The sequence below is a fragment of the Puntigrus tetrazona genome, chromosome 1 (genome assembly GCF_018831695.1).
Source record: "Puntigrus tetrazona isolate hp1 chromosome 1, ASM1883169v1, whole genome shotgun sequence".
Taxonomy (NCBI): Eukaryota; Metazoa; Chordata; class Actinopteri; order Cypriniformes; family Cyprinidae; genus Puntigrus; species Puntigrus tetrazona.
The window spans coordinates 23,574,960-23,719,138 of record NC_056699.1 but is presented as its reverse complement, the minus strand read 5'-3'; the positions used below and the strand labels follow the sequence as shown (position 1 = coordinate 23,719,138).

The 144,179-nt window shown below is 37.5% G+C and overlaps 1 protein-coding gene, 1 long non-coding RNA gene and 1 pseudogene across 2 annotated transcripts in view; 1 reads left to right on the top strand and 2 right to left on the bottom strand.

Annotated features, from left to right (window-relative positions):
- Positions 1-34,344, bottom strand: part of sorcs3 (sortilin related VPS10 domain containing receptor 3) — a 47,452-nt gene extending 13,108 nt beyond the window's left edge. Inside the window, 23 exon segments of the mRNA XM_043241366.1 lie at positions 239-351; positions 1,363-1,486; positions 1,784-1,917; positions 3,544-3,730; positions 8,562-8,733; positions 9,965-10,078; positions 14,863-14,996; positions 15,085-15,201; positions 16,877-16,966; positions 16,968-16,989; positions 18,537-18,601; positions 18,603-18,629; positions 19,911-19,987; positions 21,593-21,643; positions 21,646-21,694; positions 25,500-25,646; positions 28,968-29,026; positions 29,029-29,146; positions 29,599-29,637; positions 29,639-29,689; positions 33,113-33,145; positions 33,147-33,232; positions 34,302-34,344. Coding sequence (XP_043097301.1) covers positions 239-351; positions 1,363-1,486; positions 1,784-1,917; positions 3,544-3,730; positions 8,562-8,733; positions 9,965-10,078; positions 14,863-14,996; positions 15,085-15,201; positions 16,877-16,966; positions 16,968-16,989; positions 18,537-18,601; positions 18,603-18,629; positions 19,911-19,987; positions 21,593-21,643; positions 21,646-21,694; positions 25,500-25,646; positions 28,968-29,026; positions 29,029-29,146; positions 29,599-29,637; positions 29,639-29,689; positions 33,113-33,145; positions 33,147-33,232; positions 34,302-34,326 — 2,034 coding nt within the window. The 5' untranslated portion in view covers positions 34,327-34,344.
- On the top strand, positions 5,682-10,726 carry LOC122346633. Its single transcript, XR_006251150.1, has 3 exons — positions 5,682-5,856; positions 9,074-9,205; positions 10,473-10,726. It is a non-coding gene; the product is annotated as an uncharacterized LOC122346633 (long non-coding RNA).
- A 42,081-nt stretch (positions 34,345-76,425) lies between the features above and the next one.
- On the bottom strand, positions 76,426-115,482 carry LOC122348962 (annotated as a pseudogene).
- Between the last annotated feature and the right edge of the window lie 28,697 nt (positions 115,483-144,179).

The window sequence follows — 144,179 nt, the reverse complement described above, 5'->3', positions numbered from 1 at the left end:
TAATCCCCTGTCTTTATTTCACAGTTATGAGCAACTGACTTTAACCTATAGTTCCTGTATTTATTTAGCAATTAATTTACCCTTCATCGAGGAAAAATGCAAAAGCAATGTGTAAGGGACAAAGACAAAGGATAGAATAAAGACAATGGGGGTATTTGACCAGAATCTGTAGGAGCTACACAGATGAGCCAAGAAAAGACAGCGAGTGACAAGACGGATAGAATAAATTCCCACTCACTTGGAGAACAGCCTTCTTAATTACCCGACCCACATCCTGTCTCCACTCCGGGATGTCGGGGTTGGCCTCGTCCAGATTAGGAGAGAAAGATAAAAGAAGCGATTTGAAGAATTCTGTCACAGAGGAAGAGAGAAGCAGAGACAGACCCTTAATTCTTTCTCTCATAAGATGCCCAACACCTTCTATCTGCTGTGATTTGTTCCAGATGATTTAGTCGAGCTGTAGCAGAGTTATCATTACTGACAGGTATGGAAAGGTTAGCGCTGATCACAAAAATGATTACAGTCTATTTGGCAGTTGCCAGAAGGGAGTTTTTATGACTAGCTTGCAGTGTCAAGAGACAATTTCCTGTAATTCTGAACACTCTGAAAGCTGCAATAATACATTTCATCAAGGGTAGGGTTATTTATATATACAGTAGATTGTTACCATAGAGAGAAAAAGAAAAAGTGAACTTGAAACATAAGATTGTATATGTATGCAGCATAAGAAACCTCACTTTCAGGATCTGTCATCTCACATTTTTCAAATAACATTAATGTGACTGCATTTAGCTATATGTAATGTCTCGTATTGATTATATAATGCTAGATTGTTTGTACTCCTTAAAAACAGTGTTACAAATTAAATAGATTTTTAAATGCTCGATGCTTAATTGTTATTATATTATTTTTATTATATTATTATTTTACATAATTTTTATTGTGAGTATTTGCAAGTAGTTTTTATTAATTTATCTAAAAACAAAACAAAATATTATTATTTAATTTTTTTAAATAATTATTAAAAATATATATATATATATATATATATATATATATATATATATATATATATATATATATATATATATATATATATTATAAAAAAATTAATATATATTTATATATATATATTATATATTTTTAAATATATTTTTAACACTTATAAATATATAAAACAATATATATGATTGAAATTCGGGTGTAAAAAAATAAATAAAATTAAGAAATATAAAAGGCATAGTGAAAATAAATGATGAAAGCATGATGTAAAGTTTCCAAGAGATTTCTAATGTGACCTTGCCATAAAAAAGTCAAAATCTAAAGTGCAGAGCCTGCCATCAGTACCATGTGAACACTCACCCTGTATGGCGATGTTTCTGGTGTCCTGCAGTATAGAGTCTCCTGATGACACCTGAACAGTGACGGTGACCATGCCCTCGGTGCTGAACGTGTGGGAAATACTGCTGTCCAACGTAATTATGGGCTAGCGCCACAAACACAGGACACACAAAACAAAAACGATCAAACTTCAATCCATTTTTCGATATTCGTAAGCTAAATGCCTTTCTTTTTGTAAAACGAATAGCACCAACAGCTTTATTGATGTTTCGGGGCCAACGTGCATAAACTAAAGAACACATCTAAATACCACGACAAGAACAAGAACTACATTATTAACGGTTCATTGCTCCTGTTCTGTTTATCTTCTACCGTAAAATGTCTCAGAGGCCTTCGCCCGACAAAGCGAGGCAGAAAATCCGTAATTAGGAGCTGGTTGTACCTCCGTGTTGTTCCCCAGCCACCAGAAATAGGTGAGCGTTCTGAAATGAGAAGGCCAGACCACTGCTGTTAGGTTCACCTCTTTATTCTTAATGACCACATACGGAGCCAGCAGCTGAATATGCTCCACGGGGCCTGAAACACACACACACACACACACACATTCAGTTCGAGAACAGCAAACAAGGGGTGAGCAAAAATTTAATATTTCGCAAAATCAACTAGTCGCCGGGATGAATAACTAGTAGACTATTTGGTCTTGTATAATTAGGCTGGTTTCGGCTTCACCTGACCCCGATGGGATGCTGTTCAAACGCAGCTAGACGGAAAGCAAAGGGATTGGAAAACGCGGGGATCTTGCGATCCGTTTTTTAAAAGTTCGAGCGTTTTAAACTTGGCACGGCATCTTAAAAATGCAACGCTCGCAGTGGGACATTCAAAAAGAAAATTAATTAATTAATTAATAAAACAGTGCTTAAAAAGTCAGTCGACGAGGAACTTTTCCAATAGAGTTCGATGGGCTAACTCTTATGTTAAATGAAGTATCAGCGTGTCCAAATATACCGTAGATAAATAATTTACCAGACAACCATTGTGATGTAGCAAGTCCGCACAAACACACGAATCGATACTAATGATAAATAAATACGAATATTACCCCTGCCATCATTCATTCACTTATTTGAAAGCTTTCCGCATTGTTTACTCCTCCCCGGGTGCGACGCTTTGGCTTTTTAAATAGCCTAACCGATGTTTATTAAATGATTCTATTCCAGTATTTAATGCACATCAGGAAATAAAATTTAGACCTAATTGCACTCATCTGATCACACGTGCCCACCCCCTGTTTGTTTGTGAAGAGTGGAGCTAAAAGCAGTAATTAAGCACTGCAGTGTACTACACCTGTGGAGTTGAAGGACACATGCAGATTTTGGAAGAGCAACTACGAAAGTCACCTACCTAGAGTATAGCGCTCAGTCTGTGTCTAAGAGATGTGTTTATTCAAAGTTTGCAAACCAGTGGCCAGCCACTTTATCAGCAGTGTGGCTACCAAATGGACCGCATCGTTTCGAGGAAGATTTATTTAACATAGCAGACAACACAGACGCTTATTTGTTGTGTGATTTGTGTTGACGGTTAAACATAATAATAACGACACTTTTTAGTGCATTTAAAAAAAATAAATAAAATCTGCATTAGTCTTGTTTATCTTTTTCTAAATATCTTTCTTTCACACATATATACATATTTTACATATTGTCAGTGCAGCAGCATTATTACACATTATTACATATATAGATATACAAATATACCAAATTATTCTTACATAAGCTAAAAAGCAATATAAAGTTCAGCTGTACTCAATATACGTTAATAATAATCTTATAATAACTGCAATTGACATATATATATATAAGCTTGAGCTAACTGACTTGAGAGGTTGAAAAAATATTTAGAAATAAGTCTCAACTTAAACAATACCACACACAAATACATTCATCAAAGATGCTGTTTTTTAAATAATTTTTATACTAAAAGTCAAGACAAAAATACTACAATAATGTTGTAGGCAAATGGGAATGTATTATAATGCAGCTTCCAAACTTGATGTAGACTAAAAATACACACTGAATAGATACTCATCGCGTGCATGTGAGTGTGTTTTTGTGACAAAAAAATAGTTTAATGACATGGGTATGACAGTTACTCCGAGGAGAAGGGGGTTTATGAGGACATTACGTGTGTGTGTGCAAAACCTACACGTCACATGCAGGTAGAGGGATGAGGTGTCGAACCCGAGGCTGTTCTCCGCCAGCGCTGTGACTCTGAAGATGCCGGCGCTGCGGTACACGTGTCGGATGCCCTCCTGCGTCCAGCTCAGGTTGGAGTAGGACACGGCCGTACCGTCCCCGAAGTCCAGCTGAATGTTTGTCCTCATAGAGTCGCCCTAAAAACAACACGCACAGCCGAGCCTGATTATTACAACAACTCTTTAGCACACTTCCCTTAATCACCGAGTCTGGCAGCTGCGACCGAAAACAGCTGCGGGTAACGTCACCGCTCTGCTCCCACAGACACCGGCCCATCTGTTTTCAGACACAAGCATTATTTTCAGCCCCGGAGTTCGTTCCTGCCGTAACTCTGCCTCATATATGAGATGAGGTGTGCGAAACCGCACGCGGGAGCCGCTTATTTACAGAGAAAACAAAAATGAATTACCTCTCAGCATGTATTTCAACTTCCCGTGGGAATCCGTCATATTACTTTTGATATGTAATATATACTTGATACTCTATATTGTGTCGGTTTGGCTCGCTCAGATATCCTGATGGGTCAATTGCAATTCGCAGCAATCATAATTGCTGTTTTCCAGATATGATATTGCATCGGGAATAAACCATAAATATGACTCATATGGCTCTGAGAGAGTCTGCTGTAAAGTATTCTGCCATTCTGTAAGATAAAAAAACATAATAATTGATGAAACAATTATTTTATTATTATAGCCATTATTATTATTTAAAATTTTTTTCAAGTTGAATACATGGGTGGGATTCACATGAAGGAAATCATCCTCAGTACATTACACTTCTTATTTATATTGAATCCAATCCAAACAATAATAAATGCAGACTAATAAGGCAATAACTATGGCTTAAAAATGGTATATATTTTAAATTACTAAATACAAAAAAAATACTAAAATACTAAAATTACTAAATGATAAAATATTGGCATATTATACTTATATACTTATATGGCTTCATGGAGAATGTTTTTACATCAGAATACCAAAAGAAATAAAAACACAAGACGTCTGACTTTGTATAGACGTATTTAAATCAAATATTAAGGTTAGCAGAACCTTTTTAATATTAACTAATAATAATTAAAATAATAATGATGATTTTATTAAATATACAAATTATAATCAATAGAGAAACAAATCAATAAAGAACTTTACTATTGCTATAATGTTGTTGTACTGAAAAAATTTAATTATAATAATAATAATGAACAATATATTATTACTATTATTATTATTATTATTATTATCATTATCATTATCATTATCATTATTATTATTTTAATTGCAAAACTGTAACATTTCAATAATTATATTTATGGCTGTCTTAACATAATTGGTTTCAAATATTAAACTGTGCCGCTTCACCATCAAATAGCAACCCCCCACTTTTCGGCATAACATTGTTGATTGAAAAATATCCATACATATGCATATATAGTCCCTAAGGGCATGTCATTCAAGACCCAATAGCAATCCACGGATATCTGGATTATATATATCTTCTGCCACTTGAAGTGCCTCTGGTGCAACGCCCGAAACATCTGCCCCAAAACCACCCATTAGCGGTTATAAATATAAAAACTGCTAAACCAGCGAGCTGAAAACATCAAAAACAGAGAAAAGAAAGAAGGGGATCAGGAAGTTGAGCTGAAGTTGAGTCCGTGCCTTCAACCATTCCTTTTATCCACCGTCCTTCAGGCTCTACATCTGGTAATGGGTGCAAGTGAAAAAAACGCTAAATCATACGTATGCTCGTGTGTGTGTGTGTGTGTGTGTGTGTGTGTGTGCAGAATTCCCAAATCCATGCTTACGCTTCTCCAAATCTCCCTCCTTTCTCTCTTTCCGCCGTTAGCACATTGTAGCCTAATGCTATTGGGATATTAATTTGTAACACTGCATTAGCAGCACATGAAGGAGGAGGAGGGGGGAGGGGGGTGTTTATGCCCCGCATAATGACAAATCCAAAGCTGCCTGGTTTATTCCTGTCTGTTTGCTTTTAGGCACTGCTGACTGTGAAAAGCAGCCCGCCTCTGTGCGTTTCTGCGCAAGCATGTGCACCGGGTTGCTTTTAAGATATTTCACGCCACTTTGTGCAGAAAATCACAACTACACTGTGGGAGGAGAAAGGAAAAGATGACTGACAGGAAGAACAGTTTGTATAATGACGGCAAGGACACGATTTTGTGCTGAGCTCACGGGGTTCACGCAAAGTCCTTTCTCGGGGGAAGTCGGTCCACGCAGCTTTTCACTGCAAGAACATAAGCGTGAGTTAATTATTAGCATTTTTATTTAGTTGTGCGGTAAAAATATCAATACAGGATGAATACGATATACAGAATTTACTGGAAATAAATACTGACAAGTTTGAGATCAGAGAGAATTTATTATTCTATTAATATAAAATATTATATTTTATATATATATTGTATTATAAGACATTTATAATACAATATATATATTCTGTTCCTTTGAAACATTTATCTAATAATACGCCTTACACAAAAATATTAAGCCACGTGAAATATTTCTTGAGCATATTAAAATTATCTCTGTTTTACACTGTAAAAATATGAATTGAATTTACTACATTTTTTTCCGTAAGCGGTTGAAATTTTTATTTTATTTTTAAACTTTATTTCAGGTGCATTTGACTAACTTTCAACTAAATATTTGATTTAAATGTGTAGTTATTTTTATTAAACAAAATGTCCTGACCATTTTCTAAAAGATGAAATAGAAATAAAATACTATTATTATTGTTATTACTATTCTATAGTCTATATATATATATATATATATATATATATATATATATATATATATAATTTTTTTTCTTACTGCAATTTTTTTCCCCTATTTTAAGCTACAATTAAAAAAACAACATGGATAGATATTAGCAAACTAAGCTCATCTCTAAACTAAATCTCTTTCGTCATAAACTTTCTCTTCTTCTTTCTTTTTCAATCTTGAGCTACTTGCTCTGTCATATAAAAAAAAAAAAAATACCAGATCTTGTGTTGCACCTTAAAGGCATTAAATATTAAGGTCCATTTGATTTGCCTAAGAAACAGCCCCGGCTCTGACCCTCATGAATATAAATAGATAGAATTCTTAGCCCATCTCACTATCTGCTTCCCACTCTCTTTCTCTCTCTCTCTTTACTAGCTCTCACTCTCTTAATGAAAGGAATAAGCCCTCATTTCCTCATCTCATCATACTGTAATGTGACAACTCTGCTGTGGTGAGACGCCTAGGGAGAAACACTTTACCTGGAATGAGCGTGCGAGCATGTGTGTGCGAGAGACAGAAACCAAGAGAGAATACGTGTGACCATGTGTGCACTGCACCTCAATGAAAAGCCATTCCCCAGCAGGCTTGTAATATGTATCCGGCTTGCACCACACCATCTGTACAGAGTGAAGCCTTTTCATCTGCCAGAGCTCCGGCACAGCTCGGAGCAGAGGACACCAAATTATGGAAAGTTTCCAGAATGTCAAAATGACCTATGTGGGTGTAAACGGTCACATATAGAGCCCGATGATAGTCTCATTTAGTCGACCTGGTCTGAGAGTCTGGTCCACCAAGAACACAAAAAAATAGCCTGACCGTCATCTAAAGTTTGTTTTAGCGGCGGTGTCATTAAAAAGGGGAGGTTAATACGAAATAGCTAAACAATAAAAACGCTTTTTAAAATTGCAGCACAGCTGGCGATAACTGAAAAAAGAAAAAGAAAGAAAAAGAAGAAAGGAATATTTCACCCTCAAATGCAAACGGGCAAAAGGGGTTTGTTTCTTTATTAAAAAAGATTTTTAGCATTGCATCACTAGCTGACCGGAGGATCTTCTGCGGTGAATGGGTGCCGTCAGAATGGGAGTCCAAACAGCTGATAACTTCACAATAATTCAAACATTCAAGTATTTATAAGACTCCATTCAATCAAGTGTGAAGCTGTGTTTATAAGAAACGAACCCATCGACACATTTTTAACTTAAAAGCATAGCGCCATTCTAAAATGCAAGTCCTCTAAGCATAAAATTGCTTTCTCCAGTGAAAAACTCATCTCGTCTGAATCAAGAGAGACAAATGCACAGACCGAGCACTGTTTGCAAATGTAAACAGTCCAAAACATTCTTAAACAAGCATGCCGGTGAAATAAAAAGACACAAAGGGACAATAGGAGATAGAGAAAGCATAATTCTGGATTATGGACTGGTATTTTGGCCAGTTAAAATGCCTTAATGATGAATATTTCTAACAAACATGCAGCTTTTCACTTCACAAGATATTAACTGATGCTCTGGAGTCGTGTGGATTACTTATATATATATATAAAAACTTTAACCTCAAAATGTAACAATAATTTGTGAACCTGGCTTTCTAATATTAAGACTTCTGTTCTGTGCATTTATGCAAATTACTTCATATTTAATGAGTTAATCATAACAATAATAAAATAATAAATACAAAACTTGTAACGCAAAAAAGTTTACCTGGAAAAGTATGGTGATCTGTTACTATTTATATCTATTACTACGTATTAGTACCTATTAAGCTTGGATATTTTGCCTTAAAATGTAACCCTTTACATACCTTTTGTTGTTAATGTTAATATATATGTATACACACACACACACACACACACACACACACACACAGTATCTTCCAAACGATGCCTGATGTTAAATCCGAGTCCTGAAGCAAAACCAGTTGAGAATGACTTCTTCAGCTAACAGACATAATAAACTAATCTCGTGATATCCGATCATTGATAATCTGCTCACATAGAGTTAGCGCATCAATTTAATAATTATTACTGTATAATTTAGGTCTTGACTCAATACCAGGCCCGTAATTATAGCTTCTGGCCATGCTGCATTTTAAATGATCAGATCACCGAATCCTATAATTTGACTATGATTTTCCATTAGCTGAGTTCATGGGATTCAGATGACCCCAGTGATGCTCTCACCTCCTCTAGGCGAACCAGGAAGGTCACATTGCTGCCCATGTTGGCTGTGAATTTGTCGTCACGGGTTGTCAGGACTAAACCTCGCGGGGGGCGATTCGGACACTGCTGTTTCCTGGCCGTGTACATCTCCTTCACTCCTTTCGTGCAGTTATTCGCTACCACTTTACGATACCTGAAACACACGAAGAAATCTAAAAACTAGTTTGGAATGCGTACTGAGATGATTTGATGGTTTGATGTTATCTAACTCAATGACATTCACATTGGGTCACTCTATTTATCCATTTGAATACAGCAAGCCTGATATATCCGTTCCGGGCAGCTCTGGTTTTTTTGTTACTGGATGAATTGGTTTTGGCCACAATTTATGTGACAAAATCTCGGAAAATGATAATCGCGTTCTTTCTGTCTTTTTCCTTGTCTGTAATTTCGCACTCTTGCTCTGAATGGATATGCTTTCTGACTGATGTTGGTTTTAAATTAGGTTTAAATGAAGTCTTTCCATTACACAGTGTTATCTGTCCAGCGAGGTCTCTTTGTATGGATTGTCTGTCTGGAAAGTTGTCGTAAAGACGGACGCCACAATCTTCTGAAAGTTTAAAACCTGCTCACGTCAATATGGCTTGTGCCTGCTCATCAGCACAGTAAGTTTAAATCATGGCTCACTTAATTAAAAATAACCACTTTCCTAAAACGAGATTGGTTTATTGCTAGTCTGATTGAAAATACTACAAAAAAATGCTCTCTACTTTATCCCGGTGATCACAGGAATAATATATGACTATTGGGAAATATATACTGTAAAGTAGCTGTTGTATTGTGGGATGCAGCTATTGTTTTTCTTAATAAAAAATAAAATGAAATAATAAATTAATTATTGTTTCAATATTTTTCCTATAATTATTCAGTTTATATTTATGAATAAGATTAATCTATATATATATATATATACATTGTAAAATTAGCTGGTTCACTTGCTTTGGTCCGGACCAAATACAATGTTTATTTCTTCTGTTTTGGTGCGGTTTGCTTATACACTGCCTTTTTTGCAAGTGAACCAGATGTAGCAAACACAAAACCTTCCCATAAGGCAACTCTAACTATGTTCATTCAAAAGGCACAGTGCTTACTGCAAATGGGTTGGATCAAGGTTGGATTACATTTGCACTTATATGAACCATACCAGAGTTTCGTTTGCACCGAACCAAGACCTCAGCGGGTCTCGGTTCGTTTGGTGCTTGCACCAGAGCGCGATTGCTGTATTTACACCTGCCTAAAAGGTCCAAGGGGAAAACGAACTTGAGTTTGTTTCGGTTGAAACAGACAAGACAGGTGTGAATACACCCTAAAACACCACCATAATGAAATATAAAGAGTCTGCATATTGTATACAGATAGCTTACCCTGTGCTGTTGAGGTAGTTTTGCCCTTGGCTGCAGCTTCGAGACAACGTGGAAGGGTTGAACCAAAACGCAGGCAAACAGTTTCCATCCCCTCTTCTCTCAAAACCATAATCACTACAAAAAAAAACAACAACAACAAAATCTGATATAAATGGCATTTCTTTATCTTCGACTCCAGGTATCAAATCCATCCTTAAAAACATAATGTCTCTCCAAGTATGTTTGACTAGTTTCATACAAGGTCATCACAAGTTCAGATCTCATTTGTGACATTTTCTAATGCTGCTCCCTGATGCCCATCCTGTAAAACGTTCTCCTAACTACCTGTACATCCTTTCATTCGTGCGCAGCGCACATCTTGTATTCAAGCATGTCCCTCTTTTACGCCCTTGAGACAATTGCAGCCATTGAGATGTATTAATTCTGGGATGACAAATGTCTTTTCTGCTCTGAGAGCTGCAGGCGTCAACGTATGTCCTTAACGTCTTTCAATTCTCCCTTTTCCCAGATGCCCTGGAACCTGCTGAGGCGAATGTCTATTCATATATCACCGGTGACTTTGATTTATCAATTAATTACTGAACCACAACAAAACCCAGCAGACCACACGGTCCCTTTTGCCATCACACATTTGGGTTTTTAATTATGAGCAGTTCCAATCCAGAACTCAGATTAGAGTCAAGCTTTAAAAGATATTTGTTTTCTAGTGCTCAGATTATTCTTATATGTAATTATATGATTCTTAGTAACTGTCTTTTATTTAAAAAGAAAGTTAGCTGCCAACCAGTACCCAAGGAAGGTATGGCTAGGCATCATCTATGTAAAAACGCTAGAGAATATAATGCTTTTCGAATCGGAATCAAATACAATGAAAACAAAAGAGGTCCTAAGATTGAACCCTGAGGTACTCCAGTTACTGTATAGAACAAAAATGTAAAAAAAAAAAAAAATTAAACCACTGTTAATTGTCTCAAAGGTCAAGCTTTTTTTACACTGGGTTTGTATCAGTGTAGTTTCATTAATATATGTGTTTTCTTGTTGGTTTAATTATTTGATGTTTTATTTGTCAGAATTTATGCACAGCACTTGTGTCTGCACTGGCTTTCTTAATATGATTTAGAAATAACTGTGACTTGCCTTAATTTTTAAAAACTAAAAACTATGTCCATAAAGAGTTTATGATCAAGTGGAATGTGTGATATTGTGTGATAGTAATGATATAAAACGGTCATGATATTTTTTTTACGTTTTTGGAGAAAAAGTTGGACTTGCTAATACAAGTTAACATTCGATTTCCTTTGATCTTACATAAGTGAGAAAAAATTGAGTTTCTGAATTACAGTGTGCGAAATACTGACTGGTTTAGTAATGACACTTAATAAAGCTGCTCTCGGATCATGACGTACATATATCTACTGAAATTAAAGGAAACCTCTGGTCTTTTAACTATAATTTCTAAAAAAGTTTTCTGTGACACTCTCATTTACATCATAACCAAACTGAAACTCAATAGTTCTGTAAAGCCGGTCAATGACAGGCGATCCTTTCTCATAAAATACACACATATATTAGCGAATAAATATTTACAGTTTACGCATGCTTAAAAAATCTGTTAATTGTTAGCTACATACTGCAATTATTATCATAAAAGGTAAAGGCATGAAGAAATCCTGATTACAGTCGTCTTTGCAACAAATGCATTACAAATGTTATTTTGTTCTTCTGTTAGTATCACATGTCTTATATCTGCAGTTAGACTGTGTTTTTAATCCTCACCCCACAACTTAAACCAATAGAAAATATTAGATAGGCTCTCTGCATCAGAGCTAATGGAAAGAGACAACATATTATATTCCACAGAATAATTACTCTGAATACCATATCACAAGCTGTTTTTTAGCAATTAAAAGTTCTGTGAATCACAGCAAATTGGGCAGAAGTTGTTTTGTTTTTCAATCATGTTCCTATCTTAAAACCGCAGGATGAAATATGTACCGGTGGGCCGAAATGATCTGGACAATGAATACATGAAAATGAACCATCACGAGAGTTAATGGACTTAATTAAACTGCTCGAGTTTTTCCTCATTCAGAAACGAGGCTCAATGGAAGAAGAAAAAAAAAAAAAAGCACCACAGCTTGGCTGTATTTGGTTAATTTAAGATAAACAGAAAACTGGGTAAAATTCGAAAATGAATTAGCATGCAAATTAAATCTGTTTAGTAGTTTGTCATGTCTGTATCATCCAGACTATTACACCTAAATCACACAGAAATGCATTACATTACCAAAAAAAAAAAAAAAAAGTGAATTATGAATTATTTCTTTAATTTGTTTACACACATAGAGAGAGAGAGAGAAAGAGGCAGAACTAATCATAAGTTTATTCAAACTTTAATTAATGGCCTGAAGTTAAAAAAGCCATAAAGAACTGCAATTCTGAGACGGCGTCTGAATGCTTAGTGCTCATTTGAAACACGCAGGTTTGAGTCTTGTACGCAACATGTCCTAATTGCTCATTTTCTTCCCTTTCTCAAGCGCCTGTCAAAAACAAAACAGCAAAAATCACATGTTCCTTCACAACTCCCCTGATAAAAAGAAAATAAAGTAAATGTTTTCTCCTAAACCACATGCTCTGGCTTTTTACATAACTTGGAAAGTATCTATAGGACAGAAGTTGAATTACTTATTTAGTTATCAAGAGAAGATTACAGATGGCAGAGGTAATAATTAACATTAAAAGAGTCTGGCAGCGATGTATTATGTGCAAAGTTCAAAGGATCATCGTATAATCAAGATAATCAACGTATAGTTAATACTGAGTCCAACTCACGAGCTACTTTTCTGCTCAGATTCATGATGATTGTGCAACCTAGCATTTTTCTGTGATTACACTAAAATATCAACAAAATTAGGCAATGAAGATAAGTGGTATTTGCTAGAATTTTCTGGGATCATTTTATTATGAAACTTATTCGTACGTATTATTTATAAGGCTACGTTTCTCGCACAGTAAAAAGAAAAAAAATATCATGCACGAAAAAATCCCGCTTTTGTTCATATTTTAGAAGCAAGGGGGTCCGTCCCTTTCATATTCCTTTCAACAAAGCATTGCTTAATGAAAAAAATCTTAGAATCAAAGCACAGGGCAAATTAAAGATGTACAATAAACCTGCATCCTGGGGATTACTTGCATTAAGAGAAGGCAAATGAAGACGTATCTGAAAGCACGTTAAGATGGCCAGATTTGTAACTGAACCGTTTGCTGCGAAACGAGATCAAACGGAACAGGAGAACGTACTGCAGACAAAGTAAGGATACACTGTGTGTTGCTGGAAGAAGATAAAACACTTGGTCTGTGAATGTGATAAATGATGCAGATCCCGAGGTATTTATATATACTTTAAAAGAACCTCCAGACAGACAACAACAGACTACGATGATAAAGAACCTCGATCTTCTCTTCTTTCTCTTCTCAGCCCCGCGGCCTTTAAAAGCCCAGAGACTGTCTGAATCATGCATCTTGATCCTCAATAAAGCACCTTTCCCACCTACACTGACCCTACAGAGGGGGTTAACCAGTCCACTGGTGTAGAAGCACTATGTCTATTCTGAGATCTTTGAAAACAGCTCCCGGATCGCCAGTGAACAGAACACGAAGGCCACGCGCTTTTATAAATACCTGTGATCCCACCTATAGAGCAGAGCAGGACACAAAACTACAAAGCTCAAGAAAATCTAGAACGCACTTTATGTTTGCAAGCGTTTAGGGTCTTGCTCTGTTTGAAACGTTTGATATATTGACTCAAGAAATAAATATGTGATGTTGTGTATTGAGCATTTGTGAACTGGTTTACACTGATTTAATAAGTTTATCACAAGAAAAGTTAGACTGTATACGTCTCACAGTATAGGTATATTTACAAATAAGTACATAAAAGTTTGTAGAATATGTGTGTGTACTCTGTATATTATAAAGAAATACATAAAGCGTGTATTTTGAAAGTATTTAACATGTATATATTAATATTATATATATATATATATATATATATATATATATATATATATATATATATATATATATATATATATATATATATATATGTATTTATATGTGCATAATAAATGCATAATAACACTACACACATATATTATGTACACAAAAACGTTTATTGTGGATGGAATAAATTATTTACCAGCACTAAAATAAATTAATACAAATATAGTAAAAATACCAATGTATAGTTAAATGTTATTGCAATTTAAAATAACTAATTCTTTTATTTTAATGCATATCTATTATTTAGCATCATCACTCCAGTCTTCAGTGTCACATGATCCTTCAAAAATACTTTTAATATCTGGATTTGCTGCTTAAGACATATTTCCTATTATTATCAATTTTAGAATCAGTTGCTGATGCAACAAAAGATGCAAAAGAGCAACATTTATTAAAAATAATTTTTATCTTTACACAGTAATTGTTTTAATGGCAATTTTGATTCATTTAATACATCCTAACTGAATAAATGTATTAATTTCTTGCACACGGCTCTACCGTTCTGTTTCGAGCAAGCATGAGGTAGCCAAACTTAATCATATTAGTCGTAATCTCTGATTATGTTCAGACCAGCCAGTTTGTGAGACCGTGACATGCAAAGTGAATGAACCATAATAAAAAATTAAATATCTAAATTAAGATCACATCTAAAATGATGATCAGCACATAATTAGAATCAGTCTACTTTTCAGACCTTCTTTAATTGGAGTCAGATCAAATTAATAACACAGTCAGTCTAAAGTAAATTAAACCATCGAGACAATTCTTATAGAATCAGGAGAAAAGATACACCTGCGCAAATCACTGATCACTGATCAGTGGTGCTGTTCACTCACCATTCAAAGTCGTGCGCTCTGCAAATGCAGGGCTCTGCAGACAGGATCCTGGAGTTGTCCCATCCCACCATGCAGTAGTTTCCAGGACGACGCTTCATGTAGATCTGCTTTTGACCCATTATGCACGGCTCACCCTAAAAAATATACATATATATATATATACACATTTGCAACCTACACTGCAATTTAGAAATTGTGTTTTTGCTTGTTTTTTCGTTTTACCTGGTTATGCAGGTGCCAGGTTTGGTAGTCCCCCTCTGTGCACCTTCTGGTAAATATGGATTTGTAGTCAATTTTGATAAGCTGCCATTCAGAACGATGACTGAAGTGCCCAAAAACCTGCCGATTGACAGAGAAATGTCTCATTTTCGCTCTTGCTCGCTTCAACAGACGGGAGACTTTCATTAGCTGGTCCAGACGTGTAAGCATTAGAATTAAACTTTGCGGTACATCTCCACAGGCTGGATTGAGTATTCCTGTGTTACTTCATTAGCTGTGTCTGAAATTGCTCCCTGTATCCTATAAATTGTACAAAATGGGGTTTGTAGCATTATCTGAAATCAAAGTGAGCAATGCCCTGTGCAATTCATTCTCTTCCAAATGAAGTCTGATATAATATACTTTCTTGGCTACAACACACACACACACACAAACACACACACACACACACACACACACACACACACACACACACACACACACATAAATCACTTTAAAGCTGCAGGCTGTCCTTTTCTTAGTTAAAATGATCCAAAATCAATATATGAGTAAGTATATAACAAGTCAGTGTTCAAAACTATCACCTTACTTCGCAATGGTTTGCTCATAACGTTTTCTAATAAGAGTTGTGCGGTAAATTTGAGCACGGAACCGTTATGTCATGTCTATAAACATAAAAAATTAAGTCCCGGCTACTAGGTTTAGCTATGTGAGGATCCTGCAGGAGGCGGATCATTTATAGCCTTCTCTCACAGCAGCTAGAATATGTAAATGTACAAAATTAATGGCAGATTGTAATGCAGAAAGGATTACGTGTTTATAAAACACATGTGAATGAAACGAATGAAAGGGAGCATGGTTTGCTTTTTGGTTAAAGTAATTTCTTAATATTACATTTGAATGGTGTGACAATTGCAGATAAGACTGCAAAAAAATTTTTAAATACACACTAATACACACCATATTCATAGTCACGCTGATGTTGTTAAAATCAATCATGTCACAATCATGCATAACAACAATAATTTGCACAGTTTGACGTGATATGATAATCGATCATTAGATTAAAGGACCATTGGTAGCACGATTTATTGTACTGCTTTTTTCCTCAGCTAGTCAGAACAAAGCGTGGCAGACTTGTAACTTACTTATTTGGGTCATATATTAAGATTATATATAGAATTTCTGCAATTCAAGTTTTTTTAAACATAGATGGTAACAAAATGGCAAAGCTTACGGACCAAAGTTTTAAATAAAATAATCAAATACTTAATGCGATTCTTATTAGCTGTTATTTAATATTCTTATTTTAATCATTGTCAACATGCTAAACAAACTAATTTTTGACAAGGACTATGAAAGCACTTAATGAAGTGAAGTAATATTCAAACAGATTCTTAAACACCAGAAGAAAATAATATATTAAAAAAATATTAAAAATCTACAGCTACCTACAGCTCTGCAGATCCCTCCTTTATAGTTTATTTTTAGTCCTTTTTTATAGTTTTTTTTTATTTGTGTTCAAAGTAATAATTAAAAAGTATGATACAAACCTATTAAACTATACACCAGCGCTGAGACATAATGAGTAGTGCTATTGGTTCACTGAGACTAACAAACATTAGCTTAAGAGTCTGATTAATTAACCTTTCCTCACGAGTGTATCTCTTGAACAAACAGGTTTTTAGAGCTCAGAGGAATCTATTCTTCTGTAATAAATAGGACATAATGAGGACACGCAGGCTGTGCGCGTGTGTGAGAGAAAGACGGTGGTCAAAAACAAATCTCTATAGACTTACGTCATGATCTGATTTTCTGCACCTGCCTCCACCAGAACACCGTCGACGAACAGCGGCATGGCTGAGAAACTGTGACGTGTCCACTGGACGACCTTCATCAAAGCTGATCCTGCAAAAGGCATAGAAATCTTCAAATGACAATGAATGACAAAACTACAAAATACTAAAGAATGTTGTGCATATAGTGCTGGGTAGATTGAATAGCAGTCCGTCATTAACTTCAGATTACATTTAAAAAAAGTATATATATATATATATATATATATATATATATATATATATATATATATATATATATATATATATTATATTTAAATAAAATAAAAAAAAAAATTAATCAAATAAAAAATTTTTAAACATTTAAAATAAAACACTTTCTAAAAAGATATATTACAAAAATAAAGCAACCATTAACCAACACAAGAGAACCAAGCAAAGGTGTTAATTGTTAAATAAAATTTTTTAAAATCTAATAAAATAACTCAAATAAAAAAAACTCAAGTTTTAATTCTAAATTGTAAGGTAATACATAAAGAATTTCATTAAAATCACAGTGAGCATTATGCACAATTTAATGCTACTGTGCGAATGTAATCACATAATAAATAAAACGACTAATTTTTGATTACAGGTACTTAATTTGAGTCTGATTACATAATCCAGATTACATACAAATTTGTTACTACTCAGCACTGAACGCAGGTGTTGACAGATGATGACAGAATTTCCATTTATGTCTGAAAAATACTGAATAATCTGTTTTAGAGGGAATAACATATAACCAAAAAGTAGAGATACATAAATAAGTGCGATAACGAATAAAAAGAGAAAGAGGGGTCTACGAAACCAGACGCAGCATGAAACAAACTAGCAATGTTTCTGAGATCCTAACATCTACAAAAGTGGGAGGAACTGGAAGCAAGTAAACCTGGAGAACTTTCTGATCATGATACTTTCTGACAGCTTATCAACATCATTTCAAAGGTGCAAACAGTAGGCTAGCATGTGTGACAAGGTTGCGACGGTGCACAACCGCACTGCTTCCAAGTAGTCTCCAGTCTGCTAAAAGCAAAAGTTGGAGGTAGTGTTGACATGTATCCATTAAGAGAACATACAGTCAAGGCTGTTATTTGAAGTCATACTTGCAGGAAATGACACGACTGCCCTCCACAGTTGTGACTCCACTTACCGTTTCGCTTGAGTTGTTTAAGAGAACTAAAATGAAGGTGCCACACTTCAGTGGGCCTAAAACTAAAGCCAAACGCTTGAGTGATAAGAGAGAAAAGATTTGAGACTCTGGAGGATTAAACATCACTGAAGCAAAACCAGGAGGGCCAATTTGAAGAAGGAACCAATGTGTGAACTCGGGGGATAAGTGGAAGCTTTAATATGGAACACTTCCCATGGAGCGCCACGTAAAAACTGATTCCAATCTGTTATTTGGCAGCCTTCGCGTCCTGCCGTTTCATTTTTGTTCGTGTGGGGAGCGTGTTCGATCTACACCAACCCAAAGATTGATTTTTTTTTCCCTCAACGATCTTAATAGCACAGAAACAACCCTGTCAGACAGATGGAGTGCCGACCAAGTAACTGAAGCAGGAATTTCACCAAACCAGCATGAATAAACCTGGCAGAAGCAAGCTTATTTTCACCTACCAAAGATGTCTGGTGGGCACAGTGGGCTGCTTCACGGCAACCAAAGCTCCACCTTTGTCCAAAACCACACACGTTGTGTTCTTCCTCAAAAATCTGCATCATGGGAAGAACAACATGGGGTTATTTTCATTTTATTGCACGCATAGGCTCAAAAAGGCACTGTGTTGTGTGGTAAATCTGTGTGAACCTTTCTCACAGTCATACAGTAGCTGTTGTGCTCAGGTTTACCCTTTTCAGTTTTGCAATAAAGCCCTACAGAGATGATGTATTTTTGAAGAACAAAACCTAGCCAGAGATAGCAATTTAGCAATTATATTGCTCTGAATGAAGTTTTTTTTTATGGGTTTTTTGGTATAATGCCTTAAAAGGGGTCCTATAATGCTTTTCAGTTTTTTTAATTTTAGCCAGTGTGATTGATATGGCGATATTAGCCACGTTTCCATTTCCCTTTAGATTGCGCAAATTAAAAATGCGTATTGAAAATATGCCTAATGAAAATGCGCAAATTTCGCGAAAAGCGCCTTAAAATCACAAATGAGGTGGTTTTTCAGGCAATTCAAAAAAGGAACAGGTCACATATGATCATTCTTTAATGTACTACAACCTCCAAAAAACACTTAATACATGGGGTTTTTCCTGTTATAAATGCTTAAGACAGTTAAAGACCAGTCCGGCTCTGATACAACCATTGAAGCTGAAACTCTAGTTGATGCTTGTATGTATTCCAGCCACATCACGCACGTTTCTGCAGTGGCCCTGTTGCCATGATTTATTGTGAGAGGCAAAAGGTTACATTTAGCACTATAACATTGTTTAATGGAAACGGCATTATTTCGCAAACGATTTTTTTATCGACATTTATCGCCAAAGTTTTGAGTAAATCTGTAATGGAAATGTGGCTTTTTTGACTCCATCTAACTAATTGACTACTTCTTGTCAAATATCCACTTAATATCTCGACATCAATACAAGTTAACTAAAAGCGAGAGTTTAAACTTTTACTTTGAAACAGTTAACAGTTAACATTTGAGGAAGATATTGATGTGTTCTTCTGTGTTTGTTTAGGTTTTTCCATACAAGTCTGATGACATGGCGCACGTTGAGTTCCCAGATGAATGGTATAATAAATGCAAACTCACAACAATATGCATAGATGGAGTTTGCGATGCTGCACACATGTAAATGATAACAGTTTGTGTGGAGCAGCATTTACTGTGAATAAAACGCACCACTCAAGCCCTACTCAGGATATTTTTGAATTTTATTCTATGACTTAAAATACACAATCGCTCCATGAGGTTACTTGGAAACCAAAAACATTTTTGCAATCAAGCGGCTAAATGGGAAGTACGAACCAGTGTGAACCAGCCATACCTGTCTCCAGTTATTGCCCGCATCTGATGAAATGAACATCGCCACATTATTGTAAGACAGCTCAGAGCCAATATTTCCTGGAAATGAACCAAAACCAAAAAAAATATTTGTGTTAAATAATGAAACGATGTCGAACACCAGTACAGCACATTCAAAATTCATAAATCAACAAATATGTATTTGTACTTGAATAAGCTGCTTTTGTAATTGAGGTCAGGCGGCACGGTTCAATATTTGCTCAATCCATGTTCATACAAACTCAATATACTCACAACAAGCATACAAACAAACTCAGTTCTGACTGGCAAGTTCATGAGCCCGCAATCCCGACGCGCAAGAATATTGGACAAAAAAATTGGTTGTTTCAAAACAGCAATGAGGTTTTGAGGAAAAAAAATAAGTCTTGATAATGTTTCACACTGTGCTCAGAATTACCAAGGCACAAAAGTGAAATGAAAAAATCAAGCGCCACAGTATGAACTCAAACACTTCTTATCAAATGTCTCATCCAAGACTAAATGATTTGAGATATGCTTCCCATACTAGCTGTATATCTCCATACTTGTACACTGTCATTAACTGTCTCATCTCGTTCATTTTAGAACAAAGTTACTTAAGTATTACAAAAACTCTTTTTCACCTCTAACGACTTTTTACAGAAGAGCGAACAAGAGACAGATGAGGCACGACTGCCCCAACTTCTACTCTCGTGCACTATAGTTTTATGCCTACGCACACAGACATCATGACTAGCGTAAACCACCCACAGTCGCCTCCGGTGTGTGCTGTTGCCCTGTTCTAAGACTGTCACAATGAACTGAGGGGAAGTGATTGTACGTCCTTGAGTTACCTGTGAGAAATGAGTTTGTTTCCTTCAAGTGACAACTCTTAACAGCAAACCCGCCGGGATTGTGAAATGAGAGAGCTGTTCGTGTTTAAAAGAACTTTCATATATTTTAAACGAGGGGCTATTTCAAAACTGATTCGTCGCATCACTACTCATTATAAGTGTATAGTTAAACTATGTATCGACACTGATTATCAGAAATGTTAGAAATTAAAAATAAAATTAAATTAAATAATTGTCGTTTTTTTTACTGTAACGATTAACATGAATAACTAATTAACAGTTAAAGAAGAGTTCCAAGGAATATTAAAATGAAACACAACATAACAAGGCATGATATTATAGATGGTTCACCCCAAAAAATTTAATTTACTGAGCATTTGTGTTTTTCCAAACATGAATTTTTTCTTCAGAACAAAAGCAGTCCTTTTGAGAAAAACAATAAAGAAAAAAAGCCTATTATATTTCCCAGAGAACACCGAAAATCGTATTTGTTTGGGAACGGCATGAGGGCGAGTAAATAATTTTTCGCTTTCAGGTGAACCATCCATTTAGAAGCGTGATTTAGGTTGATTTGCTCATAAACAAGCCGAGTCGTACTCCAAATTACATTTCCAGCTGGTGCCAAAATCCACTTTCACACCAACTAAAAACGGACCAAACGCTGACTGCAAACAAAAGTGAGGGCCTGCAGCAAAAAACTCTGTCATGAAAGCATTCTTAGTGACCAGCCTGACGTAACAAGCGATGTTTAAAGTTTCCAACAAACATGCCAACACACCCAACAGTGGCCGAACATGACAGTCCCACACGCGCCGCTCGTGTTTTCATTTACCTGTAGCCACGATGACTCCCGGCGCCGAGCTCTTGGTGGAGATGGAGCCGAGAGGTACGGGTTCTCTGACATCTGCAGTTGTAGGTGCAGCGAGCAAAACGGCTGAGCAGAGAGAAGTGACATATCCTCCATTAGCCACAACAAAGCTATTATGTAGCTGTCAATCAAAAGCAGCCGACGTGATCCCGCAGGGGCATGAGAAAGTCTAAGACAATAAGCGCATTCGAGTGCTGCTGCGTCGCCGCCATAACGCGGCGACTTTGTGCTTAATATTACACAATTCATAATACAGAAACAACTCCCATAATTCATTGTCATGACCCTGGAGAAACGTGGATAACGCTGGGTGATATATTGCATACAGGATACCGTTAATCTTGCCGTCGGAGATCTGCGTGTAAACAAAATAACACAGCTCAGGTAAATCAAGACGATAAATCTACAAAGCACACTCAATCAAGTTAATATCAAGGAAACACAAACAGAATTTAAAAAACTATAACAGTTGTGGAAATGATTCTATGTTCAGTTTTAAGATGTTCCAATATTCCAACCCGATGTGTCTTATTTTAAACCGTAAAAAGGCCAGAAGATAGAAAACAAAGCAAAATGGAGATAGCAATCTTCATTCAGCAGGTGTTCCATTATGAACAAAGAAGATGTCTGGCAACCAAATTACAGAGAGAATAAATATCGCCTTGCAATGTTAACGGCTACAGATAGACGGCGTTGGCGGTAATGCTGGTGTTGAGCCGTGCCCACCGTGAAGAGTTTGCGAAGCAAAGAAGCATGGTACAATGATTTTGAAAACCTGTTGACTTCTGCCATTAATCTAAGTTATAACGGAAGTAAAAAAAAACAACAACAACAACATTCATTTCTCTGGTTTTGGTTCCATGGCTGATTTGTGCTGTTAAACTGTATTTTCCCCCATTATTTTAAATCATGGTGCATGCCGTCCGTGCCTCATTAATTTCTACTCACTTTGCTAATAAATGTTATATGTTTTATTCCTCCTTCTTCTCTAATTTTTAGTTTTGTATAAATATTTATACTTTGTTATTGGATATCAGGCATAAGGTGTATTCGTTTTGTTAATGTTCTATGTTGTGTTTTGACTTGAATTCAAGCAATTGATGTCGAATATTGCCGCTAATGTATAAAAGCCAAAGTAAAATGCGACATGTTGTTTTTTTAAGTATAGGCTATTATTTAAAGGGAAGGAAAGAGATGGAACGAAGGCAAACAGCTCGTTGTCGAATTGCAGCAAATTTAAAAGCTGAAGTAAAACACAAACTCAAACGACCCCACCAGGGTGATACTTGTATTACCGATGTTGTCACACATCGATTTACCAGTGAGGACATACACTTCCCATGTGGAGCGAAGATAAGTGGTCTTCAGGAGGAACCCCCCTATTCACCATCATGGATAGCACCGTAACAACAGTGGAGTCATTCAGGTTCCTGGGCACCAACATCTCTCAGGACCTGAAGTGGGTCACTCACATTTACTCCATTGCTAAAAAGGCATAAAAGAGTGTTCATCCCTAACTTTCATTTGGATCAGCTTCCAAATCAGATATCAAGAGACTGCAACAGACAATCAGGACTGCTGAGAGAATTATTGGTGCCCCTTCTGCCCAGATCTTTCCATCTCCAGAGTGAGGAAAGGGCTAAGGACATCACACCCAGGCCGCTCTCTCTTCGAACTCTTGCCTTCTGGTCGGCGATACAGAGCAGTGTCCACCAGAACAGCAAGCCACAAGAACAGTTTTTTCCTACTGGCTATATTCAGCCTCAACAACGAAACTTTCTAATTATACGTTGTCCGTCACATCTGACATATTTATACACAAAACCCCAAATTTGTAGACTTGTAAACGGCACACTTTGTAAATAACATATCTGCACAGGTACACAGTGTACACAGTGAGGATGAATTTCTGTCGCCAAGATTACACGCTTGAGTGGTATTTCTGTTACACTTTTCAAAGTGGGAAGTTGATTTCCGGATTTGGAAAGCAGCATAACACGATAGTGGGACTTGTCAAAAACTAAATCGTGCTCATTATGATCTGCTGTCTGCACTGGAAGCAGCCGATGGCACATGGCAGATGCTCCATTTCAGTTTTATCACGTGGTAAAGCCGCTTAATAGCAATAGCAATTGTTCACTACAAAATAAAAGTTTTGTGCAAGTTTATAATACACTTAAACTATTTTAATTGTATACATCTGAGTACTGAGCTACTGTATACTAAGCATGTACTTACTCGCATTATGCATAATTTATAATAATTTTATCATGATCAAAAAGTAACATGTCGTCAGGACACCTTAAAATACAGTGTTATCAAATATTTTTCTTGCCAGAATCAGAAATGAAACAATAGCTATTTATTGTATTTTGACTTAGAAAACCTATACTGCCAGTTTAATTCTTTTTTCTATAATGTATGTGCAGCAGGTCAAAATGGGGCAAACTTGCTTGCTTTTTATGTATTTATTTGCATATTTATTTTTTTAGAAAAAAAAAAATAATAATAATAATATAAATATATATATATATATATATATATATATATATATATATATATTAATTAAAATGATCAAAAGTGAGAGATGCTAGTAAATCATTTTTCAAGTCATCATAAAATAATAACATAAAATGTAACACAGCCTGACATAACAAACTTTTTGTAAATCGTGAAAATGATTATGCAGTGTAACTATTTACAGCATGGATGATAAATGTTTCTTAAGCAGCATATCAGACTGATTTCAGCTTTGATCACACGAATAAACGAGATTTTAAAACATGTTGTATCTTGTAATATCCAACTTTCGAATGGCGTGTATGAAAAATGTATAACAATATCAAAACAAATTCAAATTAGGATCCGATTTCTTTTTACCGCTGCTGAATTGCAGCCTCAATCTTCCAGCCGGTTGGCCTGCGCTTAGTAAATACTCAGAAATAACACGTAGCTTTGATGCTTACAAATGTAGAGAGCCTCCAGCCATAACTTGTAGAAGTATGTGTTTGGTTTTGTAATAAAGGGTAGGTGTGATGTTTTATTACTGAGTGCAATAGCGGGTATCATGTACTCATTTATCCAACACTAGAAAGATAACAACTTGAAGCGCTCAAATGAATAACAATAACATATTGACTGCGGTTTCACCAAAATACGGACGAATAATGCAATGTAATCATGTTTGGAGTGCCCTCTGTCGAGACCGCTACCCTTACCGTGAACGCTAATTGCCTTTTACAGTCATTACCGGCAAAAGACAGGGATTTGACTTTAAAGCAGAGAAACAACTCTCCTGAGACCTCCAACATAACAAAACCAGAATTATATCTGCTCTCCGTGCACCACAAATTGTCCTTTTCATCCCCTCAATAGGTGGCTTGACATTATTACGTGGACGGCAAAGGCAACAGGATTTGGAGTCGGTAATGGTAAGGATTATAGGAGGCTAATGAGACTTTGACTGTTACGGCCTCTTCAGTCTGCTGGTGCTTTCTGCAGCCTTTGGCCTTGATGTTTTTCTTTTGCCTTTAAGCACGATAAGGCTGCTAAATATTAATGATTCTCTATGCATATCAATACGTTGAAAATATTTAACATTTACAAATATTAAAAAAGGTATAACTTTAATAGATCTTATATATCATTTTAGATTAGATATATAATAGATATAATAGATTAGATTATTTAATGTATTTAGTAATGATAACAAGAACAAATGGACCAATTTGCATTCCTTCTTAGAACATATATATATATATATATATATATATATATATATGTGTGTGTGTGTGTGTGTGTGTGTGTCTAAGAATACAAAATATATATACATAAATAACTAAATAATCCATCCAACTCAAGTGTTTCTTACCAGCACACAATGAATAGGATTTCCTGCCAGGTCAGTAGCGGGCGCCTGCAAAAGCCTCCAGTCCCGGCCCTTGTTGTACGTAATGTACGTCTTCACCTGGTTCTCCACCTTCCTATTAGCGATGAGCATGCCTTCAATCCCTGCTACCTGGGAACAAGGGGGAAGAAATACGATACAAATATGAACATGAACATCTACATTCAGCGTTACAGTGCGGACTGTCATCTAATAAAGTCTCTTAATTACGCAGACACTAGCACCCACTCCATGCCCAAGCTCTCTGACATGCTATTACTCCAGCTGACAAGCATCTAACCCAGTGCCAGGCTGCTCATCCTCGGCTTAAAACAAGCCCAAACTTAGCAATACTGAATGGTGACAGTGGTGCTAGCGACTGCTTTAAATCGCGCCCGCTAGCGAAGCATGCTCTAAGCCAGGGTCCGAGTCTGTAAGTGGCACTAATAGGGACTGCATTTGACAGTGTCAGAGTGACGGAGCCGCATCGAACGGACACGGCTAATGAGGTCCCCTCCTCCGCTGGCCAGACGTGTCAATCACAGCGGTAATTATTTATTATCCTTTAGCTTCCATCTCTCCGTTCCAATGTTCTCCGGAAGAAGATGGATGTACTGGTTGTGTTAGAGCGGTTCATATTCAGCATGCTCTGCAAATCGGGTCATACTTCAGCGAGCGGATCAGCTGCTCGGTGACGTGTTTACAATGAATTCATCAGGAGTCCGTGTTCATCGCTGTAAACAATCAAAAGAGCAACTGAGCAAACAAAGCAAATATCTCTAGCATGAAATGCTTCTGTTTAAAACAAGAGTTAAATGACTGAGTGTGAACTGTTTGGAGTGCATCGTATGCGATGGTAGAGTTTGCAAATGGGAAAACAGCGGCAATTGTGGGAAACAATGTTCTACATTCACTTATAATAAACTGTTAAATCAGATGCAAATAAAAATGCGTGAGAAAAAACTACGCCATAGTTTACATTTAGTTTGATATTTTATGTAAAGCAGTGACTTTTTTTAATGTTCATAAACCTATCACACCTCTGTGTATATCGTAATTTATTTATTTCACTGTTCTACAAATACATACATATATAGTTTTTATACATTATATATATATTTTATGTAAATATTATTTAACATGTTTTAAAATGTAATTAATTGTAAGCGTAAATTCTGCTCTGCATGGCAGAATTGATTTGACCAGAAATATTGTAAGAACTGTAATATTGTATTTAAAGTGTTTAAAGTTTTTTTCAGAATGAACTGAATTGTACTTTTAGTATCCTTCAGAAATCATATAATATTTGGTGCCTAAAACATCTATCATGATTCTTATTATTATCATCAATGAAAAAATCGCTTAATATTGTTTTTGTGGAAATCGTGCTTAACATTTGTGTGAAAATAATTTTTATTTTATTTTTATGTAACGTAAAAATCTTTGCTGTGACTTTTGATACATTTAGTGATTCCTTATTTGGTAAAATATTAATGTGAAAAAAACAACAACTTTTAAACAGTAGTGTATATTTGAATTCTAGCGTTGCCAAGGTAAGCAAGCTTAGATTTTTTGCATACAGGGCAGCAGGTTGCTGATGCCAACACCAACAAAGTGTGTGCCAGAATCAAAATACGCATTATCAATCATTACCGTTATAAAAAAAAAGAATACATAAGAGTAAAGCAACTTCACTTCTCGCTGATCAATAGAGAGATAAATATGACAAACGCCCAGTCACAAACCGCGTTTATACTTAGGCTCCAACTGGAACTTCAGTAAAAAAAAAAGCCAGGTTTCAATAAGCATTAATGAAGGCTGCTGCAATCTATTAGAGATATGGATGGACTGCTGATTCAGTATTGGCAGGGTGAGCGTGCATTGAGCCAGCCTTGGCACAGAAGTGGGGAGATGCATCATAACCAATGCATTAATGAAACCATTCTTGCTTGCACTCACTAATGGAGACTATTTTTAGCTTCTTGGACAAGGGAAGTGAATGTTTCATTTCTCAATTTTTTTGTGCTCGGTACAGGCTGCTAATTTTAAAGCAATATGATATAGTATATGCTAAGAGCGACCGTATTCTGATGGTAATGTCTTACTGTCATGAAGGAGGAATGGTTTCCTTGAACTCCAATTGGCAAATCTATTCTTACAGAAAAACTACAGGCAGTGTGAGAGTTCTAGCCACAGACAGCCGGATCGATCTTGAAATATTGATACTTCCGATACTCAAAGTTTTCTAGAGAGAATTTATCCTCCCAAAATAATGCTGATGGTAAAATTGTGGTAGACAATGAGTGAGTAGCGATATTATTTAGAACAGAAATGAATGCAAACAATAAATGTCTAGATAAATAGATAGAGACTATAAATGCTGTACACTTTCATTGCTTTTTAGACCACTGTACTGTACTTCTTTAGACCAACTATTTTTATGTAATATTTTCTGAAAGATATAGTTAAAGTAAAGCAAAACAAAAAAAGAAAAAACTAATTTAATTACGTGTGATTACACTTGAATTATCCTAAAACAAAACCTACTTCACTTTAGTATTTTATACTTGGTACAAAAAAATAGTCTAATAGCCTAGTCTTATTAAAAGAAAAATCAGAACAATGCCACTGACCTAAAAGAAGTATAATGCAAATTACCGCTGAGAAATGTTTAAAGAGCAGAGGAAGAGAGACAACAGGGGAAACCGATAGAGAGAAAGGCACTTTCTTTCAATTAGTTTCACATGTCGTCACGTTCTTTTCTTTATTAGCTTTTATAAGAGTTCCGATTCTCTCTAAAAAGTCTCAGATAAGTCCTTAAGACTGATGCTTGTGACTATAAAAAACATTCTCAAGCTTCTTTAGATCATAAAACAAAAACAAAACAACTTAAATTCACTGCATAGAAAAATGAGCTTGAAGCAATTAAGATAATTGGATATGATTCGAATTGGAGGAATGTACTTTTCTGAAGTAACAGTATTTCTAAACCAAGCTTAAGTCGGCTAAGAAAACCAGCTATGCTCCAAAACACAGCTAAACTTGAGCAAGATTTTCCAGAGGGAAACAAGTTACGATATGTCTTCTTGGTACAATGAACTCTTTTATCCCAAAAGATCAAGGGAAACTTCATTCCTCGTGATAGGATCCCTTTAAAAAGGAGTCATACACAAAACACGAGCAGTTCTCATTGAATCAGCAATCTCTCTGCTCGCCCCCATCGACAACATTTAAATACAACTCAATTTATCTCTCTGTCTTCACTGCTATCGTTCATTTAAACTTGCTAATTCCCAGAGGCTTAAGATAATGTGGGCTATGCTTGAGTGCCAGGGGAGAAGTAGCGTCTGACATGAATTCTAATGCAGAGCGAGGAGTAATGAGCATCTTGCATGAAGCCGTTGACTTGAAGGCTAATGTTAGCTTGTTAACAAGTTAGTGATGAAGTTATGCCTCGTAAAGGTCGATCATGCTGTTGCCTCCGAGCCCGCGGCTAGTCCAGACGTTCTCAGGGCCAAGGTGAAGTATATGCCACGAGTGTCAGATATGTACAGGTTGTAGGTATCGTTCTGGTTCCACTCCTGGACGGCGGTGAAAACCTGACCTTGATCTGTGCTCACGATATGCATGTCCTAGAAAGCAGAAAGAGAGGAGAAAAGTCAGCTGAGGGTGAGAAAAAAAAAAAAAAAGCAGAAGTCATTAGCGAGGACCCCTGCTAGTTCTCGGTGGGCATGATCTACAGGATTACATGTTTGGGCAGGGCTCAGTTGAACATGTGTTTTAATGTATACCCAACTGACCAAAGCAGGCCAAGTGAAAAGATTTTGCACTTCAGTTCTTCAACAGGAATGTGCAGAAGCGTGCTCTGCATTAGCAACTGGAAAACTTTACTTTCGACTGATCATTCATCCACACCGGTAGGTATCAGGTATAAACCAATGTGTCAAAACCACTGGGTTAGCAAAGTAATTAAATAAATTGTACATTGTCTAGTGTAGTTTACTTTCTAATCTAGTTGTCTAAGTTAAAATATTTTTTTTCTAATCCAGCTAATGCATTTTAAATTTTTTAGGTAGTGTCTTACCTTGGGCAGGGAGTATTTGGGGATTTTAATGCGTACAAAAAGCTTCTCTTTGATAGGACACATAATAGCTTGCTCTGCCAGTGGTCGTCACCTACATAAAAACAAACAAACAAACAAAAAAACACACATATTTCACATATCAAATAACTGGCATCAGCATTTGAGGAAATCTATTGACAAAAACTATTGATTTGTCTTTGCACTTTGAAATAAAAGTTTAGAGGTGGGTGGTATGAGCAAAATCTTATATCACAGTATGAGTAAATTTATATAATGCTAATGATGTCATTGAAAATCTACACCCTGATGCTGCCTTTGTTAAAAGTAACTGGGAACTCATAGCTGGGTTAATATGTTTGGGTAAAGCACGGTTGTTCAAATATATTCCTGGAGGGCCACTGTCTTGCATTGTTTGGCTCCAATCCCACTTAAATACACCTTGCCTAACAAAGAACAAATCAAGGTCTTGAGATTCACTACAAACTTCTAGAAAAATGCCAAAGCAGGATTGGATGCCCCTAGGTTAAACTAACCCAACAGGAAGGGTTGTGGATGTTAACCTGGTTGAGTAAACTTATGTTTTGCAATGTTTCTACCATAGCATAGTAGATTATCTATCACCATTTCTTCCAGCAGTATATATTGTCATAGTGTCCAGCCCTAGCAGGATTGCTAGGTCTGTAAAACAAACTCATCCCAAAACTAGCCCAGTTGCATGTTTTACAGTTTTCCAATTATTTGATGATACGCTCTGTAAAAATCTTGTTCCAGTGGGGAAAAGTCCCTGTTTGTCAAAATAGTGCTCAATTGATAAAACCGTGGACATGTAACTTTGAACCTCTAGAACAGTTCATGAGAATCTGAGCTATTAACACTACTCTCTCCAGTAGCGCAACAAAGCCCAAAACTAGTCCAATCACATTTTTCTACGTTCACACCTTCAATGGTATGCTCTGTTGAAATCATGTTCAAGGGGAATTCCCCTTTGTCAAAATAGCGATCCGATGGACTTGGCAACCCCTGAGCCCCAAGCACATTAAATGAGAATCTGAGCTATTAACTTACTGTCTCCTCCAGCACTTTACACAAAGCTGTAAATTCAGAAGGCTAATTCAGTAGCGGATCGCGCAGCTTATGTCTTGAACGACCCATTTAAAATCTCCCCACCATGATTTGGAGGATACTGCTTTGGTCTTGGTTTGTCGATGCCCTTTGCAGTTCAAGAGTGGAGAGTGGTAAATATCTTGTAGGACAATCAATACCCTCATTATTCTCTGTCAAGAGAAATCTTTAATTCTCATAGCAAGCAATGCGCCGCTCCACACCGCTCCGAGGGGGATTGTTGGCGCTAATGATAGCGCGTGTAGCAAATACACACTGGTTGTTAGCATACACAGTAGGAACTGTCAGAGGCTTGTCATATCTACAGCTGCACAAGGGGGAATGGAGAATGAAATAAATAACTCTTCGGCGTACAAAAAGGTACTTCATCCTGCCAAAGTAGCAGACACGTTTAATTCATCCCACCTCTTTTCATAATTTCAATTAGAGGGCATATATACACCCAACAGGATTCCGTTTTGAACATGGGAATAAAATGACTCTGTGATTATATGACAGAAACAATTATGCTTCTTAGTGGGTAACGTGCATTCAATAAATGAGGAGAGAGAGGCAGAGAAGGAGGCGGCGGTCTGGAGAAAGTTCTAAACAAACAGCATGTTCGCGTGTCTCCAAAAAACGCTCTGCGTGCAACAGAAAGAAGGAGCAGGCAGGATCGATGCTTTCCAGGGCAGCTGAACTTGAAAGAAATTGGGATGATCGATTTTTCTGTTTCACATTCTTTGGACTGTGATGTGGCGTGACAAAACATTGGAGTTGAGCGTCCACTTCTTATTGGCAGGACTTGTTATCTGCACTGCTCTTAGACTTCCAAGAGGTTGTGAGTAAATGTTTTGAAACTTTGCCATAAATGTGAGGAACCTTTTTGTTGGCTGGGAAATGCTGTCATTTATAATTCCCAGCCTGAAAGATTTGTTGTGACTTCGGATGCAATTATTCGTATTCTCTAGGTGGCCAGTTTCTATTTCCCACGCTAATATGTACTGTTTGAAGACAATTGTTTTCATGGAGATGGAAATTAATATATTTAAAAACTGCCCTGGATTGGAATTTAGCCTATTACCATTTCACACTTTTTAGATTATGATTCATATTCACTAGAGAGTTGAAAATGACACATGAACACATATTACACAAAAGTTTGCCTGAATGGTAAGGGAACTTTGTTTATTTGGCTAGGAATGACATGAGGAGAAGAAGCGATGACAGAATGTTCATTTTGGGTGAACTATTTCTTTAAGAGAAAGTGGTCTGCAGCCTAAAAGCAAGCATAAGTCATTCATTTTCAATAAGATTTGAAGTGAGCAGAGTTCAACTTCTTGCAAATGAGGAGGGCAACATCATGGGAGTGAAGGCAGAAGGTCTTGTTAGAGTTAGTTTAATCAAGTAATGTATATGGATATACAGTCTGTTGTTATAGTCTATGCCAGGGTGGTGAACTCCAGTCTTGGAGAGCTGCAGCCCTGCAGAGTTTAGCTCAAACCTAATAAATCTCACCTGCCTGTAGCTTCCCAGTAACCCTTCAGACCTTGATTAAGCTTGTTCATGTGTGTTTGATTAGGGTTGAAGAAAAACTCTGCAGGGCTGTGGCTCTCCAGGACAGAGCGTTCGCCACCCTGGTCTATGCACTATTTATCACACTGAGCTTCATATTTTTATGTGAGTGGCAATGGGAATAACAGCATGTCACAGTGGAAACAAAACTGAGAAATCCCAACAGATCTGTTGTTGTAGGAAGACCTTATCTCAAGACTCACGGCAAAGGGTTACACTGCTATCATTGTATGAATTATTTTAGTCTGGCTGTCTGGCTGACTTCCTTCCATTAACTGCAGATGTCATTATATAATTTCAAAAACAATGAATTTATGTATTTGACTTGTTTTTACTCTAAAGCTCATACCAAGAATGCTTTAGAAATACTTTTGATAATAGTTGAGTAGATGTTTACTGGGATTGAAGTGATATGGCTTGTAAATGTTTTATTGCCAGTATAAAAACTGATAATAGCTGAATAAAATAAGAAGAATGATAATATAACAATAAGGACTATGTATCATACCTGGTGGAGTGTGAAAAGTTAGGTTTCCTTAAACTAGTTTATGCATGTATTTCCTTATTTCAACACATTTACAGGCACACCCTAGTATTTTAAATTTGTGATTAATCACCTTCTGTGACCGAGATTAATGTAATTAAATGTTTTAAACGATTGAAAGCACTACATAAATAACAATATTGGCGTCCATGTGCATCTGATGTTTTAAATTCTCAAGTTAAGCTTTACTAGGATGGATTCTGATTGGCCGTCAATGTTTGTATCGTTAATCAGCTGAAAAAACAAAATCGTTCTGAAAATGAGTTACATGTTCATCATATTTCTTGTCCTTACCTGAACAAACACATATTCATCTTGAACCACAAGCCGAATTGGTCTCAATATAGCCAGAAAATGGATATGTCCTACTGGATTCAGAGCAGGCTTGAGCTCTGCATGTCACATACTGACAATCTGTTGTAGGGAGAGACAGAAGAGATTCTTGTTAATTACATTCTGATTCAGTCAAGCAACCTCTGACTGCTTCTCAGTTTCTCTAGGGACAGCTTCAAAGAACATTAGGTGGAAGATACAGAATTATATATCCCAATATTAAATGGAAAGTTCATTCAAAATTCTTTTGTCACCCCTGTCAACTTTTTTTCTACTGAACACAAAGAGAATTTTGGATTTTGGAAGCCAAATTTCTTTTACAAATAAGGGTGAGAAACCAATGACAGAATTGTAATTTTCAATGGACTATATGACTTTAACCAGTGAGAAGAGTAATGCGAAGAGATTCCAGGACCTATATTAATCTGCTATCAGATGGTGTGTTTTTATCATTACGGTAATCCTGTCTAGCTGCCTGTAGGACTGGCTTTATCCTCATTCCCAAGCTCACGGTTTCTTTTCTCATCTCTTTTCTCCTCTAACATCAGGTCTGAAGTAGGAGCGTGCCGTAGATCAGTAGATGGGATATGAGGAGGAAGGTGGGAAAAAAGAGAATTCAGAAAATAACCTTAGTACGTGCACTGTGAAGAGCATTTCTTCGAATGGATGAGCATACTAAAGAAATATACCTCTTCACCGTGCCATAGAGTCAGTGTTTTGAGACTGAGCAGAGACCCTGAGTGACACAGTGTGAGCGAAAATATAGTTTGTGAAAGTACAGGGCGTGTTGTTTGAGAATGAACAGAGCAGCGAGGCATAAGCAAGAAACTGCTGGCAGTTATTTATTTATTTTTAGAACAGAGTAAGTGAGGAATGAACAAGAACATGAAACAAGCGCTTTTAAATGAATCTGTTGAGTGAATAATAAAACAACTCACTCATAATACTCCAAATTTAGGAAAAAAGTGTGCATTTAGTTTTACTTTTATAAATTAAATTCGATTCAATTCAATAAGGACTAGGGCCATGACCTGCGGGTCAGTAGCATGTCTTTTTAGCATGCAAATTAAATATGAGTTACTGGTATGAATATCATTTTCCTAAATATTGCTATACACTCTTGGAGACAAAAACAGAAGAAGCAACTCACGGCCTTCAGGAGTGTGTGCCTCCATGTGCACCAGATCTATCTCATTGTCCAGACCAGTTACTGACCTGCAGAGACACACCAGAGCGAGGAGAAAGCAGTTTTATCACAGAGATGAAAAAATCCATAACAGATGTCTTACTGAAGGTCCATTTCATCCAGCAAAGTGAAAAAGAGGAGATTGTGAGGTGCCACTTCCCCAAATGCCACATGATGAGAAAAGGAATCAAAGTACAATTTAAAGCGGCAACCAGAAGCATTTCTAAAACCCATGTATTTGTAGGTGGATATTTGTGCATGATGGTGACAGTGAAGGAGCACAATGGAAATGAGAATGTTGACACCTGTTGGAAAAATGAGTGTGTGGTGCACCAGCCCTTAAACAAACCCTTCCATTAACTGTGTCTTTTCTAGCACAAGTAGGCTGTACCAGCGCACCGTTCTCTGTGACTCATACATACACTGAAGACAAACTTCTGATAAAACCTCTGCTTTCTTACTACCTGTCTAAAACATCCTTCAGTGGATTTAGCATATAACGTACATATATTCTTGATATTCTACTTCCTGTGTGATTTGTGAAATTTGGTAAGAATGCTTTGACTAAGAGTAGTGAATGTAAAGGTAAATCTCACGTAAATACTGTTCTTGTGATTTAAATCTTACATTGTGTCACATTCATCAAAAGCATTGAAATAAATGTTCCATTCCGGCCAATAAAAAGAGGGTTATCTAGATATGGCAACCCATTTCATGCAATATGGGAGAGGAGTCTATAATAAAAGCTGAGAAAAGTTTAAAGGCTGAAATTTAATCAATGAAGATATCCAAATATTGTGATTTTATAGTTTAATAAAAGACAGCCTGTAAAAGTGGGGTTACTCAGAAAAAAGTGATCTCAATATGGCAACCACTTCATATAATATACACATACACTACTGCATAAACTATATGATATAATAATAAAAATTATAGTTGCTGTTATTATATATCACACATTTTTGCAGTCCTACAAACCTACAAACCCCATACTTTAAAACGACAGTTTTAAACAGAAAATCATAATTCAATCCCACAACCCTACTAGAGTCTTTATCTCATGTAGGTGTGCATCCATGTAAAGGATTTTCCCCAAAAAAAGTTCTATTCGTTTCTTTATGTGTAAAACAAAAACTTTAAAAAGTCTAGATGCATTGTAGAAGTACAATTGCTTTCTCTTTCCACTCTCCTCAGCCATCTTTGTACCTCTATTTTCTTTCCATCTCCCTCCATGCATGCTTATTCTCCCCTTTTCGTTTATTGTCTTGATACTGAATGGAGAGGAGTTGTGCAACAAAGGTCTTAGTGCTCACACATCTTTGCAGTTTTCATCTCACGTCGAACATGAGACAACAGCCTCTGCATTTTCTAAAGCGTAAGAGCAGGCAAAAAAAGGACACAATTTTCAACTGTATCCATCTTCTCGATTGCTCAAACCCGTTCCACATATCAAGAAACGCATCAATGTCAACCAACACTCAGGCTAAAATCTTCTTGTTCGCCCATAAAATTGTAAGTTAGTGGCGTTGTGTGAGAAAATGGAGATGAGGCGTGATTGTGACTGTTTCACCTACCAGTAGAAGCGATTGAGTCACTCGCTTTCGTGAACCAGCTGCCATTTTAAATGAAAGTCAAATGAACTATATGGCTGAAAAAAAAATGAGAGAAAGACAGAGGCATCCATTAAAAACAGACAGTCATTAAAATCTGCAATCATTCGCTCTGTTAAGTTAAAGCCATGTAACCATTTAAAGCCAGATTTTTCTCATCTCAGTAAGGAATATAACTGATTCGTTATTGTGATTTGTATTTCATTATACAGCTGCGCTTTTTAAGGACAGAGCAAAAAAAGCGAAGTCTTGAAATCGATTTGTCGTGGAGTTAAAGAGAACACGATTATGCTTGGGCTTTTCTAGGTAATTGAATGCACTGTTGTATGTAAATATATGCCATTTTAATAGTGTGGAAAATGGAAACCACATTTATTGCACATAAACAGAGTGAAAGGATATCACATCATGAGGAATACATTTTTTCCTTGATCTTTTGCTTTAAAAGAAAAAATGCAGTTTACAAAAATTGCATTGCAATTGTAGTTTGAAAATATATAGTCACTTTCAGAAGTCATAACTTTCTCAAACATTTTTAATCTAAACAATATAAATATAAAATAAATAAGCCAGATATTTTATTCATAGGCCCATAGACATTATTCATAGCCTACAAATATTATAAAGTGATGAAGACTTTCTTTTTCAAATAAATAATGTTCTATTTAATTGATACAGCTTCTGTAAAGAAACAATTAAAGAATCCTATACATGTATCTCATAATACATAATAATGTTTATATATATATATATATATATATATATATATATATATTTTTTTTTTTTTTTATATATATATTTATAAATATAAATAGCATTTATTCCTTTGGCCTTGAGTACATTTTCTTTTTTAGTACATTTTATGTGCATTCTTCAGACAATAAATCGGACAAACTATATTGAATCGAAATACTATCCTTTCCAATCTCTGTAATGCATTATTATGGCTCAAACTCTCTTACAACAGACAGAAAGAAGAGAGAAAACTGGCAGAAGTTAAAAGCACAGATCATTCGAGGTTCAGCAGTTACCTGGAGCAAGCAGTCATGAAACACAACACATTAAAATGTGTCTAAATGGAATTATTTGGATTTGAAGCTGCAAGGTGAATCTCAAGGGAATCTAATGGATGAGATGAGTCCATTCAGGTCCGGAGAATTCATTTAGAAGTTTCTTCTCCACTATATACTCTACTCAGTAACCATGGAAAAAGAACAGACTATACCTTCAATCTCCAGAGATTTCTAGAGCCGTTAGGATTGCAGATCTCAAACTAGGGTCAGTGGGCCTTGAAGTCTATCTCAAATAACTGATGTCAGGCAATCTTTCTGTATTGTGCAAGATACAGTATGAGCGTAACAGCACCAGACATTTTTACCTTCTGGTTTTTCTCATTTTATTTCCTGCGTAGACATTTCAAATAAACCAAACTAATCAGCTCTAAAAAAGCGAGATGCTCATGAAGAAGTTCATGAAAAGTTATGAACTCATAAAAAGCGATTCCTTCCTTTTTAAAAAGGTTAAAGAGACGACCTTCAGGGAATTGTTTTCTGTATTCTGAGACATACTACAATTTAATACACTTTAAATATCCTTGCATTAAAAGATAAAATGCATAATAAAAGTGTCAAAGTGTGCTGTGAAAAGCAGTCATCCTTAATTTCTACAGAAACACTGATGCGGTTGTTCAAATCTTTAAATAAACAGGCGTCTGAAGATTGCATTGTACATCTTGACAAGTTACTGAACATTACATTAAGACAGAACAAAGACAGTTAGCATCACAAGCTGTTTACTGGCAGGAGCTGGAGGCATCACACGGATGCTCAATAACAGGACTGATGCTTTTGATGAGATCTGAAAAGATTGTTTCTGAGAAGATTACCCCAATCACTGAATCTAACCAAGAAATACACAGAGTTCAAAGGGGTTCAACTACAATAAGACTCCAAATACATAGAGCAGACAAATCAGTTCGGGTTTAATTAGATTATTTTCTTATATGTGCGACATAATGAGGCAGTTAGCGGGGTTATTATTCCCAATTATAACTAAAACTATTCAAAAATTGTGTTAATTGAAATTAAGCTGGAGTTCAGTAATCCATATTGGATGAAAAATTCAAATAAATTAAAAAAGTCGACAAGTTTAAAAACTGGAGTGATGAAATACCAAATAACATTCTGAAATAAAATACCAAATAGTCATAATAATAAAAATGTATAAATTAAATAAAAAACGTTTATAAATAACTAAAAAGTATAGAAATAATACTAAAATGCCAGTGGCAGCTGGTGCTTTCCCAAAAGCAAGGAAGCACAAACCTGAGAAGAAAAAAATGCATACTAACAATATTAATATTTTATTATATATAACTTATTTACAATAAATTATTTTAAATAAAAATTAAAAAGAAAATTAAAAATGCACTCAAATACTGCTCACTATACAACTGACACACAACACAGGCTTGTTCTACCCTTATATTTCACCATTTCTTCATCTCTCTCTGTCCTAATAAAACAGGCATAAATGCTAAAAACAAAAATAGTACAAAAGGAAAAAATGTTTCTAGTGGAACAGTTCAGAAGCGAGTGGGAAGCAGTAGAACAGAATGTATGCTCCGATCCTTTGACCCACACAGAGTCATGTTTCCCTATACATTACCAGAAACAAAGCGCTTAACATATTGAACATACCGTCAAATAAGTGCAGAAAGACGCGCTGACTCTAAACATCCCACCAGCCGGCTACATGACATATAGTGCCAGCATGACCCCTACAAGTTGCTAAACACATGGCCTAATTTCCACTGCTCTAATTGTGTTTCTGCATGCCCAGCCGCACAATTATTGCCAAAGCCTGGCGCGTTCTATTACACTGATTGATGCCACTGTTGATCGGCCCCTGCCGAAATAGAAACGTTATTATTCTAGTCCTGGTGAGAAGGCACTGCGACCCAGTCAAGCTCTGTGCAGCCTATTTCAACTAAGATTCTTTATGATTATTGATGGCTAATGGAGACAGAGTAAAACTAATGTTCCTGTAGACATTCCTTTGAAGAAAAATGCTATAGATTAACGGTTGCTTTCGTAGAATTGCTAAGCCCTTTTTAGCCCTCTCACCAAGATAACACCGAGAGGCGAGATTTTAAGTCAGCATATAGGGTAAACCCGAAGAGCGTTTAGTGTAGTTACATCACATTAAAACCACGTTTCTCTAAGGATTAAAACCTACAAAAAGCTCAAAATAGCTTGTTTTCGTTTTGAACTAAGCTATTCAGAATCAGTAAATGAGTTCAAAACACGCATAAAGCGTTACGTTGGAACCAAACGGGCAACCAACAGGAAGTTTATGCGATATCATTTTATCACAATAACGAAAATTACTCCAAAGTAAGCAGCAGAACAGCTGCCAATCTCCGAGTAACATCGAGTAGCGTTACTTCCTGAATGATTATGTGTTTTGAACGATACATAAATGATTCTGTTGCTGATTTCAGAACAAGGCTAGCAGCATGTTGCTTTCACTAACCAGTAACCAGCAGTCTTACGTTTTATAATTTAGCAAATGATTCATTAATATTAACTTGTTTCTTTTGAATCAAACAGCGTTTTTGAGCGAACGATTGAATCAGCGAGCGTCAGTGATTCAGTGATTCGCCTCCACCTACTGGAGTAACATGTCAGCTTAACCTGTAGAAATAGTGGCTACTCAGTGCACAGATTGGCATTTTGTGAGAAACTGCTCATAAATGAATGAACTTTAAAATCTTTTTATCCTAATGAACTGACTAAATCAAAGTGGCAGTGAAAACTGTAATAAAGCGTTGCTCTGTTAAATGAATACTTTTATTTTTTCATTGGGAAAACATCAAACTTCTTCAAACAGGAGTGTTCGTTTCCCATCAATTTTTAGACCTTTCAAAAACAAGTCAGTGCTTAATCAGATCAAGTCTCAAATTGTCCCAGGCCTTTCACATTTAACACAATCTGTCCAAATATGGGGACAGGGCAGATTAGCGGAAGCTTCATATATATCCTTGCTCGATGTAAGCGCCTATGGACCACTGGGTCCCTCATAAGCGTGGGCGTTGACATATTGTGCCGCTGGGTGAGCTCAACCTGTAGTCATTCATCAGCCGGATGACATGCTCAATTTTAAAAGCTTCGGGCTGTCACAAAGTCGGGCTTCATAGCTTCCCACTTACATCAATAAATCACTAGCTGCAGCAAGGACCCACTGCTGACAGTCGGTGACTGCCAAACAGGGGAGACTCTGGGGCCTTCTAATGGAGGTGAGGGAACAGGGAGAGGAGAGCTGATTTTAATAATGTACTTATAATGAAAAGAAAATCTATAGCACGTATTTGCACTAACGCCTGAACACTTGGATCATTTCCATTAAATTGTGATGGAGTGAGGAGGGAGTATCAGGCTTGGACTGCTGGAGGAGGAGAGGCTGAGGATGAACCATGCCAGAAAAGACAGGAAATAAAAATGCCATTTAATGTCATGGAACAAGAAATCAAGTTCATCTGGGTATGTTTTAAGAGACATGTGAAAACAAGCGGCCAGCGTTTTGGAAAGAAAATAAGCGACATAACTGTTGAGTTTAGGTCTTGCTTATCTCAAGTTAACTTAAAATGCGGAAATAAATGTCATATTCCTAAGCGGAAGCCCTAATTGCACTCCGGAATCAACCGATCTAAATATATATCACCATTACATGTGTTCATACCATTTCTATCAGATAACCGATTGGAGCAAATTTCTATAACGTTACAAAGGTGAAAAAGAATGTAGGTGACTGATCAAGTTACTTAGAAGAGAAAATATAGGCTCCTTTAACCATTACATTGTCATTTTTAAATAAATTTCACATCTTTCTTTTTTCTTGTAGTTTGTAATGCCCACATAATATAATGTAAATAGTAGTTTTATAAATGCATATTACATTTTAACTCCACATCATCAAAAGGTTTCTATTTACAACACTAGCCAATCACAGTTGAGTAGCACAGATGCAATGGCCAATCAGAAAAGTGTTTAAATCAGTCACTGGGCAGATTCCACTCTAAATATTTTTGTTCAGAGCTTTTTGCATTAGTTTAGGCTCCTGACTGAAAAGATAAGACAAAAAAAGATAATAAACCGTGTCAGGTATTTTTCTATAGAAAGATGTAGGAAGTAAGAAAAATGTGTGTGGTTATTTTACACCAACATGTAATATGCTATATAAGAACATTAGTAAGCATTACAATATGACTTCTTCAGCTAAGAGTTTGCATTATAACATTTACTATTTACAAATAATAACAAACTACAGGTAAATGTTTAACAAAAACTATAATATCTCTAGGTGGCACTAACTTACGAGGTTATTAATTTTCTGCGTGCTGACAGCCGGTAAATAATTAATAAATAAATAAATTAGTGGCATTAGAAAAATGTAGGGCAGTTAACTAAATGTGTTACTGAGTATTATGCGTTAAGATTAAATAAATGTCAAAATGCCAAGACAGTTCAACGAATTTCAACACTAACAGCTTGGTCTCCAGAAGCTAGGAGTACAAAATCTTAGAGATCTCTACAGTGTTTAAATGATCTGTCAAGCACAAAATGTTTATGCTTGTGAGGCAGATGGCAAGATTAGCCCAATTTATGACTGAAATTAGCAGCAGGAGGACACATTTAGCTTGCTCATGTGTGATTTTCAAGGGACTCGGTTTGCCTAAATCCAAAAACAATAATTTGGCTGGCTAAATTCAAACATGCAGGTAATTTAGAGGTTTTTATGCACAGCCATTTATTTGGGAGAGCAAATACAGATGTTTGCCCATAGATTACAAAGATTAAATTGATATAAAATAGTTTAGTGGATTACACTGCTTTCAAAAAAACTTTACCATAAAATAGTGACTTTTGTTTAAAAGTGACTTTTGCTAATTTTACTATGCATTTGTATTCATATAGACATTTAATTTTCTCTGCTAATTAATCTAAATGAATGGTCCAGCGAAAGGCGGGTTAAAGATCACGTGCATTCTTCTGTACTCTGAAAAAGTGCCAAAAGCTCTACTAGAGGCTCAGACAAGCCATTTAATGAATCTATTAAAACTGATCAAGCGAGTGTTCCATAGCGCATATATAAAACGCCTCTAAATGCCGTCAAAGGAATTTTAGCTTCCCCGATGAGCGTTGACCTGCCCTACAGAAGTAGGAGAATGACTCAGAGCAGGTAGGTTCACGGAATTATGGAAATGAAGCGAGCAAGTGTTATTGTTCCTCGTCTGGCCATTTTCATAATTCACTTTTATCCAGCTAATTGTGTTAGCTATAAATTCCTGATGCACTTCTATACAGCGCTCTAAATCATCTGGCGTCCCCGCGAAGATCGCTTGCGATGGCAATACAAACTGCACTAATCCTTTCTTTCTTCATTTCCCCCAGTCGAGCTATAAAGCGCGCTCAGCGATCATGATCCGAGACGTAGACAGAAAGGTAGCATGGTAGAAATATATGCAAATCATGCATCAGTGTTGTTTGGGGTTGGGGTTATCTTTGACACCCAGGGCCCCTAACCATCCACACTTCTCTAAACCTTCACTCAAGTTTGCCAAAACTGTTTGCAAGCTTTCAGAAGCATGGCTGTATTCATTAAGGCTGTTTCTTCAACCTAGACAGTTCGGTTCTTCCTGTGGACTTTGAAAGTAAACTTGAAGGTAAATAAAGTTAAGAAATTACGCTGTCTGACAGCTTATATTTATAATTCTGGTAGTTGTGTTTCTGAAGCAACAAATGACATTTTCGTGTCAGATTATGTATTGCATTTAACAGCATCCTGTGATGGAAGTGACATTTTTAATAAAGCGACAAATCTTGGTATTTTTTGATCCGTTTCTTATTCAACTCTTATATTTCATCCGAGGCATGTTCTAAAATGGTAATCAAGTGCTCTCAAAATCGGCAACAATTTACAGGTCTCATAAATTAATGCTGGTTTCGCATTATCTAACATTAACTAACAATAAGCATTACATTTTATTCACAGTAATATAGACCCGAGCGGATAACAAATGTCTAAACTGAGAATCTTTTTAATTTCATGCACAAAATGAGCTCATTTCAGATTTGATGCCTGATACAGGTCTCAAAATAGTTAGGACATGGGGCATATTTACCATGGAGCAGCCGATATAATGTATATATGCATAATGGTAAAATAAATGTTCAATAAATGAAGATCCTAAAGTAATATCAAATATCATTGATTTAAAAAATAAACATAAAGTGACTTTTTAGTCATCAATTTATTATTAGTTATTATAAGCAGCTTGTTCTAGGTTGAAAATAAAATATTCTCAAATAAACTGTCATTTATTTCATCAAAGTCATTCTAGCCAGCATGAGATCACTCAGTATAAAGATATGCTTTACAGGGAATAATTAATTGATTTACTTTGCAAGTATGCCGTTGAAAAGGATGTGGAGAGCTGAAAAGCTAGAAAAGTTTTAAAAAAACACAAACCTCAGAGATGAGGTGGCCTTTTTTTCTGAATGCTTTGACCATCATATCAAACCTGGTTCAGAAGGCATCAGGTAAGATCAGAGAGCATCTGTGCATCGCTGTGGGGCAACAGTTGATGGGGTGGTATTATCTGCCCAATGAGCCAGGCAGCCCATGGAAATTAATGAATTGATCTGGTTATTACGGGCACTTTATCAAAGGCTCAGTCCTCCAAAAATCCTATCTGGCACAGCGTCAGCCTTCCAAACAAATGAGTAACCACAGGAAAACACAGAAGTATGAAATATGAAAAAGAAATAGCTGTCTTTAATGCCGCTTAGAAACGGTTTCCTCTTTAACTGATGTTTACTGAAATTATTACTAAAGCAAGAAATAATACAAATAACTCTAATAACTGAATACAGGAATATATTAAAATGCTACAGTTTTACCGCATATATGATCAAATAATGAGAGCACTCGACTATTCCAAACTTTTTACCAGCTCAAGTTGCTGATTAAATATTCTGCCATTACTATGTAAAACAAATACAAAGACACGCGAAACTATTAGTCCTCATGAATATTCTGAGAAGCTAAATGGCCTCTTGGCTTGGCATTGCAATTGTGTTTTCCACATTAAGGGAAGTTCAGAAACGCCTGGGAGGCTCCGTCAGGAGGCGTTCGCGCGAGACATGAAGAGGAGGAGTTTAGACACAGCGCGGTGACAGAGGCGGGAATCCGGCTAAAGATATCGCCATCTGGATGAGCAGCGAGCTGAGAAATTCAGCTCTAACACGCACTGAAACAGCTGACTTAAACTGAGGTAAAGGTGCACGAACACACGCGCCTTCCTCACACACTCAAAGAGGCGTCACGTGAGGACATGCCCGACTCTGAGAAGGATTACACCGCGGAGCTGATGGGCGCATGCACATATACACTATTGTTGCTCATGCTTACATCATGATCCGTGAGTTACAAGAGAGGCCATCATATATATCGTGACTGTAGATGCATCTAAGGCCATTTTGTTAAAGCAAGAGTGCAGCAACCTGTCTGCAAGTCCTTCCGTCCGTGAATATATTGGAAATACTGCACCCATATAAAGTCATTTAAATGTAAATCATTCATTATAAATTAAATCGCTTCATTAACTAGAAATTATATATATATATATATAAACTTAATATATATATATATATATATATATATATATATATTTTTTATTTTTTTTTTTTTTTTTTTTTTGGAATAAGTCTTTGATGCTCACCACGGCTGCATTTATTGAAATAAAAATACAGTAAAAAACTTGTTCTTTTGTCAAATGTTATTACACTTAAAATAATTGTTTAAGTTTAAACAAAAAATGCATTTTATTCCTATAATTGTAAAGCTGAATTTTCAAGCATCATATTTTTAGTCTTCATTGTCACATGATCATTCTGAAACCATTCCACTATATTAATTTTATTTATTTATTTGTTATGAATAACATTTTTGTTATTTAATATTTTTGCAAAACTGTGATACACTACTGTTTAGTAAGTTGGAGCATGTTTGTTTTTTTAATTTGTTTATTCCTTTTTCTTCATTCATTCACTTTTTATCATTAATGTTAAAAACAGCTATGTTGCTTAATATTTTTTCCACAGTAAACTGGTAACCCCAGCGCCCCCAAGACTTCTTTAATAAAAATACAGTTCAAAAGAGCAGCATTTATTTAAAATAGAAATGCTTTATTCAGTTTAATGTTTATTGCTGAATATTTTAAGACCTCTATTAGCAAAAGATGGAACTGCAATGGAATCGCTAATCAATATGAACATGATTAAAACAAAATAAAATAAACAAATAAAAAAATATTAAATATGTAATTCGCAATTCAATTCCATTTTAAAAATAAATAAATACAATTAAAATTTAAAATATATAAATAAATAATTTACCTAATGGACATCACATGCAGTTTCACAGTAATGTTGAGAGGCTTGTGTGCGTCTGCTTTTCACCCAATGTAATCCTCTAAAAGGACACATTTAGTGCTGCATGAATCTTCCTTGCAAAAAGTCATTCTGCATTACTAATCAAAGCAATGATGAATAAAAAGGTGGCGTTCTAGACTTAAATTACATGATCCTATGCACTCAGCATTAAGAGACACAAATCCATCTACTTCAGTTGAACATGGTGCATATTACAGCGGTAATCTCATAAGCTCAGCTTCTCCAGAACCGAAGAGTCATCCACGAGAGACAGAGTTCACGCTATCACTATTAACACCTCCGTGCTGCGCTAATTCCGATTCCGCTGCAACAACACAAACTGCACTAAAAAAGACGCAAAGGCCCTGCGTTCTAATTCGCAATGTTATCCCACAGCCTTCATTTCCAGCCATTCCTGTAGCATCAAGGCTTCGCAAAAAGTTCCGATGTGCAAAAATAATTAACGCATACATTTGCACCGTTAGCTGGGCCTAAGCCGCTGTAGTTTATGTGATTCAGTGAGGTGGTTGTTCCTCAGGTAAATAAACCAGAAAAAACGGCTCGATTTTTATTTATTTTTTATTTTCGCAGGCTCGCTTGAGGTTAGCAAAGGTGTTTCTAACAAGCTAAAACAGCTAATTCATCTGCAACATTTGAATGAGGAAGTAAGTCACGAGAGACTGGCCAAAAACAAGACGGGCTTTTTGCTGTGTTTTGTTTGTTGCTCTCACATGCTGCAACCTGACAAAATGCATAATTAATTACTTGGTGTAGAGCTTGAGGAAAACCAATCACGGTCTGTAAATGTGTGATGCTTTCTGAACAGAGCAAAGCAGTGTAAATCACAGCTGTATTGTGTCACATACTAACAAGTAGCATCTTCAATCCTCGCCTACAGCTGATACATTAACTCATTTAGACATCAATTTTTACAACCAAACATTCCATTTCGCGACCTACCTCTCTCTTCAGAAAGCTATCACCTATAATCCTATGCGTGTATCTATTGTGGTCAAGCTTATCCAGGTGTAGAAGCATCTGCTCAATGAGATTGCGAAATGTCTGAATAAACATTACGCCCAGCTACATTACATGCCGAATCCCGAATACACTCAGATTTTCTACAGTTCAGAGATAGTTCACCATGCCTGGGCAGGATGTCACCAGTTAGTTCCAGTCAAAACGCTAGGTATTTCTCTACACACAATGAGGCTTATTTTAATAATATAATATACTGCACAGTTTATTTATAGAAGAGGATATCTAAGAACTAAGAACTTGCTCACCTGGCAGTAGTGCTTTGGAAAACGCATGATCCTCGAAAAGAGGCTGCAGCGTGTTCATAAACCACGCAACCACACAAAAACACACATCAGAAAACGCTGTCGCCAAACGTATTACGAAATGCCGTGCAGGCACATGTTTGCATGCCATGTTCGGGCCACTGGCCTGCGGCATGCATAATACCAAGCAGTGCTTTTTAGTACTCTGCATGGATCTGTATGAACAGAGAGTGTTATATTTTCAATGTTGCCTGAGCTAAAAACTTAAAAAAAAAAAGTTCTTTAAACACACCCTAGTTTTCAATATAACATGCTGTAATTAAATCTTTTCAGATTTCAATAATATACAGATGTAAAGGTATAATTTAATTTCTCAAAAAAGAAGAAAAAATCTGTTATAATTGTAACTACTCAGCCTCCCATGTTGTATCCTACAAACACATAAGAGAATTCTCATTCGTCCCCACAACACTAATTAAGATAGCTTTGATGTGAATCCAAGAATGTTCAGACCCTGCATACAGACAGCAAATACAACCGAACACACGATTCAAGACATCATATAAAAGTAGTCTATGACATTAGCTGGTTTAATGACTTTATTGTCTCTCTGATTTCAAGTTAAAAATATCTAATTTATGTTATAAAGATTAAGCATTTGGAATGACATGAGGGTGAGCTACTTGTTTTTCATTTTATAGGTGAACTATCTAGTATCTGCTGCCAAGTCTGTAAGAAGTTTTTTAATCATACAAGCACCCAATGATGTATAAAGTTATTTGCCCCTGAATCCGTTTTTATCTGGGGAACCTAGTGATACCCCAGTGAGTTCAAAGTGCGTCATTGTTACTCGTTGCTTGGAAACTATGTCTAATTGTTCCTTGTTTTTTTTCTTTGTACGAATAATATTCACAGCTTATTAACACTGTACACATTGAGGTACTATGTTGCGCGCCATTCAAACACCGCTTTATTGATGGTGATGTTGCTACAGAGATTGCCCTTTCCTGATCAAGGACATTTTTTGTTTGTTTGTTTTATAGAGTTTGTTTACTTTCCTGTATATCATTGGGCGTGTTTATGCAGTAAAGCACGCAGCTCATTAGTGGTTATTCTAAGAAATCATCACAGTTTCTGTTGCACCCTGTTCTGGTGAAATAATTGTGGCTCATAAATAAATGTGTTTGGTGTTAAGGTGACAGCATACTATTGAAGAACAATGTAAAAACACTAAAAAAGTATATTAAAAGAAATCAGACATGGCATACTCCGGTCTGCATGTCTGAATCAGATTTGTTGACCAACAGACATCTAGTCATGTTGTTCAAAAATGATGGAGAACACTTCTCTGTGTTTTTTTGACTCAGAATATTAATAAAAATAGATACAATAGTGTATTAGCACTATAAGAGACAATACAACTTGGTTGTTTTAAATACTGCATATGTTTCATGGGTTTTATACAAAAATTTTTAAATTAAGCAATAGAATTGAATCTACTTATTCAGATTATAGGGTTTGTCTATTATTATAATTACGCTTATGGGTATTACTGTTTGTTAGATTTTTCTCTTTCCTGCAGCCAAATTTGACACAGACCAGTCTCCTCAAATGCTTTGTTATAAAAGAGAGCTGCGCTTACTACTTTTGGCGCAACCGACTTTTCAGAAAAGCAAGTAAAATCCCACAGATTTACAGCACACACCATAGTGTAACAGCCAAGCAATGCCCTAGCAACCACCTAGAACAACCCAGAAACCAGGCCAAAATACTGCCACGCCACATAAACATCCAACACTTCACCAACACTGCAGAGATGATTTTCAGAAAACGATGAGTTTTGAAAAATTTCTTTTATTAGAAATTATTTTATGTATAAAAATTTATATGCTCACATACCTGTTATGTCTTATTTTACAAATTTTTAGAATTCAGGCACTGTTTCTGACGTTTTTTTTTTCTCTTTAGATGAAAAAAAAGCAAAACATTAGCACCATCCAGAACACACATTGCTGCCATTTATCACGTCAACATATACATATTTTATTCTGCAGCACAAACAGTAAAACAAGAAGAGAGGAGAAATCATAAGAACTGAATCTTAAATTACAAACATCTAAAGAGACAAATCAGCTTGTCTCTCTCTAATACCCGCTGACATTTCCAGATAAGGAATACAGGATCCTGCCATCTGACTCCATCATCCGAAGCCGGAACTGTTACGCATTTGAGAGTGGTGATTTCGTCTCCAATTTGCAGTTCTTCGATAGCTGTGTTTGTATGAAATTGACTTACCGCCGCACCGGTCCGGCGCCAATATTGGTCTATATCTCGAAGCGAATCAACGCCACAACCATTTCCCTAAATTCAGATTTTAGATTTGCACAGGTACTGCATAACTGCACATTTTGACAATAGCAAATTTGAGTTCCCTGCAGTGTGTACTTATGCACAAGCAAACATTATCTAAAGAGTTACTTCTGCATATCTTCAACAGTTTCACAAGGCCTGCAGGAGGTAACAACATACAAATATAGTTCAACAGCATTCCAGAAGGTTCTTCTTTTTTTTTGTTGAAAAAGCAAAAGAAATAAAGAAAAACAACACGTTAGCTGTGATACTTAAACCAGCATGCTTAACATCTGTAAACACGGTCACTGTCTTGCTGTTGTCATCACCAAGGAGAAAACAAGAGGAAAAAGTCTAAATGATTTTTTCTTCTTCTTTTTTAAAGCTACCACAGAGAAAGAAGGCCAATGAAACAAAGGACACTGACATGTTGTTCCGGATTAGTGTATCACTTAACAATGACATCTGGAAGATAGAGAGCAAGTTGTAATGATTAATGCGACAGATCATTATTCGACATCATCATCACTGTTCTGGCTAAGATCATTCATATAACATATATTGGAGAACATCAATTAACTATTCATTATCACTTCTATATGATACAAATTAGAGTGATTATATCTTGAAATAAAACTAAATAACTTTATTGTAGTAATTTTTATTACTTACTAGATTGATATGTTTGCTAGTAGTTATGCACAGCTTAGGCTAATTGTATGGTAAAAAATAGATTTATTGTCTGCTGCTGGTACTTAGTATAGTAAATTGCAGGTTATTAGTATTGATAATTTAGCTTTATCAATAGGATTTAAAAGAATGTGCTTGATAACACTCATGAACACAATACCAATCCAACATGATCAGAACGCATAATCCATCAATAACTATATGATCATATATAATACATTGCAACTAGTAACGTCATCATCAATTATTGTCTTGTAAATGGTAAAAGATACTTGTCGTAATTAACCGTTGATTACAAATATATGATCTTATATACTTTTATCTTGAGTTTCATCTATTAACTAGTGTCGTATTGTTAATTGTCACTTTCTGTCCGTTATAGTTAGTGTTTTCGTTCATTGATATATAGCTAATCGCCTGTATATCTAGGATTACTTGAGATAACCACGTTATTTTACAATGCACTATTCTACTGCAAATTAGTAGTAGCATCCATTTATAGCGATGCATTGTCACGCTAGCAGCTGACAATCAGGGTACTAAAAGACGAAACTGTCCATAAAAGAAATTAAACTGCTACAGGCACTTGACAAGCATTTAAATACACTCAACTCGCATCATCGCTGATAGCTTACACACTGATAACAAACCCCAGATTAGATAAAATTATTCATCATCTTCACTAGTTAACTAAAAGCCAAACCTTTCTTGCAAGCAGCAACAATTTTTGCTTTTTATTTCTACATAACTCAACACTATTGTTAATATTTTCATGTCGGGTTACTTCTTTATCTCTCACCAATGGTCCAAAATGCAGTTGTCCGCTACTCACATGTAAAAAAATCACAAAATGATATCACACTAATTTTGGTCTTACATTGCACTACTACCAGTTCGATATATTGAATCAACTACAAAAATTTGCTGTTCATCTATAAAGCTCTAACAACTTAGCTCCTATGTATCTCTTCACCAATTTACTCCACTTACAACTGCCAGATTACATAGATCCTGCAAATGGCCATCTTCTGCAATAACACGGTAGCTTTCTGGCTTTGTAGCTGGTCCTAAGCTATGAAACTGCCTCACACCACCTTTTTTTCTTTGTGCTTAAGCTTAATTTATTGTATTTTACTTCTTTTACTTTGTACAGCAGGCTTGGTTGAATTTAAAACATTCTGTATATCAAAATTTTATTTAGAAATATTTATTTAAATTTGTAAAATTTAAAATAACATGTAAATTGTGCTAATATGTGCATATTTCCTGATTCAGACAAGATTACTTTTGATTAGAGAAAGCAAGCCATGGATCGTGGAATGTTGATTATGGATTGAGGAATAATTTAAAAAAAAAGACTTTATCATGCATTTTAGTTCTTACCCAGTATGAAGCTAGTTACCTAGCTTCTATACCTATAAAGCTTCCTGTACAAACACAAGTCATTTGGTAAAAACAAAGTGGCATGCATGATTTATCTTTAGCAGTCTTCTATCTTCTAACAGTCAGTGCATTGTCTATTATAACCAATTGAGTACAGAAGAATAAGCATTAAAGCTGGTAAAAACTAGGTAATGATGTAATGAAGTCTTACAAACATGCAGCTTTATGTGGATTACTTGTTTTATTTGTTCGACTCTCATTCTGATGATCCAATCACTGCAGAAGGTCTATTATGAGAAATGTTAATTTCTCCCAAATCTGTTACGACAAACAAACAAACTCACTGGGATCTTATAGCCCTGATCATAAATGCATTTTCAGTAAATTTTCTTGACAAACATTCCTTTAAATATATTAACAATAAAATGTTTTTTTGATAGCATTTCTAAGTGAAACTCATGAGGTAATTCAGAAGAGATACTTTCCTAGACCTTTATTAAAAAGCAGACTGCGTTTTGACGCAGTTCTGCGTTTCCATTTCATCAAGTCCTTTCCCCCAATGCGACAACAACGCCTTTGATATCCTCTTTGCATAATTTGGCTGTGTGGTTTGGCAGCGTGTCTTTTTGTTTACATCAGACTCTGTCGTTTTATACTCAAAGTATGATTAACATGCCGTGACTGAGACTGTTGCACCCTTTGCAATACAGTTTAATTTCTAAATATGTCATCTGCAACAGTGACAAGTCTGGGTTATTAGCATTCACTCAACAAAAACCCATCATCATGGCCTAATCCTGCTATTCGGCATCCATCTTGCAAAGCCGTAGTGCAAACAATCAGCAAAGGTTGCAGGAGTGACACTGCCTCAGCCATTCATGGCCAATCTTGCCAAAGAAGAAGGGTCACTGGAAAATCTGCTTCATTGCATCGTTATATGGAGATCGTGCTGTTACCTCATGCAATCATGCAGAGCCGCTGAAATAAGCAAGGTGAGGTGATATTTGACCCAACGCTACTGGTGCGGGTTCCATCTGGACTCTCCTCGCGAATGAGCACTGGACCCACAAGTACAGCTCTGATGGGAAGCCCATTTCAGTTTAGAGGTGAGATTGTCACACAAAGCAAATTTAACTGATACTTTCTCCATAAAAATTTAATTAGAAGTGTTTGATCTATTCGTATAGGTTTATACTGTTCTATTTGAGTCATGTCCCAATTTGTGTTTCGCCATGTAATCTAGGCCATGCACCTGTTTTTGCAGAAAGTCACCACTTCTGTTGGTTGAAAATACAAAAAAACAAATTTGTTATATGTTCTTAGTTCTCTCCCAGTGTAGAGTTTCTCACCCACAAAGCCCTGTAGCAACAACAAGATTGTAAAACAATGTGGCATGCATGTTTTTAGTTCTCAGTGCTCTAACAAAAGTCAAAGCAATGTACTGTCTGTTATAAGCCAATTGATATGCATGTTTAAGCATTAAAGTAAATGGAACGTGATTGAGTTTAACAATTAGGTCTAACAGTGTCAAGCAATAACCAACACCAAAGTCTTTACCTGTCTTCATTGTTTAGTTATCATCAACATATCCTGAAACACACAGGTTGAGCGTGTTATACATATTAGTCAGGCTTGTTTACACAATTTAGCAGCATTTTAATGCATCCGTACTAAACAGAAAGGACTGAAAAACTACAGTTCAAATGTTTCTGTTCTCTTGAGGCCACAACATTTAAAGTTTGAATCACACTGCAGAGTATAAGAAGACATCATATGGCTATGCAAAGAGAAAAGAAATTGAACCTTGTACACTAAAATGCGACTGGTATGTGATTGATGCATTTCATGCATGTATCAACTGTTGATGGCGATTATTTTCACTCTGACATGCTTTCTCTATAAGAAACGTATCAGCTGTATGTACATTATGTTCACCTGAAGTGCTGCATTCATCATGTTTACAGTGATTTAAAGATTTTATTTACTGTTATACAATAATCGAAGCATCAACCTTTGAAGATGTACTTATATTCACTCACCTGAATAATGATCCTTTACTGTAGGGTTACATTTTTTTTAATCCAGTGGTCAGCATTTCAATGATCCGCAGGCAGTACAATTGCAGGTAATTGTACCTCATCAGGCAATTGTTTTCATCTGCGCGATTGGACTGCTCGCGATGCAGGGACAGTGATAATGGCGCAAAGCTAATTTCTGTTTTATCTCTTCTGCTGTGGAACGTTTCTAATATAAGGTTATATATTAAAATATATATGAGTTTGTAGAGTTTGAAATAAAACCATATGATTTCAATGTTGCATTTTTAAAGGTTGTGAAAGTATTTGCAAGGTATGGTAGTTATGTTACTGGAATAATCATGCTAAATTATTTAAAAAGATAAAAACCATATATATCAAATACATTAGGTGTAATGTAAATCTCATTTATATAAAATGATGCACAATATTATTGGTAGCACTTTATAGGTCTTATTTGTTGACCATGTTAACAATGCAAAGCACTAAGGCATAAGGTAATTTACAGCATTTGATTTTAAAAAAATGTAAAAACAAACAAAACATAAATTATGTAGAGACGTATTAAGCTCATATTTTAGAATATGTTCAACTACTACTGTTAAGAAATGAAACCCAGCAAAGTGTTGTCATTATTTGTACACACACTGTGCTCTTGTAACAAGCAATCAGAGCACATGGCCACCATTGTAATACAACCCATAGCTAAATATTTGGGGAAATCATCTGCAATGAGTTTATAGATGACGCCAGATTCGGCTGAAATAGAAGAAATGGCAACAGTGAAAGTGAAAAAGCTGTAATAGAGAGTATAAAGGCACAGGTTATTGTGCAAATAATAACAAAACTTTACACTATGCAATAATGCAAGTGTAAATAGGGATTGATATCTAAGCAATGCTCAGAGATATGAAGCACAAACTGTTTCTGCTTGAAAAAAATTATATTAAATAAATGATATAAAATTTATATGTATTTATATCATGGGACCGTTGAAGGCTTTAACTGACAATAAGAATGCTTCAAAGAAAAGGGTTATTTTTCAGTGAATCAGACTCAAAAGCAGCTTGACCACATTACAGTTCCATCACTGGCCAAATGGTTTTATTATTTAATTATTTCACCACTGTATCAAAGGATGGGTGCTGTGTGTAATATTAATGTTTAAATAATAATGATGCTGTATATTATAGCTTTCATAACATTGTGTATCCCTGACATTAAGAGTACAGTTATTAGTACACGTGTGCTCTAAACAAATGATTTAGGCAAATGATAATTGAGTGCTTTTGGCTAACCGCAAGACACAGACGGATAAAGAACAAGACACCTGGTGCTGGAAATAAGTTTCTCATGCATTTCAGAGTAACATTTAAAATCTTTTATGCGAGCGTATTCAGTCACGCTCAGCTATACATGCACACAGCACTTGAATGCCAACACTCTACAAAAGCATCCCATTTTTATTTATTTTTGTGTGGTTTTCATATGCTATTTATACTGAAATAAACTAAGTAGTTAAATGTAAAAATATAAATATACAAAAGGTTAACAGAATGCAGTCTAGTGTAATTCTTCACTTTTATATTGACTGAAGGCCAGTAGTTGTCAACATCGTGACATTGCAACACCATAGATTTATATGTTTCTGTGTTGTTGAACCTGTTAGCCCATTTACCTTAACATTGAACTTGATATGTAGAGGTGCTTTCGCTGGCTCAATCTGCCCTGAAATTAAATGACCTTGTACAGAAATTGTCAGGAGGAATAAAATGTACCATATTAAAAGGTAGCCTGAAGGGCTGCACACAAGCATTGCACCAATCCTAACAAAAGCCTCCTTCCACTGGTTGAAGCCAGAAATAATAAACTGGGCACTGCATGATATCTGGTGATTAAAAAAAGAAAAAAAGATTGTAGATGTTACACTACACGGGGAGTGAAGGGAACTCGGTGAAAAATCTATTGAAATGGGTATGATTTGGAAAAAATACGGTTCAATGAAAAGCCCTAATGAAGGAGGGTAATGCACACAGATGTGCACACATTATTGTTTAGAGCACACTGAAGAACTCACGAGGAGAGGTTTTACGCTGCCACACATCTAGTAAAAAATGCTTTCATTGAAGGGTCACAGAAGATGGAGCCTTTGGCTAACCTGGTTATACAGTTATAAGAAAACAGGTTTTTCCTGATCTAGCCTCCTGCCAAACTCACCAAACTGATGGAAGGGCTTGTTGAAGGGCTGCCAAGAACCTGATGGTCATTCTAGTAGAGCTCATGATCATATGTAAGATAGAAGAAATTCACAAATGCATAAACATCACTGCAAGACTTTATCAGCTTTATGGTGCGTGGTAAGATTCAATCCTCTCCTTGGCTAAGAGATGAAAATACACTTGAACTTGGTAAAAGCACCTCTGTGGACCCCAGGCTCTGGAGAGTTATGATTCTACTGGATTAACCCCACCCTAACATGTTTGAAAGAAACTAGTTCTGCTCTATCACCCAGCAGAGTACCATCCCAAAAGTAAAGTGCACTGGTGTCAGCCTCATGCTGTGGTGTGCTGTTTTTCAGAGGCAGGGACTGAGGCACTCATCAGAGTAGAAGGAATCTTCAGTGCAACCAGAGATAGCTGAAGGAACCTTCAGTCCAGAGCATTCAGAAACTCAGACTGACCGAAGGTTCACCTTCCAACAGGACAATGACCCAAGCACAGTGCAAGAGTGGCTTATAATTCTGTGAATGTCTCAGTGGACCAAACACAGCCTGGGATTGAACCCAAACAAACATTTCTCTTGGGGAAACTGGAGATGGTATCTGTTCTCATCCAACCATAAGACAGAGTTTTTAGAGGTGGAGAAGAGAAGAAGAGGCAGATAAATGACAATATGTCATGCTTTTTTTGCTATATACAGTTATGGTGTGAGTGTAAGTGCGAAAAAGGGTATGAAGACTTTCGCATAATCGTATATTTATATAAGGATTTATACAAACTGAGCAGTCATTTATTTTCTGATTACAATGCCTGAAAATTATTACATCAACTTATTATAATCACTTAAAGTGCTCATATTTCTATTTATTTACTCACTTAATTGTTGTTCTAAAACCATTTTGAATGTTGAATGTCACTGGCTGCCAGCCTGGGACTTCACTTCATTTTTTTTCTCCCATACTAACAAAGTTTGTGTGGCAACTGTCTGCTATCAGCATTCTTCAAATAAGAAAGAAACCATACAGGTTTGCAATCATTTGAGATTGAGTAAATGATGACCATTTTAAGTATTAAATGAAAATAATTTTTTGTAAATAAAGAATGAATTATGTTTCAGCTTTTAACATACTCAAATCTTAATTTTCAATTCAATGTTTTTGCTGTTTTTATAACTGTGGAATTTGATTAGCAATTCCTATTTCAAAATAATTCTACGATTATTTTGTTTTTTCAGTGAAACAAAAAGAACAACTCTCAAATCAAGAAAAACACAAAATATGATATTATGGTTTTGAATTCAATGTTTATTCAGAAAGACAGCGGTGGCTTTCATTATGATGTCGAGATTGGTCAATGAGACTCTGCATTGGATCTTTTGATTATACAAACTCACTGGCTGATGTAAGCAGACTCATATTATTATTGGATTAGTATTTGTAATTACACCAAGAGCAAAACTCCTTTCTAAAGGACACAAGGAGAAAACCTATTGATAACATATAACTGTACTGAGTTGCTGAATCAACTGACCTTGTCATTCTTATCCTCTATCTCATTCTTTGCAAGTTTCAATGACTCTTGCAGGCAACATCACACGTGACATAATTTGATTTTGTTATAGGTCACTAAAACTCTATACACGCTCGCATTGCAATAATATCAGCATGGACTGTTATTTTTGAATCCTAAACGCTTTTATATCAGTGATAAAACCGTTGCTAATGATCGTAGATACTCACGTGAGTGCATCTCGCTAAGCCTGGTGAATGTTATGTCACATATGGCACGCTGACAAAATATAATAGCTGCATCAAGGCGTTCTGTCCTTTATTCTGATTGGTCTTTTTTTTTTTTTTTTTTTAAACCGCCAGTAGGTGACGACAAGAAGTGTGACTTCAGAAGTGTGACTTTAGTGCTTCTGAGAGGAAACAGAGTGAACCACGCCATGGGGTAAATTGAGACGAGATTCTCACCTGATTGTTAAAACAGCCTAAAAACAAATTCGTGAAGGTGGGAAATGTCATATTGCTTTGTTAATGACTTCATCGTTTAACAGAAGGCAATCGTTAAATTGACAGATCAGGGTTTTTTCCATGGCGATTCGCCTCTTTGCAGACCTGTACACAACAATTAAATGTAAAGTATAATAGCACCTGAGATGCTTTGTAATGTATCTGTAAAGAAGCCAATATTTACCAAAGAAAGAATAATAATACAAAATGTATGTTAAATAGAATTACACTTTATTTTAATTTTGTATTCTCATAATGCAAAGCTGGATTTCAAGTGCCACATGATCCTTCAGAAACTATTGTAATATGCTCATTTTGCCAATATGCAATGCGAAAAAATGTGCCTGCAAAAGAACAGCATGCATTTATTAACACTGCAAATACACGCTTGATAAATGCGTCATTGCTTGAGAAATGCATTGCCTTTTTCCAAAACATATTTTTAGAGAACTTCTTTATTTGTAAACATGATAAGTGCAAGTGTAGAATATATAACACAGTGCTTATACAACATTTATATTTATTTATAAGATTCTTCTTAAATTGATATACATGCTCTGTAATTAAATAAAAATTGCTACCGCTGGGCCACTCTGTCATTTATACATGAAAGTTTAACACATTCATGCTCGATAATGACTATGACGGTATCACTAAGTTTCCTCTGCAGTTTTTTCTGTCAACCATGTACAAAAGGAAGATATATACAACTCTTCTTGAATGCTATGTTATTAACACACCCATGCAATAATATAATACACATAATGCCTATAATGCAGCCTTTGAGAGAAATAATTCTCATTTGCCTAGAACACACAATTAGCTCTTCATATAATTCACAATGCTGGCACCACTTAGAAGTACTCTAACACTTGAGTAGCAACATTTCACATTACGTTAAGACAAGACACACTTAACAGCATTTTACTATGTACCTAAGCTCTAAAGGAGGATCACAAATCACTAGAATCAACATGAGATCCTTTTTTCCTTATCTATGAAATGTTGGGGGACATCCCTGGAGCCAAGAGTTGGGATGGCTTGCATTTGCTTTATGCAGAAACTTGTTGTTAACAACTAGTAAGATCTTCAAAAGGGCATGCTAATGCTACTGACTCTACAGCCTTATTTACAAAAGCACATATAGTTCTTAATTGCAAATTTAAAAGTGTTACTATAGAGAGCTGCTTGAACAAAGTTAAGGGGAAGTGAGCAGATGACCACACCAGTCTGTAGCAGTCTGGTACGGTCATGCAACCAGTGTAAGATTAAGGAAAACACTGTGTGCTAACCAGCATGCTTAGTTCGCGAATTTTCATCTGTGAGGTAGCAACCTTCATTACACAAATTTAATTCTGTTGTCACAACATTTATCTGGATGTCTCCTTGCATCCAGAGCTATTTGTTATTAAGGTCACAATATGCTTTACTGGCTATTGCATAGCAAAAATGAATATGTGCCAAGCAGTATAATGAAAAGCAGAGAAAAAGGTTGTAATGCCAAATGCAATGTAATAGAATATAGATAATGAAGCCTTCCTAGTCTAACCTGATACTTTGAATCGCTTAGTGATATTTATTTTGTGCACATGTACAGATATATCTTGGGAAGTCACATACAATTCATATCATTACGAATTTTGGTTATCTTTCAAGTACATCTCTGCGCAGATTTTGCTCTTTACTGGTGGATAAGGCAGCACATGCATCCACACATCCTTTTGTGCTTGTATGGAGTAACAATTCCCACATCAGGGGCTGGTTGGTTGCATGACCCTGCTAGCTCTGATAGTAGATGTGACACCACTGCTCAAGACAAACAACTTTGTTTACCTGACAAATAATTCAACATGATCTGTGAATGTGGAAAAGTGTTTGTAACAACATATCAAACACAAATCTTGGGAATGCATTATAGTAGAACTAAAATTGCACTGAAACAGCGCTATATTTGGTTTTGCATGAAATACAGTAGAAGCGAAGGGCAGAAACTGTTAATCGCTTTTTTTGCTTTAATTGATAATATATGGATACTAAATACAAAATATTACATATTTTGCTTTAACATAAAACAATGTTATTTTCTGTTACTCACTCAATTGTAATCTCGTAAAAACAAATAATAATTATTGTTTTGACACTCATGAATGAATGAACAACAGAAGGTTTGTTGTGCAACAGAAATTACTTTATAGAAATGCATCATGTCTCCAGAATCACTCAAATAGTGCTAGGGAAGCCAATATATATCAACTTGCAAAAATCAGGTGATGCCAGGCTTATCCCAGGAAAGCTCATTAATGTCCACAAATTCATTAGTCAGCTAATATATTACTTATTTCATAATATTTGGACTTATTTCTGTTTAATGAAACAAAGCTGCTATTACAGCCACCCATTTAATAGGTATAGTTCAACAACAAATTTGTTTTTAAAGAATATTTATAGTTCAACACAAAAAAAGTGCAGTAATGCATGAATTTTGGCTCAGTTAACTTTGACTACTAATAATGTCTTACTGTGTCTATTGACGGTGAAATTTGTTTATATTTGCATTTTGTTTTCCCTGGCTACTGCATCGACCTCACATCACTGATTAAGGTAACTAAAATGCAAAAGCTAGAGGCTAATTGAAAAAATGATAACAGACTAAAAAGGAAATCAAGGCACATTGATGTTGTCTCAAAACTGTTGTAGTGTCTAACTACATTCATGTTGACAGTGAAGTAACCCAGTCTGTGATTTACTAAATTGTTGTGCATATAAAAACATGAGCAGATGGCACATGCAAAAATAAATTAATAAAGATTTTAAATCTACGTGTCTACTGAGACTCTGTATTCCAGATATAGAACCCATACGCTTCTCTGAGGTTTCCTTCCTAATGAATATGCTATCAGGCATGTAGAATAAAGGACACACAACAATGGGTTGCAGTGTAAAACAATTCAAACAGTGTTTAAATGAATTATCACCTTGAAAACTTCAGAAAGGTGTGCAAATTAATACCACATTAGATTAAAAGAGCACAAAATCATATCTGAATGTAACATACATGTTGTCATATTACCATCTTAAATCACTGATCTGTATGTGCAAAAATACCAGCCACTTTAGGTAAAACTTAATTGAAATAAAGCAAGTGCATGTGCGACTATTTGTGTTATATTTTTACTTTGGGTATAGCTATAATGCTTACACAAAAATTTGATTGACTGCAGAAGCAATTAGTACTTTATTTGGATCTTGGTAAATTGTGGCCTTAATGAATAATATAATTTATGTGCAAATCATGACTCTTCGCTTCTCTTCAGACCCACTCATAGGTTTGCTTCTGTTCTAGAATGAGTTATTTCTCATGAGGTACAGGCTTTTATTTACTGCTGTATTACAAAGTTTGTTGTTTATCAGCTGCTGTGTTTATTGATATGAACTCAGTAGGAGATGGGTCAGCAAGGACTGCTGTACTGATTCAACCGATTTGCCTCTTTGATAATTTAAAACTCGCTCAGCTAGCACACCTGACGCAACAGTTGATTCACACATACGAAACCAAAATAACCTTTATGCAGTGAGCTGTAGACGATTAGAAGCGGTTGTCTTGTTATGATCCTCTCACGACATTTTAAAAAAGAATGTTATGTTGGCTGGTGATCGAGGAGTAAATAATAGCAGATGTGTTGATTTTGGGTGAATCGAGCATTAGAACAAAAATCAATCTAAAGTATCCAGACTGCTGAGGCGATTTTTGGCGACCCTCTTCAAACAACTTGGATCCGCTAAACGAGCAATTGAATGGAGACAGACGAATTGTGTTTTTAAGATTATAATAACAGGTTTATTGTAAGGTAAATCAGTGTCAATAGCGGCTTATCGTCAAACGTCACCCTGATTGGTGCTCCGCACAGCCCACCATGCCCTGGGCCGCAGGCTGGCCTTGGGCTGAACCCTGTTAGACATGGTGGCGGCAGTGACCACAGCTTTAAAGCCGTATGAAAAGGCGCGCACACATTCTGTCTGGTGGAAGAGTACCGCAGATCTTCTCGCATGCAGGAGTATCCCCAGAGACACAGACGCGCTCAGACTCACCGGTGATGCACACGGGTCGCTTTGTAAGGTACATCTGCAAGCAAAAAAAAAAAAAAACACAGGAAACAAAATCGCAGCCCAGCATCGCTAAGACGCTTATACTGTCATAATTGGTCAATCATGGCTTTCTTTGCTGCCAAATATGTTTGTATAATAAAACTGTATATTTTGTTAAGTTGCCCTTGGGTAAATCGATACTCCGTAGCAGGTGCTAGTTTTATATCACAATCGCACTATTTCTTTTCTCCCACATAATCAAATAATTTGTCGAATGATATTTTCAGTCCATTATTTAATTATTTGATATAACGAATGGTAATGTAAGGATACGGTGTTATTATTGTAAACCAAAGTCTTCCTCTCAGGGATGGCACAATGCCTGTTGGGATGGTATTATGCACACGAAGACTTGTTCAGATGACCTGGACCTCTATCTCACGAGAGGGCTTGTTGATTACAATAAACTCCCTGATCTAACTGACAGTCAATATGTCAAATCAACTGAGAGTCATAACCCGTGACTCAACACCCAAAGCAACAAGCATCATCACCACATTCGAAGTATGCGCAATTTTCTACTACATAATATGCAAATGACTACAACGCCAGAATACACCTTATATCATGATTCATGACAGACAGCCGCTGAGATTATAAAGTGTTTAAATCGCTGGTTATTACAGTTAATCTAATCCAAACCATCAAAACAGCATCTTCTTTTCAGAAATCTTATTTTAGCTTAGTTTATAAGGGAAACATTTTTTTATTTTCATTTAAAGAACTAATATTTATAAAAATAAAAATACAAATACAAATGAAAACCCACTCAACAAATTACTAAACTACTATTCAAAATTAAATTTAAAAAACAAACAAAAACAGAAAATATGCACACACTCCAAATGAAAAAACTACCAGATGAATGCTTTATTTTTAATAGACGACTTTATAAATATGTGAGCCGGCCTCAAAGAGAAAAAATTAATGAAAAATGTTTGAATTAAAAATACAATGTACAACGACAGAAATTCTAATTATTGAAAGAGTTAAAGTTTGAAATATAAAATGATATTACATTTAACAATGATAATAATATTGCTATTTTAAGTCATATAAATAATAAAAAATTTGATTAAAATGTTAGTAACAGAATGATTATAATAATTAAAACTATTTTCATTCTTCAGGTTTTGACTCCATCCACTGCATATATAATCTAAAGAATGTGCATGATTATCCGGCATGATGCCACAAAAGAGAAACCAAAATGACTGATAAAACTGTTGTAATATTTGTCTCTGGCCATAAAGCACAGAAACTGGGATTAGCTGTGCGAGTGATTAGCTACCGCTGGATCGTCTTAGTTTAGCTTGTGCTTCTGTGGACATGGTGGCAACATTATCAAAATAAATGAGAAGGTGATTGGTGATTATTTTTAACCAACCAGTGTTTGTGGACATGTTTTCAGTGGCAGCACACAAACAGGCAATACACCTCAGCACTAATGGCTCTGAGCCACTCGGCGGCACTGCCGCAACCCCCGTTGCTGCTTGGCGAACGCTGCTGTGCGGTTTTGGCTCTGGCGGACGCGGACCTCTCGGTTCCTGGCTCCTCTGTGCGCTGGACAAGTGCAGACTCATCATGCTGCATCTCCATCCAGAGGACTGGACTGGAAAGCAGTTTCAGCACAAGCCGATACATGAAGGGTTAGGACCACACGGGGGGCTGTGCTGGGGCTCTTCTCGGTGAAGAGACAGATGGTTACCACCCAACACTGGCCACTACAGACAATCAGCAAAAAGGTGCTATTGAAAGACAGTGTGGTATCTTTAAAATAGGTCCTTATTTGTAGCCCTGATACTAGTTGCTACCTAGTTGTTGTTTCAATTCATTAAATAAACTATTAAAAGCCAAATATAAATTATTAAAATAATACCTGAAAATATTTATTTTGTATTACTAAAAGTTTTTATGACTAAATGCAGAACATAAAATGTGCAAATAAAAGAAAAACAAACAACATAGTAAATAAAATTTGGATCAATGGTCAATGATTAATCGTGATTAACAGCATACAAAATAAATGCTTTCGAATATATATGTGTGTGATCTGTGTAAAATATACATAGACTCTATACTACAAAATATGGCATATTTTTAACTATTTACATTAGATTTAGGTGTATCTATATTTATATGCATATAATTGATATTAGTAAATAAATATATTTAATATATAAATGTAGCATATTTTTTCTAAAATATATACATTTATTTATATACATAATAAATATACAGAACATATTAATAATAATAATATTATGTAAACAAAAACATTTATTTTATTGTTGATGTGATTAATCACGATTAAATTTTTTAAATAATATTAGAATGTAATGCAAATTCAAAATGTGGTATTTTTAAATTTGGAAGTACCAAACGTAAATATGTATTAAAGATGTTTTAAAGATAAAGAGGTTTTAAAACCAAAATAACTTTTTTGCAATCAGTCAATAAATACATTAATTAAAATTGTCTTAATTTATTGTCAAATATATTAGTATACATATATATAAACATATATTTTTAATCTACATCCAAATTTTTAAAAATAATAATAACACTGCAGGGCTTTTGTACATAGATTTGAATGATGTTATATTTTGACTCCACAGTGTCAGATTGCTCAGTTTACAAACTAATTTATGATAAACTGATCTTTGTTAACATTTATACCTTGCCAAGACACTTTAACTAAGTAGTGCATTGACTGACCATTCGCGTAGAGTGTATTACCAACGCAGGCATGAGGGCTGGGATTACTGGCATGCATGTAATGTAGTGGAGAATGGAAACAGCCACCTGTCAGTCAGATGAAACTTGTTGCATTAATTTTCAACGCTTCTGAAATCAAACAGAATTACATTTGTCTTGGGCTAGAGTGCAATTACACAGCAATCACCCAGAATACACTGCAACCATTCAGAGCACCATTAACAATAGCAAAGCACTGCTCTGTCAACTACCCACTGCACCCTACCACTGGGTCTTGGAGAGTTTAAGCACCACTCAAATTGTCTTCTCCCTGGAAATATAAAGCATAGTTTAGATAGAACAGGAAATGATGGGAATAAGATGAGTGTCGCTTGTCGCCGCTCAATATGTCATCGGCTCCACAACCACAAGGCCGTGGCTGCAGACAAAAAGCCATTGTAAAATGCAGTCCTTAGGTCAGCAGAGTCACAAATCCGAATTCTAACCAGAAAATCTATCAGCAGAGGTCCAACAAATCACTTCTAAAAAGGGAAGCTGTAATAGGTCCATACATAGTGGATCAAACCAGCCTGAAATGATTAGCTTTGGTCTATACGGGTCAAATCTCTCACCAATCTAGCTGAACTCTGAAGCGTAAATTACAGTCACAAATGAGGATTTAATGGACGCACACGACGCACGCATTCATAGCTGCAGTATCTCATCAATGCCTCGGGCTCTGTATGTGCAGACAAGCACACCTGCATCGAGAATAATGAGGTTTGTGAGAAATACTGAGATGGGAATCAGACAGTGAATCAGGGTTAGTCCTGGAGACAGTCTCTGTTGAACTCAACACATACAAAGTGTTCTAATTTTTGGCCCTCGGAATTGAAACTACAAGTTAAAAAAAGGCTGTCATATTGCACTCCCACGATGATAAATGGATGATCAGATAAAACATAACGGAAGGGGCTACTTGTAACTTTTGAATAATAACAACAAACTGATTCTTGCTACTTCTTCACCTGCTGCTGCAAATTATCTCTTGGGATAAAGAACAAAAATGAACTGCCATTTTTAAAGAGAAGAAGTAGGTCTTATGTCAACATCAGAGGCTTCTTTTAAAGAAAGAAATAGGTTCCATGTTAATAGCGGTGCTGTGGAAAACACAGTATTTAAAGGGGATGAGAATGTTTGTCATTCGGAATAATCCATGCGTTATCCGGCATTTAAAACTTCTTTAATATGCTGCACACCAAAAACTGTCAGCACTGCTGGATTGCATGCTTGGCTTCGATGAAATAAAAACAAAAACAGAAAAGGTTAGGTTTCATTTTCTACTTCACTGAAAGTTTGCATGTATTCAGGTCATCCTGAATATTAAATGAATTACTATATATGCCATTGTTCATTACAAATGAACGAAAAGTTACAGAAGATTATTCTCAACCCTCTCAAGTCCCCCAAAACGATTTCTTCATCAGAATAGATTTGGAGAACTGTGTAGCATTATATCACTTGCTCACCAATGGATCCTCTGGAAGTGAATGGGTGCCGTGAGAATGAGTGTTTAAACAGCTTATAAAAATATCACAGCAATCCACTCAGTCCATCAGTTAACGCCTCTGTATGATTGTAATAAACAAATCCATCATTACGATTTCAAACATGGCTATCTTGCTTTCTTCCAGTGAAAAAAGTTGTCTTACCTGAATCGAGACAAATATGCACAAAACTGCCAGCATAAGCGGTGGATTTTCGTGTGAGATGTTACGTGCCGCGCCGCAGTCTGGTTGTTTGTGTATCCTTTGCTTGTTTTCCCGAGAGCGACCCTCTTCCGCCCTCTATCTCTCGTTCTTCAGGTACACGCGGTTTGTTGATTGGAGGATGGCTGTTCATCATCGTTCCGAGTCGCCGTGCAGCCAACCCGGACGTCTTCTCCGGGTAGTTTAAAAAGCGCGCTGCTTTGTTACGCTCGTGGTGGCCTGGGGAGCTTGTAGCCCAGTGCCCATTGTTCAGTATGGTCGCAGGTGTTTCTCGTGACACAATTGATTTGTTTCAGCTTTCTGTGTGTGCTAATGTCTAATCTCATCCAGTTCCTCGTAACCTGGTTGATATTGTTGTTTCAGCACTCTGTCCTTTTCTGTGAGAAGAGGAACAGGGCTAGGAATGACTTGGACGCACACATTTCTTGCACCAGAAAATTTCACGTTAGACACACCCAGGTAAAGTATGAGCGCTTTTTGCACTTTTTTGTTTTTCATTTTGGTGGAGAGTAGGGTAGTGGTTACTAGCCACATGCGCTGAAGATTTCAAGGTTTGTTTTTCACAGCATTTTTTCTGTTAGTTTACTGGGATATTGGGCCACTTAGTTAGGTTTCCTTTGTTATATTTATTTCTTTACTTAAGGCGCCTAGTTAGTTTTTCCCTTCACACTTTGTAAAGAGTTTCACGCTCTCTTTATCAGTAGAGTATAATAAACCGCTAAAACTGGACTCTGTCAAGTTGTGCCTGGTCATTTTTACAACTCCGCCCCAGCATTAATTTTAAATGTTACAGCCCTCACCTCTAGACTAACTTTTAAAAGCACGTAATATTTATCGAAGCTCATTCGGGATAGATAATTGCGAGATTATCACCCGGTCGTAATTAATTGGCTTACATGCGGCTGTGGAGTGACCATATTTTTTGGTAAATCGCTTTGTATGGTAATTTCGCTATATTCGTTAACAACGGGATACTGTATGTGATTGCGGCTGGAATTTGCTTTGAGAGACGTTTTCTTTAAATCGCTTCGCTAGAGTCTCCTCTTCCTTCCGATTGATAAATGCCGAGATTACTGTGCAGTATCGCTGCCTAATTTTAAAATTGTGGTTACGAACAACAGCTTAAGAGAGAGATATAAAGTGAGTAAGCTGTTTTTGCAACAGTTAGTGGAACTGTTTTGCTGCGCTGCTCGGAGCAGGAAAAGAGTGTCTCGAGTCCCGACTTAGCACCTGTCTCTGTCTGGTGATGAGAGGCGCCGGGTGGAGCCATTCACTAGGTGGAGGGTTCCTCAAAATCAAGGCTGCCCTGCTGCCTGGAACTCCTTTTTCTTTTTCTCCTGCCTCTTTAGGTTCGGGAGGTGACGACGGTTGTGCTATGTCTGCTTAGCGCCAGGTCCATAGCTGGAAGCACAGGAGCCGGTTGAGGGTCAGCTGGCCGAGCTTCTGAATGGCGACTTCAAAAGTTCAGCAGAAGCTTGAGATTAGCGAAACGTGAGATTGCAAACTGGCGTGAGCTCTCGAGCTGAACGCTGCCAGAAATGCACCTTTGTTCCAGTTATTCCACCGTGCAGACCGGGCTAGTGCTCCGCTTGGGAGTAGATACATGGCACCACTTTGATGTGGGCAAACAGATCTCTCTCGCACTCACACCTCGTGGAGGGCAGAAGTCGACCCCTATTTTAGTGGGTTCGAACGTGACAAGGCCTCCGCTCCTAAATTGGCCTAGGGGAAGTTTGGCCTTGCTTTGCCAATGCAAAATTAACAGGTAAGGCTCAAGAAGTGTGCATGACACTAGCTCTAGAGGATAGTTTAAGCTATGACACGTGTGAAACTGCAATCTCATGCGCGCTTACCAGTTGTGGGGTGCCAGTAGTTTCATAGACAGCTGTGTTTAGGAGGGCATAAAAAGAATTCAAGTCAAACATTCGTTGAGCTTGCCAGAGAAAAGTGCATTTTACTTGACAAATGGTGTGCGCCGGCAAGGTTACAGATTTTAAGACGTTACGAGAGCCTCGCCCTTTTAGAAGAATTTAAGAACTGTATTCCCAGCTGGTCGTTGTTTATTTAAACGAACAGAAAGTTACTCTCTGTCGCGAAGCTTCTATTTTAGCAGACTAATTTGCACTGACATTGCATATGTATTCACCGCCTCGATCTGATAAAAATCCGTCTGTTCTTTCCAATCCACTGTAGCCAATGACCGGCCAAAATGCGTTTTAAAGTCAGCAGAAGAGCGAGTGTTATTATTGCCGCAAGTCCGCCATCGGATCGCTGAATGTCAAGCAGGTTGAAGCGAAAGCAACAGGGCTCTCTGTGGTTAAAGGCGTGGTTTCGTGGAGAACAGTGAGGTTGGACAATAGCCATGCGCGTGACAGCAGGCTACAGATTCAACTTGGCGAACCATTCGTGATGGAAGGGTTAATTTCAGCACGGTAAATCTACCTAACAGGTAAAAATAAAGCCTCAGAGACACCGGCGCTAACCAAGTCTTTTGCAGGGTCGAGGTGTACTGCCGCTTTTCACAGGGACTGCATGCGGCAGTAACGTGATAGTATACAGGGCATAGAGATGGGTCTTCGTCGCCAGTCCCGCTACATCAGGTGCATCTTGAAAGCCCTGAGTTGGCGTACAGGGTTCTGTAGCTGCAGGTGTTCGTGAGTATTTGCCGTGAAGGGGGTAGACTTTATTCTCGGTAATCGACTTCTGGCTGGTGTGAAAAAGTTTACTGCCAGAAGTTTTCTTGATAAGCCTGTGATTGGTGATCAGCCTGATGAACTATCTGGAAAGGTAAATTTCCAAAAATTTTTCCTTCTGTCTGGCGCTTATTACGAGAGCTCAAGCACTAAAGAAAGAATTTCCTGATCTGTCCTCTACTTTATTGCACCCATGTTTGCCAGTGACGTTTTCTCACTGTTCAGAGGATGAGGCTGTTGAAAATCTGATAATTCGAGGAATGTGAAACTGCCCATGACGTTAGAGAAAATTGTTTCCGCACAAGCATTAGATCCGACTTTTGGCGCAAGTGTTCTTCTGCTGTTGTTCCCTTGAGTAAAAGCACAGCGAGAAAGTCTGCTTATTTTATAGAAAATAATTTACTGATGCTGAAATGGTGCCCTGAAATTAAGGAACACTTCGAATGGAGTGTCGTGGTATCAAATTGTAGTAATTGTTATCGCTATCACGTTTTGTCTTTGTCTTACGACCATGATCGATCGGGTAGTCGTAGGAATCAAGTAGACCTATAATCGTGTTTTGATACATTTCTCACGCGTATCTTGGAACTGACGGTGTTCATTCTGTCGCTACTGTCTGCACTTGGGTCAGATATTAGGCAAAATCAACTAGATAACATCATGCTGCACTGCTTATTCCGTATCACACATAGATCCATCCGAACACGTCATTGTGGGATTGTAGCTAACTCAACACCCCAACACCCAGAGTGGTAATCAGCTCTTCATTAACAATGATGTGTAGCACGCTTCTCATGAAGAGATTCCATGTAACGAATCATCGCGCTCGTGACTTATTTAGCGCTAGTGAAGACAGAAACTACTTTTAGTTACCCAAAGCTTGCAAAGCGATCAAGGCATTTATATATACTAACTCTTTCAACCCTAATTTCTATTCTAGTAAACATCACATAGAGGATTGCAGAATACACTAACACCTGGAAAGCTGGCTAGCGTGCATCGCTTCTCTACCAGACATTAAAAAAACTATGCTGAGAAAGTACTGTTTGATTCAGGTAAGGAGTGGATGCCGGAGGGTGCCGCTGGTTCTGTTCCGCGAGTAAGAGAAGCTGTGCAGGAGAGCTCAGGATTTAGTCCTTAGCCGTAACTAGTGTTCGGGCATCGCGGTCAGAGGTCCTTCTTAAAAAGCCTAAAGAAAATATTTTATCCCCGGGATTCCCAGCCCTAAAGTGAACGTGTGACTGGACTACGTGGGAGCAAATTTCATAACGATTACACTCGCGCTGTTCTGCAAGTAGAGAGAGCATTAGAAAAACGCCAAAGTAAATATGAAAAGCCCAGTTTGATCGCAAATCAGTTGGCATGCTATTTCAGAAAGGCGATCAAGTACTCGTGTTACTTCTCGTGGTTGGTTCCTGTCCTGTCCGCACGTTTTTCTGGTCCGTGCAGTAGAGGCTCTTTTTTTAAAAACTGAGCCGATACAGATTATGTGGTCTGCACTCCTGACAGGAAAAGTTGAAAATCTCGGCGTGTGTCAGTGTGAATATGCCAAAGTGGTACTACGATTCAGAAGATTTACGCCTGCCAGTTGCTGTCGCTTCCTGTTCCTGCTCCGCAGTTACGGCCTACGTAAATGTCGGTGATGTTGATGTTGGAGGATGATGGTGTGGTATCCCCATCATATGCACCCAGACTCGCGTTAGACTAAAAATTCCGAGATGATAGTTTTCTAACTACCCTCTCAGCTGTTGCACTTGTCCCCGCTCAACAGAGTAGCTGAGTATTATGAATCTGATTAATGCTTTTCCTTCTTTGGTGGTTTAATGATGTTCCTTCTTGCAATTGCTGTGTCTTGCAGCATATACCGATATTGATGTGGGTGAAGCTGCGCCAATTAAAACACATTCATATCGGCAACGTCACTGCTTTGCCGCATGTTGCGGTATGAGGTGGAGTATCTGCTTGGAGCATGGGCTTGTTAAGCCGAAGGCTGCAGTCCCTGGAGCTCCCCTGCCTGCTAGTCCCAAAGAGTGATGGCACGCACGACGCTTTCTGTAACGATCATCGAAAGGTGAACGCAAAGTCACCATTCCAGATCGTTTTCGCCACCGCTGCATGGAAGACTGGCGTGACAATCTTGAGTTCGGCTCCGCCAGCGTCAGTAAAGCTCGATTTCACTGGCCATTGCTGCGCGCGCCCTTACCCTCGCTGCCTCCGGATATCTCCTCGCGCTTTTGTGACACCCGACAGTTTTCTTCAGTATTCTGTAATGGCGCTTTGAATGGCGTGAACGCACTCCGCAACTTTTCAGCGCTCGCCAACCCTTGTGCTTTCTGAGTTCCAACTGCAAATGCATATTTAGATTGATTTAGTTGCTCTATTCTGGCGTGGAATGGTCGGAACACGATTCTCCTGCTGCGAATGTAGTTTTCGCAGCCGCCTTTCTAACGCTTTAACCTTTGAATCCTGGCCAAGCGTGATTCGCCAGGCAACCATCAAGACACTTGGGAAAACAAGTTGGGCGCGGCACTGGCGCGCTTCGTTAGAAGCTGTAGCAAACCGCCATTGCTGGAATTCCCGATTCCAGCTACACCGACAACGAATGAGAGTTTTTAGGGCATGCGCTGGTTATTATCGTAGGCTTGTAAAAATTTTTCTATCGTTGCACAACCATTGACGCCACTTCTCAGTCCTCTTGGTGTCGATTTCCTGTGGTCTGATGAATGCCAACACGCCGCTTGAATCCATTATTAAGGCACTATTGTGTAAATACACCCGTTTTAAGTGCACCCGATTTCTAATTAGATTTTAAGCTGGGAGGTGGATGCCAGTGCGGTTATGCGGTGCCGTGTTGTTGTAAAGAGGATAAGTGGATGGAAAGTTGATCATCCCATCTGTTATTTTTCACTTGAAAATCTTAATAAACATCAGTTGAACTACTCGACAATCGAAAGAGGCGTTTAGCGCTACTTGGCCCTCCAGTATTTCTCGCTGGCGTTTATGTTGCTGGATCAAGCAATCGTCCAGTAAAATGTATTTACGGGATCACAATCCTCTGGTATTTCTGTCACGGCATGTATAACCAGAACCAAAGATTACCGCGTTGGTCTCTGATTGTGCAGAGCTATAATCTAACGGCCAAACACAAGAAAGAAAGTGAGAACTGGATCGCTGGGATGCCCAGAGTGGCCAGTGTAATAGTGGTAGGATAACTGTGAAACAAATATGTTTGCTATAGTTTGGTTCTATGGAGGGGGTGCATGCGTCGTGGTAAAATTGGTTGTTTGTGTGGTCCTTTGTTTGTTTTCCTCTCTCAGAGCTGCCCCCTCTTCCGCCCTATATCTCTCGTTTCTTTCAGGTACGCTGCTTGCCGGGATTGGAGGATGTGGCTGTCCATCATCGCCCGGAGTCGCCGGTGCAGCCAACCCGCGACGTCTCTCCGGGCAGTTTAAAGTGCGCTGTTTGTTACGCCGGGTAGTTCAGAGCTTGTAGCTCAGTGCTCATTGTTCAGTACTCATTGTTCAGTATACGCAGGTGTTTCGTGACACAATTGATTTGTTTCAGTTTTCTGGTGTGTGCTAATGTCTAACTCTCATTCAGTTCCGGCATCTTGGTTGATATTGTTGTTTAAGAATTCTGTCCTTTTCTCTTGGGGAGAAGAGAACAGGGTTAGGACGCATTTACACACATTTTTGCATCTTAGTAATTTCCATGTTAGACACACCAGGTAAAGGAGTGAGCGCCTTTTGTACTTTTTGTTTTTCGTCTTGGTGAGAGTAGGGTAGTACTGAAAGCGCATGCGCTGAAGATTTCGGTTTGTTTTTCACATTTTTCTTTGGTTAGTTTACTGGGATATTGGGCTACTTAGTTTGGGGTTTTGTTATATTTATTTCTTTACTTTGCGCTCTAGCTTCTCTTAGTTTTTTTTTCCCTTCACACTTTGTAAATATTTCACGCCTCTTTATCAGTAGAGTATAAACCGCTCAAAACTGACTCTGTCGTTGTGCCTGGTCATTTTTACAACTCCGCCCCAGCATTACTCTTAAATGTTAGCGTCCTCACCCCTAGACCACTTTTAAAAAAATGCGTAACAGAGGACATCAAGGAATTTTTTTACTGGAAGAAGCATCAATATGGATTATGGACTGATATTTTAGTCAAAAGCAATGTTAAATGAATTCAAATGTCTTGATGGATTTGTTTAATACAAGCAGATCACTTAAGTCATTAATTGATGGACTGGAGTGGTGTGGCTTATTGTGATGTTTTTAGCAGCTGTATGGACTCTAGAAAAGAGGCAGCACCCGTTCACTGCAAATTACTCATTGACGAATGCTCAGTGCTAAAATATGCTACATTTCTCCAAATATGAGAAACGTACCTACAAGTTGAATGGCTGTGGATGAACTATTTGTTTAACAGACTGTCTCTGATCCCATTTTATTATATCAACTATGAACTTCTGGCTCAACTAATCATGTGGGTTTAGGAGCAGACCCACTTGTCTGATTGAGCAATGCTTCACAGGTTAGTGGGGAAAAATACTTGTGTTAGAGCTCTGGCCAAAAGCACAATATAAAGAAAATGTTTTATTATTTCTCACGCTGTAATACTATTATAATGCAATGAATTATCCTTTAATTTATTTCATAGCAGAGTATACCAGGCTTGCGCAGTGCATTCATGTATTAAATTCCATCTGTGAGAAGCAGTTTTTATATTTCAGAAAGAAATGCACTCGCGCATCTGTCTTCACAAGGTACTCATTTAGGTGACAGCAAATGAATGACAGACTGAAGGAGTTCAATAACATGGGAATGCCAAAGAAACTGACATTTAACAGAGGTCAGGGCCCCACTACCACACCTGTCACATCGCTGACACACACCTGTATGTAAATAAGAGATGTTGACCTCGCTCAAAAAGAGACAGTGATTACTCTGTCAGCAACACAAAGGAGGAAAGCCCCTGCAAGTGAACCCTAACGACATGATGGCACTGTAATGATAGCTTCCAGTTTTGGAGGGCGGAGATGCATACAAATAGCAGTCCATGTAAGTCGAAATGCTTGACTTAAGATACTATCAAGCTTCCTCAAAACCAACATGAGAGGCGCGATAACATCCAGCATCAGAAAGAAGGATTTGTAAGTTTTGCTTACAATGTTTCATTGCACAATATGAATCATAAAATCAACTAGTCCATGGACATCAGATGCATGATGTAAAAACAAGGCATCTTCACATAATCATGTACATCAATTTGAATATTTGAATGTGACAAAAAAATTATATTTAATGTCCTTGACAAATAAATTAATACAAAAGTTATCTCCTCATACGCTTTTCCAGCAACCTGTCATTTATACAAATTTATGTAATCTAAATTTAATTATAATATAATTAGAAGGATCAGCAACAACACATTGGATTAAATGTGATATTAAAAAAACATTTTTTAGAAAGACTGAAATAGTATTTTCTTCTAAAACATACCCAGACAACTCAATATTTTTTATAAATTTGATCATTTTAGTTAATTGCATGGAAATTTAATTTAAATTTTTTTTTATAAAATGAGTAATGACAGAATTGTGAGGATGTAAAAAAACTTTTTTTTAGCACTTAATATATTACTGGGAAAAGCTAGTAGAATGCATTAATTTATAATCTACACTTTTATTTTAAGATGCAGAAAATGATTGTGCTTCTTTTTTTAACTAAACAGGTTTATTTTTAGAGCGGACACGTTTTTATCAATGTCAGATTCTGGACATGCATTCACGTGTACCCAACAAAGCAATCAAAAATCCATCGGAATCCGTCTAAAAAGCAGGAAGGAAGCATGCTAAAGCCCTTAGACCACAATAAGGGCCTACCTGCCAGGCTAGCTCATTTAAGAATCTTTTGGTTAAACCACAATAAGATGACCCTCCGATTAATCATTTGACAGGCTGATCAAATTCAGTAGGGACCAGGCCAGCTGCCCACATTCAAATGTTCCAGAAAGCCTCCAAAGACATTCATTATTCACTTTGACATAAGATGACAAACAACTGATGGAGCCGGCATGCTGATGAGGCGTCTGGCAGCAGAAATCGTGTGACAAGTGCACAGGCAGAGAGATAAGGTAAATCACAGGCCAGGAGGAAGTGAGGCATTTAATTGCTCTAAAAAGACATGTCATCTCTGACTCGCCAGGCTTTATTGTGCTTGCCAGCCTGGATGATTGCGAGGTGCTCTTGTTTTGATATGTTAATTCCTCTCTGAAAACACTGTTTGTTGCGCACACAGTGGTGGGATTTTTGTCATACGATGCATGCTTTATTTCCTGCATAAAACTAATTGCTAAAACTGTTTCTTCAGCGCTGTGATGTACAGAGCAGAATTAACGTCAAGCACTGATTACACCATGAGAGGCCTGATAGATCTTGAGAGTATAATATTGTCAAAAATTACCAGCATTTTACAAGACTGATAGTTTTACTGTGAAATCAAAGCATACTCTCATTTTCTTTATAAAAAGCAAATTGCGTTACATATAAACAGTGGTGCGCTGTTGTTAAAACAAGATAAAAGCAAATAGTCTTGCGAAACTGTAACCTTTTAATTTAATCATACTGCAATAGCCTCTAGATCATATCTGTAGGAGAGTATTTTCTCATTTGCTCAAGTAAAGACTAAAATAAACCATAACATGACAATTAGAAATTTTAATAGCTCACTGAATTGAAAACTGTTTTCAGCTTTCAGTTTTTAGGAAGCCATTCATGCAAGTGCTCAAAGGAACCTGACACATTTTTCATTTAAGAACTTCATTCCTTCATGTTTTTAACTCATCATATCCTTTAATTATCCAATTGTGAAAAGCATAAATGCATTCGAAGATAAAAATGAGACAGATTGCATTCGATCACTCAAACGATCACCACTAATTGTCAAAGACAGCTCACAGAAAATTGCACGGAAAAACGACTGTAAAAATGACTGTGAAATTACTTCAGCTAGTTGCCAGGAAAACTGTAAATTCACACTAAAACCTTATATGGTGTAGATTAAACACTCACATGTTTGGGAAGCGGTGAGGCAAAAAAAGAGAAGAGAGGAAAAAGCATGTGATGTAGGGTTACAGTTACCATCGTTATGATTTTCTCTGATCAGCAGAAATATAGTTATTTGTTTCTTTAGGATTGGTATGGCAGACCGTAGTTTAAGGCAACATGCAATTACCTAAGTCAGTTCATGCAATCTTATATCTAAATGAGTCATTCAAACGGTGGTTAAAAAGGCACAGTGGGAAACTGAGTTTAAAGCAGTAATGGCTCCCTACCAACAAGTATAACAATACTCAAATTGCTGAAATTGCTTGTTCAAGGCTTTGCTAAGGGAGACACTAATTAAATAAAACTCAAATTGAAAAAGCAGAAAGCCCTTATCTTAAGCTTCAGAAACAGAAGGTCCCAGGTTTTTCTAATTGAAATGAGTAATGCAGCCAATGCCAGGGTAGTTGCATATATAATTCGGCCTGAAATGAAGAACCTTTTTGTTCGAATTCTAAGTCAGTCAGTGCTTGTCAATTGATTACATCATCTACAAAAAGCTGACGCTCAATCTCCTGCTATTTTCAAAGTCTCTTTTATCTTTGAGAGTGCAGTGCTAGATGGGCAAAAGAGTGCCTTTGTTTTTCCCAGCCGCACATGTCCTTTTCAATATTCGAAGGAAACTACGTGAGTTCTGCGCTGTAGCGCGCCAAACCTCATGATTCTCGATTTCTCTTTGAAATAAACTGTCTGTTTTACCGCTCTGCTTGACGTGAGGCCCAAATGAACATAGTCGATTTGTTCCCGCTGGTCTGTTTTTTGCTGAAAATGGACCGCACTGAATGGCATGTTTGGTCGGAAGCTGGGGCGGTAAATGCTGTCATTACTTTAAAACGTTTGATCGCCAAGGTCTTGAGGAATTGCACTCACTCATCTGCTCTTACCTTTTCCGTCGACTGTGACGTCCCGAAGAAAATGGGGATGAAAGCAAGCCAAATGATGCAGGTGGTGTACATGGTGAAGCCTATGGGCTTGGCCTCGTTGAAGGTCTCTGGCACCCCTCGCGTCTTAATGGCGTAAACTGTGCACGTCACCATCAGCAACATGCTGTATCCCAGGAGGCAGATGAGGGACAAGTCCGAAATGTCGCACTTTAGGACCCCGCGTGCCATCTCGGGATCTGCCGTGCGTTGGTCCTCGTAGTCAATGAGAGCTTGGGAAGGGTCCACTGCGAACCAGATGCACACCCCTAGGAGCTGAACGGAAATCAAGCTGAAGGTGATTACCAACTGCGACGCCGGACTGATAAAGCGTGGCGCGCTCACTGTCATTTTCCCCTGCTCGAAAATCCGATAAATCCGATTGGTTTTGGTGAGCAGCGCCGCATAGCTGATGCTCATTCCGAGCCCCAGGAAAATTCTCCTGAGCGAACAGATCCCCACGTCTGGGGTCGAGATCATCAGGAAGGTGGTGGCGTAACACAAAAAGATTCCTGTAAGCAGGACGTAACTGAGCTCACGTCCGGATGCTTTGACGATCGGAGTGTCGTTGTAGCGAATGAAGGTGACCACAACAAAAAGAGTGGCTATGATGCCGAGAATAGCGATGAGGACCGGTATGACTGCCCAGGCGAGCTCCACTCAGCTTTACAATCGGAATGGGCTGGCAGCCTGTGTGATTTTTGTTAGGTCTTAAATCAAAGCGGCACATCTTGCAGGTGTAAAGGTCGTACTGATACTGGTAACCATCGCAGCGCTCGCAGTGCCAGCAGCAGGAAATGCCCTTAACGATCTTCTTGCGCCACCGGTTTGCAGGGCTGACTGCAAATGGAAGTCGGCACCTGCTTCCCTCCACCTGGCCACTGCAACGCCCGCATCTGAATCGCAAAAAACAAACAGTATTTACCATTTATCTCGACTAAGGAGGCCGAAACAATGTTTAACATCTCAAATGAGTGTTTTCGCTTTCCTCATCCGTTGACTCATTAAATGAATTCTCTGGGATCTCAAAGGAGCAATTTTAAGCAGTTTTCCTCAAGGCTATACTTCAGTCCTTTCTCATAAGCAATGTCTGCGTCAAGTTCACCAAAAAGTGAAAACTCTGTCAGTGTTTGCTCACTCTCACATCGCTTCAAACCCATATGCTGCTTGTTTTTCTGCAGAACACATTTTTGGGGAGAAATTATTGCGCAGCTTGTTATAAAATGACAAAAAAGTGATTAGAAGCGGTAAAGCTCCTAAAAAAAGCAAAAACAAAAATTGGTCCATTTAACTTACATGATATAATTTAAAGCCTTTTGCTTAAGCAAAGATAATTATTCAAGCCTGAAGTGTATTATTTATCATATCAATAATGCTAAGGCTAACTGGTTTTCACTTGTTCACAGTGTGACATGCCATTTTAAATTCTGGACACTACCTTTAGATGATATAAACATTAATTTTGTTCTGTCACACAAAAGCAATTCAGAAGTTTAATCTTTTCGCACATTTCAACTGTCAAAATGGACAATTCACACGCATTTTCATAGAGCATTTTCTGCCCTTTTGGAGCCTGAATGCTATAATCACTGTTGTCGTATGGCAATAACTGATAAAGATTGTTTAACAAAGCCTACATTTGTATTGGACAAAAATAATAAATACAGGATTGGAGGGTGAATAAACAAGACAAGAATTTAACATATACTTACATTCAGGTAAAGTTGGTCAGTCCAGTGGCCTATGGTCTTGTATTCAGCTGTTTTGTTCTTTATCTGGTACTGGTAGATATCGTAACGGCCTGGGGCATCTCCATTCTCATTGAACTGCACCGGACTGCCTGCAATGCCTGAAGATGTGAGCAGAGAAATCTGATTAAAGGATGCAAAAATTGTTACACCATATAGCTTCACAGTAATGAGCAACCGCTCATGTACAGACATATCCAGGTCAGCGTCCAAAATCTGTGAACGAAATTCACCTGAGATTGATGGTGAGGTGGAAACTGCAATATGTTAAGCTGGACTAAATGTGCTACCAGTCAGTTTAATAGACATTTTGTGAAATATATTGCTTTAGTGGTTAAGTAATGCTATATCTATGCTATAATAAATAACAATGCGTGTTTCAAAACCACATGTTTCTAATATAACAATAAGCATCCAGTACCTAAAAGAGGAAAAAAGATCCTCATTTAAACCATTTGAAATTGAAAAAAACTGCATTACCACTGCTTAGTATAAAATGCATGGGCATATTTATTTTTGGTCCCGTATAAACAAGTCGAAATTCTCTTTGCTGATATCTAAGCTCAAGTACATTGAGTGCAATTTCTATTTTGCGAGAGCAATAGCTTATGGAAGGAGGCAGGCGAGGTGGACAGGATAACAATGGTGCTGCATCCCATGATGCATTTTAGATTAGGTGCCTTATTCTGTGGAAAACCCTGCTGTCTCGGGCTTTAAAGTTTTGGTTAAGCTATCTGTATTCCAAGCACCTGACCGTGTCCAACTTAATTCCCTGGACCCTGTGCAGCCAGCTCACCGAACAATAGCACAAGAAATTGTTTTTCACTACTTGTGTTTGGGTTATAACTATTTTGAGGCACAATCCACATGAAATTCCCACTGAAATCTAAGGGTGATTATCAGCAATGGTGGATTTCTGTTGATGAATATCCATTCTTCTTTGTGCAGGCTTGGAAGCTGCGAGAGGCTTATTTCAAACTCTGATGAGTCAACCGCTCTGGATTAGGGAATTAAGATTTTTACAGCCATGCTTGGTGGCGGTGCAGCTCACCATATAATGCAGACAGATGTAAAGGATTATGAGAATTTCATAAGGACAAAAATATTCATCAAAACAAGAGGGTGCATATGAAGTGATTGAGATTCCCAAAGTAAGCACTCGGTTACTGACTCACTCAGGCATATGAATTTATTATCTGCGGTGCTTAAAATTGAGCCAAAATACTAAATGTCAGCGCACAACTTGTCCCACACATTTGTGTTATGGACATGACTGATGGCTCAAATCTTGCAGGTTATTAAGAAGCGCATACATACTAACTTGTTTTTAACCATAAAATAATAAGTCTTTTAAAAAGCATTAAAAATGCCTTAGCCACCCTCGCAAACACCCAAGCAGTTGTATGCGCTAAACTACCCACGAGACACAACCACACTGCAAACTCTGTTGTGGTGGTGACATTTTAAAATAACTCACAGAAACCAGTGTTATGACTTCCTGGTTTATTATTCACTATAGGCTTCTGACTCTATCAGGAAGATGCCACTAAACAGCGAACTGTCCCCAGATCGTATATCCTTATTAGAGCCGTGAGTGTACTCCACAGCATCAAAGGGTTGAGAGTTTTCTTCTGAGGTTCATTTGATGAGACATTGTGCAGCACTTCAAACAATGGGATCAGGGAGAAACACAGGTAGACTTCCACCTCCAGAGACAGAGCTTACTACTCAGCCAAGAGATTGTTCTCCAACCATAATATTCAGTGGAGAAGACACACGGTCACTGCCAGCATCTCAATGAGTCTTTGTCCTAAGGATTACTGAAAATCATACAGATAGCACCATAGCATAATGATAAACAGAAGGATAGCTGAATGATAGACAGACAGCTACAAAGCTAGATAAATAGAACAATAAAGAGAAGGATAGGATGCTAGCTAGATAGATCTAGCATTCTAAAAAAGCCAACTGACTTGACTTGAGATAGATAGATAGAACAATCTAATTACAGATTACTTTTTAAAGTAACTAACACCTTTATATTTTCTATATTAAACCAATATATGTAGTCAGATTTAATAATCTAAAATAAAAATCTTTAGAGAATACTTCATTACATTGTAAATGACAAGACTGTTTAAATGTAAGGTTGCAAATTCAACTCTTCAAACTATTTTCAGTAGAACTTTAAGACCCATTTGGGGCAGTAATTTATGTTGTTAAAAAAAGACAACGTTGAGGAAACATGCAATTTGAGCTTTAGAAGCAATGACAGCAGTTTAAAGGCCTCACAGTCTGTAAACTCTACGAGAAGAAACCACTCTGGACGAGTGAAGGCTACATGGACAGAAAAGTGATGGGCCGCTTTATTCAATCTCAGGCTTTTCAAGTCTCTAACTAGCCTCACTCAGAGTCACATGAAAAAGGGAGGAAGGGGTTATGTGTGAAAAATAGCACTGAAAAACATGCGAAGCGGAGTTCCTAGACAGTTCTGAAACAGCTTTGGCTGCATACAGCAGGTATCAAAATCTCACAAATAAGTCTCTCTCATCGGGCGCGTGGTTATATAGCAGTAAATTGCTGCCAGACACTGGATCTCAGCTCATCTGCTGTGAACGTGTGCCATGGCCACTTCTGAACTGGCAGGAGAAGTGTTGCAAACTGACTGCGTTCTGAACACAATTATAATTATCAACATATCTGTCATTAACAGGAATAAGATGACACTGAGTAATACAAAAGCTGTTGTTTTGCTCTAAACAGGGTTAGAGTTAGAAAACTGTATAAAAAGCAGGATCCACACTCACAAACGTACTGTTTTTTTGTTTTGTTTTTTTATTGTACAGAATGCCCAAATGGATCATCAGGATCACCAAACGTTTCAGTTTATAAGTGAGTGCGGGTCCTGCTTTTTTTCATTTGAAGTATATATGCAAAACATTTTGAAAAAAATCCTGAAGGGTCATGTATGACACTGAAGACTAGAGTAATGATGTTGAAAATTCAACTTGCCCTCTATTTATGAAACAGATAAATGCAGCCTTAGTAAACATCTTTCAAAAATATTCACCGTATGCTCTTCATTTTTAAAAAGAAAAAGCAATATTTGCCACCAGATTTCAGTATGCTTAAAATATAAGCTTAGTTATGCTAATCATATACATTAACAACCCTAATGCATGTTTTAATGCATTGCACTGTGTTGCTACAATAAACAATTATGAAGAACCACCAAGTTTATGAGCTTTTATAACCTTCAAGAATTTAAATAGATGTATATCCCTGTACTACCACTCAGAATGTGCTGCACTGTCTATTACTTACATAAAAGAAATAAATAAATAAAGTGTGCAGTGATTCAGTCAAACATTCTTAAACGCTCTCTATATATAGAAGAGTTTATTTGCAAAAACGTATATTTTGTGATTTCTCAATAATCTCAATCAAACTAATGCTAGGTTATTTTGATTAGATTAAAAACAGCCTGTCTTCCAACAAAAAACGACCCCATAGGTCGTTTGTGAAAGTACCTTATATGACCTATATTTACATTTTTAAGTTAAGCGCCCTCTAGCAGGCATAATAACAGTGACGTATGACTGTCACTGCCAATCAAAAATCGTGTTTTGTTTAAATGCAGGGGTGGACTGTTTTAATTACCGATCTCACTGTATTTCAAACTTTTACTGGGTGAAATTCGTATGAATAACAACAACTAAGGCTACCCATTACAAATATCCTGCAAATTATAAATATTAGCGCATTTACGTTTTGAACATGTGCACCCTTGGGTTTCAAAACACAGGACTTAAATACACAAGGTAAATCACTAAATTAACAAGACACGACTGAAGACAATAATACAATTAACACGAAGGAAGGTAGGGCACAGAGCACATGCACGTGACAAAAACAATAACACTGTCCAGAGACGTGGCATATACGTTTTAATGGGTCATATTTTAGGGATTTGTGCAAACAACCCATACAGACATATTGGTTGGAGGACATGTTGGTTAAAAACTAACAAAGAAATACGGCTACTTAATCTGTTTTTTTAAATAAACTCGTCATATATGAAGAATAAGCAACAATAGGTAATGAAGCTAAAGTAATAGACAAACAATACCTTACTTAGAATAAATGTGACCAGCACAGAACTGCTGGTACCGATTACCAGCTCAGTTCGATCACTGTGTCACGATTCCGTGGTTTCTCGGGAGAGAAAAGGAGCGCTCGAGACTCGAAAATAAACTTAAATAGATTTAATCCAAAAAATGACAAAATAAATATACAAAAGCCAAAACAAAAACCACGAAAAAGAGCTCAGGGAACAAACAGAGTACGTTGAAACATAGTAACGTTGTAACTTAGTAACTTTGATAATCCGACAACCGTGAACACAGAACACAGGGTTTATATACACAAGGAAATGAACTAAATTAACAAGACACGGCTGAAGACAATTAAACAAATTAAACACAATGGGAAGGCAGGGCACAGACAACACGTGGCTCGAGACAAAAACAATAACAAAAGTCCAGAGTGTGACATAATGCCCCCCTCCCGGAAGGTGCGTCCTCGCACCTAAAGTAACAACAAACAAAAAACAACAACTCGGAACTGGGAATACCGGATCTTGGGAGGAGGTTCCGGTGGAGGACGACCCCCAGGAGGGGGCAAGCAGACAGGAGTCCAGGGGGGCACAGAAGGAGGGAGGAGCCAGGGAGGACACAGGAGGAGTCCGGAGCAGGAGGAGATCCAGAGCCCAGCCATGATGGTCCATGGTGGCGCTAAGGAGGGGAGGAGCCATGGAGGAGGAGCGCCATCGACTCCATGGGTCCGACCGACGGCGTGGAGCAGGTGGTGCAGAAGACTGAGGCCGGGCGGAGAGCCGAAGAGCCAAGGTGACGCGCGGAGGCGCTGGAGGTCCGAGGCGACGCCGCCAAGCCGCGACGACACACGGAGACGGGGACAGGAAGGGACGCTGGCGAGCCAGAGCGACTGAGAGGACTGAGGTGGAGCCGGAGGAAGGAGGAGCCTGACAGAGCCGGTGGGATGGAGGGACGAGGCGGCCGAGGAGAGGAATCGAGGCGACGGATGGTCGACTGACAGACCAAGGCGAGCCGGAGGGACGATGGGAGCCTGGTGGAGCTGGTGGACTGACGGACCACGGTGGAGAGGAGGAGCTAGAAGCCCAGGGGAGCCGACGGTCTACGAGGCGAGGAGGAGTCCGGGACTCGGAGGCGGGACGGTGAGGCGAGGATCGCCCACCCGACGGCGGCGATGGGGACCGGCAGACCCGTGGCGAGCTCGTGATGAGAGCTGAGGATGAGCGCAGGGGCTGCTGGGATCCATCGTCATGGTGTGACTAGGGTGGGAGGGTGGAAAACTGAAAGCGCCACGAGGCGCGGGCACTGGAACTCGGGAGCGCTGCGCGCGGCACTCGGGAACCGAGGCGCCGGCGCGGGGCACTGGAACTCGGGGAGCTGGGCGCGGGCACTGGAGAACTCGAACTGGGGCGCTGGGCGCGGGCACTGGAACTCGGGAGGCGCGCCGGGCGGGCACTGGAACTCGGAGGAGGCGCACAGGGAACAGTCTCTAGGACGCTAACAGGACGGCTGGGCGGGACCAGCGGGCTAACAGGACGGCTGGGCGGGACCAGCGGGCTAACAGGACGGCTGGGCGGGACCAGCGGGCTAACAGGACGGCTGGGCGGGACCAGCGACTCAGGATACGGAGGTGCCCAGTCTAAGTCCACATCATCCAGTTCCTCTTGTAGATCCAGCAGCCCCAGTTGGATGATCAGCTCATCCTCAGCCGATGTGCAGTGGCGGAGCTCACCGCGGCGCTCGCTGTCGGCTGTCTCCACCGCGCAAAGCTCTGATGCCCGCTCACGCACCTGGTCTGTCGCAATCGGCTCGGGTCCGGTGGCGCTCCACGGCTCTGTCGCTCTCCTCAGCGATGGTTCGTGGTCGCCCCCGGCTCAGCGATTGCGCCCTCCGTGGGCACAGGCTCGCCTCCCGCGACGCCGGGAGATGATGGGCTGGGTTCTGGATCTGGAGTGGGGCTGGTGTCGTTGTCCTCCAGCGCGAACCGTTATCGGCGAAGTTGCAGGACACCAGCACCCACTCGATGCGTACGCCGCGACGCTCTCGAAGAGCCGTCCCGGACAGCTTTGCTCGTGTGGTGGTGTTCAGTCCGCGAAGTGAATCGAGCACAAAAAGCCGTCCGGAAGCGCGAAGTAGTTCGCGAGGGCGAGGAAGTCTCATAGTATAGCCCTCGAGAGCGATCCTCCTGCTCCAGCAGGAGGATGAGGAAATTTGGGTCGTTGTAGGGGAATCCATGAAAAACAAACCCAAAAACAAAAAGGGGAAAACGCCGCTTTTTTTTTATGGTCGGATTATCCTGTCACGATTCCGTGGCAGCTCGGGAGAAAAGGAGCGCTCGAGACCAAAATAAACTTAAATAGATTTAATCCAAAAAATGACAAAATAAATATACAAAAGCCAAAACAAAAACCACGAAAAGAGCTCGGGAACAAAACAGAGTACGTTGAAACATAGTAACGTTGTAACTTAGTAACTTTGATAATCCGACAACCGTGAACACAGAACACAGGGTTTATATACACAAGGAAATGAACTAAATTAACAAGACACGGCTGAAGACAATTAAACAAATTAAACACAATGGGAAGGCAGGGCACAGACAACACGTGGCTCGAGACAAAAACAATAACAAAAGTCCAGAGTGTGACACACTGAGTATAATTCATTAAAACACCAGTTCTTAACTGTTTCCCCGAAGGACTCCTCAATCAAGTGTTTATGTTCTGAACTAGCATTCAACTCCCGCAGTAATTGTCAGGCACTTCATTAATTCAATTAGATGCACGTTTCAAAAAAAGCGAAAAAAAAAAACCAAAACGTCATGGCCTATTCCTAAGCAGACACTATTGACACAGTTAAGCTCAGTAGAGAACCATTCAATCAAACGCACTAATGATTGAGGGGCACTTGGTCAGAGAACCATGTGACAGATCGATTTGCATAACAGTTGACCCAGTTGAGGCAACAAAAAAAGTTTACTTAATTCTGAAAGTCATATTCTATTAACCGGTTACACTTCAGAACTGCGGGCCACATCATCATGGTCCTCAGAGTAAATGTGAATACTCAGTAAATTAATTAGTCATACAGCCATTGATAGCCCAAGAAGAACATGTCCAAAGGGTGTTGTGAGCCCACTGCAAACCGCTTTAATTAACACATACATGGCTCAGGAGGAACCTTGGCTTGGGTACACTAAGCACATATCAAAAATACTTTTTCTGGGGAGCAGCCTGACGTTCCTCAGGGCTTCTGTTGTTTCTCAACTCTAATCCATTCCAGCAGCTAATCTTTCGTAAAACCATTTGTTGACAATTTACGGCCAGGGTGGGGCTTTAGTAAAAGGGTTTTGGACAACTTTCAAAAAATGTATCCTATGAGAGAGCCTTTTTTAAAATTGTTATGTTGCAATAAAGAAACTTAAATTCACAGTCACAGGGCTAATTATGCAAACATCCCTTTTCTTAAGCACCCATAAACAGATGCTTGCTCAGTGCTACTACTGTAGGCCTGTCAAAGGACAAACAGAAGAGCGCTAATGCAGAAGGTGAACTGCTTACCTGCTATCTTGACGCTACATGATGTACTTTAGTAGGAGGGTTCCGTCAACTGGGTCCATTTTGGAACAGAGTCCCACTTTGCCAGGGCAGAGTTCTTTGTGCATGTTGTGGAGGGCGTGGCGCCATCGCATATACTGCATCAATCACTTAACATCACCTTTCCTTCTTGCTCGTAGGACGAGTCTTTTCCGATCCTCTCTTGATCTGACACACGAAAGAAAAAGTTTGCATAAACATCGACTGAAGTGTCATTAGATTTTGACTGAATCGGCCACGCTCACACCAGGAGAGCACTGAAGAGACTGATGTTGCACATCTTGACGCTTTCTACAGCGAATGCACTCAAGTTCCTTGCCACTTCAGTATCTTCACTGATAACGAACCAATCGGTTGCGAGCTCGAGGCAACACTTTGGGAGACTTTTAAATGTAATAAAATAATAAATGAAATAAAACACATAAAATAATACCTTACTTGACCTTACTTGGGGCTTGTTCAAAATAAGTAAATAAACTTATACAATAAAAACTATATAAAATATAAAATAAATATAATATAATATAATATTGAAAAGTATTAGACTTAGTAGACATGTAATTACAAATTAATAAGATGACATGGAGTTAGCAAGTTACTTATAGTTAGTTGAATGTCTAAAGTGGACTATTAAAATAAAGTGTAAGCATAAAATATAAAAACATTTTTCAGATTTAAACAGAAAGTCTGTAGTTTATGTGTAACACATTAAAAATAGATTAATCTAGGCATTCATCCGCCTCATCAGGTTTGTACAGTGTAGAAATGCCTATTGATTATAATTGCAGCAGCCTACTTTGGTTGTGTGGCAACATAAACATGTTACTTTGAGAGCATTCTTCATTTTAGACAAGTGCAACACCAAACTAGTTACATTTGCCAGGTGTTTCGTTTACCAAATATACAACAGTAGTTGTAATCTGATGCAATAAAATAATTTAAACTGCTCCTGCCCTAATGTGCAACTTACTTCTGAGTCAAACACGACTGTGCCTTATTTTATAAAATATTTGGAATTTAATTGGAATGAAATTAAGCAAAACAAAGGATCCTACTTGTCATTTACATACTACGAAAACAATTCAAAACATAATAATTTAGAGCATGTTGCTTCTTTAATAAGCACTGTGCACAGCGGTGTTACAGGGTGACACACTTTAAACGCTAATCAATTTAATTTTATACACCAATTTAATCAGCTTGCCAGCAACAAAACCAGAATGCATTAAGGAAATGTTTTGTTTCAGTTGCATGAAAGTATATTTGATTTTTTATAAAAATTTTCAGCTAAATATTCCATTGTCCTATCATATAGATAATAAACACATATGGATTTGTGTTAAAACGTCTAATCTGAAGTTTGTAAGAGGTTTGACTATGATATGCCAGTTTATATTCAGGAACAGCTTTAGTCATGAACAGTAATTTTGTGTTATTTATTTAATATATATTCTTATTTAATAACATAAAAATAGAATAAATTAAAGCATGAATAAAATAATCAATAACAACATTTTTACTTTTTAATAAATATTTATATAGTCATTTAAATATATTTATTTAATTAATTAATGCATTTTATTAAATACATATAAATAAATTAGTGCTTTCAAATTATTAATCACAATTAATTACATCCAAAATATTTTGTTTACATAGTAATTTTTATTGATTATGTATATATAAACACACACAGTATATATTCAGTATACATTTAAGAAAAATGTGACATTTAAATATCAAATATATTTAATATTAATTATTAATATAAATATATACGTGTAAATGTTTTCAAAATATATGTATAAATTATGTAAACAGATCTTTAATTTGATGAGATTAATCATTTAGCAGCACTAAATTCAATTAAAAAGTTGGCTTCTATTTGATTTTACAGTTGCACTTTTATGAGGAAAAAGGTTGTATTTTAAACAACTGCTGCAAAAACTTCATACATGTGACACTGTAAAAGACTGTATTCAAATAGAAAGGTGGGGGTGATAATCAAATATCTTCAATATGCCACGAGTTGTCATCTCACATGTTCAGTTATCCAAGTCCCGTATCTTGCTCTTCATGCCACGGATAAATGAAAGAGGTCTGGTAACACACGAGGGTGGAATAATAGACAGGAGACAGCAAGCAAGATTAATTATCTCTCAGCGCCATATAATCATGCCAGACAGCTGTATATTCATTAGAGCTGGAGTTGCTCAGCTTGGTTTTTTTTTTTTTTTCTTTTTTTTTTTTGTAAGGTCTTAATTGCAAAGGAGCTTTTTCTAATTATGACCCTGCCAGAACAAACAGTGGAGATAGCTGTCAGATGTCAGGTTGGCAGATTGCAGGGTACACTCTTCAGAATAAAGCCTGTGCCATTGTCTTTTGGGTTGCTGCCAGCATTTACAGTACATTTACAGTATTTCAAACAACTGCAAAACCGAAAGAGCAATCATTACTCTCTTACAATAGAATGCCTTTCAGGTTAATGTCGCTTAGTGCGGTATTGTACTGTTGCTTGAAATTTCAAAAGCATGGTTTCCTTTTGCTCAATACTCTTTTCTGTTCTGCCCAAGACAAACCCATCCATACCCATACATTTTCAAACCTTTTCTTATCTAAACAAAACCAGCTTTTTTTTTTTTTTTAAAGCTGCTGTTAGTAAAGAAATGTCTGTCCTATTCTTCTAGGGTTTCTAATCACCAGCACTTCAGCTTTGCCTTAAACAGAAAGCCAAAGGCAATTTAACATCCTCGACAGTCCTTTGAATCTTGAAAACCCTAAATTAAAGAGGCAGGTTATGCTTGTGTAATTGTTCGCCACAAGCATAACTATTGGTGGTGGTGGTGTGTGTGTGTGTGTGTGTGTGTGTGAGTGTGTGTGAGTGTGAATCTCTGCTGGGGGAGGATGGTCAACCCACACACTTCTTAATGTTCTTCATATACACAAACACATTAGCACTCTTTCGCACTAACTCCTGATCCAATAGTGTGAGTGCTTCCACATATGCTACTGTTCAACTAGCTTACAATAATTAAAAACACTGAAACCCCCAAAATTATATGAATAAAATGCAGAACATGCATCAAACATACAAAATTTATTTTATCTTCATATGAGGCATTTTCTCACCTAAAAATAATCTCTGATCAATTCAAATAAATTATTCTGCACATTTAAAATGAGTTATTTGGCAAAAACAAAGCAGTTAAACAAAATCAAAAATAAAATATACATAATGTATAATAATTAATTCAATAAAATTATAATTTTTTTAACAATAAATAATCAAATAAACTTTATTTAAAAATAAAAAGTAAACAATGCAATAAATAAAAAATAAAACAAAATAATTGGAGTAAAATAATTTAAATTAAAAGTTATACAGATTTTACCTTCAAAAGAAAGTATTATACTAACTTAAAAATAATTTAGTGGCAAAGCAAAGTAAACAAAGCAAAGCAAATTGGACTAATTTAAACTAATTTAAAATAAAAAGTATGTAGATTTTAGATGCATGGGGCATTAAAAATACCCAGTATTGGAATATGAAATGAACAACTTCAGCAACTTGACAACTTCAAAAAAAAACAAAAAAACATGTGGCCTCACACACAAATTCCTACAGATCTGACACAGTTACAAGCACAAACTCCTCATCCTACATTCTAAGCACATCCCCATTCTCTATACCACTCGGCCTTGCACCTTTTGAGAATCCTTTTCCAATTAAGGGAAGCATCTCAGAGAGTTTGTCGGGGCTGAAAGGTGGCAGAGACGAGGGCCGTGACAGAGTAGCACGTCACGTAACCTGCAGTACCTCACGCTGCTCCGGGCTTTAAAGACACTAGCTGTCCTGCTCCGAGGGCTCTGCTCTCACTGGGAATAATGGCTCTGACTCTCCCCATTTGCCAGAAAAACCTCCAGAGCCTTTTGTCTCACTTAAGTCTCTTGTTTGTGGTTTCTGACGAGTGATTTTCTTCTGAAAGGGTTTTGTGGAAACTCTGCTGTACCCTTAACCTCAACAACAACAACGAAAAAATCTTGATACAAAGCGCTTTTGATTCAGATGCAATGTGAGCGCTCTATAGAAACGGCAAAGACTGTGCGCGCAACTCAAGGAGCGCCGGTCTCTGAATGCACTTACTGTATAAAAGCAATCCATTAACTTCCGGCGAATAAATTAAAATATTCAGCATAGAGATAGATGCTATAATTGATGCAAAGGACGGAATGACTGCTTTAGATGTTGCATACATTAGTTTTGGATCTCAGACCTCAAAATCCCTTCAGCAATCAAAGAAAAGGGTAATTATTTCTGGCCTTTCAGAAATAATTCAGGTATTATTTGTTTGAGAGGCTTTAGGCATTTCGTCGGACAATCTAAATGTTAACAGTATTTTTCATATGTGTAAAATTTAAAAAAATTAGCCGCTGTATTTAACAATCTATGTAAATGTGTTAGTTTCTATAAGTCAAACTTGGCTTTTAAGCGACTTCCAGCTCAAGGGCACAGTTTCGATGACTCAAGTGTGCTTTTTATAAGGATCGAACCAACATTCTTTTGTTTACAAACCCACCTCTATAATACACAAGAAACTACATTCCAATTTAGGTGGGATGGTGATAATAGATGCAATCTGCATCACCTCTGCATTTATCAGACATCTCTACTGGATGAAGGATGGGTCCTGCCTTTTGATCAACGTTCCCATGCAAAAACATTTAAGACATAAGACGTCTCCTCCGCCACTCCTCTCTGAGTAGCACAAGCCTCAGGGAGGTTTTGTAGAGAAACCAAAGCACCTCAAGTTTTTCTGTTAAAGCTTGGCAATCCAAATCCCTGAATTGTCCCCGGGGGACATCCTTCAACACTTTTTGAATACAAACAAGGCTGTCTTGTGTCTCATCATTGTTTTTAAAATAGCCCAATTGTGGGAGCCATTTATCTGTTTAAAGATTAAAAACGAGCTAATGGAATACATGTTTTGGTCTCGCTGCATGGATTCTCAATTCAGGGGTATTCAAAGCATCATCTCAAAGGTGTATATATATATATATATATATATATATATATATATATATATATATATATATATATATATATATTTTTTTTTTTTTTTTTTTTGAATATTTGGTCAATATTGTAGGAATTAGTTTCAGCACAATGAACATAAAGATGTTACTTTGTATGCTATATATATATATATATATATATAATACTGCTAAATAATTACATTTTAAACACAGTGGTATATACCACTTTCACAATAAACAATGCAGTTTTCTATGCAGAAAATATTGCCTTACAACCCCAGTGAGTGTACATTGCAAAGGAGGAAGAGAGGTAAACAATGAGTATAGCTTGTGCTGAGGTTGTAGACTCTAGTACATGAAAAGTTTGCTTTGCTGTATATTGCTTAGCTCAAAAGCAATTACTGTGCAAATGTTTGTGAAATGACTATCTTTCTCTTCCAATTGCTTCCTGCCAACACTATAGATTACATATGGTGAAAAAAAAATACAGTACATTTTAGCATACCGTTCTTGCCTTTGAAAGAATTTTCACACAGAAATTGCTGGAAAATTTAAAAAATAAAAAATGTAAAGTAACATTGAATTAAACATGGAATTTTGTAGCAGAATGAATAAAATTATATTGTCTTGTACTCCATTTATGATTAGGGTTATTTATTACAGTGCGGTAGTTTCAAGTGACAGTTTATGTGCTACTTATACAGGACTGGAGATGTTATAATGGCAATTTGCTTATATACATGCTTTTTTAGATTTATAAAACCATTCTCACATACTATATCTAAATTAGCAAAATACTGTGCATACAAGTTTAAACAGCATATTATGCACAGCCTCATCTGCATATAATTTCCATCCAGACAGGTGATTTAAGTAGCAACACATTTAAATTAGTTTTAATGTTGTTTAGATATTTTAGGTGAAAATAAAACACTGATGAAGACAAGTTATTCTTGCTTTGCAAATGCAATAGAGGGGACCACTGAAAGAACTTGCTTACCATTTTCTTAAACAAACGCTGAACTGCAACAGTGTTTTTCACAATTTTGGGAAGGCCACTGGCGGCCATCAAAGTGATTGCTGTCAGCATTAAGTGGCACAGCTCTGCACAATGCAACACATCTGAGTGCATCTTTACAGCGTCATCACACCTACATCCATGAATACCAATGATCAGACTGATCCAGACAGCTGACAAAAGATGTTTCCACAGACCAGTGGTCCATGCGACTGCCAAGCTAACAACTCAATTCAAGCTAAGTGTGCATTAGACATTGATGTTTGCTTCAAAATAAAATGTTTTTTGAACGGAGGACGCAATTTTTGCAATTTAGAACAAGCCCAAGTGGAATTATCATGAGCCAAGAAATCTACGCTTTCGTTAAAAACACACTCCCCTTAAAATGTCATGGGAAAAGTGTAAAAGCAGTGCATCAATTACAATCCTTCCGTTTATAGCTTATATTTTAATGGCTTTTCAATTAGTTACGTTTAATTAATTTAGTTTTATAACTTCTGGGTGATGACTGCATCTGATTTGAGCATTTACTTTAAAGGTATAGCTCACACAAAAAATTAATTACCCCACAATTTGCTCACCTCCAAGCCATCCAAAGTGTATATGACTTTCTTATTTCAGTTTTTAAAAATGTATCCTGGCTCTTCCAAACTTGGATAGTGGGCATTATTTTCAAGCTCCATAAATGGTATATTAATCCATTGTAAAACTAACCGGGGGGTAACACATGTTTTCTGAGGCGGATCAATGTTTGTTTTTTTGCAACAAAAATATTTCTGTTTTTAAAATTATAACCCAGATCACTGACTTCCGCAACGACTATATAGCTCTCCATGAGCTGGCTGACCTCTGAATTTTGAGTTTTGAATAGTTCATTACATTGTAATGGGAGATATACACAGCAAGAAAAAGAATGTCAGTGTGATGCATTAGTTTATTATAACTAAATTTAAAAAATATATTATTTACTGTAAATACTGCAAATGGCACTTTTGACGGCATCTTTTGTGCTGCTGCACCATATATATATGCAAAAACAAGTCAAATTGAAAATTCTAGAAGTTAAACCAACAATTAGATTTAATTGTTGGCACTGTGCGCTACTTTTTCCGGTCATTTAAATTTGGCAAATGGAAAGATCATGGATCAAATTAAAACAATTTTGCCAGCAGCAATGGTATAATACATTTCCCTAACGTTTATTCCTTTTGAATCTAGTTAAATGAGGCATTTTGTGTACAATCAATAACTGGGCTAATATATATTCACCAGCATCAGCCAGTCTGATGCTACTCAGTCTCAGACAATGTGCATATAGATATTTCATTTACAATTTGATGGATACTGCATTAAAAAATTGGCAAGAATAAGACTTGTGCTATGCAATTAGATTAAGCCGAGTAGCAAGCAAACTAGATTAGTGGTTTTCAACCAGTTCCGCTTCAGAATCCAAGATGAGTATCAAAACTGCACAAATAAAACGTCGTGCGTTTTTTTTTTTATAAGTTGCTGAAGCCTATTTATTTTCCGATTCTATCAATACACAATTATGTGGATCTTTGGGGTCCAAACCACTCCAGAAAATGCTCCTTAAAAGTCAGGATGCAAGTCCCCTTATTCAAAAGAGCAGTGAAATCAAGAAGCTACAGCAAACAGATGTCAACAAGCTAAACTTTGTCCTCCCATCTTCTGATATCACGGAGATCCATCTCAACATGTGCAATCCATAATCACAAGCTGTTCTCTGCATGGAGAATTTCCTGTATGTTCAACCCTGATAAAAGCAGAGCCGAGTGCTACAAACAGAGAAAGACAGTGGCGAGAGATAGAGAATAGGAAGGAGGTAGAGAGGAGGAGAGGCAGAGAGCTGAACGCTGAGATATCCAGCCTTTTAATCCGACAGTAACCAGAGGGGCTTTTTGTGAGGGCTGGAAAATCACCAGCATTGATGTAGCGCTCTCTGCTATCTCTGGCTGCTGCATCTTCGATAAGCGTGGGGGTCAACACAGTCTTTATATTTAAGCATTGCATTCTCTCTGATAAAGCAGCAATGCTATACATTTCTGTACTCATTAACGTGCTATCTGATGCATTATCTCAATTAAATTCAACATAAATCAACATAAATCTAACACCTCAAAACGGTCACAAATCGAGGGTTTTGCTATTTTTTAAAATGATTTTTAGAAGTCCACCAAAACTATTTTTTCTTTTATTGATCCTTTAGAAATCGTTTTGAAACTATTCATTCATTAATGAATTAACTAACAATGACAAATACATTTGTTGCAATCTTTGTTAAAGCTAATAAAATGCATATGTTTCCTGAGGTGCAATTACAATTTTTGTATGTTTGGTCTTCATTTGGATACTAATTGCCAATTTAGCCTCTGATTTGAAAACTCTTTTGGAAGGGGCTTGTCTGATTTTAATGTAAACTCCCACTGCTATGATGGGCTATGATGGGCTATCTTCGTCCTACAGTAAATATTATAATCACATGTAAAACAGTTTTTCAAAAGAGCTTTTACTGTGTTTTTACTATAATAGCCACTAACTAATGGTGAAAGGTACTACAGGTACTACTAATTAATCACAGTATTAGACATGATAGACATGAATTATTCAGAAAGCACTTCCATTACTGATTACATAGACAATGATGCATACTTATCATGACACGATACTCCTTATTATTACTTATTATTTATTATCTTATTTTTATTATTTAAAATTGGCAAACTAATTTTTATATCCATTTTGGTAAAAAAGCCCTGCTGCTTTATATTTTTGTGAAAACATTAATTAATTATTTTCAGGGTTCTTTGATGAATAAAAACTTTAAAAAGAACAGAATTTTTTGTCTCCGCTGTCAGTTTTGATCCATTAATGCATCCTTTCTGAATTAAAGCATTCATTTTCTTTGAAAGAAAAAATCTTACCAATCCCAAATTTCTGAAAAGTAGTGCAAGTATCTTGTCCTATTAGTAATGCATGTGTGTGTTCAACAGAATGCTGTGAATTAAAGGTTCATTATTAAACTGTATTTCATTTTTTTTTTTTTTTAGCAATTTCAACATGACCATTTCGTGAACGAGACCTAATGCACACGCTGAAACACGAGGAAACCAAACAACGGCTTTCTGAATGCTTTACACATAAATTTGTCCTGCAGATGTTTCATTAATGAAGCCTACTGAATAAACAGAGCATGCCAATAAAGTTGAGATCCAAGCTAAGAGGCCTTAAGGTTAAAAATATGCATGTGCTGTTTATGTTTTGCTTCAGTTGCTGACCTTTCTGCAAAAAACAGACACAATTTAAATGAAAAATATGACATCAAATGACTTCTATATCAATGGTTTTTCTAAAGAAGCACTCTCCAACAGCGATGGATGGATTAAAGCTTCAGCGGGGACCTCCCTTGAGCTCGATGTGCTCTCACTGAGCTCCTAGGCGTGGCGCCAATGAGAAAAGGGATGGTAAAATACTGCCCAAACGTTACTGGGATTGGTTGATTACACCATCAGTGCACAAATCCACATCAACGGGTCAAACTGATGGAACAGGACTGACTAATTACAGAGTAAACAACTCTCTCATTTGGTCAACACCACTTTCAGGCACGTCCCAATCAATGTGAACTTCAAATTACTAGAAATGATCTGTCAGCAAGCACTCAGCTGGGTTAAACTGAAGCCTCATCTCTGTGACCATCATTACACCTGCAATGTGTACGCAAAGAGTGACTAGAATGATTATATTGATGAATATCAAAAATAAAATTGAATGCTATAACTTTAAAATGGCTGATGCTACACAATTTCTTTTAAATTAACTAAAAAATAAAACATAAAATAAAATGCATTTAAGCATCACAATTATACAGCAATGTAAAGTATGAAAAACTGATATTAGAATGATTTCCTATATCTAGAGTAAAGGCTCATGTCGTTTTGCCATCATAAATAAATATGTTCTTTTTATTTTGTTTTTATGTCGCTGGGGTATTGTCACCAAGCCAGCAGAGGGAGCCCTGACCTCTGGGTGATCTGCATTCACTCCCTCTGCGACAACTTCCTGTCCCAGGACTATAAATACTGCAGCAAGCCACTCAACTGCAGGTTGCATTGTTCGCCTGTTTCGATTTGTTGTTCCCTAGTATCCCAGTGTTTTCCAAGTTCTTGTTTATCTGGTTTTGACCCTGCCTGTCTTCTGATTCTGTGATTGTTTGCTGCCTGACTTGACCACCGCCTGTCTCTGGATTTTGCTATTGCCTTACCTCTGATATTCCTGTTTGCCCTGTTTGAGCGCCTGCCTGTTTTGACCATGCCTTCCTTTAATAAAAGCCTGCACATGGATCCGCCGCCTCAGACCCTTCATACGTGACAGAATGCAACCTCGCACCAGGATCCAGCGGCTTTTCACCTGATCCATGGCCAGGTAGGACCCTCGCTAGACGTTTATTGGCCCTCAAAGCAAGGTACCCGATCGATTGAGGATTATACTCAAGAGTTTTGGACATGGCTTACCTCTCTGACATACCGGACTGTTTATTGATTGAGTTGTATCATGAGGAGTACATCAGCGCTCAAATCTAAACTTGTTCGCGAGGGTCCACGTGAGTCGCTTGCTCAGTTTATTGAGTTTGGTTTAGTGACTGTGGGGTCAGCTTTCACGTTGGGTGTTGAGGAGGAAAAGGATACAGCATCAAATCCAGTAATGGCTGCCTTCCCCGAGCCGCTGCCCAAGATGGCCGCCTTCCCCGAGCCGCTGCCCAAGATGGCGCCTTCCCGAGCCGCCGCCCAAGATGGCGCCTTCTTCCCAGAGCCGCTGCCCAAGATGGCCACCTTCTTCCCAGAGCCGCTGCCCAAGATGGCGCCTTCTTCCCGAGCCGCTGCCTGCCCAAGATGGCCGCCTTCCCAGAGCCGCTTCCCAAGATGGCTGCCGCCTGCCCAGAGCCGCTTCCCAAGATGGCTGCCGCCTGCCCAGAGCCGCTTCCCAAGATGGCCGCGCCTGCCCAGAGCCGGCTTCCCAAGATGGTCGCCGCCTGCCCAGAGCAGCTTCCCAAGATGGTCGCCGCCTGCCCAGAGCCGCTTCCCAAGATGGTCGCCGCCTGCCCAGAGCCGCTTCCCAAGATGGTCGCCGCCTGCCCAGAGCCGCTTCCCAAGATGGTCGCCGCCTGCCCAGAGCCGCTTCCCAAGATGGTCGCCGCCTGCCCAGAGCCGCTTCCCAAGATGGTCGCCGCCTGCCCAGAGCCGCTTCCCAAGATGGTCGCCGCCTGCCCAGAGCCGCTTCCCAAGATGGTCGCCGCCTGCCCAGAGCCGCTTCCCAAGATGGTCGCCGCCTGCCCAGAGCCGCTTCCCAAGATGGCCGCCGCCTGCCCAGAGCCGCTTCCCAAGATGGTCGGCCGCCTGCCCAGAGCCGCTTCCCAAGATAGTCGCCGCCTGCCCAGAGCCGCTTTCCAACATGGCCGCCTGCCCTGCGCCGCTTTCCAACATGGCCGCCTGCCCTGCAAAGCCTCCAGTGCCCGTGCCTCGTGCCAAGCCTCCAGTGCCCGTGCCTCGTGCGTGCAAGCCTCCAGTGCCCGTGCCTCGTGCCAAGCCTCCAGTGCCCGTGCCTCGTGCCAAGCCTCCAGCGCCCGCGCCTCGTGCCAAGCCTCCAGCGCCCGCGTCTCGTGCCAAGCCTCCAGCGCCCAGCGTCTGCGTGCCAAGCCTCCAGCGCCCGTCTCGTGCCAAGCCTCCAGCGCCCGCGTCGTGCCAAGCCTCCAGCGCCTGCCTCGTGCAAGCCTCCAGCGCCGGCGCCTCGTGCCAAGCCTCCAGCGCCCGCGTCGTGCCAAGCCTCCAGCGCCCGCGCCTCGTGCCAAGCCTCCAGCGCCAGCGCCTCGTGCCAAGCCTCCAGCGCCCGCGCCTGCGTGCCAAGCCTCCAGTGCCGGCGCCTGCGTGCAAGCCTCCAGTGCCCGCGCGCCTGCGCGCGCCCCGTCCAGTGCCGCGCGCCTCGTCGCGCCCGTCCAGTGCCAGCGCCTCGTGCGCCCGCCCAGTGCCGCGCCTGCGTCGCCCGCCCAGTGCCCGCGCCTCGTGCGCCCGCCCAGTGCCCGCGCTGCGTGCGCCCGTCCAGTGCCCCGCGCCTCGGCGCGCCTCCTCAAGTTAACCCACCCTCCCACCACTTACCACCGTCGACGATGGATCCCAGCAGCCCTGCACTCATCCTCTGCCCTCCACCTGGAGCTCGCATGCAGGTCTGCCAGTCTCCATTGCCGCCGTGGGTGAAGGATCACTCGCTTCATCGCCCCGCCTCCGCAGGCCCGGACTCCAGCTCGGCTCGTAGATCCGTCGGCTTCCCTTAGGCTCCTAGCTCCCTCCTCTCCACACGTGCTCCGTCAATCCACCAGCTTCATCAGGCTCCATCGTCTCCGGCTCCGCCTTGGCGGTCGTCGACCATCCGTCGCCTCAGGATTCCACTCTACAGCTTCGCCTCGTCCCTCCATCCCTCCGGCTCTGTCAGGCTCCTCCCTCCCGGCTTCACCTCAGTCCTCTGTCGCTCTGGCTCCGCCGCGGCCCTTCTCGATCTCCCGCCTCCGCATCAGTCGCCAAAGCCTGCGGTGTCGCCTAGGACCTCAGCGCCTCTGCATCACCCTGGCTCATCGGCTCTCCGCCTCTGCCTCAGTCTCCGCGACCACCTGCTCCGCCGCCATCGGTCGGTCCCATGGAGTTGATGGCGCGCTACCTCTCCATGGCTCCTCCCTCCGTCGGCTCCACCACTGACCTTCATGGCTGGGCTCTGGATCGCCTCCCGCTCCGGTCTCCTCCCGTCTTCTCCCTGGCTCCTCCCTCCGTCTCTTCCGCCCTGGTTTTATTTTTGTTTGTTTTGTGGAGCGCCAGGAGTCGCTCCAGGAGGGGGCTATGTCACCAAGCCAGCAGAGGAGCCCTGACCTCTGGGTGATCTGCATTCACTCCCTCTGCGACAACTTCCTGTCCCAGGACTATAAATACTGCAGCAAGCCACTCCAACTGCAGGTTGCATTGTTCGCCTGTTTCGTTTGTTGTTCCCTAGTATCCGAGTGTTTTCCAAGTTCTTGTTTATCTGGTTTTGACCCTGCCTGTCTTCTGATTCTGTGATTGTTTGCTGCCTGACTTGACCACCGCCTGTCTCTGGATTTTGCTATTGCCTTACCTCTGATATTCCTGTTTGCCCTGTTTGGCGCCTGCCTGTTTTGACCATGCCTTCCCTTTAATAAAAGCCTGCACATGGATCCATACGCCTCAGACCCTTCATACCGTGACAGGTATATTTATAGCAATAGCCTAAAATTAGTAATATGCAGTAATATTAGTAATATTTTGGCAACTTTAAAGGCAAATTTTTTCAAAATTTTGCACTCTCAGATTCCAGATTTTTCAAATAGTTTCAAATCTTAATAAACCATACATCAATGAAAAGCTTATTTATTCAATATTTAGCCCTTATGACTGATTTTGTGGTACAGGGTCATATATTAAAAATGGAAAATGTTTAAACTGTGATAATATTTCACAATATTTGCTGCTTCGCTGTATTTTTGATAAAATAAGTGCAGAATTGGTAAGTGTACGTTTAATAACATTAACATGTTTAAACGATTATAAAAATAAAAAAGGTTAAAAATCCACTTTTGAACTGTAATGTGTGTGTGTGTGTGTGTGTGTATGTACTGTATGTTTAAACATTAAAATAAAGAAATAATTGAATGAATAAATAAATAAATAAAGGCCTTTTTTCCTAAAGTCCAGGCCACTGCTGTGGAACACTGCAAATAATACCTTGCATATTGTATGTAAAACCCAGCTCACAGCTAAGGAAAGGGATGAAAGGCAGCGATGTCACAGAATCAAGCTTTGATTCATACCCCAAATATGTTTCACAGATCCTCCATCACATTAGTCATTATCGAAAATGTCAGCTGGAATTTGGGCAAATCTGTGGGTGCCTGTTGACTCATGCATTAGCATTGTCCCTCTGAGGCTATATTTACACTGTAGTCTGTCTAGATGACTAAAAAAAACAACAACTTCTCACTGTGCCACTGACAATGTGCAAAACAGACTCAGAATTTTCTCAGAAAGCACAGGTCCTCTGTGGGCAACGCACACAGCATACTAGGTGACTTACATTTAGCATTTTCACTACACTATATCATATGTGTGCTAATAATTATGCCACGCTCACTCGGAGACTACAAAACAACTTCTTGTCTAATCATAGCAATCCAACCATGCAAGCTAAACCTTAATGGAAAATACATGCAGATCTTGACTGTTAATCTCGGTCAGGAGTTATTATAGCATCGAAAACACCCAGACTCAAGAGACTGTCGCTATGCTAACTCCAGATTCCACAGCGAATGATAAAGGTTTAGCAAGCCACAGTCGTAGTGGCCTCCGGTTCTGAATCAGTGCTTCCAGACAAATATTACATCCTCCCTTTGAGACAAAGCTGTTAGAGGATGCGACCCAGTTAAGGCTGCATTGTATTTCAATGTGTGGTCGTTCTCATGAACTAATAAAGCTGTGTAAACAGTCTAACACCATTTTCATTTCCCATGAGGTAGTATAAATCTGCTACAATGTGCATGGCAAATGCCAAATTGTTCTTTACATGAATAATCAAGCCTTATGTCAGCACATGTGCACTTCTGCTAGCATGCACTTCACATCTCCTGTTTTCAGATGAGAGCCCTTAGGTGTAGTAGTGATAGCATGCAAGAATTTGAATGCAAAACTATACCATAAAAGAAGAAAAGGCTGTGCTGAGTTGTGCATCTCATTCATGCACACAAACACATACACAGACAAAAACACCTTGAAATGTATTTTTAAATCAAGCAAATAAAAGCAATTCAACAATGTCTGGTAACAATGACAAAATGTGGACGCAGAAATTTGAATAAAGAAAAAGTTGCCTATTAATAATAACAATAATAATGCATTATTATAAGTATACAGTAATACAGGACTTCTAAATCATAAATCAAGCTTTAGTTTGTAGTTAATTCATTGTAACTGTAGTTAATTGTCCTGTAATCTATAAATTATAGTTTAATTAGCTTATACTTTGGTTAAAATTTCTCAATAGTAGTGTAAAAACACCTTTACCCTGTCAAAATCAGCTCTGTTTTTATCAAGCCGTTCTATCCCATGTTGCTTTAAATGCTAATGAGCTCCGCTGACCCTGCCCTTCTCTTCCGTGGGGTGACCATCAGCTTATGAAACTGGCAAACTAGCACATTGTTATTAAAGGCATTCATAAAAATCTCACTTTTTCTGTAGATGAAGCTGGATCACAAATGATTTGTAGATCGAATTATATAGATCAAAAAGTAGCGTTAATCCTCCGTCAAGGCGTAAATTATGATTTTATTATTACATCAAACAACTAAAGACTTAAATCGCTTGTCTTCCCTGAACCGGGTTCAACGTGATGAATTGATGACAGCTCACCTCAGGGCGGGTCTAAGATAAGACGGTCTTGTCAATCAACTATCGTGGGAGGGGCATGTGCAGAACTCTTTCATTCTGACAGGAATCTCAGAACAGCCTGATTTGAAAGAGGATTTTGAAATAGGATTTTTAAAAAGCCATTGGGTGAATTTTTCTGTGGCGGAAGAGGACACACACTTTATGTTCAAAGAACCAAAAAGTGAATTTTATGCCTGATCACCCCATTAATATTTACATAGACATAAAAACAATATTTATGTAATTATTGCACTGTAAATTGTTCTGCCTATTACATGTTCATTTGATGGCATTTTTTAAAAGATAAATCAAGCTGCCAAAATTTTAAATGTGCCAGAGCCCTTGGGTGTAGCAAAACCCTGCGTGAAATGTATTTGACTGCAAAAACTACCTAAAGAAAGTAAAAAGCTGTCCTGAGTGGCATGTTTTGCATCTCATTCACGCACACAAAACAGCCCACCATATTTTTTAATCAAGTGAATAGAAGCAGCGCATTTAATCACCAATGGCTATTCAAGAATGTGAGGTAACAATGATGAATTTTCTCATGGGCGCAGCAATTAGCATAAAGAAAAAGTGATTTATTATGTTGTGGCGAAGCGATGGATTTTGTTTCAGGCCAGATACTTCTTGCAGCACACTAAAGGCCAGCCATTACAAGCGAGCCCGCTGACAGGGATTATGCACGGTGACATTTAGAAAGCTGCAGAAGTTACAGTGAGCCCCTTTGCCACAGTCGCACATAATCTGACTTCCGTCTGTAGGAGGTCACCGCACCGATACTGAACCGAGAGGTTAATATCCTGCCCTGCTTACTGGTGCAGTGCAGTAAGTGCTGTAATGCATGGTAGGCTGCATGCTGAGAATTAGACGAGCAACCGTAGCCACCCTCGAGAAGGTCTGCAGGCGGAAACCCCTCCTCATAAGATCACAACCCGCACTGATTGGACCAAACCTGAAATGTGTTGCTAGGAGTCAACCTTTTTCCACAGCCAAAAGGACAGGCTCTGACCGGGGCTGAACTCGTGGCTGACGGGGGGCGCCACGGGCGACTTTTTCCCATGAGAGAAGCTTCGAATCAATTAAAATCATCATCTCTTATCCAATTGGCTGGATTGTGTTGGTTCCGTGTGCTTAGCGCATGGATGCTGCTGCTGTGCGTCAGAAAACATCAGACGTAGAACAGCTTTGCTGTGGTATGACTAATCAGACTCTGGTGTAAACAAAAGCCCATTTCAGGCGATCTGAGAACAGCAGGCCAAGTCTTTTACGATAGATTTGGCTTCTGCCTTTGCTCACTTTCTCTCTTTTTATGGTGCTCTGAAAATGGAGTGTTGCCAGAGGGAGAGGGAGAGATTCTTACTTGTGCATTTCTTAATGCCGGATCCCTTCTTCAAGGCATGGCGGCTGAGCTTGCAGTTGAAATTGTTCTCCCAGAACTCCGCAAACCAGATATTCCTCCGGTTGTTCTCGAGTGTGCGGCTGGTGAAGTAGCGATCAAAGCCTGAGGGTAGATCGATGAGATCTGTGTCACTTTAATGCGCTCTGTCAGAGTCAAAGCTCTCAACCAATGAACTTCAGAGAGCAACATGATTTGACGGAACATTTGCATCTAACATCATTTCGTCTCACCGAGAATGTTCTATTTTTGCTATGAATAGTTCACACACATGAATCTGTCATCATTTGCTCATCCTCATGTCAGTTCAAACTAGTTGACGTTTTTGTGTAAAACACAAAGGATAATTTTTAAGGAAGAGTTCCTAGTTATAGTTCATAGTTTTGGTGTTTCAAAAACATGAGACACAGAAGACTGCACAATAAACAATAAACTAATGCTGATATCAACTGGACACAAACCCATCAATATTAAGTTTGCATATTCTGGGTCAGTGTCTTACTATATGGTGACGCTCACATAAACTTAATCTCAAACTTAATGCACACACTACTTAACATGACAACATATTACTAGTATACATGTGTGTATAAATAATAATAATAATAATAATAATAATAATATACATGTTCTATTTTTTTTTTTTTCATTTTCTACAACAAATAAAAATAATAATATACAATTTTCAAATACAGTTCAAAAATCAGGTTTCACAGGCTTTAAAATAAAGCTTAGTCTAGTCGGTGGATTTTACTTAATAAAATGTGTTTACATGGCTTAGGAAGACTTGGAATAAAAGCACACTGACCACTTTAGCCCATTGAACACTTCTGCTGTGGAATTGTGTGTTTTTAAGTACTTAACAGGCTTGTCTGCATAAAGATACTTCAAGGTCAGTCTTTGTGTTCCACAGAGAAAGGAAATCAAATGCATTTGGAGGAGTTTTTGTTTTTGAGTGAACTATTCTTTTACCACTATGCATGCGCGTAACTTGTTATGCTCATTAAATGCATCATCAGTAGCCAAAGTGTTGTCAGAAAACATTAAGCACACGCTCCGGTTCAGAACTGGTCTCTAATGGATGAGAGCGACCACTGACAAGTGGAGGATTTAATCTGTCACTTGCCTCTGATGTTCTGTCGTTTGGGTAGGATGGTGACAGCTCCCTCGGCCATTTCCTCCTGGTGAAGCACTGGCGATATCTTGAGCCCCAGCTATCTGACCCCACCCACAGGAAGTGACCCGTCTGATTGGCTTTTTTTGCCGCCTGCAGTAGCCGCCTGTTAAGAGATGAGTGGCAGATTTTATAAAAATTGCTGAATATAGGCCGCTCCCATGCTCTGAGTCACATCAACTCTAATTACTTGTTTGCAATTATTGTCTGCATTCTGTGGTGCTTTGGTGATTCTCCATTTACAGTAACTGCAAATCAATATGTTATTGAAAGGTCAGTATTGACACTGCTCAGAGCTGAAATTTCTAAGCATTCTCCGTCAGGCACGGTGGCAATTGATGTCAAAATTAGTCATGCACAACTGACAGCAAAAGCATTTCCCCAAGATAATAATGGCTCAATAAAGTATGTTTCAGTAGCGGCACACAAAATAATTTGCTTGTCTTTTAAACAGAAGCGCCTTCACTTTCAGTGCTTTTCCATAAGCCATGAATTCATTTTCTGGGCTTATATGCCAGTAACTTATCAATATTTTTAATAACCGCATAAGAATTCGGCCACATCTTAGCCAACTACGCCCTCGCTGCATTTTATTTACCTACATTAAACGTGAAATGGCATTCACCACTCATTTCACTAGCAAAATGAAGCATTAACTACATAAATGCAAATAGCGGTTTGGCTATTGGTTAATATTAATCAACAGTCTACATGGTCAAGGTGACATCAGCTGAAAAGAAACTTAAAACAAGTTATTAAATTCCGATGATTGATATCTGTGGAATATCATCCATAAATTCCAAAATATGTATTAAAGTATACAAGGTCAGTTTTGATTCATATTCATGTTATCAAGAAGTTTTTTTTATTATAAGAAAAGCATACTTTCTGAATTACAGGTGCATCGATGTGAACATGGATAAACAAGCCATTATGAACTCAAGGACAACGGCTGACAAACAATAATTAGAGAAGCATGATTAAACAGTCATCCTGAACGCTTAAGCAAGCAACAAATTGAAAAAGTTTGACTATAATTATTCCTTCAAATTAAAATGATTATTATTCAATGGAAGTCTAATAGCACATTTAAGTGAAGGCTTTTTGTCAATTTTCATGAGAACAGCTGGGTTCTAATAGTTCTGATTAGATACTCCAGGTGCTCAGTGTTGGGGCTGTTCAAACGTTTCCATGGGGCAAATTAAACGTGTTAGAATAGAGGTCAGGGAAATGAGTTTTTCACTTCCTGCAAAAGTCCTTTTCAGAAAGCAATAGCCATGTTGGTGTTTGTTTTATTAACTTTGTAACTCTGCACAAATTAATTAATAGCGGAAATAAGGTTAACTACTTCACCGTAGCTGCAATAAAAGAATTTATACTGTATAGTTCTTCAAGATAGATGCTAATATAAAAACAACAAAAGCTACTCACCTTATATCGTCCTCATTTGCAAATATAATAACAACCCTCGCATTGGATTTTCTCCCAGTCTCTGAATTATCTTATCAAACTCCTGGTTTCGGCTCACGGGGATTTTACAGACTGTGAGATACACACACTTCCTGTGGGGAATAAAGAAAAAGTGGCATTATTACTAGTTTGCAAAATATGGAATCACACATTTCCTGCTGCTTATTGTGAAAAGTCCTGTGCAAACACATTCATGCACTGGTTGCTATTTTTGTCAGCAAACATATGCTATAAAAACTTATCACAAGGAGCTACTTCTAACTCATCTGACCTTTAAAAATTACTTTTGTTGGTGTGACTATAGTGTAGTCAAGTCTATTTAGATATATTAAATCATATTTTTGACATTAGTGAATACAATCACTACATTTTTCGGTTACTTGACAAAACATTTTTTACGGTGCACCTGAACAGAACAATATTTTAAATGCATCAGAGTGTGTATACACTATGTTGAAGTCAAGTGACTTGCTTTATCCTTATCATTTTCTCTGCACGGTTGACTGAGATCAATACCAGACCCCTTAAGACCAAGGCCAAGACCTGCTGGTCCAAGGGAGCTGAAAAATAGAAGATCCTGAATTTATTGCAGCATTAAGTCACTTTCGTATAGTGGCTAAGTAGCCATTTAGAGCTGTGGAATTGTCTGCAATGGTCAAGATATCGTAGCCACCTTGTGCTGGGGGTAATTATCACCTTTGTGGTATTTCTGATAACTTATGCTGAGACCATACCTAGACCAAAACTTACATTTTGATACATTCTGAGGTCTGAGGTAAAAAAATTTCATATATCTGTAGCGCAAACAGTAAAGTACAATGAGAATGTATAAAACGGGAAAAAAGTATGCTATGCTATTTGCTTTACATAAAAGCATCTGTGTTTTATATATTTTTCCCTCTATATATAAAGGGATGTCAGCATGGGTAATTATGCTGTCATGTCATATCTTGCCTCAGGCTTCTAAATTTCTCACCAGATTATTGGGTTCTCTCACCAAAATCCCACTTGATAACAAGTACCTTCAACAGTATAAAAAGAGCAAAATCAAGTGGATATAATTAGCTTTCTTCTTAACAGTAGAAAAATCTGGATGTTACAGAAAACTTCATTGTTTAGTTTTGGAACCCCAATGTGTTAAAGTTCTGCTCTGCTGGGTTCTTAAATTGCATCAGTTCCCATTATCAGCTGTTTTGTTTTGTTATCATGTACGTTACTGTATGTTTAACAAATGCCCTAACTCTTTTGTTGTAGAAAGTCTCATCTTCGCAATCTCCAACCGTTACATATCTATCTTCCTTTCACAGATGCCTTGAATTAACCTCCTCCTGTCATATCAGCAAATAGTCATATGCAGATTAACTGCAAAAAAAGCGCATAATAATAAGCTCATTAAACTTCTCACATCCTTTCCGAGAAAACACTGAGCCCTTGTAAACTTCCACACAAACCGATGGTTGCCGTTCCAAGGAGAGGCGTTTCAAAGAGTTTGACCTGTCCTCGCTGAGAGAGGAACACACTGATTTGCATCAAAGGCGTTAATTAGACAGAAAAGAGAACCTCAAAGATGCCATATGGAGAGGCTTCCTAACATGGAGTCTTGCAGTCACTTGCAGCCCTCTGCTGCGTGCATATGCTACTTTGAGGCAGGAGATATTTTGAATGACTGAAGGCCTCAAGGTAAGAACTCCACATGTCACTGAATGAGACAGCTATGAAGCAGAGAAAGTCACACAGCGACTTGGGTGGGTGTGTATGCAACTGTTTTCTGTTTTAATATGTTTTACAGAAAGTATTTTACAGTAGTTAAAACATGTAAAGAGTTTGTTCAAATGCTAGCAATAGGAATTGCAAAAAAGAAAGATCAAATTTAACATATTTCATTCTAATAGGAATAAATGGTTTTCTAAAAGGAACAAATGGTGTTTTGATGCATTCCTTTATGCATGCCTTGTGCGAATTGACCAAAATATGCACAAGCATTTCCAGAAGTCATATTTGATGCTTAATCAAAATAATGAACAGCAGGAGGGGTGATCTGAGAACAGATGGGTACTGACAAGATGGAGGAACTGACTGAGTTATAAGAGTTCTTTGTGTGGGTAGGTCAGTTTTCTATTTATTTACTTTTTTTTTGGAACCAGTATTCAAAACAGATTTTTGAAAGGAGGCTTTGCTCTTTCTGTCCACTGTGTCCATAGAAACGAATGGCATGCACAATGTACTAAGAACCATTTAATAAAGTAGAAGTACCAATAATTAATAATGTGATTATAGACTAAATGTTAGAATGGTAATCTTAAATTAAATTCTAAATTAAATTAAATTAAATTAACAACAAATTTAATGTTAAAACACTGAAAAAGAGTCATAACCTAATTGTAAGAAGGTTCTAATAATAGTAATGACACATTCAGAGCCCTGAGTGAGCCCAAAGTGACAGGATGTAAAAAGTTGATCCTCTGATTTGTGGCAGACTCAATTATCCTTTCCAGAAATAAAGAGAAGATTCTAACAACGCATCCATATGCTCAAGCTGCCTGTCTTTAGTAGCAATTAAGGGGACAGTTCACCCAAGACTCAACTAAATATTCTTTCATCATGTATTCTCCCTTGTGTCATTTCTAAGAGAAATAAGAACAATGTACTGGTAGCTGTTTTCTTTTCAATTATAATAAACACGCATTCAAAGCTTAAGGAACGACAAGAAATCACTCTAAAGGCATCATAAAATTGGTCCACACAAGTCATGCGCTATATTATGAGTCTTCCAAAGCCTATGTGTGAGAAACATAAAATGAAAGTTCTCATTCACTAAAAGTCTCATTAAATCTGAGTAAATTATGAAAAATTTCATTTCTTCATGAACCATTTATTTAAATAGCGCATTTCCAGTCATAAACATTTTCTAAATTCGGCTTGAGAAAAGGAAGCTGATCCATTATTCCACACATTTCTGAAACAGCACACAACAGAGGAAAAAAAAAAAGTTGTCTTCTTTCTTGAAGCAAAAGTTTTGGCTTTGGATTGGAGACTTTATGCTTCTGTCTGGGTTTACCATGTTAGATTTAAAAGGGACGACAGCGCCGTGCATTTTCACGAGTGAGTGGATGTCTGTCATGTTTTCCTCAAGAACTCCCACAGACTTCAACATGATAAAGAACCCCAGCAATCCACGGCGTCGACTGGGATATCTAACTTGGATATATATTTCAAAAATCCTTTTAGCGGGGGCACTTTTATCAACAAAAATCTATGCTGCATTTGCACCTCACCCAGAATCAGACACTCACGGTTCTTGAGAGCAGCCTGTCAGAGAGGAATCGCAAAAAGAATAGCACACGTCAGACCGAATCTCATGACGCTATATATAATAATCTGCATGTTTGTCTCCACTAATTATGAAGGTTATAATTGTTGATCCATTATTGCAAAGCCTTAGGTAACTCACCATATGACTAACCTCCTCTTGATTAGATTTACCAGGGCCTCCGAGGTTTCTATTTGGATCTCCACATGGAATCAATTACAGCAGGCAAATCTTATTTATCAAATATTGGAGATTTATGTATGCTGAGAGCAGCGTAGGCTGTTTACTTTGTTATTGTGCCATGCTGCGGCTGAAGATTGCTCATCACTCAGCGGTGGCCCAAGTCAACTCCACAGTACCACTGGGCGACCATTTTCCATGGTGATGTATGCTAGTGGCAGTCACCTTTCAAAACTCACCAAATCTATTCCTTCATTTCAGAATTCGACCCTTCAAGGTCCCTCAGCAGCAGGCGCATTATAAATTTGGCCCATTACTGAAACCCAGAAGATATTGAAAATATCGAATGAGGTTCTGCTTGAAGGAGAGTCAACAAAGAGAACCGGTGCTGCATTTTTTTTCCTCAATGCTTCGGATGATCTTTTTGGGGTAGACTACTTATCGCACGCAAACTTGTTCAATTTGATTACGCGAACCTACTGCGTGTATTAGATAGCACACACTCGAGTTACAGACATTACAAGCAAATAACTGATATCGATACAGGGTTAAGATGTCACAAAGCCCTCCTTTGAAAACGGCATGAAAGACAGAGCAGAAAAACAGTGAGGCGTTTCGCAAACATAGTGTTTTTCTGCTTTTTCCCTGAAGGCAGGACTGAATTGAATCATGTGTTGGTCAGGGCAGGAACACACACACATACACACAAAAAAATGAAGTCGGGAATGCCTTCGGGCCTGGAATTGAAGAGCCCTGTCTTACGCTCTATAGGTATACTTGAGTCTGCAGGGAATGACGAACAAATCATAAGACGATCAAACATTATGTGCCAAAGAGGCGGCTCTTCATGTCCATCATTTAAAATGTATGGGCTAAGGTTAGGATATGGTCACCGTAATCAAACACCCATAGCCTACAGACCCTCAATATAACAGGGTCTCTTTACTGGGGGCGTTTTCTCTGAGGAGAATAGAGAGGCAGTGCCTTCGCTTAGAAAGACTTATGGCTAGAAAAAGATGACGGATGACTTAATAATATTAATCTTTGCTATATTTCTGCATTAATGCAGATATTATTTTTAAAAAAGAAAATAAATGAGCAGCAATAAAAAGAATTGCTGACCAATAGTTAGAAAAAGCTGATTCTTGATGATATTAATAATTAAAAATATTTGTTTTACTCTATTATTGCAGTTATATATATTTTTTTAGCAATGTCAAAAATGTTTGCATTATTAATACAAATGTGCATATCGGCATTTGTTGTTTGTTGATAGTGCAAAGTAAATGGTGTTCCATACGGTATGCTTTTAATTCAGTCACTGTGCAAACATTAAACGGAACATTAATTCATACTGAACTAAAACTAAACCTAAAATGATGAAAAAAACATTTGCCTCTTCATTTCAGAAGATCAACACACATCACTGCACTTTCCCACTGAATCTGTCCCTATTTCACTCCAGTCAGATAATAATATCTGAGAGAATGTGCTGTACAACACATATATATTACAATATATTACAATAAGTAAGCATTATTTATCAGCCTGCTACGATGTGCAGGATACCATGCTCTGGTCCCTTCGCTCTCTGTGGTACACCACTGCTCGGTCTCATCTGCGTTATTTATTCATTTGTTGCCATGAATTATAAAGGAATTACTCCAAGCAGGCAATGCTACACAAACATAATTCATAAACATCTACATTGTGCCCCAAAAGAGATCATCTAAAAAAAAAAAAAAAAATTATTTTATTTAAAACATAGGGGATCGAATTCTATTCTATGCTAATAAACACATTATGGTGTAAAATAAAATGAATTAAAACATAAGAAAAAGAAAAAAACAGGCAGCCAAAAATGTTTATAATAAATCATATTTCAATTCAACGTTTCCTCTAAGTGATTTTGCATGCAAACAAACAAACAGATAAAGAAAGTACAACTAAATAAATAAAAGTCTCAGGCCTTTGACTTCCACTATAATTGAAGATCCTACACTTAGGGATCAATCTTTGGAACAAAGGCAACTAATATGATTGAAAATACTTTAGTTGACACTTAAAAACTGTATACGTAACTAATGGGGACAATATAATAGAATTATTCAGCTAGACATCCTACTCATCTACTGTATTACTGCAGTCCAGAGACAGGATGGAGATATATGTGAGCTAAGCACCATGGGAGACATTCTATCGACCCACCCAGCCAAGACTTAAGCTATTAATTATCTTTGTTTGTTTGTTTCTGTCTTTCTTCCTCATTCCCTGTTGTCCCTTTTCTTTCGTCTTGGCACTTGCTCTTTCTCTACGCCCTGGACAGATGTGCAAACACTCCCGTGAAGCTATAAGGAGACGGCATGGCCCTGCAGTGACGCTCATGGTTATTCATATCACGGCCCTCAAGTCTCACGCCATCCGTCCAGCCTCCTCTAAACACAGCTGTGGGAGTGGTCAGGATATTCAAAAGATACATAATGGGGCCTTTTATATGGTGTATGAAGAAAAACATAAAGCATGAATAACTGTCACCATTTCTTCTGTCCATATCCAACCATCAGCAATGAGTTATAATCAGTCTTGGAGGTGCTATTAGCATTTTTCTTCTGAAGTACTTTCTGTGCTAGCATATTACGACTAAATTTGTCACAGTATGAAAATCAGAGTAGTCGGTAACCTGGAAATGACCTTAAAAGTGGGGGACACATTATAAACATGGCTCATGAATATTAATTAGGTGATATAATGTTTCCCCAAGGAGTACTAGCCATATAAGGATTACCATTTATCGATTGAGTGTTAAATTGATTGACTGCTGATGCAACCAGTAGACAGTGGATTCTGCTTGATCTTAAAGCGCCATTTTATATCACTATTTTATATCACCATTTTACAACACATTTTTTCCTTCACTAGCACACTCTTATATTATGGTTAGAGATTAAAATAATGATTTAATATATGATTTTGGTTACACAGACTATCCGAAATATTCTTAAAGCATACACAATACACACATAAACATGTAAACAAAAATCTTTTTTTATGTATGCGATTAATCACGTGTGATGTCATTATTCGTGTGATGCACTATAAAAAATATATAGATACGTCTGAAAATATTCAAACGTATCATCCATTTAGTAATGACTATACATCTTAACTCAAAAATAATAAAATAAATATAAATAAGACAAAAACAAACAAACAAAGCGGTACCAGTAAAGCATATAGTAAAATATGATGTCATTTTTGCAACATATGTTACGTCTAAACAGTTTTATTGAGACATAGACAAGCTTTAAACACACAGCTTCTGTTGATGTCTCCAGCTGTTCAAACAAACAGACCAAAGCACAGACCAAGTCTCAGTGTTCAAGTCTCCATATATTTTCTGTCTGCACACTTTAAGCCGAGATGGGGGAAATTATGCAAACTATTAATATCTAAAATTCAGAAAGTCATTGTATGAACATACGATTTTTCTATCAGCAAAAGTAAATATGACCTTTAAAAAATGAACTTTTGACTACTTTTCTTAGCTCTCCTTTTGACGAATATGACTTCCACAATTACATTCCAAACAGAGTCGTTTCTTATTAATTCAGCTCTCTCTAAATGCAAGCCCATTTTTCATTTCATGGTTTTTAAATGTTCCCTCTCTTCCAAATTGATTGTCTTTCCTATTGGCGAATGCAATTTGATACATTTATATGAAACTACCCCCAACCACCCCTAATTCTCATACACCAAAGATATTTTGGATCACGTAATTTAACTAACATATGCATTAATGAGCTAATCCATTATGCACTGCACATCTACAGTCATTCAAAATGTGTTTGGACACATATTTGAGCACTGCTGTGCCTGTTAGAAGAGGGGAAGTGTAATTTTTCTACAATGGAACCGGAAAGAAATGTTCTTATGTGTGACTGGAAGCATACAAAGGTGGCAATTAGACGTTATCGACAACGGTTAACTTCAGCTATTTATTCCAACTCTGAACCGTAACTTCACAAGAAGCACACCTCAGATGTACTTTTCTAGACTTTAAGTCTTTTTCACACCAAGCAAACAAACTCAAGCTTTTGGCACAGAGTGTCACGCTGATTCTCCATTTATGAGGAAGAGGCAGTTCTTAAGATAGGAACAGATGTTGATAGCCTCAATGCGTAGGAGAAACCATGGACACGTGAGGAGGACACTGTTACCCTAGAGAAAAGAAAGGAGTATGACTCCATCTCCTCAGAACTTCCTCTAGGCGGTTTTGAGTCTCTCACAAAGACTATTCATAGAACTTGACTGGAACAATTTTAGCTTCCATCTGTTTGCATCCACCGGTGCTTGAGGGTTATGAAAACTTTTTAAGATCCAAATAACTGTATAATGTGAGAAATGACAAATTCTTTACTAAATATTTAATGTAGCATCTAAATTTATAACAAATTAGACTGAGTGCATTCAAATTTCTTTTTCTGATCTGTGCAATGCAAAAGTTCTGTAGCTATTACCCGGTAACAAAAACCTGGAACCCACCGCCCAGGGGCTACATGTTGGTTCTAGCCTGTCAGCTAAGCTTAACCTGAAGCACTAGTGACAGTTACAGACCTGGAAACTCGGAAGGAAATTTAGAAGGAAATCAATAGCTGAACTCAGTATTCCTCGCACAAATCGCAAGACCGCTTTCCCCCTGGAGTGCACTTGAAGTTTCATTTCTCAGGAAGGAAATGCAGTTGGGAAGGAAAAGCTTTGGAAAATATTGCTGCTTTTGATAAGCTTAAAGTACAGGATTCATTTCACAAAACAAATAGATGTGCATTTGCAGAAACAAATATCAATGTTTTTAAGGCAATGGAATAGCGTTAAGGTTTTAGTGTAAAATGTCATAAAGTTAAATTTGATAGAGGAAGAAAGGAAGAGAGATCAATAGCAATATGCAATAGAGACTCATAGACTGATGCCAGAAAGAAATAAGAAATTCATTATGCATTTTTGTACATTGTTTGAGTTTCAGTTAATTGCAGAAAAATGTGGAGAACAAAAACAAAAACTAGGAAACCATTGCAATAAAGAAGTACACTTTAGCCTATTTTTAAAAAGAGTACTTATTACATAAATAATACACTTTAAAGGGTGTGGAGTGAATGTAATGTTTTGAACAATGAATTGCATGTTAATTGTAACAACTTTTTATTACTTTTTTTTTTTACAAACATACTGACAAACAAAATGTCATTTCTGTTGAAACTTTTATGTCATGTATTTAAATATATTTGTAAGTACACAATGGTAATGATTAAGTTGGAATATTAAGCTGCTGTAATATCCCAAAACACTACAGTCAATATTCTTATCAAGTTTGTCTCACCTGCTTTAGTATGTTGGCACTTATTTAAAGCAGGACAAAATGTTATTAAAACAATAATTTAAAGTGTGCTTTTTACAAGAAAACCTCTAATCTGACATTATTGCAAAAAGTGTGTTAAAAACTATGTTTTATTTATGTGCACTTTAGTGTCTTTGTATTTCATTTATATTATCTTTTTAAAAATATATACTTTTAAGAATCGAAGCACACTGCAACTGCACATTAAAACAGTTATGCACACATCTTTTTCACAAGGGGATACCAGTGCTAATTTGCAAACACAGACGGTCATTTCCTGTCTGAGTGGGCAATTCTTGGCCATAAAAAGCTACAGTGAAGACCAGGCTACGCTGCATGCGGAAATTTGGGCAGAGTAAGACTGTCAAATTTCAAAAATATTCCCAAAGTGAATGCAAACACACTCTTACCCTCTTCCCGAGATTTCTGGGTGAATGCGTCCACGCCGCTCTCCGTAATTCCCTCCGATGCCACTGTGGAGACATAATTCCAGCGCATGGCCCTGACTATATCCACCATAGCCTGTGCTTGATAGGTGTCTGGCGGTACGACGCGGGAGAAGAAGTCATAACGGGTGTTGTCGCTCAGCTCAGGAGCCGTGGAGGCATAACTCACCTGGGGAATCTGTAGGAGGAGTCAGAAACATAAATCCCATTCAGGCATTGAAGTACACAATTCCCAAAAACCCCTGCTGCTTCTGAGCTCACCTCTGACAGATTATAACATGCTCCATCATCCCAGACTACATCCCCTACCAAGCTCTCTCTTACACAGCCACAGGTGGCACACTCAAGACCGCGGGGATGAGCGCAGTCCATTCAGAAATGAGATGTGTGGAAAGCAACAACAAGCTGGTCAACAACTACCACACTTTCACAGACTAGTTTACAGGAACCCCAATGAGATGAGAATCTCTTATAGGAATAGCTCACTTCAAGTGAGATTTTCTGTATTATTTATACAACCTCATGTCTTCCAAACCTGCATGAGCCTGCATTTTTTGCATCTTGGCATTGAAATCTGCTATAGCTCTCTTTGGCATGTTAACTTAAGTTCATGAGAAACATCTGACTTGTGAATGAATAATTATTTTGAGTTGGATCTTTTCAATGAATCATTTGTTTCGCTTCATATAACTGTTCTGAACGATTCTTGACCTCCGCTTAAGTTGTCAACTAAAGAGAAAGAATATCAGATTATCAGCTTAAATTTCAGAGCTCTTGTCAAACTGTTAAGCCAGCAACGTGAAATTCATTTGGACTACTTTTATGACACGTCCATGGTGTTTTTGAATAATTCAAAACAACCCAACAGACTTAGGCACTTCAAAATGTCAACCTCTGAGTTCTTAGGAAAAAATGAGGACATGAGAGTGAGTAAATTCTAACAGAAAAGAGTGAACTAACCCCTTCCTGACTGAATTGTGTTGGAAATTCGTACACAGGCTACACCGAACAACAGACACACAAATCAAGCGTGATGTGAAACTTAAGCAATCACCGTAAAATGGATCGCTGGTGATGCTTGGAATACATTAAGCTAATGTCAGACATAACATAATGGATGGCTTGCACCACCAAGAATGTAATTTATACAAGTTTATTAACTTGGCTATTGTGTACATACTCTGGCTTTTAAGCCCACTCTCTCCAGACATAATACCAGCAGTATGGCTCCATTAAAAGGGATCATAAATTCATCTGCGCAGAGGACAACAAAATATCAGTCAAAACAATAAACAAACGAGAGGCTCTTTCGAAATCCAAACAGACTGCAGGTCGATCATCGTCCACCTTGACACTGGCTAGTAACATTTATTGAGAATGTACAAATGAAGCTTGACTCATGATTTGTTTTTAAATTCTTTTGAGATGGACATAATGCTGAATGCTGTCTTAAATTGAATTTTGCCTTAAATTTAACTTAGGCATTATGTCATAGTTTCAAATGTTTTATTCAACCGTATATCAGTCCAATCGAATCATAAAATGCAATTCATGAAAATAAATGTAAATTTGACAACAAAATACTGGAATGTAAATATTGCACTCTAATGCAGAGCTATATATAGGTTAATATGCACAGTACTGCCTCTGGGTAGCAAGTGGTCTTGCTTTTCATGCAACAATTTTGCAGGTCAGAGGAATAGAGACAGGCTGAAAGAATCCCTGTAAAGCAGCTCTTACTGCCTGGCAGGTCACGCAATGCTGGCATTTAGTAAGCAAATATGATGGCTGCTGTCCTTTGAATGTTTAGTTCATTGGTTCAGCTTCATTGACAGCTGACTGACATCAACAGAAACGCATGTTAAATATCTACCTTTCAATATACGCAATGATAACCTTTACATTGGGATCCAAACATCTGACATCTAATAATGTCAAATTTAAAGTTATGACATAAAACTATGAAATATTTAGGATTTGGACTATTTATAGGTAATCAAAATGCAAATTTGTGTGAGTAACTTCTTTTAAACGCTTAGGCTATTCTTAACATCTGGAATTATTGTGAAGTTATTTCTTATTAGTTATGTTTGCTGCACACTTTTTAAATGGAGCACCACATGACAGTTTGTGTTTGGCAAGACATCTTAATAAGCACTGCCTACACAATGTTACAGAAAAGCAAATGTAATCTCTAAAAATGACAACCAAATGTTCCTCTGACTTAGTTAGGGATGTTTCTTATTGCCTTCCCATAGTTTAAACAGTAGAGCGTGGCGCTAGCAATGCCAAGAGAAGGCAAGAACTGGATGAATGCATCTGTCAAATTTGTACATGCAAATGTAAGTATAAATTCGTTGGCGAAATTGTATAGTTTAAAAGTAACATGTTCCCTGATGTCACTGAACACTAAACATGCAGTTCTTTTTTCACTGTCTGGTGAGTAAAAATTGCATTGGATGGGAAATACCCACACCTGCACGTCTACACGACTTTGGTAAGGACCACACACACATCTGTGCAAGTAACAAATAGCTGTAGACCAAAACCAACCTGATCTCATAAAAATATGTGCCTCTGTGCACTTTTTGTGTGCAATATCGTTTTTACATGCCTTACTGCACGCTTCGCTGCAGTTTCAAAGAGAAATGTCCACTGAGCGGCACTTAAACACAGGCTCAATATGTGAACCCTGGCACTGTCGTTAATGCTTAAGTTAATGCTCTATCATGTTGGAAATATGAACCTTAAACCTACCCAATAGTGTTAACTAATGCAAAACTGATATAATAAAACATTTGCTGATGCAACCGTGCCATTTCAACTTCCTTTTACACCGATTTGAACTGTTTTGTCGAACTGTTGTTACACTGGATTTAAACTGGAGCTCCTTTTCTCTAAATTACGCTTTATTAATCAAAAAGCTGCAATTTTGTGTGAAAAGGATAAAACATATCAGTGTTTTCCTGCCTCTTGTGTTCATTTCTTTTCGAAACTGCAGTGATATGTACTTCTTGCTAAAAAAAGTGCACCCAGGTAGGTTAATGCCATGAGACCAAGTAGACCAAAGCATGTTCCTGACAAAAAATTTAAAAAAGTTTTAACATGAATAAAAAAATTATATTAAAATGAAATATAGCCATCACATTTTCTTAAAGGTAGTATTAAATTAAAAATAAAAAAGTTTTTTAGATATCTAACAGCAGTATTCAAATACATTTTATAGATAATATCCAAATTATTTTATTTTATTTTAAAAAATAAAACAAAATAATATTTGTATAATACTTGTATTATTTGTAAAATACCAATATTAGAGCCAAATATTTACATCTCAAAACAAAGGAACCCCAACAAGAAGATCTGTTACGCTGATATATTTGCAGCACATGTTGATGTTTTCAGCCAGGGATATGCTAAAATATATGTATACAAATTCTGTCAGGGCCAATAACTTAATGCATTACTCAACAGAGAAGAAGCTAACTCACATGGCATCGAATGTGACAAGTGTGGACGGACGATGTGCACACCAAGTAATGAAGACTCAAAATATTGCTGAGGCATTCTGACTGACATTACTCTAGATGACACAAGGAAATTTCCAATGTTTTTATTTTCTATAGCTAACCCAACAGCTGTAAAATCACCATTTCCACATTAATGTTAAAGGAAACCATTAGTCAGAATTGCAAAAAATAAATAAATCTTGTTTATATGCTGAATTCGACCCGACACCAAACCTTGGCATTGCTGAATTATTTGTAAATGTCATTGAAATGGTTCAAGTCACCCTGCTGATTTCTCTAACAAAGATTTATTTAATATTCCATGCTGAAACGAGGGACAAAAAGAGGATCGTGATGAATCTCTTTTCTTTGTGTCCAGACCTCTGAGGAGTTCTTGAGAAGAGAACTAAAGGTTACAGCTGTTGCTTTTCCTAACATGTGCATGTCAGAAGTAATTTAAAATAAGATTTATTAAACAGACGGTCTAGGTGAAGGGCACCTAATCATAGACGGCAGCTTTGTATGAAATTAATGCGGCTATCCCTATGCCTTGCTCCAAGCCATGTGCGTATGCACAGGCGTTTGCATAATTATGTCTGACTGCTATATGCAAAGGTCAGAATTAGTGCTTGTCTAATAAATAGCCATATGCAAAGTGCATGCAACATGCAATACATTATATCAAGCGCATCACGAGCAAATAGTTTATTGCATTGTTTGCTATAATTAGCTGGATAACAACTAAATATTTAGTTTTCTTCTGTCAGTGAATGAGCGAAATGCAAGAAATATGCTATTTGTATCTGGTTCCGTGGCGCGGGCGACACTGAAGAGGTTTGTGGACAAACTAATTTGAAACAAATATCCTTCTTCCATATCTAACGGCTTCTCAACTGGTATCAGCTGTTGTTTACACTGATAGTCAATGCAATTTTCACATCTGTTACTGTCAAGCTGAGCAGGGCAGCAAATGGCTGAGCTGTGAGAACAGAATGACAAAAACGCTGCGTAATTATTGAACAAAACAGATTGGAACATACTCTAGCCAGGCAAATGGTGTTACAGTCAGCCATTGAAACAATTTCATAAGCCTGGCTCAATATTCAGTGAATATTTGCCCGAATAATGAGAGGGAGGAGGAGCGTGAGTCTAAATATAGAGAGCATATTTTATCACTGTATATTGACATGAGCACGAGTGTTGCGAGGTGTTCTAATACGTCAAGCTACACCCTTTTTTCTTCAATCACTGCATTCCAAATGTTGTAATTGCTTTTGATGATGCAGAATCAATGGCTCTTTAGTTATTCTGCGTGCCCAGACGAGGCCATTCACAAATCGGCAGTATCTCTGGTGCTAACAGAGGCATTTAGAAACTCAATCCTCCCCTTTTCAAGGCCACAAGCTAATTGAGAAATCTGCTGGTGTATTGGCCGAGCTTCCTTCACGTCTGACAGTGTGACAATCTGTTCAGCCATCAATGGCATGTCTCTGTAGTGTCTTCCATTCACAAATGGATCTGCAAACGTGCTTCTCAGCTGGCTTGCTTCAGTTGGCAACAGCTTTCCCTAAAATAATAATAATAATTTATAAATATGTAAATGAAAGTATATTGGGACTAAATGTTGTAGAATTTGACTGAAATATATACATGCATATACACATAATAAACACAGTACACATACACATATTATGTAAACTAAAACGCAGTTTTAGAGCAGTTTTAAAGCAGTTTTAAAGCAGTTAATTAACAGCACTAAATATATATTAATGTATCTAATATAGGTAGTAAATTATCTACTTTAATGTTTCAAATAACCTTTGGGAAAATACAATGGCAAAATATGGCTGAATAATATTACACCGTCATTCAAAATCTAATGATTCAACATACTCATTTGAAATATATTTTTAAATGTGTAATATTTCAAATCTATTATATTTTAAATGATGATCAATATAAATACAACTATGGTTTATGTAATATATTATTTGGGTGTGTATAATTACAAGACTAAAATATGTTTTAGATGATGCCAGTATGCTTATATTGTACATTTCTGCATGTATCTAAAAGGAAAACAATGGTTTATGTAAAAATAACTACATTCTTTTGAGATGAGGCTGACAAACAGCCTTTGACATCAACAACCAAATACATGAGAGGCATTTTTCCCTCTCTTTCCTTTCCTAAATGCACGATTATATGGTTTGTTGCATTTAATCACTTACGCTTAGCTTTGTTTTGACCTTATCAGAACATACTTGACTCACCAGTTGAGAACCACTGACCTTGAAACTAAATTCACCTGATGCTTCTGTGAATTTCTGAAAAGCATCCTCCACATGAACTGAAAGGCTCCTTTTAAAACAAGAAGCGTGTGTGTGTGGGTGTGTGAAAAAAAGGTGGTTAATTAATTTTGAAGTGGCACACCTATGAATTTAACGCTCATCACGCAATACGTCAAACAAAAAGTCTGTTCATTAATAAGCAGATCTTGCTCTCAAGCCGAAGACACTGACTCACCATGAATAATATTTTCCAGCATGCCTTGAATCTCTATTTAATATCTCCATCACTCAGTTCTGACCTTTGTAGATTTAGTGCTCCTTTGCACACTGGAAAATGGCATCTAGTCATGCTTATCTCCTTTAGCATCTCTGCTCCCGGGAAGACTGTCACCACGACACTTCCTTATGGCATTTCCTTGGTCAATCAAATTATGATGGGATTCATTTTGGACTGAACTCCCGATGCTTGACTGAACGGATCCTTCTATGTATTTCCACAGTAATGAGGCTCTCAGGTAGCACGGTGCTGGGTAATTCAGCCAGATTCTGTGATGAATTGGAGATTGGGAATATCATTTGGAAAAGGTCAAACTACTGATCAGAGGTAAAATGTACGAGCTGGGAAGGACCTCTAGTTGGAGAATGTACAGTAAGGCTTTGTCAGTTCATTATCTCCTTCAAGCAGATCAACATGTCACTTGTTAAGGTTGACAGCATGAGAGGAGCTTATCGAAGCAAAGGCTCAAAGGAGTTTTTGATATAGGCGCCACAGGAGAGCCGAAACCAAGCAATCTAAAAAGAATCGACATTTTCCCATAAGACCGATGAAAGACAACAGCTGTTTGCAGATTTTGAAAGTATCTGTTATTTGGGAGCAAAGTCGAAAGTTAATGGGAGTTTGGGGTAAAAATGGCACCAGAAGAAAGTACATTTCAAGATAAGGGGGCAAAAAAAATGCTCAATTGAGATAGATGTATTATGTTTTTTTTTATAATTAAAATGAAGAGTGAAATAGATGAAAAGTGTGGACTGGGGTTACAGTACATTTACAGTAGATATTCTCACGTTGCATCAGATATCTTTTCATAAGCATCACTATGCCAGAGTTCTGCGCTCATTGACTGAATTCTAAATGCATTCATGAATTCTCTCATTATCATAAACAACAAAGTGCAGAAACAATGAGATTCATTTTGCAGCATAGACAGTTTCAATGATTATAACAGGAATTTTTGTGGGGGTGTATTGATTTTTCTTTTATGCCAAAACTCATCAGGAAATCAAATAAAGATCACGTTAGGATATTTATGATGGGATGAATATCAAGTAGGATAAATGTCTACATAAAATATTTTGTACATTGTTCTACTTAAAACTTAATTTTAATTAATAATATGCATTGCTGAGAACTTCATTCAGACAAATTGAAATGTGATTTTCTCAGTATTTAAATTTTTTTCACCCTCAGATTCCAGTTTTTTTAAACAGTTGTATCTCAGCCAAATACTGTCCAAACCTAAAATTGACAATCATGACTGGGTTTTGGTCCAAGGTTACATATAATTTATTTCCAGTTTGAATTGTTTAACCAATTAGAATAAAATAGCCAATTGAAGTGTTGATTTTTCAACCCAAAGTAATAAACAAATTCATAAATTCACTCTCCTATAAGTTCCTATTTGTTAATATATAGGTTATTTAGACTACATTATGCTATTTTTGTATAGATACATGTACAGGAGTAGCCTGTGTAAATAAACATAAATGCAGAGTCATATGTAGCTTCTGTTCCACCTTTTAAGTGTAAAATGTATTTTGCTGATGTTGAAAAAAAAACTGCATTGTGATTGACTAAAGAAATAGAAAGAAAAGAAAGTAGAAAGTATTTGAAATATTTAAATGCACAAAATAATTTTATAAAGGTTTAAAAATAAGTTCCTGATGGCAAATAAATTGCTGCCCCATTTGTTAAAATAAATGCAATAGAATAATTGTTCTAGCAAATATTTGTAACATTCCTAGAATGTGCTTAGATCACATTTGGAACCCATTAGGTCCTGATATTGTAGAAAAGCCGCGTTGAGTTGCATTCTTGTGCTGTTTTTATGCTATTTAAACCAGTAGTGCTGGAAATTTTCCAAAACAACCTCTTTCATGCACTTTCCCCCTCTGTTTAAAAGAACATTAATCAAGAAATTAGACACTTGTTCAACAACGAGTATGTGTTAATCAGCACTGTCAGCGAGAAATGTCAAATCATCCACACAGAGTTAAGAGACCATCGATGAGTGATGGTTTTACAGTCGGCTGCACAGGAATAAATTAATAAGATCCTGGTGGAACAGCCAACATGATAAACCCCCTGAAGAATCGATAGATAGCCTAACAATGGCTAAAGGAAACACTTGTTAGCTGCTCTTGTTTGTTTCTCCTGTTTTCATTTAAAGAAAAATCTCATTTAGTTTCATTAAAAGCATGACATATGATGGAAAACAATGAGTCGACTGCGAACTCGGCTCCAATGAAAAACACCCAAAGGAATATGACTTTATATAGCTCATCTGAATCGTCATTTTGCCTCTCCTGCGGTGCGAGATCTTGCTACAGCCCTCCGATAAATAGTGTGGCCGCGGAGGCTATAACAGCTGCCATTAACTAGATGTGCGGGGTAAACCCAATGTTAGAGAATTCCTCAACGACACTGCCTTGCAATCTTTCTCAGATGGATAAAGGCGTAAATTATAAATGCTCACAAGCGGCATCAATTATTCAGAGTTGCCTCGATGCTCTAGAGCTCTCAGTGGCTGATGTCGGTGAAATATTGGCAAGAGAAAATACCACCTGCTTAATTATGGTGATTAGCTTTGGGGGCCATCTCAGACTGCCTAAACCATACATTCTTACTTATCTATTTGACTGCAAATTGAACCACTCCAGATGACACATTAATAGCATGATTGTTGCTGATCTATTTGTTGCTGGGTCAAATCTTCACTCGGAAATTGCTTAATGTTGGTGTAATAGCATGTCACCACTGTTATTTAAAAACTATAAACAGCAGATTCTAATGAAATATCTCACGATCAGTTGGAGTTCAGTTTAACCAATTATAGTGGAAACTTCATGTACTATGCATAAGCAAATAAGAAACAATCATATTACTACTGCATCTTACCATACTAATTTTTAACTTTTTTAATTTAAAATAAAAAATGTAAGATCTTCTCAAATTCTCAAAAAGCAAATATATAGTTCATATAAATGACATATTTTTCATTTAAATATATATGCAAAAACTACACTGTTGTGACTTTATATTGCATTTTTTTGCATATTTGAATATATTAAAGGATGCAATAATTGAAAAAATGTATGTTACAACAGATTTCTATTTTAAATAAATGAATGACTATTTAGTTTTATAGTTCACTATTATATAAATATATATTACCCTAAAGTAGTTTTTTTTTTTTTTTTTTTTACATTGCCTCTCTTATTGTCCAGGCACTCACCCTCATTACCACAAATCATGCGAAAGAACCGAATGCCTCTGTTGAAATACTGCAGCCGCTCGGTTGCCCTCCAGAGTCCTGTAGTCATATTTTCTTTACATTTGTTTCATGCCACCTCCACCTTCTCGACCTCTGGATGGTTAATTAAGTCTGTGACTCCACAGCTAGCATTTCTTCTGGTTCTACACTTTGGTACAGAACAGCTATTATCATTCATGGAAGGTCATGCCACCATGGACATTTCCCCAGCAAAATGGGAAAGACTGACCAGTGTGCTGAATTCATCAATGTTTTTATTGTGTTCTTGTCACAGACCTTTCGGGCTGTAATATGCCTTCACACAGCTGCAATGTTCTCTCAGTGGGTCCTCCATCCATTCAACTCACTGTGACTTCCGTTTTCTGTACAAACAGATGTATAATGTGGAGCCTACAGAGGCCTGTGCAAGAGTTTCATTATACTGTATGGGGTCTGTTCATTTGAACACATTCATTTAATGCAGTTAATTTAAGAAAATAATGATAAAAAGTACAAATTAATCATGCCACCTGACCCGTACAGTATGTGTATTCCAAATATGTTTTCATGTGCACAATGATATAACTGAAGAAATGAAAAACTTCACGCAATTAACTTGATTAAAAATTAGAGTTGATTAAGAGTCCTAGTAAAAAAACAAATGGGTCAAAATATTGTTTAATAATGTTATTAAAATAAGTAATACATCAATATTTTCTAAGCCTCAATTAATAAATTGTACATGCAATTAGCTTGCTTAAGAATTAGAATTGCCGTTAGTCCTAGAAAAAACGTGTCCCGGAAAGCTCAAACGAGTCCAGATGAAGCAAATTCTGAAAAGAAAAGCACACAAGCCCTTTTGCTCTGCCAAACTGAGACACGTTTAGATCTCAGCACGGCAGCAAGTGCTAAAATGCCCCTCTAAATGTCAACAGCAGCATAAATACGCGCGCATTTGCAAACACAAGCACATTGTTTTCGGTTTTGTCAGGCATTTTTGGAGAACAGCTCTGGAACATTTTCTCTGCATGTTCTTGTAGTTAAAAAACCGTCCGTGTTTGCCCTAAAGATCTATACGGAGTGGGTTGGTGATCGACTGCAAGTCAGCAGATCAGTGTTGACTTTATCACTAGAGAGAGGGCAGCTGGCCCATCAGGAGGAATGACAGTTCACAAGTCGCCGGAGGGGCTAAGCGCCTGCTCTTAACAGTCAGCCTGCAAGGCTTCGACACAGTGTCACAGATCACTCCGAGCTCCTCTGCCTCATGAAACTGCCCCTGATTCATAGGCACTCGAACCACCACACACAACGTAATGATAGATGGCAGTTGTTGAAAGAGAGCTAAACTGTTGGCTTATTTGCTCTTGTGACAGCGGAAATGAATATAGGTGCTTAAAAAAGTCACGGCTCTTAAGTAATTCATAACAATCAAGAGTACGGTGAAGCAGAATCTGTAATTTGTCATGCATTAACAGCACTCTTTTGTCACAGTGAAAGCTTTGTGTTATCGCTGGCTTATCATTGTTATCAGAAAAACTACAGTATTTACGGTTCACTCTTGTTGGCGGGTGCAACGTTCAGATGCTGGAGCTGATAAATGGTCTTTGTTATGCCAATATTCCAAACTCTGCTAACCACACACAGGGGAAAGGGACTGGCCAAGCAGCTATTTCAGTGGTTACCCAGAGTTTATCTAAACTGAAGGGGAATTTTCTATTATAATTTTTTTTTTTTTTTTTCCAAATCATAATTCAGCACTCGGTATATTCATTAAGACCTGAAAGCGCTTTTTTTACCGTAACTTTGGATTTCCATAAGCTCATTAGTGATCATGTTCCTGCTACGGATCAGCAGGGTTGGGGCAAGTCGTTATTATGCAACAGCAAGGCTATGCTGTTTAAATGGGAATATTTTAATTACTAATGCCTTCGTTTTTAAACTCATTCAAATTCTAGGAGTGAATGAGTACTTTAAATCTTGTTACATGCAGAATGAAATATATGTAGTTTATGGTCAAACCTTTCCTTTGCCTTACAGTAAAATGTAAATATTTTAAAGGGGTCATATGATGCGATTAAAAATTTTCAAGCTGTTAGTGCATAGATAAGATCCCTAAAGTTGCAAAGACTAAAGTCTCATAAACCAAAGAAATATTCTTTATAAAAGTTATGACTTGTCCACACCCCCCTAAAATGGCTAATTTGCACATAGTAATTTACCCTCACTTTTCTATATCACAAAGTGGGTTTACTTTACTTTCAGAAGAGGACACAACTAAAAATCAGTGGTTAAGTTGTATTTACAACACTGTTCCAGAACAGTTCGACACAAATATTAGAGTGTGTTCAGCATTAATAGAGGACTGATTCTTAAAAACCTGACAAAGCAGCCTATGCAGGCTGTGCATAGAGACTATAAAGTGGACATATTCCTCTGCAAGGAGAGCCTGGTGCTTCTGACTCACAACTTTTAAGTAAGTTACATTTTCTTATTAAAAGAATCTGCTGTACTATTCAAACATGACTTTTGAGCAGTGAAGGGTAACTTAAGTTCTTGTTGTTTGTCGTTTCTCTGATCATGAATGCAGACATGGTGTTATGTTTACGAGGCGCAATGTAACGCAACTGGTAAAAATACAGTACTAAGTCTTTATAATCAGAAACTATGTCCCCAATAGATGCAACAAATTTTGTTTGCAATGGCTTTTATTGTTATTGTGTCATCACGCTGCAACACAGCATCACATTAAGAAAAGGGCGTAACATTTCGATCAGACCGCTTGCAGTATTCAGCCAATCACAACGCACTGGATAGCTGGCCAATCAAAGTACTCACTTTTTTAGAATAATGAGCTCTGTACAAATAGACCCGTTTTTCCTTGGAGGAGAAAGTTTAATGTACAGTATGTGGAAAATAATGTGGGTTTTTTACCTTAAACGGCATAAACACATTGTATTACACCAAATACACAAAATAATGTTCTTTTTAGCAACATCATATGACCCCGTAAATATTGCAAAGCTTATAGTCTGCGCTCTACCCGATTAATATTTTACGTAAAAATGCATTAAAATACGTAAGCCCTAGGTGTGGGTCCAAGGTATTTATTAATAAATAAAATCCCACTGCGTTATATAAAAAGATCAAAAATGTAACAAATGTGTTGCAATGGTAATGGATTTCATCGTGTTTGAAATATTTTAAGAAACAGTCTCTGAAGAGCTTTTAAAGCTATAGCTTTTTTATTCTCAAGACAGTAAGGAAGAGAATACAGAAGATTTCACAGTATTATTTATGCATTTTCCCATGAGACAAGATGCAATGTCTTAGCAATCCTGTTGTCATAGCATTGCTTCTGTACTGATCGTGGGTTTATTCTGGATTTAAAGAGATACTTCAACCTGACACACAATTCCACCATCATTTGCTCACCCTCATGTCATTCCAAAACTGTATGACTTCTCCTTTCTTTTAAGCAGAAAGGAGATATTCTGAATAGCAGCTGGAGTGTTCGAATGCTCAATGTGATTCAATACATCCTTTTAGTTATACAGTCTTTCAGCTGATTCAAAAAAAAAAAAACTTCATGAACCAGTTATACTGACCTGATTCTTAAGTTCCATTTGCTTCAGTGATTCAAGGTTATCCACCTGTTCCTTGTGTAAAGTGGAATAGAATTAGGAATATGTTTGTAAAAACACCAGCATTTCTATTTCTAAAGCATATAATCCATGTCCATTCAGTTGCATGAAAAAGACCTGTACATTCATAAGTATCGTTCTATTTTTAGTTCAGATGTCGTGTGCCATCCAGGCGCACTAAAAAGCCGAATCCATACATTTTTCATGAACTATGTTTCTAAAGACTAACTGCCTCTTGATAATCACACTATCAATCGCCAGAATCATTAGATAAGTAAAAGCAAGATTGAAGCTGCTTCCAATTTCATATGCAATTCAGGGGTCAATTACAGTTCAAATTCATCCAGCGATGGACCTTATCAGGCATGAGAGCGGTCTAAATCACTAAAATCGATATAAAACTGAATCTTTGACATTTGGAATTGAAGCTCTCTATTGGCACGTCCCAGTCTCCTATAAATGACACACGAGAAATGTTGGGCCTAGAGCCATTATGTTGCAATTTTTCTCAATGGCACTATGACAATAGGCTGAACACAAGCTGCTGCTGCTCAGCGAATGTATTCACACCAGCAAATAACCTAATTGGAACCAACTCGAGTGATTTATTTTTTACAAAATAAAGCTGGATTCAATGTGAATCGAGGCCTATTTGCAGACAGACCTAATTGAATTGGCAATAAACTTGTATATAGAGGAAATTTAATTTGGGATGAATGTAACTGATTGACCCTGATTTCGGCATGAAGCTTACAATCATATACAACTAATCTACAAAGCTGCAAAAACACAACAGTGACCCATTTTAGAAGTATTCCTCTGGAAACAGTCGATGCATTCAGTCAGTTCAGAAGCAACATAGACCTTATTGTGCAGTAATGCACTCCTCCTAATTCACTCTTTTGCTTAAAGGGCTACAAAGACGCTTCAGACACAACACAAGACGACAAACCCACAGGGCTGCAAAGTGGAGGTCTGAAAAAAATAAAAGCACAGTTTTAAAATAACATCCATATCGCAGCTCTTACAACTCAGCGGTTGGTATAAAACCCTTTAAAGTTTAGCCAAAAATTAAATAATTTTTTTGAGCTCTTTCAAGACCCCATTTTTTGTCAGTGATGCTAGTCTGATGCTCCATTAGTGAAAGTTGTCTTTTTCGATACGAGCTCAAGTATTGTATCTCAGTACACACTTATCGCCTCCAGCGTGCAGCTGCTTTAAAGGCAAATAGAACAGTCAAAAAGCAAGAGGTTATCAGATTGTGATGTAACCTAATAATAAACTCAACACCCAGTGGCCGGCATTTCCTGTTACACTGCCTGCAACCATTGATTTGTCTCTCAGGTTGCCATTTCAATTAGATACAGTATAGACTCCCCTCTCCCAGGGCAGTGGATTCAGTATTGCTCTCATTGTGTCTTACTCACTCAACTGAAATATGCTGGTCTGTGCAGAAAATTGTCCGTGTCTACATCTAGAAGTCCTAAAGCACGGCTGAAGCAACATAACTGTCTTTTAGGTGATTAAGGCTAAAATACGGGGCAAACACACTCCCATACGGTTGCAGTGCAGCTTTCACCTGAATAATTACGCTAATATATATTTATATCGATATCGATCTTGATCCTACATTCTAGCGCATAAATAATTGGTCGCACTCAGAAACACCTGCAAGACAATTTCTTGTCACAGCTTTCACTGTCATAACGCCAATCGATATCATGTTTGAACTTCTTGAAGCTGTTACACCTGTCATCTGAATCTGGCAGGTGAATGACGTGTATATGGTAATCCATATTCAATTTGGCTTCCTAATGCTTTCACTCTCAGCGGATCAGTCACAACTTGGTAGTTCTAATGTCATTTTCTCTAACGCTCTGATCTTTTCGTGCTTGGGATATCTTTAATGGATAATGATTTTTATTGCTTGCGCTTGTTTTTGTTACATCTGACCTCTTTCTTCGCCATGCTTCAGGTTGCGATTTGTTAAAGTAAATGCTGTAATCGAATAGAGATGAATGTACAAACCCAAAAGTGTGAAAAAACAAATCAGCCGGGCCAAAATAAGACAAACTGATTTGCATAACCTTGCTGGCCTCGTTAAACACTTTCATCTTCCTCTTAAGATTAGAATTGTTACAGTGAATTATTAAAAAAAAGCAACACTAGCAGTCTTAAGAGCATGAGATAAGTCAAGTTTTTGGATAATGTTTCCTTGAATACTCTGTAATATCAGTGGAGAATATATTTTTTGCATGAGGCATTTTTTAAAAAATAAGTTTAGAACACAAACTGCCTTCATAAAAGCAAGGTGTTAATTAAAGTAGAGATTTGTAGTTGAATCAGTAAACATTTCACTGTAGATTATAGCTGCAAAACTAATTAAAAATGTTTAAATAATTAAAATTATGATTATGGATTCTCCAGTTAATTGAAAATGTCCCTGCTATAATTAACAATACATATATGTTATTAGCATATACTATATAGGTCAAAACATGCTGTTCTGCAGTCTGTTTGTCTTTTTTTACTTGATTCAGAATTCAAACATTTATAACATTTATAACAGATTAATTTTTTTATATTAAAGCTGTTCTTTTGAACATTCGATTAATCAAAATCCTGAAAAAGTACCAATAGTAGAACATTGAAGCCAAATGGTTGACGGTAGCCATTGAGTTAAACAGAAAACACTGTAGAAGTCAAAACATTATTGTGGTCAACAACAAAAAAAAACTCATACAGGTTTGGAACAAGTGTGGGTTTACTAAATTAAGTACACATTCTCTTTGAATTTTAAAAGACTTACAGTAATTTTGTCTGAAATGACATAAAAATATGACTTCAATCAGTCTGAACATCAGATGTAAGAGAGAGAGAGAGAGAGAGAAAGATTAGAATGAAATGTGGTCATCAAAAGTTAGAGTAATTCACCAAGGGTAACATTACACAGCAGTAACCCGGTGCACTGGGAATACTAGACACGGAGACTGGTATTAATGCTGGTCTATCTGACAAGGCACATTAGCACACTGGTGTGTGTCTGTGTGTGTGAATTAGGGTTCTGTAAAATGAATTCTTCGTTTGACTGCCCTGCTGAGTCCCTGAGCAGGTCCCTACAATTATTAAGGGACCCAAGTCACATTAAAGGGAACATAGATCTTTTAATCCTTTGTTAAGCCTATTTCCAAGCTCAATTAGCAATTGACGTTGGAAAGTAATGCTTGCATCTAGTAAGACTGCAAATTGCAAGTGTATAAAATACAACTACATAATCACAGACAGGACAGGTAAAACATCAATTAATCAGAGTTTTGGCAAGGCTCCTTGAGGAGGATAACCTCCCATCTGCACTAATTAGCACATCACAATCTACTTTGTTCAGAAAAAAAGTACGTCATCGGCTTCCTTGCCCTTCTTTCGGTTACTCCCATTGTCATTTTAGCAATTGTCCGTGTCATCTACTTCAATTTCCTTGTCACTATTTCAGTGGTCCCAACTAATCAAATCTTTCCCATCTTCCTTGCCACTGCCTGCCGTTTTTCTGAGGGCAGGTCAGATCCACCTCTAATCCCCACTGTCTACTTGAAGGTCATGAAACACTAAAACATGTTTTTCAAGACGTTAACTGATGCGTACGTGCGGCGCATGACAAAGACCATGACAGTCTGCATAATTTTTTAAACTACCTCAGGTTTCAAAGTGACTCATTCGTTGAAGTGACCATCGATGTACACTTCACTAATGGCTCTGAGCATCCACTCCCACAGTGCCCTTTCAACGAAGGGGGACATTTGGAAATCGTCCTTAATGTCCTGAGGAATCCGATCCCCTTGGGACTTTGTAGTAATGCCTGATTAAAAGTCACTGTCACATCTTCACATTGTAGCCAATTAAACAATTATCAGATTTAGCAGTACTTCAGTGTGGCTAATATAGTGTAATATAAGAGATTTCTTATAGTTGAAGTTATTAATGACTCTTAGTTATGCAATATTAATTTAAAAACATATAAATGACATTTACATTTTGCTGGCCTTGTATAAAATACTACAAAGCATGCCAAATGTCAGATGTGCTGGATATTTTAGTGTATTAGCATTTTAAACATAGGAAATATAACTATATATTTTCCAGTTTATGAAACCTTTTGAGTTCAAAATACAAAAAAAGAAAAATTCTGGAATGTGCATAAAAAACATTATCAGACCAAGAGAATTCCCAAATGCTGTCTAGTCAAGCACAATTTCATATTTCTGAAATGTTAAAAGAGTTTGTGAGTTATAAATAAACTATGTAGCTACTGTTATAGGATTAATGTTTCGTATTTATTTCAATAGATGTTTTACTAGTGACCAGCTTTAAGTCACACTTTACTGTGCCCCTATTTAGAAATAATAAGTAATGTTTTGTTATTTGAATTTCTAAACGTGCAAAAGATCAAAAAAAAAAACACATTCTAGCTTCATGAATGTGGGTAAGTTTCATAAAAAAAAATCAAGAAATAAGTCAACAAAAGCTCATTTTAAACATTTTAATCCATAACAGCTGTTTTGTGACGATGATGTTAGAAAACATCTGTTGTTTTTCGGTTTCTTCTTTGCTGTTTCCATGTTTTGTAAATTCTTTACAGTAGATGCAAACTACCGTATAACAATGAGAACATTCTCGAGCACAAGTATAGCTTAAATACATTTAGACTTGTTCTAAGTATACTTGTTCTAAGTATAAGTCAAGTGTACTTAAATGTAATTTTAAGCACATTTCTGAGAAATGCATAAAAGCAGGCTTTCCTATTTTTTTTTTTTTTTTTTTTTATTAAGAAGTATACTAATAGCACACTTGAATAAACTGGTATTCGTAAGGATAAGAATGTCTGGATCGCTGACAAAGATTATTTCTGACTGGCACTTCTCTGACAAAGTTGTACAAAACTATAACGTATCACAACGTATCACTGTCTCTGATAATAGTTGTCCTGCCAGACCTGAGATTCAAGCCGATATGCACTTGAGAAAATATGAAAGCTAACCCGTAGACATTACAAAAGTGTTGTGCAAACGTAATGTAAACTCAGTTCAATTTCTTCCTAATCTGGGGATCAGATGGAAAGCAAAGTGGAGAGGCGCCTTGTTAGGGGACGGTCTTTTTATCCTGAAACATAATCTGTCTTGATACTTGGAAAGGCTCCAGTTGAACATTTCCCTCGAGATTGTATGAAAGCAAACAAACCTTTACTCCAATAGCATAGCATAGTGTGCGTTGACGCAACACGCTTTTTTCCGATAGATTCGAGCCCATTCAAGAGCTCTCTGTGATTCTTATAGACCCTCAAGGATGCAGGAAGAAGACAGAAGCGGTTCTATGTTACGTGAGCAGAGCTGAACGGAAACCATCGTTAATCTAGCTCTCAATAGCATTGTCTGACAGATTCCTCATCTCTAAGCACAGGGCAACTATGTGCATCTGAGTTCCATTTCAGCAGCTCGAGATAGAGGAAGCATCACGACCGAGTTCAGCCGAGTGCCTCCCTATGGAAGGCTCATGCATTTTTCATGTAGACGCATGCCTTTGAAAAACCCAACACAATAATTTCCATCACCACTCTGTTCTTCTGTAGTGATGTATATGTTCTTTGGCTCAGAGCGAGATTGCATTACCTTTTTCGATAGAGCCATGGATGAACCCACATGGCTGAATGAAAGAACAAAATGAGGTTTCTGCATTAATACACAATTCATTTATTTTACGAGTTACGCAATGCGTATGGATAACAATACAAAGGATGTATATCGACAGCTCTTAAATGAACCTAAACATTCAAGCATTGTCAGAGCTAGCGGCTTGGTGCTGCTAACGTAAACACATTTTGAATATATTTTGTAAATATCTGAATTTACTGGTTTTATTTAAGTCAAATATGGAAATTTTTTCAATACTCAGAAGTCGTCTCCACAAGGAGACGCTTTTAGCTGTATATATGTAAAGCTTTTGTATCGTATTAGCGTTTCATTCAGATGGATCTGGCGTTCATTTTTTGTGTATATCTGTAGCAGAATTGCAGTGCCACATACTGGTCTGGCATGTATACTACATGGTTTTGAGTCAGTTGAGTGGTTTTGTGTGCACAGATATTTCTTGAGACAAGGAAAAAAAATGAATAGGGAAAGATCTGGCTTTGTGTGGATGCGACCTTAGGGTTCAGTAAGTAACAATAAAGGGAAAAAAGAAAGGCATTTACAATGAAAGTGAATGAGTAGCTAATCCTTGAACATTAAAAAACTTTATTCCATTTCAAATGACTAAAATTACATGTTGAATTATTTCATTCATTTTTTCCCAAATGTTCTTGGTTAAACATAACTGTACTGAATTATGAATAAATTAAACAGACTATTTATTTGTATTACTATTATTATTATTAGTATTAAATTTATTTGAAATGTTTTACTTTTCTTTTTGACTTATCCTGCCAAATATGTGAATCGCTTGAGAAACTGTTAAGATCTCTTCTTTCTTCCTGAGTTTATTAGTTGTTTATTGTTATTATATTATTATTATTATTATATACAAACATTGTCACATTCTTTACTTGCATAATAAAAAAACTGGTAAAACTAACGCATGGATAATAGCTCTCTTCCATTCTAGAGACAATCATACACAGTGAAAACAAATTATGAGGTGAAAAAGAAACTAGCATTTTTTTACATTCACAAACTATAAGGTATATTAGATAGAAGTGCACAAATTAACATAGTAAAAGCATGATTGATCAGAGTTGATGACTGAAAAGTACCCTGCTCTCAACATCAGGAGGAGGTTAAAACGAGGTCTAAGAAAATCACTTCTTTAGTAAAAATCTAAACATTTAAGCCCTTCAAAGTGACAGCTCAGAAGTGGCTCCGCCATATGCACATGGATTTTTAAACCATACACCATCAAATGAATCCATCAAAAGCCCAATTACATGCCCTCGCTGACATTTAATAATTATCAAACACAGTCATAACCACTCAAAACATCCCATTACACGAGTCAGATCCTCACCCGGGAAAAAAACTGCATTGTGCCGTGATATGCACAATCTCTACATCTCGGTTGTGATTTGTTGTTGTGGAGGCTATGTGGGATATAACACATGCGGTGGGTCCTACAGATAGCTTTGACAGTCAAAGGATAGATAAGGCTGGGATATCACTCAGAGGCGCTGCTGGTCGCCCGAGTGCTGTGATCACACAGCGAGTGAAAATGAGCGATTGATGTTTGCACCACGTCAATAGGCATCGCCAGTTTTCACGGTTTTTCGCGAGGCAACCCCGCCAATCACACAATCCCATATGCTAGCACGCTTCTTAATTAATATTTACATCATTGAAGAGAAGCATCTTTAAAACAGAGGGCGGAATATTCGCTGCAGCGAAAGCGGCCTTTATACAGCCACTCAGCTTCATTAGTCGAGTGTGGGGGCTGGAAGAAGCTCTGTGGATGGTTGGGAGCAAAAGCTGGTCGAGAGAATGAGGCACAAGAGAATCATTTACAAGCTCCTCATCACTCACATTGCTCCAGACCTGCGTGAAATGTTCTCCCCCCTCCTGCTTCCAATGGCCTTCCCAGGATTCAGCGCTGGGATAACTCCCACAAAATGAGACGGCGCCTAAAGGGAATGACTAGATCTGTGGCTAGTCCCCACAGGCCTGACGAGCTCTCGCTGTGTACAGTGTGCATTTGTCCAGATTTCCCACAAGACACTGTGCTTTAGTTTATGATGCAGTTTTTGTTTATCAGTGCTGACAGCGTTAACACTCTGTGGACACCAGCCATACTGAGCACGGCTGTTATGACCATAAAGTCCAACAATATTTCACCATATATATGTATATACTACACATAATATACAGGGGTCATTCCTAAAATGCAGTGTTTAAGCGCAATATAATGCACCTTTGTTGTACTTGTGAAAGAAATACGATTTGGTCAGTTTCATGTACTTTTAATAAATTGTAACTTTAATACAACAGTAAGAAAATGAAAAAGTGAAAAAGCATAAAAAGATGGAAATATAAATCTAAAGTTTTCAAGTTGATAAAAAGAGGGTTTGAACTTTTAAAAATAATAAATACTATTTTAATTTTCAGAAATCAAGAAAACTTGAATTATATTGAAATATTACTATCAGTTGTATACAGTATTTTAATCAAAATTAATTATTAATTTAATCAAAATTAATGAACATTTTTATCAAAATTAATTGACATATGTCACAAATCAAACCACAGAACTGATATGTAAAATATTTAAAATGATGTAATCATGATTTAATATCAATAATAATTTAATTACACGATTACTAAAACAATTTTCCAGTGATATTATCTTGAAAAATGTATAAACTATATTGGTAACACTTTATTGTTTATCAGCATGCATATTACTAGAATATTAGTTTATTTATTAGTGCTAATTAAGCACATAATTATACCTAAACTTAATAACTACCTTACTAACAATTAATTAGAAGCAAATTAGGAATTTATTGAAGGAAAAGTCACAGTTAATAATTAACAAGTGTTATCAATATATTACAGAGATAGTTCGCCCAAAAATAGTTTTTTTTTCTACCTGTGTAGCACAAAAACAAATATTTCAAGGAGCATGAACTATTCCACTAAGACAGGTATTATTGTTATTATTAACCGGTATGAGATAATCAGACGACCATATATCACACAGTCTGTCTGGTCAGAACTGAAATGTTGTATTTGTTCTGATTAAATTTCACCTAGCTCACAGATGGCTTAGCTTACCTTCAAGCACCTAAGCTGGTTTTATGAGCGATGAAGGCATGATATAAAAAAAAAAAAAAATAACAAGTTTGGGGTGGAAAATATCGATTTGGTGTTGAAATACTGCTTTATTTCAAAGAGCAGGAGAAGCGTAAGAATATCGTACAAGTGGGAATTTTTGGAAAACAATGTTATCTGTGCTTTAGCATCTGTTTCTGGGTTATGTAGTCCTCTTTAGGTTAAATTTGAATTCAGTGCTCCACACACCCACTCTCAGATCCATTAAGCCTCTGTCTTCTGCACAGCAACCTCATCCTTCTGAGCCATTGGCCTAAAGAGTGAGCAGCTCGGAAACCGTCTCCAAGTGCAATCGATCCATGCATTTCAGTGTCTCATTTACCCTAAATGCATTTCTAACGTCCACCTCGCTCTGAATGAAGGTGCCTCGGTTCAATGATGCATATGAAAATGCTGAACATCCGCAAGAGAGAAAAAGAAACATCCAGACAAAACGAATTATTTAAGCTCATCAAAATGCTCTACTTAGTATGTGTCATTCCAAAGACTCATAGAAATGCAAATAGCGTTGTGGTAAACCATAGGGAAAAAAAGACAGAAAAATGCTAGCCATAATTAACTTGTTGCAAGCTAATGGTCTAATGTTAAAATGCTTCATTTGCAAAAAGCAGCTTAAACGTGACTCATGATTTTGATCTCATGTAAAAACAACAATAACAACAAAAACGCAACATCTCACTTTTATCCTAATGTCTTTTCTTACTGTAAAAGCCCAGGGATTAATCAGCGTGTTTGTTTCATGTCTATAATTTAACCAACCTTTTTATGTTAACATATATCAGATGGAATATGAATAATTAAAACAACACAAAAAAGTAACAGCCTGGAGGGAATGCACTCTATTGTGAATTTCGTTGTATGCCATTACACCAGACCCATAAATCCGAGGGAACGCAGCCTTAGATTGAGGTATCTATTGCATTAGAGTAGTGAAATGCAATAACGTAACAACTGTCCATTTAAGCACACTTTATAGCTCATGGAAGCTGATACATTAATAAAGAAAACAAGCTTGGTTAACATGTGACTTAGTGTGGCACATAATCTTGAATCTATGATATTGTGGATTCAGTAAATTAATATGAAGGTTTCGAGCTGATATCTAACACAAATAGGTCCAAACGTCTAAGAGGTTTTGTATGATATTATATTATATTATATTATACATTGATAAATGTATAATAAATAAAATAATTGTTTCTTGAGCACCAAATTAACATTTGAATGATTTCTAAAGGACCATGTGAAGCACTGGAGTAATGATGCTGAAAGGTCTAGTTATTTAGTAACTAGTACAGAATCCTAAACCTCTTTTTTGTTTTACTATTTTTCAACTCATAAACCAAGTTTATTTCCATGTCTAAATTAGATTCCAGATTTTCGATGCAGTCCCAGACTTTTTGACATCACAGTATTATTTACTCTTATTTATTCAGCTGATTTTGGCGTACATAAAGCATGTCTCAAATAATGCCACTGCCTTCTTCCTTATTCCAAGTTTTGAAGCAATGAGAAACTACACTCATAATTTTACTCCTCGCTGCCCACCTGCAATGCTGCTATTATATAGTTCAATGGACCATATGCCTAACAGCAAAGTATTAAATCAGACATGACTGAGGCCAGCTGGAATCAATATCTCTGTTTTGCATCCTCAGACTCTGCTACGAAGACTGCACCAACATAATATGTGATTATGGCTACAGGCATTATGACGACATTTCATTCTTACGGTTTGTGGCCATAAAAGACTGATGTGATGTGTGACCAGTGATTTACAGTTAGTTCATGGTATTCTTGTGTTGTCTTTTTGTAGCACAACATAGGTCTGGAATCAAATGTTCATACAGTTCACATAGGCAATGTGAAAAGAAAACCTCCTCACTGGACCAATTAAGGTGATTTTAGAATCGTTGGAAGAAATGAAGCTGTGTTATGACTGCAGTTTCATGAGGAACTACATGAAATTGAAGGCCAATAAACATCAATAGCCTCAATAGCTGCTATATCAGAAGCATTCTGCAGGTATTGGCTTTTAACAGCAAATCATAACTGCATCTCATTTCCTATTGGTTGAGACTAAACCAACCATTCAGTGACATCACAAAGCTGTTCCACAGAGTTCACAACAAGGATATTGCATTCTGAAATTAGATGCATTCTTCTAAAACTATGACTCTTAGATTATGGAAACATTTGGCTTTGCCGAGTTGGGTGAGCGATGGACAGTAAAGTAAAAGACACCGGTTATGTTAGAAAATCACAACTTAAGAACACCACAAACCATTACAGCACGTCCAATACTCTGAACAATTTCCAATTGATGTCTAATTCGATTTCCCTGGCCTATGTGAGATGCACAGACCAGTGATGCAGCAAAAGCAATGGGTTTTTGAAAAGGACTTCAGGTACTGAACCTCTAATAACATTGTGAACACTGCACAATCATGGTGTATTTTAGGGTGCTTATGAGGTGCATCATGTTCACTGCAACAGCTGTCTTTCTTTACAGAAAAAGCATGTTCCCAGAATTCTCTTGACACGGTGGATCGCTGTAACTCCATCACGTGCACCGTATCTGAGATGGAGTGGTCTGTTTGGCATCTACTATCTGTACTCTTTCTAACTCACTTAAATAACACACTCTGCCCATTATCGCATGAAACAGCATACTATACGGAGGCTGTGGCCTATTTAATAGTAACTGAATTTCCGGTATAGTGAGCAGTATACATTACACACATACATACATCCATCCATTTTCCAAACCGCATGTCCTTCACAAACACACACACTATACTTACAGCACATACGCACATACTAAATAGTACTCACATAGGCTATATCTTTTAACTGATAGTGACAGCAAAGTCATTTACATTGTGACAAAACACATTATATTGATAATATTAGTCTTTGTGTATTTGATCAAAATAAAATATATAATATATATATATATATATATATATATATATATATATATATATATATATATATATATATATATATAAATTTCATTCTTATATATGTAATTCATATAATGCTATATTTACCATACCCATATATAAACATGAGGCATCTGGAAACCTTTACTCAGAGCTAATTTTAACCAATTGCTTTTATTTATGACTTTATTGATTTTATTATCCAATGCAAAACAAGTAATACATTTTAAACATAGCTTAAATGTTCAGATATTTTGGAGCCACAGTACGTGTGCAGTATATATACAAAATATGTGTGTGCGTGTGATTTGACAACAAGATATAAATGTTCTCATGGATAGATTAAATTATTGATCTTCCATTTACTCAAAAGCAAGAAAACTGCTCTCATTGTTACATTTGTTGCCACGGCACCCCAGTAAGTCCTCTGGTCAGTGTGTCCAGTTTGAAAGCTCCACTGATCTGGGTCTCAGTTGCAAGTGTCTGGCACTGAGATGAAGAGACAGGTAATGCTTTAGAGTGAGTCAGTGCCCGAGTCCCTTTTGGACGTTATTAGGGTTTTACTGCTTTGTAGTAGAGCACGCTAATGCTCAAAAACAAAAGAGACCATTGTCAAGATCTATCTAGTAAATGAACTCTTCCAGCTCAGGAGCACCTTTAAGAGGCACTCTACATAAAAGCAATAACACACAGTTGTTTCTCTCTCATGGTCTGACTGCATGGTGGATGGTTTGTGAGTTTTGATTTTCTCCTGAACTCACAAATGCCAGGTTTTTTTAGCTTTTTTTTAGTTTTTTCTTTATGTCAATCTGCTGTAATGGCTGCATGATGTGATGATGTGGGTACGTGTGTGTGTTTGTGTGTTTTTCCAAGTAATGCTAAAAAAACATGTTCTTAAAAACAGAACAGGTATGGGATAAAGCAACATGGCTGTGAGCATCCAGTGTGGATACACAGTCTTAATTTAGCAGCATGCTCAAACAGATGGACGGAAGCTGTGAAGAAAGGAATACAGAGATAAAACCTCAACTTTTTACCCTTGGTCATTTGTCTCCAAAGAGATTGGAGAGAGGGAGAGTGAGGCAAAGAGTGTAGTCTCTAAAGGCCCTTGTTGACAGAAACAAAGGCTGTGGAGAAAGTCTCTATAATAATACCAATACCACTCCTATTTGCTGACCTCCAACCACCCTCAGAAGAAAAGACTTTGATGAAGGTTTTAAGTTCAGATGTGGCCAGATTCAAAGAAAAAGAAAAAATGAAGGCTTTGAGAGAACACGGCTGCACCATCTTCCACGAGTGGCACATATATTGAATTGAACTGAAACAAAAGCTGTTAGCTAAGGACTTTCAAATCATCCAGATATCAATAGCATTTCACTTCTAGGGTTGTCACAATGGAATAATGTAAAAACAATACAAATTCCAATCCCACATCAAAATTTGATAGCAACTTATGTGCTGTTGAATATCTGTGCAGTTTATTTATATATGACTCAAACATTAATATAAACAGAATTTATATAATATTATTATACTGTATTTATATATGCATAATAAATATACACAGTACACACATACTGTATATATGTAAACAAAAATCTTTCCTTATTTCCAAATGTAGGTTTTACACCTACATTTTTCTCCTCCTGTTCATGTCCATTTAATAAAAAATTACTATACTTATATTAAAACACCAACAAGTAGTTTCAATGCACACATTTACATTACCTTTGAAAGCACGTGGAAGACGATATAAACATTCGAAAGCAGCCACTTGTCAGTCTGTCACTGATTGTGTAGAAAGACTGCATCGTACATTTTTTACTGTAGTACATCCTTCTTCACAGTTCTGCCAGCGCTTTCCTGCACAGCCCATTTGGCCCCATCACTATAGCAGACCATTAACCAATGTGCAGCAACACAAATACACTGACGTATGGCTATACACACACAATAGAGCATAGTGAAAAAGAAACACCCTGCACGGAGGTTATCCATCAACGTCGCTGCAGTGAGAAAATGAAAAGCTTTCATAAGGCGCCCATTCCGGGCTGGTGCATTTATATTGAGTGCGCTGACAGTGTAAATAGATTTGTTGGCTAGCTTGGCTATCACCCCTCAACTAATGGGGTTGAAGAGGAATGGGCACACCACGCAGATATTGAACAAGAGCGTTAATCTTGATTCAGCTGTCATTCCCAATGAGGTGTTAAATCAATACAGATATGGTTCTCAGTTCTAAGCTTTACTTTCAAGTTCAGCGCCAGGAAGAAAGCTAAGACTTTAATGAGGAGCATGTAAAGCATTTGCCGTATTAATCTTTGAGCAAAGATAAATTCATTGGGCGCCATAGTCTATCAGCTCAATCATGGCGAAAGTTGTCAGGGAAAATCGGATCTACCCACCACGCAAATAATGCACGCCGCCATCTATCCTCTGTAGTGTACGCTGTTAGTGAACCAAGATAATCCTGTGAGCAACAATACCAATCAGCTCAGAGAAATGGCTGGGCTGATAAAGGTTGACTTGTTTTGAAAATGAGTGCTGACGGGCAAAAACTAACTAACAAATGAACAAAAGAAAATATACGAGAACGATGCTCGCAGAATCAAATTGTATTGTCAGGAATTATGCACACATATGTCAGCGCGACACCTGCTGGGAAACCTTTGTACTTCATGTGATCTATGACTTTGGCATTTCTGGGGTTGTTCGCTAGCTCCCAACACTCATTAGCTATCAACTGTATGAACCTGAATATTTGCATCTAAAAATAACTTGTCCACTGACCAAACAATAAGGAAGGAAGACAGTGAGACCTACTTAGAGGAATAAATAATGAATTGATTTTTCATTTTCTACTTTGTATTGTCTGTTTATTTATTTAATTTGTACAGAATGCCAGATATTCTTTGCAACAAAGAGTGGAAAGGGCTGGTGAGCTGCACAATTTAGTTGTTTGTTACTTCAAATGAAATTTGAATGAATCGCTTAAAGCTAAGTCTTTGTAAGCAGTGATGCCTGTACTTTCAGCAACTGGGGAATGCATCACACGCTTCATTATATTTTCGTTAAAGATTTTCTTTCATTTTCTCTGTCTTAAAAGGTTTTGTCTACATCTTGCACTGATATTAACTCTTTGATCTTGCTATGGTAGATGATTTGCTGCCCTGTCAAGACAAAATGTAGAGTAATCTGAATGTGAAGTCTGAGGCTTCAGAATGTTCACGTTATTATATACAGTAGGGCAGGGGTCTGAGATTAAAAGTGTATGTGTAGGGCCCTCTCCTCTATCTGGGGTCCAATGAGACTACATCATAGACTAATATTCATTCTCATCATTTCTGACAACATCTCTGCAGTCAAGTCCAGAAGTCTGAAAGCACACTGAAAATATTGTAGATCTGGAAAAGTTTTAGGATTGAAAGTAAAAAGCCAAAATGTTTTAGATATTTCTATGATACAAATGCTAACACTTTATTTTAGTCTGTTAACTAGTTGTTTATTAGCATGCAAATTATTAGAATGTTAGCTATTTATTATTACTAATTAAGCACATGTTAATGCTTTATTCTACATCCCTAATACCTAAACTTAACAACAACCTTAAGTAAGTATTTATAAGCAGCAAATTAGGAATTTATATGTATTTTATATGTATTTATATATTTTATATGTATATATATATATATATATATATTGTATATATATATATATAATATATATATATATATATATATATATATATATATATATATATATATATATATATATATATATATATATTTATATGCATTTTCCTTCAGACACTACAGTAAATATTTTGTACATTCACATCAATTTTGTAATTCCAATAGTGCAATATCCAATTCAAACTGCACTGGTGATGTGGTAAACATCTGCCACAATCTGTTCCAGTCATATTCTAATCATAAATGTACATCAAAAATATGTTTGAAATAGGTTCCGTGGGTTGTATTAAATTTTGATTGGATGTAGGTATCTCAAAGATGAAGGAAATGATTTGATATCAGGTATAGACAGGACCGTAGTTCTATCCTTTTGTGATATTGTTTCAAAGCACACAGTGAAGGAAAAGCACAAAGTAATAGGATGGGGGGGAGGGCCGGCATGCTTTGGAGGGAATTGACCACCTTGACAAGTGTGAGGTGGAATGGAAGTCTGGTCAATCTCTCGAGCTGCTTCACCAGTGGACAAGTATACTGGAGAAACTTCCAAAGGAAAGGGCACTCCAATGAGTTTTCCCAAGTTTAGTGTCAGCCACTAGC